This window comes from Salvia hispanica, chromosome 2 (genome assembly GCF_029641045.1).
Source record: "Salvia hispanica isolate PSC_SH4W2 chromosome 2, Shi_PSC_v1, whole genome shotgun sequence".
NCBI classification, from domain to species: domain Eukaryota; kingdom Viridiplantae; phylum Streptophyta; class Magnoliopsida; order Lamiales; family Lamiaceae; genus Salvia; species Salvia hispanica.
The window spans coordinates 60094157-60232799 of record NC_142693.1 but is presented as its reverse complement, the minus strand read 5'-3'; the positions used below and the strand labels follow the sequence as shown (position 1 = coordinate 60232799).

The window sequence follows — 138643 nt, the reverse complement described above, 5'->3', positions numbered from 1 at the left end:
GTTCTGTATCCTGACCAGCACATTTTCTAACACACCCTCAGGATTGATACATGACCTATCAGCCAATTGGATTAACACCCTAGTATTCGACAATTTTACCCCCTTTAACCGATTATAAATGGATAATGGCATAACATTGATAGATGCTCCTAAATCACACATTGCATGCTCGATTTTCACATCTCCAATCGTTATGGGCAGGGTAAACATACCTGGGTCGGCTCTCTTGGGTGGTAGCTTCTCCTGTACAATGGCCGATGCTATTCCCTCCACCATGATCTTTCCATCTTCCTGGGCCTTCCCGGCTATGAACTCCTTTATAAACTTCCCCAGAGGGGGCAGTCTCACGGCTTGGAGGAATGGTATAGTGACATCCAGCTTCTCAAAGATCGACATGAAATCCACCGGGTTTTCTTTCTTCCTCTTTGTCACAAACCGATATGGGAACGGTTTTTCTCCCTTAGCCTCTCCAGTCAGTCCTTGTGGAATTCCCTTTGACTCCTCCTGGGCTTGAGGTTCCGATGTGGGCATTACTTCTCCCGGTTGCTCATTCCCAGGTTGTGTTTCTTCCTCCTTTCGTTCCACGGTAGGCTTCTCGCTTAGAAAAAACGGATCCTCCATCTGAGGCAGAGGCCTCTTGAGCTCTTCCGCTGGAATGACGTCGCTCAGCACCCTTTCTCCATTAGACTCCCCAACAGGATTCTTGAGCTGAGGTCCATTATAGGCTGTCCCGGACCGCAGTGTAATCTTGCTCACATTTGCCTTCTCAGGTACATGGACTGTAGATGAGAGTTTCCCTGAGTTCCCCTTCATTTCGCCCACTGAGTTAGCGAGCTGGGCCAACTGCCTGTTCATCATATCCATATTTGCCCTATGCTCCTTCTGGGCACTTTGCATTCCTTGCATTGTTTCATTACTGGACTGCAAGTCATTTTTAATGCTTTGCTGCGAGGCAAGCATTTCTCCCATCATGTCCTCCACGGACCTCCTCGACCTGTTTGGGTGATGGAATTGGCTCGAGCTCTGATGCTGGTTATACTGAGGTGGTGGGTTTGACTGGTAGCCTGAGAAATTTTGTTGGTTTTGGTTCGGTGGGTACTGGTTATACTGGGCAGGAGGGTTATATTGATCGTGGTTGTGCTGGTATTGACTTTGGTTTTGGTGGTGGGTGTTATGTTGAGGCCCTGGGTTAAATTGGTGCTGGTTCTGGTTTTGATTGTGGTTTTGGTTTTGGTAGTTTCGCTGATGGGGTGGCACATAGGTAGGGTTCGGGTTCTGGTTTTGAGAGTTTTGGTTCTGAGGATGCTGGTTTCTTCCTACCCAGTTAGACTGGTAGTCAGGGTTTGTTGGTCCGCGGTTGGGATATTGGTTCGGCTGGGGGTTGGGTTGATTTGGAGCCTGATTTTGATTTTGATTCTGATTCCCATCTCCCCATCGGAAATTTTGGTGGTCCCTCCACGGTGCATCTCTTTGTTTCCCCGGAATCCAATTGCCGTTGGAATTGTAGTAACCTGCGGCATTCGCTTGCTCCACATCCGGCGAGTTGTCCGGCTGATCATACGGTAGTGCTGGGGCTTCTTGGCCTCCAGTTGGAGAAGGTGGTGAAGTGTTCTTCTTGATTGCAGTCAGCAGTTCCTTCTTCAATTCCTCCATCTTCAAGTCCATTCGTTCCTCCTGGTCAGTAGCCGAAGCACTCGCTACCCTTTCTCTGCTGTACCCATCTCTCGCGTTGTCGTACGTCTTCTTCGCATTCAACAGCTTGCGTAGCACCTTTTTGGCTTCACTCACTCTCAACTGGGTGAAATCACCTCCAGACGATGAATTTGCCAGATCTTTGGTTTCTTTGTTCATCCCCTCATAGAAGGTGTGGTGCACCTCTATCTCCTTCATGCGATGGTTGGGGCATGACTCCAGAAGGCTCATGTACTTTTCCCAGTACTCGCTCAGGGTTTCATCATATTCTTGCCTTATGCACGATATTTTCCTCTTCAATGCACTTGTCTTCGAAGATGGGAAAAATTCTGCTAGGAATGCTGACTTGAAGTCGGCCCATGTATTGATGGAGTCGGCTGGCAAGCGCATGAACCAAGTGTTGGCCTCTCCTTTTAGGACAAAAGGCAGGGCCTTCAGTCTATAATCGTCCTCGCTCGCTCCTGCTGGCCGCCTCTGTGCCTTACAGATTTTGCAGAACTCATTTAAGAATTCGTAGGGTCCTTCATAACTCTTCCAACAGTAAGTCGGTAGGATTGCAATCACGTGGGGTTTCACATCACAGGCGGTCTGGCCTGGGGTGACCACTATGGCTTGTGGGGGATCTCCGTCGGCATGTGCGGTAAGTGTCGCGAGCTCGGGATCGTCCTCACCATGGTCAGCCATCCTCACTAGTGTCGTTACTGGTTGGGGTGGAAGCTCCGGGAGCTGGTACTCTAGCTCCTCTTTTACTTCGTCGCTACTCGTGCCTAGGTCGGACAGTGCTGTCGACAGGCCAGAACGAGTGGTAACGAGTATTGTTCCTCTGGGAAGTATCCTTGGTCTCCACTGGCCAGGAGCCGAGCCACTTCTCATAAACTGAAAACGAAAAGAAAAGAAAAATTATAAACAGTATGTACACCAAAAAGATCACACACAATAACAGGTATGAACGCCATCCATCCCCAGCAACGGCGCCATTTTTGATGTGGTTCGGTCTGGGTCTTATGTCCTCGATGGTTTCACACGTGGAATTGGAGTGTATCCAACTGATCAGGAAGAGATTCCCGACCCAGCTGAGTCGTTGATACGACGACCGAGACCGGACTTCATACAAATTTCCTCAACCCACTTCTACTGATTAGTATAGCGGAGGTAAGGGTCGAATCCCACGAGGATGGACACGTTTAGATAACTGTGGTGACTTTCCTGGGTGTTTGGTTAGCTACCACGCTTGGGTTGAGATTTACCTAGACAGGAAATAAGGTAGTACTCTACTGACTAGTAGGCGGGAAAATAACAGACATGTGGGAGTGTTCGTGAAAGTAGGGGACAAGGTGTATCAGAGACATGTGGAAAGCAGACAGTTACTAAAAGAGGAAAGTTAGAGAACAAAGTGTATCTGATGGCTGGGGGCTTTCTGACAAGTCTGGATAGTACCTCTGAAAAGTAGGGAACAAAAGTAAAAAGTAACTTAAAAGCAAAAGTAGACCAAATAAAGTTGATTTTGACGTTTTCTTCCTCACCAAGTATTGACGAAAATCATATGAACACAGACACCATAACTAAACTGCAGATTCATGCATTCAAACTCAAGATCCATCGATTAAAATGCTTAAACTTAAATTAAACGGTAACTGCAACTTTACTTCTACTGGCTGACATGCAAGGTGATAATCACGGCGCAGAAAAGAAACTCATGCACGAAAATTTGACTAACTTAGCTACAACTTCAAATCAACAACTCCCGAATAGAAAACATTTAGAAATTGAAAGCAATAACTAAATCTAACTTCCCTAGGCAGAATGAAGCAAACTCAAACCAAAGTGACATGCGAAATAGAAACTTCATAGCGTAAATGTTGGAAAATAACAAAGTACTTCCAAAGAGCAACAACGATGAGTGTTTGCAGAATAAATAGTTGATGAAAACAAGTAAACTTTAACTAAGAAAGGGATTAAGATTGTTTGTGCCACTCCGGGCGATGATACTACTACACTGCTATGATAACTGGCTGGAACGACGGACTGATGACTTCTTCGGCAAACTCTGGACGTCAAGTGACCATGGCTGTGGCGAGGAACGAGAGGTAAGATAATGCTGAAGGATGGATCTTCTAGAGAGAATTCTACTAAGTGTGATTGTCAAACTCCGAACCGAACTGCTTCTCTCTCTCCAAAATGGCTTCTTTTATAGGGAGGCTTGCCCTTGCTTTTAGGGTAGACTTCTCCCGCATTTTGACCTTTTTGCCCTTGTAAAATAATCATCCCAGCTATCCCCCTTCTCCATCTCGAGTCTTTTCTCTGGCATGCATTCTGGTCAGTATCGCACCCTTCTAGTGCCCTTTTCACTTTCGTCACACGAATCGTCACCTACTGACTTGGATCCTTCAATCCTGCACACTTAAGCAACTGTTTTGCAGATAATACATGTATTTCACGACATACTGACCAGTAACCAAGGCTTAGAATACGACTTATCAGAATGACACCTCCCCTAGCACCCCCGTCTTGATCAACAACCCACAATCACGAAGAATCAAGTTCCCAGCAATCGCATCAAGATCACTCTGCATCCGAAGCTTCCCCTCGTATTTCTCCCTCACACACAAATTTTTCAATTGAATCACGTCTTTCACATGGACTGCAGTCTGCAGCTGCTCCTTGCACAAAGCTGCTCCTCGTATTTCTCCCTAAACTCTCCTTGCACAGGGCAATCCTCGAAAAGCAAAGATGGCTGGATAGATCAGAAAGTCGTGACCACACTTGCTCCAGTTTCGAAACGATCACCTTCAACCTCCCCCCCTTCACTTCCCTCTGTTCGGCAATGCCCTCGGGACGAGTTCTTGAGCGCACGGGGGCCATTCTTCAGTCGACAAAGAGTTCTCTTCACTACCATCAACCATGATTGCTAGTCAAGCTATCACCAAGCACTGAAACACAGTAAAGAGACAAGAAAACATAAATATCTGAAGAATCACAGATTTTTTTAGTGCAAATTGTTAACTAGATCTTTGTAGGTAGCTTCTCAAATGAGCAAAAAATGTTTAAAAAATGAGAGATGTGGAAAAGTTGCAATCATATAAAGTTATATTTTACATCAATCATTAATAAAGAACCTATCAATAAATTCATGGGAAGAAGTGAGTCTAAATTATGGGCTACAAGAATCTTGCATGATCACAAAATCCCCATTTTTACTGAAAGAGAGAGAGCTGAGTGAAAGCAATGCACAAAATTAAGCCAAGAATGAGCATTGATCTCATAGTTCATTCAGAATCATTAAAGAAAAACTATAAATTCCTTTTCTTGAAAAATTTCATTAGAAAATTCAATCGATAGCAGTCTCTTAATTCAGCTTGAATCAATAACGAAGAGATCCTCACAACTACCTGGAACCACAACATCAAAACACACAAGCATAAAAGAAAACAAGAATCTGAGAAAGTTTCTACCTTTGTTCTTTGCACAAAACATTAGTGTGTAATTTCAATCGACATCTAAATCGCGACGGGAAGTAGAAGATTAATTTTTCAACCAAAGTCGGACCTCAATTAACGATTGCATATATCAAATTGGAGTGCAGAGGGACGACTAATTGAAGCAAATTACAGTAATTACAAGAAAAACAAGTCACACGAAGACTAAATCAAGTAGAGATGAACAGAAGTACATGCGATTCCGATGAAGTAGAATATGAGGGAAACGAATCGATACATCAATTTCCATATAACTGCACGACGCCATCGGCGAGGGGCTAACAGAATTTCACCATACAAATTTCCCAAAATCGTTGATTAGCTACATCTAGTAAACCATGAATATGAGTAAAACAAGCTTACCTAAATCGACAACAATTGAATTGGGTAGGGCTGACAATTTTTGGCACGACACGATAACACGACACGAACCCGCATGAAATTAAGAGGGTTGTCTTTGGAGAATTAATAAGGTACTCCCTCCGTCCCAAGGAAGATGACCCATTTCTTGGGCGGCACGGGATTTTATGCAAATTTATTTTGTGTGTTGAGAGGAGAGAGTAAAGTAAGAGAGAGGGAATAAAGTAGAGATAAATGTGTTTCCATTTTAAGGAATGGGTCATCTTACTTGGGACAAACTAAAAAGGAAAGTGAGTCATCTTTAATGGGACGGAGGGGGTATTATTTCTGCTCTGTAGAAAAGCATGTTTTAGGTTTCAATATACTTAAAGCATGATTAATTCAAGTTATGAGCATGATTTACGCGAATAGATTTTGTCTAAATAATCTGCTAAATAGATTTAATTATTATGTGATTTATTTGTTCGATTAATTATTAAATTATGAAATTCTAAAACCCCGCACGCTTCCGCTGCCAGTTCCTTCAGCATGGACATGATAATTAATTAGGTTAAAACGAAAATCTATTTTAGAATAAATAATAGTACTAGCTAGTATCAATCATGTGTCGTTTATTTTGAATATGATTAATGGTGCAATCATTATTTTGAATGTATATATCTGTATAAAAATTTGTGGTCGTGGATATTTTCATATCATAAGCAGCAAAAACCAATTTATGAAGTCATACTTTTTCACAGTTACAACATACAATCCTACTCTAACGTGCAATATAGGGCGTACACATATATATAAGGACAAAGATACAGAACTTGTCGGGTGCAATACAACCCAAAATAAAGGGAAAATAATCGAAGAAGAATTACACAGAAATAATTGAAATAGAACATGCTCTAGCGAACTGGATATAGGCAAGAGCAGAACTTTGACAGAAGATTATGCAGAGAGGCAGAGAGCTTCCAAGTCCAAGGCACAAGGCATGCAGACGTGGCGTGTCGGGGCGGTGACGGCACATGTGGACTCTACCGCCCATCTTGGTTCACTTAATGATTATGTGTAATAATTTGTCTTATTAAATACTATTCTCATTAGTCTCTGAAAAGTATGAACATTTGGTTTAACACGTATTTTAATGTATAATTGGTAAAGTAATAAATAGATAAAAAGTAATTAATGTGAGTAGTGTTAGTGGAGAGTGGACTCCACATCAATAATAGTGTAGTATAATGATATAAGTTGAAAATAAAATGATGCATAAGGGTAATGTGTTGTTTAATTATTCCAAAATTAAAAAGTTCATACTTTTTAGTGGTGAAGGGAGTATATGTTTAATAAGGTTCTCTCAACCAATAGTTAATAGTATAATCCCTAAGTTTTTATCATAGCTTGCAATTGTGACCAACTTTAACCCACATTATTCACTCATCGTGATTAATCCGTTTAGAAAAAATGAATATACCACGACCATCTACTATGAACGTCGATCGACGCTATATCATTTAATTTCACAAAAATTAAATGTTTCTCGACACATTCAAACTTGGTTAAATGATTCCAGCTAAACTTCAAGAAACGTCACATTCCTAGAGATTATCACCTTGTGATCTCCAGGGTAGTAGAATTCATATCCTCTAGTTTGTTTAGGATATCCCACAAAGTAACACTTCTCACTTTTAGATTCCAACTTATCAGTCATTTGTTTCTTAACAAAAGCTGGACAACCCCAGGTCCGCATATAGTTAAGACAAGGCTTTTTGCCATACCATAACTCATATGGTGTTTTCTCAACTGATTTAGATGGAACTCTATTCAGAATGTAAATAGCAGTCAATAAAGCATGACCCCAGAGAAATAAAGGGAGACTAGCTAAACTCATCATGGATCGAACCATATCTAATAATGTTCGATTTCTCCTTTCAGATACTCCATTCATTTGTGGTGTACCAGGAGGTGTCCAGTCTGACTGAATTCCATGTGATTTCAAGTAATCAAGAAATTCTCGGCTCAAGTATTCCCCTCCTCGATCTGATCGAAGAATTTTGATACTTTTCCCAAGTTGTTTCTCAACTTCACACTTAAACTCTTTAAATTTCTCAAAGGCCTCAGATTTGTGTTTCATAAGATACACATATCCATACCTTGTCAAATCATCAGTGAAAGTAATGAAGTACGAATAACCACCTTTTGCTTGAGTTGGAAACGGTCCGCACACATCTGTGTGGATCAACTCTAGCACATCATTAGCATGCACCCCTTTCCCAGAAAGTGGTTTATTAGTCATCTTTCCTTTGAGACAGAATTCACAAGCACCATATGATTCAAAATCAAATGAATGTAGATAGTCTAACTTTCTCAATCTCGCTATCCTTTTCTCATTGATATGACCAAGTCTACAATGCCAAAGATAAGTAGCATTATCCGTATTACATAGCTTAAGTCTTTTATTTTGCACATTGAGAATATTCCGTTTGCATTCAAGCATATATAATCCATTCTCTAAAGAGGTATTTCCATAAAACAATCTATTATTAGAAAACGAGCATCTGCTATTTGCAAAATGGAAGGAAAAACCTTCGATGTCCAACATCGGAATGGAAATAATATTCTTTGAAATAACTGGAACAAAATAACAATTATGTAAATCTAGTCTATGTCCTAAGGGAAGATCTAATATATAAGTTCCCACGCGTTCGGCAGCAACTCTTGCTCCATTTCCAACACGGTCTACTTCCCCAGGCCTCACTTTCCTGTTGTCTATTAGACCTTCCACATTATTACAAATATGTGAACCACAAGCGGTATCCAATACCCAGGATTGTGAGTTATTCATAGACATATTTATCTCAATGACAAACATAGCTGAGCTCCCACCCATTGCACCTTGTGCCTTGAGTTTTGGGCAGTCTCTCTGCCACTCCGTGAAATTTGACCTAGTCAATTTGTTTGTTTCCATCATACACTCATAAGATAAGTTTGACATTATCTGAACAGAAAATAAAATGAAAAGCAAATTAGAAAAGCATACAAAGATCACATTCGCATCACTAATCAAACAAGAGTTTATTGTATTGATTAGCTCCCACTAATTTTAACATATATTATGCCCCCAAACATAAAATACGAATTTATATCAAATATAAATTTTAGTGGTCCAAGATCCAAGTCAATATAGTTGTAGCCTCTGCGAGGGCTGATGACTACAATAATATCACTAGGTAGGCCTCCAAGCCAATTGTAACAACAATTTTACAATTCTTGGTATATTAATCTAATTAATATACGTCCATAAATTATTTTGGTTGCGAGGGCTACACAAAATAATTTAAGCAAGTCAACCCCATCACACGATGCCAACCATGCATCTATGAATGAGCCTAAACCTTGTGGACTTAGAGTAAACGCGAGGGCATAAAACTCGTGGTCGAAAAGGCTAGGAACATCAGACAATTATGATGGACGATGCGTTTGTTTCAAAACAAGACTTATATTTTATGGGGAAAAAGTGTGATACTAGTTATGTAAATATAATATCCAATATTAAATATCAAACAATTACTGGGCGCCGCCTACCCAGACATAGTATAACACGGACTACAAATATTGGGCGCCGCCTACCCAGACATAGTATAACACGGACTGCACATACTAGGCACCGCCTACCCAGACAATAAAACGGTCTCTAACTACTATAGTTCAATAAATAAGCATAAAAAATCAAATAGCATGCTTATCACATAGGATATCAAATAATGCTCAACAAATAAAATCAAATTTTATTTTCTAATTAAATGTGGACTTAACAATTATATCAATTCCGAATCAATATAATTGTAAATTTAATATTAATTCCAAATTTATATTTTATGGAGTATATATTATCATTTCCAAAATGATAACGATATCGCACTTTGTTAATCCAATTAACGAAATTAATCCAACCTATATTAATTCTAAATTAATAAATTTGTAAATCGAGTAATAACTCCAAATTATCATCAAGCACATATATTATTTATTATTCCAAAAAATAATAATATTAACAAATTCTAGCTCACTAATCCAATTAATAAATTTATCATCCAGTCTGCATCAATTCCAAATTAATATTAACAGATATTTAATATTAATTCTAAAATAATATTAAAAACACATTTACTACTATTATTCAAAATAATGATAGTAAATAATTTATTTGCTTGATTAATATTATTAATTCTAAATTAATAATGTACTTTACAGTGACCAAAACCACCTCAATTTTTAGACAACGGTAGCCTAGCTACTTTGGCCCATTGTGGTTACATTTTTACTTGAATTGAAGCCTAAAACGTGGCACCCCATTCAAATTGCAGCCCAACTGCCGTAACCCAAAACCACGATCGGATCCGACCCGGATCTTCAAGGCCCGCTAGGGTTCCGGGAAAAGAACAGTCGCCCCTTCCATGGTGCTGCCTTGCTGCCTTCACGCCGCCGCCACAGCTTTTACCCCCCCATACCGACCTGCCGCCGGTCGACAACTTCCAGCAGATACACGCGGCGGATAGCATGAGAGGGAGAAGGCCGCCGTGAGCGTCGCTCTTCTTCCGTTTTTCTTTGCTTTCGTTGAATGTCTGTTCATTAATTTGTCCATGTTCGCCTCGATGTTGTATATACAATTGAAATCAAATTTCAATTGATTGAATTTCAAATCCAAGTTTTGTTGTGTCGTGGCTATGGTCAGTTTTGGTTTCCAAAACCACTCTAAAATGACTGAATTGAAATTCAATTTCAATTTCCCGTCGTTTCGTTAATTTTGGGTTCCAAAACCATTTTTACTCTCAACTTTAATTTCAAAAATTGAACAATTTTTCAATTCTCAAAGTTTGCTTGGAATCCAATTCCAGTTTCAAAGATACGAAACATGTCGAAAGAAGTTTGAAAACTTTGTTTCTAATAAAATAGTTTTCAATGAAAAATAAAACTCAGTTCTCCTTTAACATAAAATTGTGGAAATGTTTTCAAACAATTTTCAAAAAGTTGAAGCTTGAAATCTAATTTCTTATTTTGAAATCCAATTTCAGTTTTGTCGAAAAATTATTAAACCAAGTTAAAGAGTTTGATTTCTGAAATCGTCCACATATAATCAAATCACAAAACAATTATGAATCAAGCCCCGGGCTCTGATATCACTGTAAGGAATTCTTGTATTCAGCTAATGAGCGCAGCGGAAATTGCATACAAGAATACAGATCTAGATTCATAATCATATTGCAAGTTGAGCATGTAAAATACAACGAAACTAAATCTTACTTGTTGTGTTGTTTTCTTCTGCGATTGAATCCTGCAAGTTGAATCCACTACTATCGAGGTCCACGTGCAATCCAATCCGATGCAGGAACTATCCCGGTACAATTGCTCCGTAGAAGAATGCTAGGAATTCTCTCTACAAAGCTTTACGTATTTTCTCTCTAATGTTACACTATTTCTCATGTCCCACAATGGAGAATAAATAACCATTATATAGATGAAGAGTCACTAGGGTTTCATGATTGTTGGGCTTATGGACTATTATAATTATAGCCCAACTATAATTACTTTATCCATATTAATCTAATTCTAGCCCATTTCCTTTCAGATGCTGCTGCTCGTAAATCGGAATTCAGGGAGCATGTTAATGCCATCACGAGGTACATAGGCGTTCCGAATGTCGCCGATTTCTTCCCCATCTTTGCTCCTTTGGATCCGCAACGATTGAGGCGAAAGCTCACTTATCACCTCGGGAGTCTGCTCGAGTTGGTGCAGGGCCTCATCGATGAGCGGTTGCAAGCAAGAACGACGTCGTCTTACCAGAAGAAGACCGATTTCCTCGAAACCCTACTTGATATCTCTCAAGGAAATGAATATGATTTAAGTGTTCGAGAGATTAAGCATTTGTTGGTGGTAAGTAACTTACTATACTTTTAAATTTGTTTTATTATCGGGAAATTGTTCAGAAATTCTGGTATGTCCTGCAAATTTGAAAATCGGCAAGAAAAACCGAAAAGTTTGAATTAGTTCGCAGTTAATAAGAAAAATTTTGTTATTATATCTGCCAAAAAATGGATGTCACCACGGGTGAATTAAATAAAATGTAAAGAAAAGAGTTTCGTTTAGTTTGAAAAAATCAACAATAAGTTACAAGTAAGCGATCAAATTTTTTCGCGTGATGATAATTGCGAATAAGATTGATTTTTCCAACTTATTTTCAAATGTGTGGGACTAGCTAGGATTTGACAAAACTTCAAGATTCGCCCTTCAGTTTGACCTTTGATTTTTTAATGTTTACTAATGAATTAGTTCTAACCAATATTATATACACATCAGGATCTAATTATTGCTGGGTCAGACACAAGTACAGCCACATCGGAATGGGCAATGGTGGAATTACTACTCCACCAAGACAAAATGACAAAGCTGAAAGCAGAACTCAAGAGTGTTCTTGGAGGGAAGAAAATAGTGGAAGAAACCGACATCTCAGGACTTCCATACTTGCAAGCCACCATCAAAGAATTGCTCCGATATCATCCTGTTGCGCCACTATTATCTCCACATGTCGCGGAACGGGAAACGGAAGTGAGTGGATATACAATCCCTAAAGACACTAAGGTATTTGTCAACTTTTGGGCGATTTCTAGAGATCCAAACATATGGAAGAATCCAGATAGTTTTGAGCCTGAGCGGTTTTTGGATAGTGAAATAGATTTTCGAGGGCAACATTATGAGTTGATCCCCTTCAGTTCGGGGCGGAGAAATTGCCCTGACATGCCGCTAGCTAGCCGCATGCTGCCATGCATGATCGCAACAATGTGTCATAACTTCAACTGAAAACTTGAAAAAGGGGCCGAATCGAAACAACTCCAAATAGAAGATATGTTTGGGCTAGCTCTACAAAAGAAAATCCCTCTAAGAGCTATTCCCATCAAGGTTTAATGCCAATTAATATCTGTGTAATTAATGTGAAATAAATTGGCTTAATACGTTATTCTTGCTTTAGAAATAATACTAAGAAAGAGATATCTCCCTTTCGGTGGTGTCTATACTTTCAATTGTTTTTAATTAATGCTTTTATTTTTCTTGAACGAATTTTTTTTATGTTTTAAAATTGAAGAATACTAGTACTTTCTTAGCTACGCAGTATATCAAATTAACCTTTTAAATCGATTTTCAGTTATAAAATATTAGTTACAATTCATGACGGTGAAATCGAGTTGAACTTCAGAAATTTTGTGCCCATGTGGATAAGATTTACTTTAGTAATTAGTTTATATTTTATTTATTTATTTTTATTTGAAATTAATACTGTACTATTTATTATCAAAAGTTTATTGAATAATATTATTGAGTGAAAGAAGACTCTTTTCTATCTTATTCTTCTTTTTATTTTACTATTTTTGGCTTTAACTATTTATTATTATTTTTATAAAAAAATTGCAGAAAAGTAAAATGAAACTATTATATAAAAAAATTGTTAAAAAGTAAAATGAGACTATTAATGTGAGACGGAGGTAATAGTATTAAATGTGAAAGAAAAATTGGAACTGCTGGATGTAAAATAATGCACAGTCCTTTCCAAAATGAGCAGTTTTGGATCACCTGCACTTCTTACTCATTTTTACAATGTGTTGACATTGTATCGAGGGGTTTGAAGTTTGTATAACATATAGAATTTGTATTTTATCACTGCCGGAGAATGTATTATATATATACATACACCGACACAGTGGCTGATCAGGGAGGGGGCGACCGCCCATCCCTGGCGATCTGCTACCATGGATCCGGACGTGATTTTTCCATTGTCGCCTCCTCCGATAGCTTCCAACGTTGCCCCTCCCCCCTCAGTTAGCTTCCGATAAATTTTATTTCGCTCCTTGTGTTTTAGGATCTTGGATCCGCCACTGCACCAGATATACATGTTGTTGGATATTTATTGATTTAATAAATAAGAGTATATTTATAACTGAATCCTAAAAAATTGATTTGCATCTTTTGAGTCTCCAACGTGGAAAAATCTATGTTACACAGATCTGATAAGGAAAATTAATGTTTAAAGTATTTCGATTAAACTATTTTTCCTATAAAATTATGAACGCTGTATAAGTCATTTTATTCATAAAATTATTAATTTTCTACAAGGCCATAATTTAATAAAATTAATAAATGTCATTTTTTTCATCATTACTTTGCTTAAAGAATGATTAACTATAGTAGAAATAAATTACCAAATAAAAAAAAAATAACCAGTTAAATTAGTTCGTAGATCCTTTATTTATAATCAATTAATTTACCATGAAAAACAAAATAAAAATCATAATGATCTGCCCCCTTTCTAGATTCAAGCATAGGATTCGAAACCAATTTAATTTCTGGTCTATGTCACATGTTAATGGGCCAATTTAATAATATTTTATATACATAGATGTATATAAAATATTATTATAATAAGTATATTTTGTATATAAGCTTTCCCCCCTAGTATTTCAATAGAACCAAAAATCATTGAGTGTTCAATGACCCAAATGTAAGTCTCTGCTTGAAACTAGACAAAAAAGAGAAGTAAAGTTACGCAAAAGAAAAATCAAACATGTGGAAACTTTCAAGATGGAATTTGGGAGAAAATATTCAAAGTTTTCTGGCCCCTCTTGTACTGCGTGGGAGACTCCATCGTTTTATTCATAAATTAATGCGTCTCCCACCGTTTTATTCATAAATGTTACACCTTATAAGAATAACCAAAGTCATTATTTCAATACTTTTAAATGCTCGTCATATTTTCTACTTTAATCAATGATCTACAACACATCAAATTATACGGCAATAGGAAGACATAAAAGGATAAATTTTTTGCTTGGTAAAAATGAACATTTTTAATTTGTCCTCAACTTTCCAAATACTATGAATTTGCCCCAAATCTTAAACACTCTGATAGTTTATAGTCCATGAATTACTTCTAATAACCAATTTATGGTAAATCTTTTGGCCAGGTCGTCTATTCTAAAATGTGTGTTTTTATCACATGGAACTTCATCTACTACGCATTTGGGGCATAACACTTGAAACGAGAGAGAAACAAAAAAATATGCACTACAAGATTAAAATATATATATGTATATACTAAACATAAATCTACAAAACTACGGGATAAGGGAGCATTAGGATGTCAACGACCACTTATCTCATTCATTAGATTTAGATTTAGATGTTTAAGATCTCTTCTTGCTTGTGTTTTCGATGTACATTAAATGGCAGATTAGTCATTTTAGATTAATCTTTTGCACGATTTGAGGATGGAAAAATTAACGAATACATAACACACTATTAATTTTAACTTTCCATTTCCCCTCCTTCTCGGCGTCTGCGTAAACCAAAGAACAAAACCCTACCTCCTTTGTAGTCGGTCTTTTCGGGCGAAGTCGACACTGGGTCTTCTTCTCTGGTATTTTTGTTTTAATTTTAGAGGTAGCAAAATCGGACCACATCAAGACCAACTGAACAGAAAAAAAAAATGAACGCACTTGCAAAAAAGGGTGCAAACAATTATGTCTTAAAGGAACAAGGTCACAACATTGTAGATCTTGAAGAAATTCAAGAACCACAAGATAACATTGAGGATGAGGTATTGTCAAATGGTTTGAACAATAACTCAGTAGGAGTTTTGATGATCTATTGGGAGGGGAAATTACTATTAGAGGAGACCTTAGAGGGACTCTCGAAGAACCTCATCAAGACAATGAGATGCATCAAAGACAAGATGATGCAATAGTCGCATCACCTCCTCAAGAAGATCATGGGGATATTCCTGAATCTTCTCACATACAGAATGAACAGCCTGAACCAGAGCAAAACCAACTCAATAGGCCTAAAAGGACTCGTCGTCCACCTGAGAGACTGAATCTAATGGTTGAGAACCAAGATGATGAAGTTGATTTAGATGACGATGAGCCTAAAACCTATACCGAGGCGATGTCAGACACTGATCGAGAGAAGTGGCTTGAAGCCTTGATATCTGAAATGGACTCGATGTACTTCAACTTAGTTTGGGAACTAGTTGACTTGCCAGATGGGGTTTACCCTATAGGCTGCAAATGGATCTTCAAAAAGAAGAGAGATGCAGATGGCAAAGTACAAACCTATAAGGCTAGGTTAGTGGCAAAGGGTTATAGTCAGCGCGAAGGCATTGACTATGATGAAACCTTTTCACCAGTTGCTAAGAGCAAGTCCATTAGGATATTACTTGCAATTGCTGCATACTACAATTTTGATATTTGGCAAATGGATGTCAAAACCGCATTTCTCAATGGAGAATTAGAAGGCGATGTCTATATGACACAACCTGATGGCTTTGTATCAAAAGAAAGGCCGAATGCAGTGTGCAAGCTAAAGAAGTCCATTTATGGACTTAAGCAAGCTTCGAGGAGTTGGAATATTTGTTTTGACAGAACAATCAAATCGTTTGGTTTTGTCAGAAGCAAAGAGGATCCATGTGTTTATAGTAAACGCGAAAATGGAAATGTCGTATACCTTATCATATATGTTGATGACATCTTGATTATGGGAAGCGATCGTTCCATGATGCAATCCGTGAAAGAGTGGTTGTCTAGATCCTTTATGATGAAGGATCTGGGTGATGCTTCCTATATCCTTGGAATTAAGATCTATCGAGATAGACCAAATAGGATGTTGGGATTATCACAATCCACTTACATAGACAAGTTGTTAAGGCGCTTCTCAATGGAGAATTCTAAGAAAGGTTTTCTTCCTATGGGACATAGCATTGTATTGTCAAAGAAAGATTGTCCTTCAAATGACAAAGAAAGAGACAACATGAAGAGGATCCCATATGCTTCGGCTATAGGATCTATTATGTATGCCATGATATCTACTAGGCCAGATGTGGCCTATGCGCTTAGCATGACAGGCAGATTTCAGCAAAATCCCGGTGAGGAACATTGGAAAACTGTTAAGACTATTCTTAAGTACCTTAGAAGGATTAAAGAATATTTCTTAGTCTATGGTGGACAACCAGAGTTATCAGTTACTGGGTATACTGATGCTAGTTTCCAAACAGACCATGACGACTATAAGTCTCAGTCTGGGTATGTTTTTATCCTCAATGGTGGAGCAGTGAGTTGGAATAGTTCCAAACAAGGTACAACTGCCGATTCCACACCGAAGCCGAGTATATTGCTGCATCTGAAGCTGCCAAAGAAACTGTTGCTTTGTTAGAGTTCGTTAAGGAACTGGGTGTCGTTCCGAGTGCCAGTATTGCAATACCTTTGTATTGTGACAACACTGGTGCTGTTGCGCAAGCAAAAGAACCCAGAGCTACGAACAGGAACAAGCATGTTCCTAGAAGATATCATCTGATCAGAGAAATAATTGAAAGAGGCGACATAAAATTAGAAAGAGTACCCACTGATGATAATTTAGTTGATCTTTTCACTAAACCGTTATGTATAGCAAAACACAACAAGCACTTTGAGAGCTTAGGTGTTAAGCATGTTGGTAGATGGCTTTGAATCAGTGGGAGTTAAAGTTGTATATGTCTTAGAAACATTTTGTGTTGAGACAATATTACTTGATCATATTCTATGAAAATTTAATTTTCTATGGGTTTTGTGCACTTATTGGAATAATTGTTTTAAATGTTTGTCTTTATTCTAAATATTTGTTCCCTTGAATTACGACTGTCGTTAATGGAGTGAGATATTAATGATGTAGTATAATTCTAAAATAGCCCTAACTAATGATCATCAAGAATGAGATATTGATGATATGTTACAGGTTAGCATGAGGTTTGCATCACATTCTTCGAGAATGTAGTAGTTCTCACAACTATGAGATATTAGATACTCGTGATGGACACATGGTATACTTTGGAGAGTATTGGTATACCTTATTATTAAACTGTTTTGTTAAGTGTCTACAGTTTATTAGTGCATGAAGTATGTAATAGTCCTTGGATCTGAGGTCATTACACATTTTTTTTGTTGAGTGGTGTGCTTTGATCTTGTCCAACGCTTTGCCTCCCAAAGGAGGATTGAGACACGGACCCGTGTTGGGTATATCATAAGATAAATGAAAATGGTAGTTGAGCCAAGAATGAGATTCATTCCTCGATTAGAATTTCAAGAGAACACTCAAATTCTCTATATTACTTGACCATCAAGTCATTGGCCAATGCAAAGATATATTCGATTAAAGTAGTTGAATATGATCGAATGAGTCATTTAATAAAGGTAAGATAAAGTGATTGAACTATTTCGATGACACATAGCAAATCTTAGGCTCAATCGGGTGGTTCATGAATGAAAGGATATTACTATAAACTTTATGTAAAGGCTTGTTTACCAAATTCACATAAACGTCCTTCATATATCGAGCTACGCTGCCAATGCAGTCTAGGAGTTTTGTGCAGACTTCGATTAGATCGTCGTCGATAATGAGGGCCTAAAGGGTCACACTATAAGTGTATTTTGATCCGCTCAAGGGTACAAAGTTGGAACTGCGTATTATATCTAATGCTAGTCCAAGTGGGAGATTGAAAGGAAATGAGCTAGAATAAGATTAATATGGATTAAGTAATTATAGTTTGGCTATAATTATAATAGTCCATAAGCCCAACAATCATGAAACCCTAGTGACTCTTCATCTATATAATGGTTATTTATTCTCCATTGTGGGACATGAGAAATAGCGTAACATTAGAGAGAAAATACGTAAAGCTTTGTAGAGAGAATTCCTAGCATTCTTCTACGGAGCAATTGTACCGGGATAGTTCCTGCATCTGATTGGATTGCACGTGGACCTCGACAGTAGTGGATTCAACTTGCAGGATTCAATCGCAGAAGAAAACAACACAACAAGTAAGATTTAGTTTCGTTGTGTTTTACATGCTCAACTTGCAATATGATTATTAATCTAGATCTGTATTCTTGTATGCAATTTCCGCTGCGCTCATTAGATGAATACAAGAATTCCTTACAGCATCGGTGGAGGCGTACTCGACAAGTTCGATGGAGAAAAGGGTAGCAAACATGAGATTTGTCATGGTGGTGAAGGTGGCTTCTCCGACGTTTATTGCTCGGCCCTCTCCGCTGCATTTACTGATGTATTCGACGAGCTTTCGCAGCCTCTCCAGCCTGATTTCTTGGCTGGCTTGGAGAGCTGGATTGGAGAAGAGCTTCTCTCTTGCTATTCTTCGCAGTTTCTTCCATTGATCGGAGCTGGCGGGGATCATGGGCATCGAGACCTCGTCGTGGCCGAGCACGCACACCGCGACCGGTGTGAACGCCTTGGCGAACACGAGGCCTTGTTTGTGGAGCACTTCTTTTGCTAGCTCGGGCGAGGAGACGACCACGGCGAGTTGGTTGCCGAGCTTGAGGGACATCAAGGGGCCGTAGGTTTTGGAGAGGCGGGCGAGGGACTTGTGGGGGTTTCGGCCAAGTTGGAGCATGTTTCCGAGTATCGGAAGACAAGGCGACCCCGGAGGGGACTTGCTATTGCTACGTGGTTTCCACCTTGAGTAGACGAGGCATGCTGCTAGGAAGGCAAGGGATAGAACAATCAAGAGTTGCATTTTTGGTTTGTTTGTTTTCTGTTTGCATGCCTCTTGTTTATTTATATATAGAAAGTCATGCATGAGTTAATTGATTTTGTTGACTGAGCACAGTTTAAATTTATTTTTCTTAGAATTCAATTGAATTGACTCAGGGTGCTGACAAAATATATATAGTTATAATATTATATACTGGAACTAAGAAGATGTATAACACAGACAAGTGTTCAATTTAGTAACTAGGCCACGCATTTAATTTTGATGACTAATCTTCTTTTTGAATTCTTTTATTTTAGAACTAATTAGGCCACGTATTTAATTTTGATGACTAACCTTCGTCTTGAATTCGTTTATTTTATTATATCTTTAGTAATTAGGAGGTGTACTAAACATATATATATATATATATAATCAGGGGTGTGTTATATTGCTAGCTCATCCCTAAATTGCTAACTACAACTAAATAATAGGTATTAGATTTTTAAATTAAAGGTGAAGATCATTCAACCCTTGAGTATTAATATCATGCACAAAAAATATCAATAAGGGTATTAATGACAATTAACTACAAAATTAGTTATAACTAACTTTTAAAAGAAATTCCAAAACTTTAAATTCATATAACATATATCAAATTAAAGATAATTTTATAAGGATTCCAACTATATCCTACATGCATATGTTTCGACGTCAAAATTTGAAAAAAAATTTGAATTTTTTAAATTTTTTCCATACAGCAGATATGTCAACATACTCCCTCCATCCGCCATTAGGAGTCCCTCACTTTTGCGCTATCGTTTTATAAAAATGATAAAAAATAGTTAAAGTGGAGACATAGTAAATTAAGAGAGAGAATAATTTTGAGAAGAGTCTTAATTACATTATTCTCTCTTTCACTTTACAATTTCTCCACTTTAATTATTTATTATCATTTTTACAAAACAAGTGTAAACCGAGACTCCTAATGGCAGACAGAGGGAGTACTATATAAAATATGTCAATATAATAATATCAATATAAGCAATGGGTTAACATTCTTAAAGCATTGTGTTGACATTCTCAAAGCATTGTGTTGATATTTTCGAAACGCTATATTGACATTTTCATCCAAAACCCTAATTTAGAATTTTTTTTTATCTTTTTCAATTTAATTAATAAAAATAAAAATTACACGTGGCAATTGTAGACCACATGTTTTCTAAAATCCTATCACCTTAAATTAGTTGTAATTAACAATTAAATAATGAATTAACAATTGATCACTCCTTAAGCATATATAATAAAATCCCATTTAAAATATATAGGAATTAAACTTGTACGTACATATATATAGTTTTCCATACACACACACTAGATTCATAACAATACACTTTCATGCGCACACACACACATTTAATATTAATATTTAACATTTGTGATCACATATTTTACACGTGATACATATATTTATATCTATTACTAAAAAATTCAAACTAAATATTTGAAAGGCACGATTTAATAAATAATATTACTATTTACAATATTTCACTAAATATATTTATTACTTAAACTGAAAATATACAAAAATATTAAATACTACTTATTTGGATCATGGATGTTACAATTCTTCATCTCTTTAAGAATTTTGTCCAAAAATTCACTATTTATTTGAACTTATAAAGCATTCACTAAAATCATTGACAAATAAACAAATTATCAAAATAGATTTAAGCTTCGATTCATAATAACATCAATCATTTTCTATTTAGAAACTATCAAAATTCTGCTCAATAATTTTACAAAATATTTGATTACTAGTATTCAGAGTATATCATAAACTTTACTCTCAACTTATACTATCATTTATCAATAATTACTTACCCGTTAGATAAACACTAGTAACACACAAAAATTACACATTACTGTCCTAACTTTCCCATCTTCTTGTTTCACCAAACAACATATTCACTAATTTTTTTCACGTGATACCACTAGAGGTCACCGAATCGAACCGGCCCAGCTGAACCGGCCCATAACCATCATCGGCGGTTCGGAACCGTGAACCGGAACCGCGGTGACGGTTCAGAATCGGGAAAGGTTCGGCGGTTCCAACGGGGCGGTTCAGGTTCGCAAAAAATGAAGAACGGTAACCGGCGGTTTGCCGGTTCCGGCAGGCTTTTTCAGGCGGCAGGCGGTGGCAGGCGTAGGGTGCAGAAACCGGCGTTTTCAATCAGAAATCGGCGACCAAACCAGGTTTGGTCGGAAACCGGCCAGAAACCGGCGGTTTGGTCAAAAATCGGCCAGAAACCGCCGGTTCCGGTAGCTATTTCAGGCGTAGGGGTGCAGCTTTTCAGACGCAACGGGCAGAAAACCGGCGGTTTACCGCTGGAACCGCCGGTTCTCGGCGGAAAACCGGCGATAAACCGGCCGATTTCAAAATTTTGAAATTCAATTTTTTTTTAAATTATTAAATCTGATTTTTTCTCCTACAAATACCCCCTCTCCCCTTCATTTCTACTCACCCTATTCTTGTGGTAACAAGGATTTCTCTTCTCAATATCACAATTTCTCCCATCTCTATCTCCATTCTCTCTAATTTGCTCAAGTTGTTTACTATAATATTTGTGCAAATTGTTCTTATAATTTACTTCAATTGTCTATCATAATATCTGTAACGACCCGCCCTCCTAGGGTATAATAAATTCGGCGGTCGTTACCTAGACAACATAAATGCAACGAGAGCAAGGCTAGGGTTTCATTTAACGAGATTTGACCTAGGCATTTAACGAGCTATTGAAGCAATAAGACAAAAGTTTAATCAAGAAAATCAATGAAGAGTGGATAACATAAATGACGATCAAAGTCAAGGGTTTAACGAGAAAAGTCAAAGGAGGAAATAAGTTCAAAATGACTAAGTGATAAAAATGAGTTTGCAAAATTTAGCGGAAGCATCCAAGAGAAAGTGGAGCCATGTATGGAGACACGAATACACTCGAAGTTCCAAATATCCATCTTATTAATTAAGTTTGCTCAACACCCGCCAACGCTCGTCCCCATTCAACCTGCACATAAGGAAAACACATGCAGGGCTGAGTATTTTGAAATACCCAGTGAACTCGTTGCCAAAACATTTTATTTAATAAGTTATGCCACCATTACCATAGTGAACTCGAGTTTTAAGCAGTCATAAAAGAATATCACGAGTATCACAAAAATAATTTCTTAGACTGGCCAGTCAACCAAACTCCCCCACTTTTCTCATCAATTATCACAATCACAATCACAATCACAATCTTTCCATGGTGCGACGAAAGTGTGGCCACACTTTTCGCTCACGAGACCGGCCGACTAGCAAGGACGGCTCCCGATCCCACCGTGTACACAGCCTGGTAGGGTTTGGGGCCTGTACTCAGACCCGAATTCGTTTATACATATCCATAGCCACTGTAGCCTAATGGAGCGTACTCGCAAACTAGGCATCAGACACACAATATCATCAAAACAATCACAAGCATGGCTTAACGTTTCAAACCACCCTTATAACACTAATCAATGTTTTTGCAAGAAATAAGAGAGTTTAAGAATAAAGCCCACCTCGACTGCTTAGATTTCAAGTATGTTCTTTCCCTTTGTTATCCTGCTTCGCAACCGAGGTTTCACCTTTTTACCACACATGTACATACCATGTATTAGTCCTAACATAAATTCCTAAATCATGCATGCCTCACGTTTCCCTTTTCCCATTGATTTATCTTAATATCACCAATCAAAATCAAGCCATACTCATCACATAATTTCATTCGCATCTTAACTCTAGATCTATCATCAACATATGTCACACAAGAGTATTTTGCCAACATACACACACAACACACACACACACGCAACACGCACACACACATGCAAACATATATTCCATATCCCCTTTATTCTCTCGATCAAGATGCATGAAGGTTAAAGAATACTGATTAATCAGTTAGATGAAGAAGAATTAATATAAGAATACCTTTTTGGAGAAAAACGAACGGTAGAAACAAAGTAGAGACTTGGTTCTTCAAAAATCTTGAGGCTCAAACTCTAATTCTTCTCAAAGGATGAAGGATTATTGAAGAAAAGTAGAAGAAAATTGAGAGAGTGAGAAGAGAGGGAGAAACCGTGGGTTATGGGGTAGGGGGCGAAAATTTTGTGATGGCTAGGGTTAGGTTTTTGGCTTCTTATTTATAGAGTTCAATAAGATCTTTAGGTAAGTAGATAGAATATTTGGAAAGATTTTATTCTCCACAATTAAACAAAATAAATATTGTGGAGTAGGGAAGAAGAAATAACAAAAATAAACTCTAGCGCTCAAGCATGAAATTTTCGAAAATGGTGGCTTTTAATTAGTCAAGATTTTGTTTTGTATATTTTACGGAGTAGAATAAAATATCACGGAGAAAAATAAAAATAAAATTTCTCCCCATTGGTATAGAAATAGGTGTGTAGTATAGGGTTAAAATAAGGAATGGATTTTGAATATTAACTAAAATAAGATATGGCAAGATCTTCTTGAGGCATGGTAAGATTTGATAGAATATTTGATTTGAGGTATGGAAGGAAATCAATAAGGGATCAATTCAAAATAAAATAAATTCTTTCCTTCCCAAATATAGGTGATTTTCGAAAATCACCTAGAACAAGTGGGGGCCGATTTTTCTCATTAAAAATAGGGAATAATTGGGTTTTGGATTTAATTTGGATAAATATCCCAAGAATTAAATTAAATTCGGAAAAATAGGATTTTCTCCAATAAAATGAGGGGTTTTCGAAAATTCAAGAGAATAAGGTTATGGAAAAAAAATATCCTAATAATCTCACTCACCCACAAACACATAATTCATCACATAATTCCTTAAATTCAAATACTCGCATGCCACGTCATATAATCAACAAGTTTGACTTTTCAAACTTCCAACGCAACCCTAAACTCGACTCGGTCAAAATTTCGTTCCTCAATTAATTCTCGTCTCCTAAGTCATAAATTAGGGAATTAAATTTTGGGCTCTAAAATTAGGGTTCGAAAAAGTGGGGTGTTGCAATATCATCCCTCACTACTCTAGTTATACTCTCTCTTTTATTTTCAATTTGCAAAATATCTTCATCTCGTCGTGGTGGTGATCGGGGCAAGGGAATTGCCCAAGACCAAGATCAAAGTGGTTGTCGGAAAGCAAAACGCCCTAGTCGTCGTGAGGTTATGGATGAGGTTTCCCGACAAACCGCTATGCGTTTGCAAGTAAGTTGTTCGAATATTAATTTTACAAATTCTTTTTAAATTCACAAGTCACAACTATATATAATATATAAATATATTCTTTTTTTTGGTACTATACATTATTTATACCGTTTGTATATAATATTTGTAGGCCGAAGAAGATCATAAGGCTGCCATGATACTTAGCCATATGAGTGGCGGTGAAGGTTACGAGTCTTATCGCTCTTATGGCGACGTGAATTTATCATCCGACGACGACGATGGTAATGGTGGAACTGGAGGTGGAGGATCGGAACAATATCCTCCGACGAGCGCCGGACAAGTTGGTGAAAATGATGAAGCGGTTCCTCCTCCTGAAACTCAAATCGGGCGGGGTAAGACTAAGAAGGCGTTGAAATCGGATATTTTTGTTAAACATTATAAAAAAGTCCCGGTACCAGATCAACCACTCAAGAAGAGACCAATGAATTTGTCGCATATTATAACTATTGCGACAAATTCTACCCCTGATTTGCCGGTGGGGCTATGGTACTCTCCATCGTCATTTAAAGGTAAAGCATCCGATCGAATATGGGACCGCCAAATCCCAAACCCAACTCAACTTCCCGTTCGGTGCGTCTGAAACAACAGGTACGCCTTATGACATCCCTAACCCAAAACATGCATCATTTTGCATACATAAATATTTTTTTTATTTATCATTGCATATTTATATTATTAGTTGTATAATAAATATTATATATGTGATATTTATACATTAATATATGTGATATATGTAGTTGAGCTTTAAGAAAAATAAAATATAGTATGATAATATGTTAAATTGTACGTATGGAATAAGAATATAAATATTGTTCCTATTATTAATTACTACACCACTACAGTGATTATGTGAATATATATGCATACATTAAAAGAAAATAAAATGAGAGGAAAGGTGTCAACTATATAGGCTTCTTTTAAATAAAAGGAAAGGTGTCAAATATATAGACATATAACGGGTAACTTTTAGATAAAAGAAATGACAAGTGTTCTTAATATCATTTTGGAAGCCACATTATATTAATTGGCTGACCGACTATAAAAAGAGGGAAAAGAAAACAGAGTTTTCGATATTAATTAGAATGTTCACCGAGAGCATGTAGGTTGAAAAGAGCAAAGATCGAGAGTTATAGAGAAAGGAGAAATAATTAAGAGCATGATTAAATAATAGCATGTCGTAATCAGGTGTGTATAAATCACACTTTTAATTTTACATGTTTTATATGCTTCTTTGCTAGGTGTTAAATAAAATGAATAATTTGATTATACGATGTGACTCTGATATAATTGTGTGTTATTTGATATAGATGGTGGAATATAGTATGGATATGTGATTGGTGTAATGAATATATTTTATATATTATAAATGAATTATATGATAGAAATATGTAATTGGTGAAATTGATGTATTTACACATGATTTTGGAATTATTTGTGACTCATATGATTAAAGAGGATATGTGACGGTCTTGCCCTGGATCTGAAAAAAAATATAGAGGGATGAGTCCAATTACAGAGGGACCTTCGGGTCAAATACAGAGGGACCTACGAGTCCAATTACAGAGGGACCTTCGGATCATAGAGTAATCCCGGGCAGATACCAGGCTTGATTTGTCACAGAATAATAAACTGAACAGAGTGGCATAAGCATACCTGTATGAAATTATTTTTTATAATTGTTGATTATTGTTATAAATAGTGGTTAAAGAAAATGTTTGATTTTTGGGATGTGGAATTAAAGGTAAGGTTTATATACACTGAGTTGTGGCTCATATAAACCACTATTATTTTTCAGGAATAAGATATAAGTAAAGCTTTTGGTTGACGTGGATCGTAAGAACTGCACGTATCATCAGGTTCGGCGGCTGACGATTTTTGGAAATCTTCTCCTCATCATTTTTGCATGTAGATAAATATATAGTATATAGAGTGGTGAGAGGGTCCCACTACAGCTCAGAATGTTTGAAATATGTACTTGATAAAGAGTGGTTTTTGAAATTATATAATATGTGCGCTTTATGTACTCGAAATGTGGTTATTTGTTTTAAATATTTGAATTTATTTATAGTAAGTGCACACGTCATAAGGGTCGAGGTATGACACGCCTCTTTTTAAATATGATCATAAAGTCGCTCAAGATGCTTGGTTAGATGGGCTGCAATGAAGCATTTGCCTTTCAATTTTTTTGATGACAAAAAATATTAAGTCACTATGCAAACCGCTTTTAACGTCGCTGCTAAAAGAATACCCGCAACTTCACATCAAAGATCTAACAACAAACAATTTTTTGAGAAGCAAAGAGAAGTAACACGTTTTTTGTCCACCTTGGGTCACAAAGTAAACATTTGCTCTGATGTGTGAACTGATGCTTTTCAAAGAAATTCTTATATGGGAATTACATGTCATTTTTGGGACAATAGTTGGACGTTGCACAAGCATTTGATTGGTTTTAGACAATTTCCTACGCCACACACCGCACCCGCAATTGCTGCTTTAATTATTCAAGTTTTGAATGAATATAGATTGTGCAATAAGGTTTTTTCTGTTGGTTATGATAATGCAACCGCTAACACTGCAAGTATTGCCAACTTAATTGCGGTTTGTGCAAGTATTTCCATCAAAGATGCATTTGTCATATTTTAAATTTATGTGTACAAGATGCTCTTTCTTTGTGCCAAAAGCATGTTGATCCTATTAGAACTGTCGTAAATTTGATCCATTGGAAGCCTCACATTGGTAAGGCTTGGAAGAAATATTGTCATCAAAAGAAAATCAGGTACACAAATTTTACAATTGATGTGTCTACTAGATGGAACTCCACATATGATTGTTTGAACTCTACTTTGGAGCATATAGATTATTTGATTGATTTTTTTAGGACTTATCCCGTTGCTGATTTATATCTATTGCATGCATGTTGGGAGCAGAGCATGAGTTTGTTTAAATTGTTCAAAGGTTTCAAAAATGCGACTGTTGAGTTATCGGGTGTTTATTATTTCACATCTGTTCGTGTTTTAGAGCATTGTATGTATATATCACTTGGTTTTAAGACGGCTATGAAAAATTCCGTCTCAAACCCTGAGTTGATGTGTGTTTTATATTATATGATTGACAAAGGGCTTAAGTATTTCAGTGAGATTCCAACGGTGTTTTTGATTGCAAAGGTTTTGGATCCGAAATGGAAATTAGTCGGTACCTTGAAGATTTTAGAATTTTATTACAACAATTTGAGTTCTATTGATCTTCAACCACTTCGGTCTTTGCAATCGGACACAAATGACAATGAGGACAACAATATACGTTTGTCCGCAATATTCCAAATAAACATCCCCAATCTCTCCGTCGTCAAACATGCATTTGAGTTTGAGTTGCGAACTCTCTTTGCCGAATACGAAGCCAAGTACAACAGTACCCACCAAGTGAGACAACGGACCACCCCTCAACAACAACACAGTTTTGGGTTCTTTCAAGTTGATGACCGACGCACAATCCCAATTGGCCGACCTATACGGTTACACCACCAGCGGCAGTTCGTCGGCAAGGACGGTAAGTGAGTTAGATTTATATTTTGACTCATGCTTTTCTTTGAATGAATATGAAGGTCCCGTTCCCAACCAAATCGACGTCCACGATTGGTGGGGAACACATGAGAAAGATTTTCCCATACTTGCATCAATGGCCAAGGAGATTTTTTCAATTCCGGCTTTCACTGTTGTCGTCGAGTCCGCTTTTAGTGTTGGAGGCAACGTTTTGGACGATAGAAGAAGTAGACTATCCGGCCAAAATATGGAAGCCACCATGTTATTTGACGATTGGTGTTCGGCTGACATTAGAGACCAAGAGCTAGATTGGAACACGACCCAAGTACAAAACGACCAAGACTACTACCCCGACGAAGAAGAACAACAACAAGAATGAGGTGGAGTGGGAGGTCTACCGCCGATTGCCGAATAGGTAAGTAGGGTAAGAGAACTACGTGAACTTTGATTCCTTAATGTAATTGAGCATTAAGGATACGTAGGCAACCCAAATTAAATTTTAAATTTAAGTTGGGCTCAAGTCCTTTTTTTTTCAATTGTTTCAACTTTAAAATATACAAATATAATTGTATTTGTATGTACTCTAATCGGTGAAGAAGACTTCTCTATAAGACTAACTTTTGACAATTCTACCATGATTGTTGATGGTTAAATTAAACTCAACAATTAAGGTTGAATTGCTAAAGGTATCCTCAATTTAGTTATCTAGAAATATCTCCTTCGCCGACTAAGAGTATATATATGTATTATTTATTTACATTTATAATTTATTATTTTTTACTTCAAGTTTTTTTATTTAAATTGTTATACAAGCTAACAAGCATGTATTATGTTACTCCCTTCGTCCCACGTTACTTGAGTCACTTCTTTTTCGCACTCGTTTTGAAAAAATAATACTAAATAGTTCAAGTGGAGAAAAAATAAAGTAAAAAAGAGAATATTATAGTTAAGACTCTTCTCTACATTATTCTCTCTCTTACTTTTCTTTCTCTCTACTTTAACTATTTATTATTATTTTTTCAAAACTAGTGCAAAAAAGAAATGACTCAAGTAACGCGGGACAGAGGGAGTATGTATATAATATATTTACAAATTACATTCATAATTCATTTATTAATTATTATTGTTTAAGTCTTTTTGACTCTTTTGTAATTTCAATTTTCAACATTTGTATTTGTAATATCGACATATCGTTCAAATTTGTATAATTGTATCAATAAAATTCCAATTGTCCAACTCCAATGTCGATTTCTAGTCTACTCCATTTGTCAATTGTCATTCTCGTTTTATTTATTTATTCGATAGTACAAGACTACAACTACAAGGTGTAATTTGTAATTAGTACTATAAATGAATAATTTTTTTTTAAAAAAAAATGAACTTGAACCGGCGGTTTAAACCGAAACCGGCCCGAAACCGTCTGGAAACCGCCGATCTTGAACCGGCGTTGAACCGCGGCTGAACCGGTTCATGAACCGGAACCTAGGCGGGCCGGTTCAGGTTCAGAATTTTTTCGAACCTGAACCGGCGGTTTCGAACCGGGAACCGGCGGTTCATGAACCGTGGTGACCTCTAGATACCACATATAAAAAAATACCCCGTATAATTAAACTATACATTGATGCGGGGCAACAACCCTTCTCCCCTCGATAACACATGTTCAAGAATGTCTATATTCCTTATATGTGAAATGCAACTGCAACTTATGACCAACATGTTTCACATGATATGTAAATGCATACTATCTCCAAGAAATCATATTCCCACTCTGATACCACTTAAATTGTCACATCCAATCCCTCTGACGTATACATTGTGACAACCAAATATAACTTAAATTAAAGTAGTCACATAAAAAAAAATAAGACTACCCAAATACTGTGATTAAAAAACCCAACAATTATTAGAAATAATTACATATATTTAAAACCCAACAATTATTAGAAATAATTACATATATTTAAATGTCACAACCAACCCATCTTACGTCAACATCTTACCCAACCCATCTTACACCCAACCCTCAACATTTGTAATAAACAAACTTTAAATAAAATTTCAAAAGCTAACATTTATTTGATACGTATTTTAAAATAATTTTGGACTATAGTGGTACGCTCTCCATCACTCTATATGTTATATATTTATCTACATGTAATGAAATGCGTCAGCTGCCGATCCTGATTATACGCACGTAAACTAAAACATCATTCATATCTTACTCCTTAAAAATAATAGTAGTTGTTTACATGAGTCACAACTCAGTGAAAATAAACCATGCATTTAATTTCATATCACAATTATCAACCATATTCTTTAATCAATACACATACAATAGACAACAACTATTAGAAATAGTTTTGTATAAATATGCATACGCCACTTTGTTCAGTTTATTATTCTGTGGCAAATCAAGTCTGATATTTGTCCGAGATTCAATTGTATATGACCAGAAGGTCTCATTGCCTTTGTACATATATCTATATATATATGACCCAGAGGCGGACCCCTACTAAGGGGTTTTGGGGTCGCATACTCCCATGGAACCCCCAACAATTTCACTATTTATACTACACAGTCATACTTCACTAAATTTGCTCACTAGCTCAAGTGGCAAATCACCAGCCTTAGCAGTTTCCTCGCTTGAGTTCGATTCCCTTTAAGCCCTGTTTGGAATTTTATATTTATATTTTTCTTTTTGCTATTTTTTGTATTGCTTTTTATTTTTCTTATAGATATTGTGATTAACTTATCTGAAAAATTATTCATAATTAATAATAATAATAATAATAATAATAATAATAATAATAATAATAATAATAATAATAATAAGAATAATAATAATAATAGCATAAATTTCTCTAGTTTTCATATCATTTAATTATTTTTATCTCATTATTCACCTCCTTTGCATCTTTATAATGTCGAAAATTTTGGTGGCAACACCAACATTTAAAAAATATCTTAGAGTTGGACCCCCCAACGTCAAAATCCTGCGTCCGTCACTGATATGACCTGAAGGTCCATTGTCATTGTACATATGATCTGTAGGTCCATTGCCATTATATATGACCCGTTGTCATTGTATATATGACTCGTAGGTCCATTGCCATTGTATATGACCCGTAGGTCCATTGTTTTTGTATATGTGACCCGTAGGTGTAACATCCGAAAAATAGGCTTAGAAGTAATGTATTATTACGTTCAGGAAATCTTTGAATTTGAGCTAATCTCAAAATAATTTTAAAAATAGAGAAGGGTATTAATTAAAGAGAATATAACTAGTAAATTACTTATTGTAATCAATCGTTTTTTAAGTAATCTATGTATGAAGAAAGATGTTATAAGTATTTATAAAATTATGTCCAACAAAAGGAATATGCATAAATTAAATCAATTATTTCCATCAATCACTGAGTGACGGAAATTTAGACATGGAGATATTTTTATCTCCAATATTTTCTTGGATTTGGAAGAATTATCTAGAAGGAATGATATAGCATGTGTATCATGCCATGTTGCCTAATTCAAATCCATGTATTAAAATAATAATACGGGGGGAGATGAAGATCGAAAATGATCACCTAATTCTTTTTTTAATACATTTCCTAATTTATCCCTCACAAACATGTTAATAGATCTCCCCCAAGTATTCACAACACACTTTGACAGCACCATTATATTAATTGGCATTAAACTATGATGGGAATAGCTCTTAGGGGGATTTTCTTTTGTAGAGCTAACCCAAACACATCTTCTCTTTGGAGTTGTTTCGATTCAGCCCCCTTTTCAAATTTCCAGTCGAAGTTCTGACACATTGTTGCGATCATGCATGGCAGCATGCGACTAGCTAGCGGCATGCCAGGGCAATTTCTCCTCCCCGAACTGAAGGGGATCAACTCATAATGTTGCCCTCGAAAATCTATTTCACTATCCAAAAATCGCTCAGGCTCAAAACTATCTGGATTCTTCCATATGTTTGGATCTCTAGAAATCGCCCAACAGTTGACAAATATTTTAGTGTCTTTAGGGATTATATATCCACTCACTTCCGTTTCCCGTTCCGCGACATGTGGAGATAACAGTGGCGCGACAGGATGATATCGGAGCAATTCTTTGATGGTGCCTTGCAAGTATGGAAGTCGCGAGATGTCGGATTCTTCCACTATTTTCATCCCTCCAATAACACTCTTGAGTTCTGCTTTCAGCTTCGCCATTTTTTCTGGATGGAGTAGTAATTCCACCATTGCCCATTCTGATGTGGCTGCACTTGTGTCTGATCCAGCAATAATTAAATCCTGATGCATATAGAAAACGAGTGAGAACCAATTCATCACTAAACATTAAAAAATGAAAGGCCACACATATGGACCAATCTTGAAGCTTTGTCAAATCATAGCTCGTCCCACACATTTAAAAAATGTTGGAAAAATCAATCTTGTTCGCAATTATCATCAGGCGAAAAAATCCGATTGACTACGTGTAACTTATTGTTGATTTTTTCAAACCAAACAAAACTCTTTTCATTACATTTTATTTAATTCACCCACGGTGACATCCATTTTTTGGCAGATATAATAACAAATTTTTTCTTATGGTAGGATATTAACTGCGGTCTGCGAACTAATTCAAACTTTACGGTTTTTCAGGCCGATTTTTAAAGTTGCAGGACATATAAGAATTTCTCAACAATTTCCCAAAAATAAAAAAAAAATTAAAGAGTTGTAAGTCACATACCACCAACAGATGCTTAATCTCTCTAACACTTAAATCATACTCATTTCCTTGAGAGATGTCAAGTAAGGTTTCGAGGAAATCCGTCTTCTTCCGATAAGACGACGTCGTTCTCGCTTGCAACCGCTTATCGATGAGCCCCTGCACTAACTCGAGCAGACTCCCAAGGTGATAAGTGAGCTTTCGCCTCAATCCTTGCGGATCCAAAGGAGCAAAGATGGGGAAGAAATCGGCGACATTCGGAACGCCTATGTACCTCGTGATAGCGTTAACATGCTCCCTGAATTCCGATTTAGGAGCAGCAGCATCGGTGGAGGCGTACTCGACGAGTTCGATGGAGAAAAGGGTAGAAAACATGAGATTTGTCATGGTGGTGAAGGTGGCTTCTCCGACGTTCATTGCTCGGCCCTCTCCGCTGCACTTAGTGATGTATTCGACGAGCTTTCGCAGCCTCTCCTGCCGGATTTCTTGGCTGGCTTGGAGAGCTGGATTGGAGAAGAGCTTCTCTCTTGCTATTCTTCGCAGTTTCTTCCATTGATCGGAGCTGGCGGGGATCATGGGCATCGAGACCTCGTCGTGGCCGAGCACGCACACTGCGAGCGGTGTGAACGCCTTGGCGAACACGAGTCCTTGTTTGTGGAGCACTTCTTTTGCTAGCTCGGGCGAGGAGACGACGGCAGCGAGCTGGTTGCCAAGCTTGAGGGACATCAAGGGGCCGTAGGTTTTGGAGAGGCGGGCGAGGGACTTGTGGGGGTTTCGGCCGAGTTGGAGCATGTTTCCGATTATCGGAAGACGAGGTGGCCCCGGTGGGGACTTGCCGTTGCTACATGGTTTCCACCTTGCGTAGACGAGGCATGCTACTAGGAAGGCAATGGATAGAACAATGAAGAGTTGCATTTTTGGTTTGTATAGTTTCTTCTTGTATGTCTCATGTTTATTTATAGATATAGAAAGTCATGAGTTAATTGACTTGGTTGACTGAGCACAGTTTAAATATATTTTTCTTAGATGATTTCAGTCATATTTTTATTTGAATTGACTTAGGGAATTGAATTGACTTAGGGAATTGAATTGTTCTAATTAAAAGAGTATTTTTTGTGTTCCTAACCTTGAAACATAAATTTATTAGCAGTTTGAAGGTGTCAATGAATTAGAAAAACCCCTTAATTATGCTACTACCATTTCTGCATAGACTAACATAGTTTGACTAGCATCTTAAATTGTTTTATTACTACACAGTTTTGAGGTAGTGAGATGCAAATGATAGATTATTATAACCCGCAGAACATAATTGAATATTTTACTAAACAAGTTGTATCTAATCAGACTTGGCTTTTCTATTCTCAGGAATTAACTATACTTTGCTTGATTTGATTTTTAACTAAAAATGACATATTGCACTTTTTTAGCAATTGTTGACTAAGTATTCATGAGTGCTTCGATTACAAAGTGATAGATAACCGTGTACTAAACAATGTTGTTTTTAATTCGTGAAATTTAAAAATAAATAAAAAGAATCTCTCAACTCTATGTAGCTATTTTCTCTGTCTCCCTAGCCATTCAGATCATATACGGAGTAGGTGATAAAAGATTGATATATAAAGTTATATTAATATTAGTAGAATTGATAGATAATTTGACTAATACTCCCCCTTACGTGAAAAAATTGTCTCCTTTTATACTTTTGGGATGTTCGCAGTTTAAAATTTCATTTGCTTTTTTTCTATTTTAGATAAGAGGACTCACCATCACACGACTCGTTATATTCATAATCTATTATAAAAATATATAAAATTGTGATTCACTTTTCACTAATTTATTTTTTTATTTATTTTTTATAAATCAAACGATTTCTTAAACTTAGTACTCCCTCCGTCCCATTAAATATGCAACATTTGCTTTTCGGCACGAGATTTTATGTAGTGTTGTTTTGTGAGTTAATAAAGAGAGAATAAAGTAAGAGAAAAGAAAAAGTAGAGAGAGTATTGTTTCCATTTTGGAAACGTTTCATTTTTAATGCGATAGACCAAAAGGAAAAACGTTTCATTAGAAAAATGTTTCATTTCTAATGAGAAATTTCTAATGAGACAGAAAGAAAATTAAGTAAAATATGACTATAAATGCTGCGGAAGGAGTACCAATCTCCAATGTGAATATTTATATACTTTTAATTAGTCGACCAAATTTCACGTTCCTTTGCAAATTTTCTAATTTTCCCAGATAACGAGTATTATTATATTTTTGGACTACCAAAGCCATTATATATTCATTATCTAATTAGTCTACATGACTACATGACTACTATACTATACTTAATCTTATCTCAGTATTTTAATTGAATAAACAACCAAATCAAGATAAAATTAGCCTCTGTTTTATCATAAAATTACCATGTTGTGGACAAATTAAAATTGCATATCATAATATAAACCATTAGGACATGGAAAATGTGATAAAAGTAGTGGTAGTATATTATGAGATTCAAATTATTAGTAATATTGGTTGTTTAAAACTTTTCACTTGTCTAATTTTGGTGGACGGTCCAATATAATAAACCCAATCTATTTTTTATGGATGGAAATAGTTTAGTTCATCTAGAAATAATATGTTCATTTAAGAATGAACCTAAACTTATAAGTCCCAGAATAAAATCACAAAAAAGATTTGTATCATGAATGCTCTAATGGCGTTGTTGTATGTGGTGATTTGTTAGCCATAAGTGGAATAATGACGGACAAACTGATAGGAATTAATATGAGATTAGTTTTTATAGGAGAAATTAATACTCTCTCTGTCTCAGTTTAGGAGTGCAATTTAGTTAGAGCACGAGTTTTAAAAAATTGTTAGTGTGTAATAATTGAAGTGAGGTAGTGGTTGTTGGAGTGTGTAATAATTGAAGTGAGTGAAAAGTTGGACTCTTTTGATTTTTTGTATGTTTAAGATTTTGTTTTGTTTTATTTTTATGAAAGTAATGGCATTTGAGTGTAAATTTCATTAACAATAAGGTTAAATTTTATATCCAAATATGGTAAATTCTAAATGAGACTCTTAAACTGGGACGGACGGAAATTTTGGAGAGGCGGGCGAGGGACTTGTGGGGGTTTCGGCCGAGTTGTAGCATGTTTCCGATTATCGGAAGACGAGGGGGGGCCGGAGGGGACTTGTCGTTGCTACGGCCTTGCCGCATTGAGTAGACGAGGCATGCTGCTAGGAAGGCAATGGATAGAACCAATGGCGGAACCAGAAAATCAAATAAGCTGGTGCTAAAAATAAAATAAAATAAAATATTAAAAATTATAATAATCATCATTATTATTATTATTATTATTTATTTTCAAATAAATAATACTCCTTCCGCCTGCCATTAACTGTCCTGTTTACTATTTTAGTCTGTCGATCATCAGGAGTTCTGGTTCACTTTTACTATAAATGGAAGGTACACTTTATTTTCCACCAATTCATTCTACTCATATTATAAAACTAATATATAAAAATAATTTCTCACATTCCACTATCTTTTCTCAATCACTTTATTTTATAATATTTTTTAAAACTCATGTCAAACTTTAATAATGATGGATAAGGGAGTATTGTTTTAAGATTACGAGGATAGTTAGATTTGAAAAAAGAGATGATTATGTGTTGAGCAACTAAGCAATTAATTGTACTTCCATTTCTATTATTTTACAATCAACTAAATAATTAATCGTCCAAATTCAACAATTGGGCAAAAGTCATGCGCAATGTATAATTCAATACTAAGATGAGTAAAATATACAGAGTATAATTATTTATTTATAATATTTGATAATACCTTCCTCATCATTCTTTCAAAAAAATTCTATGTTGCAATATGCTTTTTTATTATTAATACGATATTAGTATATTTTGATTTCAGGTATATTCTGATTTCATAACTTATTAAATCTAAAATAGTGGTAAACTATTAAACAATTGGGCAAAAGTCATGGGCAATGTAAAATTCAACAAGTGGAGTACTAATTAATTTAATATTATTGCTCGGTGAAAAGTTAAAATAGGATAGCTTACGGTGAGTCAGATATCATTTCCAAAGTTCATTATTCTTTCTCTTTCCTGGTCGCTATACGACTATATCTATTCTATATTTCTATGTCTACGACTCTCCATTTCTTCTCCCCAATCTCTCTAAAAACAAGAATTGGGAATGGATCCCCTGTTGTGCTCCCACCACAGCAGGGTGTGCTGTGCACTCACAGCATAATATTAAATTGAAGTTTACTTAATATTTTAATATTGAGTGCACAGCACACCCTGCTGTGGTAGGAGCACAGCAGGGGATCCATTCCCAACAAGAATACCCTCTCTTCAATTTCTGCCCCAAGCAGGAATAATTATACAGTGTCCGTCGCCGGCAAGCCCCCGCTGGAGGGGCTTGTCCCTTACTAGTTCCGCTTACAAACAAGAGTTGCATTTTTGGTTTGTTTGTTTTCATTTTGCATGCCTCTTTGTTTATTTATATATAGAACGTCATGAGTTAATTGATTTGGTTCATGATTTCAGTCATATTTTATTTGAATAGACTTAGGGAATTGAATTGTTCTAATTAAAAGAGTATTTATTGTGTTCGTAACCTTGAAACATAAATTATTAGCAGTTTGAAGGTGTCAATAAATTAGAAAAATACCATAATATAATTATGCTACTAGCATTTCTGCAGGTATGGGGTTAGGCTTGAGAAATTTAATTTTTGAATGAATCGTATAATGTGCATTAGATTAATGAGTATATAATTAACTAAGTGAAGGACACGGCATAAAGATTCTTCTTACTTAGAAATACATTACATCAAATTGTCGCCAATTTTGTTACCGTCTAAATGTATCACAAAATTTGATGGATATACATGTCTGTACGTAGCTAAATTTTACTATGACACATCTCACGGTATCATTAAAATTGTTTTATAACTACACATTTTTGATGTAGTGAAATGCAAATTTACGAATAAAATATAAAAATCTCACAGCTCTCATTCTATAAACTCATTTTCTCCATCTCCCTAGTGTTAAGAAAAGGGAAGATTCATCACAATGAAATCTCCACAAATTGGGAGCCAATCACCCAAATCAATCACCGTGTGAATATTTTATTCACTTACCATGTATATTGTATTCCTACACCCTGTTTAAAGGGAACATTACACAGTAAATAAATCATCCTATTCATTACAATACATTGCTTTCTATTGCTTTCTCTCCCAAAATGTTGTCTCTCCGTTCAACATGGCATCAGAGCGGGTTTGGACTCAGAAACGGTATCATCATCGTCCTTGATACCTTTCTCGACCCTTTCCGTATTTTACCTTTTTTGTTCTTATCTTTTGTACCTGTACCAATAAACCAACCATGTCAGACACCGACAATAAAATCGTTGTCCCATCCCAGTCGGATGAGATTGCCCGGCAATTGCCGAAATCATGAGCAAAAGTTTTGCCATGATGAAACCACCATCCCAATCAGAAAATAACCCACCAGAAATACCAGTATCATACAAGATCGATACTCAGAGTGTCCACTATACAAGAGCCGCGGCCGGGCCACGGGAGAGCCGCGAGCCGCGGCTCCCTATAGTGCGAGGGGTGGGCAGCTCCCCCCTTTTTCAGAATTTTTTTTTTTTAAATTTCGAAATTTTTTCTATTTATACCTAAAATTCATATCTTATTTTTACTCTACTCTCACACACAATTTACCCTATTCCCTTCAATTTGAATTTTTGTGAAATGCAAGGCGGAGACGATCCCGGTTATGGAGATTCGGGATAGGGGGGCTTTCCACCCCACCAACGCTGGGGATCGAGTCCCACCCCTCCTCCATCCCAGATGTGGAGTCCGCCATCGCCGGCGCCGTGGCTACAAACACCCCAAAACCGGGGGCAGTCCTCGGCCTATCAGCAGAGATATGCGGGTCGTACCCAACCAGGGACGGGCGACTATCGACCCAACATGGACGCAATTAACTTCCCGTCCCAATTTCAAGCCTCCCCATTTCAGAGCAGTCATTCTCCGCTTGATGAATCTGATAGATTTACATGGGAACAATTGATGGGGTCGCCTGATACCCCGACGCCGATGCCCGGTCGTGTAGAGACGGGGAGAGGAGGCGGTGGAAGAAGCGGCGGTGGCGGCGGCGGGAATGGCGGGCGAAGGGGCGGCGGCGGCGGCGGGCGTGGCGGAGGATCCACGCGAGGTGGCGGCGGCCGCGGCGATGGCGGCGGGCAGGAAGGCGGCGGCGGCGGCGGTGGTCGACGAGGGTTTTTGTACACAGACGCCGAGTCCGTTGCTATTGCTAGGGCATGGGACACGGTGACGACAGATTCCATAGTTGGCACGGATCAGACCGACTTATGCTTCTGGCGGAAAGTCTTGGTGGTGTACAATGAATTCAACCGCCGGGGAGCGTCGACCGTACACACGATCAGATTTGGAAGAAGTTCGGCAGGATCACTACAACTCTTCGGAAGTTCATTGGTATATACGAGAACCAACTGCGCACTGCTGAGAGAGGCCGCAGCGAAGCCGACGTAAAATCCCTGTCGATGCAGCTGTTCAATGTGCAAGTAGGCAAGAAGTTTACCTACTGGGCAGAATTCCTCGTTCTGCGGGACTCCCCAAAATTCCGAGCCATCTGCGTGAACGCGTCTGATTCCGGGCCAAGCCGTACAAGACGGGGCAGGGGCGGCAACTACAACAGTAGTAGCGGCGGTTCAAGGACCTTCGACCTCAACGACGAGGTCATGGAGGAGCCCCCCCGTCACTATCCCGGCGTCCACGGCCCCTGGGTCAACAGTCCGCCATCCGAGCCGCTAGATCGGCCTCCGCCGCTGCCTCCCAACACTCTGCTGCGGGCCCGTCTGCACCCCCTCCCGGATCGGCCCGAGCGGCGTTGCAAAACACCCTAGCCGTGCAGATGATAAAGGAACTCAAGGACACTCTGTACTTGTTTGAGAAGTCGACCAACCCGACTACCAAGATGTTGTACTACGACCTCATAGTGAGGCTGAGGTCGTTGTTGGGGTGGGAGGACATGGCGGCGGCGGCGGCGGGACCTCAGAGCGGTGGCAGTGGTGGTGACGATGATGACGTTGGCGGTGACGATGCAACGGGTGAAGATGAAGTGGCGGATTCTGATGATGAGACCGAGTAGTCGGCGATGGCGGTGTTTTTTTATGTTTTTGTTTGCGTGTTCCTAAACAATTTTCGTTGTATAATTTTACCCCGTTCTATAATACAACGAAGATTTGGTTTTCGATTTAGTTTTCATTAAATTATGCGTTTTATTTAATTATTGTAGTCTAACAATTTTAATTGTAGTAGAATTAAAATATAGACAAAATGGAAAAAATAAAATTTTTGGTGGCTTGGCCATGTCCACTATAGTGGGAAACATGGGCATTGGTGGCCCGACCACGATTTTGTGGCCTGGCCACACTTTGTGGCTTGGCCCGGCCATGTATAGTGGACACCCTCAACCTCTCCACATTGGAGGAGACAAACTGAATGGTAACAATTACTCCATCTGGTCCGTGCTTATGAAGACGGCGATAAGCGGTCGGGGAATGGTCTCTCACGTGACCGGAGTGCCTCCTCCCCCACCGCGAACCGATCCAGCCTTCACGCAGTGGCAACAGGTTGATCACTGCGTGTTTACATGGTTGACTCAGAACATCGAATCTCGGCTAGTCAGCCGAGTTTCACAGCATCCGACAGCCAAGCATATCTGGGATGCGTTGGCTGTCACGTATGGTAGCGGAGGAGATAAAATCCAGGTCTACGACCTTAACTTCAAAGAAAGCACCGTGAGACAGGGGAGCAGTTCATTAGAAGAAACTTGGAGTATCCTGCAAGAAATATGGATCTCAATTGATCAGAAACAGAAAAATCCAATGATATATCCTGAAGATATTGAAATCCATGACAAATTCATACAAGATCAGAGAGTATGTTAATTCCTATATGCAATTGATAATAAGTATGAATCAATCAAGAAGGAGATCCTGAAGATGGAACCACTTCCCTCGGCTGACTGTGCTTACAACATGGTTATGCGAGAGGAGACAAGGAGTCAAGTACTACAACCCGGAAACAACACCAGCGGCGCGTCCTAGGAGGGAATCGGAGCAGGGCTTGTAGTCCGCGGGCAGCAGGGTTTCTCCAGCAGCTCTCGGGGCAGTAACCGTGGCGGCGGGAGTTGGAATCGGCGAAATAACAGCCACCGCAACGACGATGATAGATCAAAGCTTGTGTGTTCCTATTGCAAACGAAAGAAACATAGAAAGGAGTCATGCTTCGAGCTCATAGGTTACCCCGACTGGTGGGAAGAGAAACATGGGAAGCCACCACCGCCTCGGACTCCGTTGAACCGTGGAGGACATGCCGCCGCGGTGGTCGGAGACGATTCCAACCGAGGAGACCTCCAAGAATCTGGTCCAGCCCGGGGCAGCGACAAGGATTCAGTGGCTGGAGCTGTTCCGCCAGTCAACAAATCGGGGTCGGCGAATTTCGTCGCCGGCAGGAGTGGGAGCGTAATCGCCGACTGGAGTGAGGAACTAATGGTGGAAGAGGCGCCGCCGGATGCTAGGGTTCCAGGTAAAATGAGTTTTGGGGGTTCTTTTATTAGAGGCCCCCATAACTCTCGGCATTCAGAAAAAACACCCCATAGGAATATCCCTTTCCAAAATATACCCCACCAGATTGATAAGTCTCAATTAGCCCCAAACTTTTTAGCTAATTCCGTAAATTCCCAGATTTTTTGTAAAAATCAGTTTCAGCCTCTCAAAAATTTTGGGGTTGAATGTACGGTGTCTAGTGCTCTTGAAAAAAATGATAAGTGGATATTTGACTGTGAGGCAACTGATACAATTACATATGACGCCTCAGACCTCATCGAACTTCAAAAACCTCAAAAATCTCATATTCAGACTGCCAATGGGGAATTTACAATGGTTGAGGGGGCTAGGACTGTTAACATATCACCTACCCTGCAATTATCAAACTGTCTCTATATTCCTTCGATGTCTCATAAATTATTGTCCATTAGTCATGTCACCAAGGAGTTAAATTGTACGTTACTAATGCAGCCACAATTTTGTCTGTTGCAGGATATCCGAACCGGGGAGATAATTGGACGTGGCACTGAACGCGATGGGCTTTACTACGTGGATGAGATAGCTCAAAAAGGGACTGCCATGCTAACTCACGGGTCAGCTGACCAGAAAGCTTGGCTTTGGCATCGGCGCTTGGGTCATCCCTCTATCGGTTACGTAAAATTATTATTTCCTAGTATTATTCCTAAGCATGATATGTACTGCGAGACTTGTTTTTTATCCAAAAATCATCGAAACACTTATCCTTTGAATAATACTCGTGTTGAATCCTTGTTTGCTTTGGTACACTCTGATGTTTGGGGGCCCGCACCAGTTATTGGGGGGCAGGATCTTCGATATTACTTAGTTTTTGTAGATGACTGCACTCGTATGACTTGGGTTTATTTCATGAAACATAAATCTGAAGTTTTTCCACATTTTACCCATTTTTATAACCTTATCCAAACTCAGTTTCACAAAACAATTCAAGTTCTTCGGTCAGACCATGGGGGGGGGGGGGGGGGGAATTCGTTAATTCCAGTATGAAACAATTCTTCCAAGATAAAGGCCTTATACACCAAACCACATGTGCTAATACCCCTGAACAAAACGGTGTGGCCGAAAGGAAAAACCGATCTCTCCTCCAAATGACTCGTTCTATGCTCATAGAGTCAAAAGCCCCAAAACACTTCTGGCCCGAAGCCATTGCCACCTCAGCCTACCTCTTAAACCGATTGCCCACAAGTATTCTTAAACACAAAACTCCCTTACAAGTCCTGTCCACCCTCACAAAAATCCCTCCGCCCTTGACCCTCGAACCTCGCGTCTTCGGATGTTCCGTCTTTGTCCATATTCCGAAACATGAAAGAACTAAATTGTCTCCATGTATTATTAAATGTGTATTTGTAGGATATGGGGTTAATCAAAAGGGGTATAGGTGTTTTAATCCAAAGTCAAACCGCATGTTCGTTACAATGAACTGCAACTTTCTTGAAACTGAGTATTTCTTTACCCACCTTAGCGGTCAGGGAGAGAGTAATATTCGGAATAATAATGATATGGACCCGCTAAGTTGGATCTCAATGTCAATGCCAACGCCAAGCAATCCTAAGGCAGACCTAACAGAGAAAGCAGTAAGCAATTCCGCTGAGCAAGTTTCTGATGTGGTAGAGTCCGCTGTGGAAAGTGACATCGCTTCAACTATTTCTCCATTAGGATTATCCAATGTAAGTACTCTTGTGGATACAGTTAATTGTTTGGCTAACATTGTGAGTACAGAGGAAATAGAAAATCCAACTGAGACCGCAGAGAGGGATATTGAGGAGATCGAGGTAGAAGGAGTTGACCCTGGCACTGGGAGATACATACTTCCACCAAGGCCAAACAGAGGAGTTCCACCAAAGAGGTACACACCAGAAAAGATTGGCAGGAAAACGCGCTACTCTATTGTGAACCTGGCAAAAGGCCATTTATCAGAAATGGCTCAGGCTTTCGAGAATGCACTGTACGATGAAGAAGAAATCCCACAGACATGGGAGGAAGCTATGAAACACAAACATTGGAGGGAAGCAATGAAGAAGGAGATAGATGCGTTGATCCGAAATCATACATGGGATAAGTGCACTCTGCCAGGGGGAAAGCGACCGGTAGGTTGTCGGTGGATCTTCACCATCAAAAGAAGACCTGATGGCTCGATAGAAAGATACAAGGCACGGCTTGTCGCGAAAGGCTACACTCAAACATATGGAGTGGACTATTCGGAGACCTTCTCTCCAGTAGCCAAGATGAACACTGTTCGAGTATTGCTATCTGTTGCTGCTAATAGGGATTGGCTATTGCACCAGTTCGATGTGACGAATGCCTTCCTTCATGGTGAGTTGAAGAAGGAAGAGGAAGTTTATATGGAGGCACCCCCAGGTTTTGCAGCAGATTTCGAGGCAGGCGAAGGATGTCGACTGAGGAAGACCTTATACGGATTGAAACAATCCCCAAGAGTGTGGTTTGGGAAGTTTGCCGGGGCAATGATTAGCTATGGATATACGCAGAGCAATTCAGACCATACTCTATTTTTTAAGAAGCGAGGGGATAAGATCACATGCCTAATCATATACGTCGATGATATGATTATTACAGGTGACGACCTAGAAGAGATTGAGGACTTAGGAAGAATCTATTTAAGGAATTTGAGATAAGAACTTGGGTGATCTAAAGTATTTTCTCGAGATTGAGGTGCTAAGATCAGCAAAAGGAATTTTTCTGCGACAAAGGAAGTATATCTTGGACATTCTAGCAGAAACTGGTCTACTGGAGTGTAAACCAGCAGACACTCCTATGGTAGTTAATCATGGGCTGCAAATTAGAGAAGAAGCTGAGTTAACTGATCGTAGTCGATATCAGCGACTAGTCGGAAAACTCATATATCTTTCTCATACTAGGCCTGATATTGCCTATGCAGTGGGGGTCGTGAGTCAGTTCATGCATAAGCCGCAGACGGATCACATGGAGGCAGCACTTAGAATCTGTCGATATTTGAAAGGAACTTCTGGTCATGGAGTGTTGTTTTCCAAGAATGGACACCTTGAGATTCATGGATATACAGATGCTGATTGGGCAGAAAACCCGAATGATAGAAAATCCACAGCAGGCTACTTCACCTTTGTTGGAGGTAACTTAGTAACGTGGAGGAGCAAGAAGCTGAAGGTGGTGGCTCTCTCAAGTGCTGAAGCAGAATTTCGTGGGATCAAAAGTGGATTGACCGAGATATTGTGGCTAAGGAGGTTGATGAAGGAGATTAATTTCTCTCCTAGCAAGTGCCAGTTGTATTGTGATAACAAGGCTGCTATAAGCATCTCACAAAACCTAGTCCAACATGATCGAACTAAGCATGTGGAGGTAGACAGACACTTCATCAAAAAAAACATTGAGCAAGGTATTGTTGAACTACCTTTTGTTCGCTCAGAAGATCAGCTTACCGATATCCTGACTAAGGCAGTCAACTCAAGAAGTTTTGAAGATGTGCTTTCCAAATTGAGTATAGGAGACCCCATCACTCAATTTGAGGGAGAGTGTTAAGAAAAGGGAAGATTCATCACAATGAAATCTCCACAAATTGGGAGCCAATCACCCAAATCAATCACCGTGTGAATATTTCTTCTAGAATAGGATTATTGACTTACCATGTAAATTGTATTCCTACGCCCTATTTAAAGGGAACATTACACAGTAAATAAATCATCCTATTCATTACAATACATTGCTTTCTATTGCTTTCTCTCCCAAAATGTTGTCTGCTCCGGTCAACACCTAGCCCCTCGGATCATATATGGATGAGGTTATAAAAGGTGGATATAGAATAATATTAGTAGAAGATAGTAGAAAGATATTGTTGACTAATACCAATCTCAAGTGCGAATATTTCTAATTTTTCATAATATTATAGTATGTTCTAAGTCGACCAAATTTCACACTCCTTTGCATAATATCTATTTTTCTAGAATATTACATTTTTGGCCTACCGAAGTCATTATTCATCTACTAGTCTACATGACTCATGACTACACGTCTACTATACTATAACTACTATTATCTCGGCATTTTAATTGAATAAACAACCAAATCAAAGATTAAATTAGCCTCTATTTCTTCATATTTTTTCTTGGGTATATACATGTACTAGACAAAATTAAAAGTGCATAACATAATATAAACAATTCGGGCATATCCTATATAGGGAAAGAGAGAACAAGTTATAGGAACTCATTATGGTACCACGTATCCACACATATTTTAAGAAAATAATTAGTAGACGATGTTACTGGATGTGTTTAGCGGATAAGAGGTATTATCATTAATTTAACTATATAGAAAAAGTGTTTTCTTTAGTAAAAAGTTAGATGTATTTGTAAGGTCGTGTATATAAAGTGTCTAAGGACTGAGATCATATAATAAAAAGTCATCAAAAAGAAAAGTAGTGTAGTAAGACTATATTTTTGTAGACTCATATTGAGTATCAAGTAATTGCATGTGCAAGTAAATAAATCCAAAGCTAAGAGCATCCCATTAATATACGGAGTATATTATAGAGTTACAATTGTATAGTAAAATGTAGAGTTAGGCATAAACCTTTGCTGTTTTGAGTTTTCCCTTAAATTATGGCATTATGCAAAATAATTTCACTGTTTTGCACAATTTTTAAATTTCATTTGTAATTTTAAAATAAATATAATATATCTAGGAATATTAAGTTCATTTGAGATGAACCAAAACTAATAAGCCCCACAATTTCATTTAAGTTGTACTGGATTGAAGATGGATAAAGACCGATTCGAAGAACAACTCCGATGCAAGAAAATTGTGTAAGGTGTTCTTCAAGAAAAACTCTCTAATAAATTGTTGTCTAACAAATTAGGAAAGAAAACTAAGTCTCTAATTGTAATATCCTTGATCAAAATAGGTATCATTTTATATTTTATGTAGATTATTTTGTAAATAATACTATGGATATGATATTTATAAGCAATGGCATTATATTAAAATTATATAGTTCAGTATAATTAAACTAAGTATGTGTATTATAAATGTATATACCAATTTATATGTTTAACTAATGAAAGTAGCAAAACTATATATATACGTGCATCTGTTTGTATAAGAAATGTTGTCCAATATTTTAAAGAATATTTTAAAGTATTTATATATATGTATCTTGATTTCTTTGATAAAATATAGTATATGATTACCCATAGAGACAAGTGTAAGAAAAGAAAGAGGAAGAGGTGGCCTTAACATCTCATGCATTTGACGTGTGTAGTAAGGTGAAGATGAATCTTTTTATATGGAGAGGTAGAATAATAAAAAGGAGGACAAGAACATTAGACAGAAAAAAATAGAAAAAAAAATATCGAGAGTTAGGAGGGAGAAGAAAATAAGAAAAAAAAATGGTGATCTTTTGGCTCATGATGTTCGAGACCTGTAAATCAAGATTTAGAATATTTGGTATTATGTGTTTATATATTGTATTGGATTTATTTGATAGTATATAATATGGATATGCAGTTGATAGAATTGATATGTTTTGTATATGTTATTGAAAGTACATGAATCATGTGATTAAAGTGGATCTGATTAAAATGGATCTGTGACGATCTTGTTTTGAATTTGAAAATATAGAGAGACTTATGAGTCCAATACCCTCTTCGGGTCAATTACAGAGGGACCTATGTGACACTAATGGTATTGCAGTGTGTGGTGATTTTCTTAGGCATAAGTGGAATAACAGACAAATAGTATCAAAATGACAGGAAGAAGTGAGAAATAAAATCACTTTATTTAACACAATTTAAACAAGTCAAATATGACACAATCATCATTCAAATTTGATAGGAATAGCTCTTAGGGGGATTTTCTTTTCTAGAGCTAGTCCAAACACATCTTCTCTTTGAAGTTGTTTGGATTTAGCGTGTAACGACCGCCCTTCAAGGGTATCATAAATGCGGCGATCGCGATCTAAAAGGGCTTAAATGCAACAAATAACATAGGCTAGGGTTTCATAAAAAGAGGGTTTGACCAAAGTATTTAATGAACAATTAAGTAAGAGAAGAATAATGCCTTAGCAATGAAATTCAACGATAAAAGCACTATCACAATTAATATTCAAAACGACAAGGTTTTAAGATAATCCAAACCGTAACATGTCTCAAAGTTCTAAACAAAGGTCAAATAGTTTCAAACCCAATCAAATGAAGAAAGGTTCATATTTCAGCGAAAGCATCCAAGAGAAGAGTGAAGCTATGTAAGAAGACACAACTGCACTCGGGATTTCAAATGACCACATTATTCAATTAATTTGCTCAACACCGCCAACCGCTCGTCGCCGATCAACCTGAACATAGGGAAAACACATGCAGGGCTGAGTTGTAACATCCCGGATTTTCGAACCCTAATTTTTGAGCCCTAGAATTTTATTCATAACGTGGGAGACGAGAATTAATTGATGGATGAATTTATTGCATGAGTTTCTTTGACCGAGTCGAGTCTAGGGTTTGCGTTGGAAGTTTGAAAAGTCAAACTTGTTGATTATATGATGTGGCATGTGATTAAATAAATTATGAGGTAAATTATTTGTTTAAGGGTGAGTGAGAATATTAGGGAAATTTTCCATAAATACTAGCCACCTAATTCTTGAGATTGTCGAACCCCTTCACTTTTGGAGAAGAAATTCTATTTTTCCGGATTTAATTTAATTCTTGGGGTATTTATCCAAATTAAATCCAAAACCCAATTATTCCTTATTCCTCAATGAGAAAAATCGACACCCCCTTTATTCTTGGTGATTTTCTAAAACCACCTATTCTTGGGAAGGAAGAATTTATTTTATTTTAATTGATCCCTTGGTTGGTTTCCTTCCATACCTAGAATTTAAATATTCTACCAAATCTTTCCATTCCTCAAGAGATCTTGCCATATCTTATTTTAGTTAATACTAAAAATCCATGCCTTATTTAAAAGGCATAGAACACGCCTATTTCCAATCCCTAGTTGGGAGAATTCTTATTTTTATTTTGCTCCGTGATATTTTATTCTACTCCGTAAAAGATACCAAACGAAATCTTGGCTAATTAAAAGCTACAATTTTCAAAACCTACATGCTTGAAACCCTAGATCTTTTTATTTCTTCTTCCCTACTCCACAAGATTTTATTTAATTGTGTAGAATCAAATCTTACCAAATATTCTATATTATTTACCTAAAGATCTTATTGAGCGCTATAAATAAGAGAAACCCCTAAACCCTAGCCCCAAAGAAATCGCCCCCCCCCCCCCACTCCATATCACACGCCTCTCCCTCACTTCTCACTCTCTCAATTTTCTTCTACTTTTCTCCAATAATCCTCCATCATTTGAGAAGAAATAGAGTTTGAGCCTCAAGATTTTTGAAGAACCAAGTCTTTACTTCGTTTCTACCGTTCGTTTTTCTCAAAAAGGTATTCTCATATTAATCTTCTTCTTTCTACTTGATTCCTCTTCTTTCTAACCAATTCATCGGTATTCTTGAACCCTCATGCAGTTCGTTTTTCTCAAGAAGGTATTCTCATATTAATCTTCTTCTTTCTACTCGATTCCTCTTCTTTCTAACCAATTAATCGGTATTCTTGAACCCTCATGCATCTTGTTTGAGTAAAAGTGGGATAAAGGGGATATGGAAATATGTATGCATGTGTGTGGCGTGTGTGTGTGTATGGCGTGTGTGTGTGCGTGTTGTGTGTATGTTGGCAAAATACCCTTGTGTGACATATATTGATGTTAGATCTAGAGTTGAGATGCGAATGGAACTTATGTGATGAACATGGCCTTGATTCCTGATGTTAAGATAAATCGATGGGAAAAGGGAAAGCGTTGAGACATGCATGAGTTAGGAGTTTGTGTTGAATCTGATTTGTGATATACGCCTATGTGCTTAAAAGGTGAAACCTCGGTTGCGAAGTGAGTTAACAAAGGAAAGAACATACTTGAAATCTAAGCAGTCGAGGTGGGCTTTATTCTTAAACTCTCTCTTATGTTGCAAATTTATGAATGTGGAGAAATAAGGGTGGTTTAACTGTTATGTCATCCCTATGTCTGTTTTGTTGTGATATTGTGCGCCTGATGCCCAGTTTGAGAGTTCGCTCCATTGGGCTATAAGGCTATGGATATGTATAAACGAATTCGGGTCTGGTACGGGCCGCAAACCCTACCATGCTGTGTACACGATGGGATCGGGAGCCGTCCTTGCTAGTCGGCCGGTCTCGTGGGCGAAAAGTGTGGCCACACTTTCGTCGCACCATGGAAAGATTGCGATTGTGATTGTGGAATTTGATGAGAAAAGTGGGGAGTTGTTTGACTGGCCAGTCTATGGAAATATTGATTTTGTGATACTCGTGATATTTTCTTAACTGCTTAAAACTCGAGTTCACCATGGTAAGGGTGGCATAACTTATAAAATGTTTTGGCAACAAGCTCACTGAGTATTTCAAAATACTCAGCCCTGCATGTGTTTTCCTTATGTGCAGGTTGAATGGTGACGAGCGGTGGCGGGTGTTGAGCATATTAATTAATTAAGACGGATGTTTTGAACTTCGAGTGTAGTCGTGTCCTCATACATGGCTTCAGTTTCTCTTGGTCGTTTCCGCTGAATTTTTGATACACTTTAGTATTGTTTTGGATACTTTGCACTTATTCCCTTCGGTTTGGAAGCTTTAGACTTCTTGTGGCTTTCTTGGAAATTATGTTAAAAACTCTAGAGATTTTTGGTCGTAATTTATTGTACCTTTCTTTTACTTATTAAAGCTTCTAGGTTAAACCGTTGACTTGTTGCTCTGATAGTTCCTTTAAATACTTTGTTCAAAACTCTTTAAATGAAACCCTAGCCTATGTTAAATTCTTTCAAGTCCGTTTTGGTAGCAGTCGCCGCATTTATTGTACCCTAGAAAGGCGGGCTGTTACAGTTGGTATCAGAGCCAGGTTCTTTTCGCTCTGGACGCAAGAGTCTTTTCAAAATTTAAGTTATCCTTGTAACGACTTTCTAACGTACTAAATATGGAAGGCTCAACACCGCAACTCGTCCCGTTCAACCGCGAAGAAAGAGGTACAAAATATTGCTATGACTTATGATTGAAATATATTGCTCTTGAAAATTTCGGTGGGAAATGTTATTTCGTGAAAATAGAAAGCATGCCATAAGTGTTGGAAATATTGTGAATGTGAAGCGATGCTTCCCAAATGGTGATCCGTTGAATGTGGTATGAGAACTTGTGAAAATTGTGAAATGCGAATGTGATTACGTGAGATTATGTTGCAATGTTTGCGATGCTTAGACCTGGACTTCTTGTTACCCAGCATGACTTAGCTATACGATCACAGCGCTTATATCAACAGTAGAAACGCGGAATGACTAGTATGAGACTTCAAGCTATGCTTGAAACTATAGTGTGCCTAAGAAGTAGGTCAGAAAGAACGTGCTAGAACTTAGTTGTAAGTTGACAACTGCAATATCACTTTCCTGAGTGATAGAACAACGAAAATAAATTTTGAACTTTGGTGTATCCTTACAATGGTGAGATCATACCTAAGACCTAATAAAACTATGCAGTCTTGCATACCATGCCAAAGTGGCGACGCGACACAAGTACGACGACGTGTATGATACCTTAAGACCACGTGTATGATGGCAATCGAAAATGACTATGTGACATGGCAAGAAGAAGACTTTGGAAAAGCGATCATCAAAAATAGTTATCAATTTCGACGATACGATGAATCTCAACTTGGAATCCACGGTTTCATAGAATGACGTTGCCATGTTCAGGCTCGGAAAAATGTGCGAGGAAGTGCGACCTTCGTAGCTAGAATGAACAATTCTTTTAGTCAACAGTACTTACTTGGATCCTATTTTTTTTTTTCGGAACCTCTCGATCAACAGTGAGCCCTTGTTTATCTATGACCTTGTTGGACTCGCAATTTGCAAGTAATACCCCTTATTTCTTTTCCAATATCGAGTCATGACTCACTTGGCTTGAAATTTCTGTTTGCCCTTGTAACTTTGGACCTCTTGCTTGAGTAGTATTCTTTGATTCGTCATTCATAAGAACGATATTTGATTTTATGAGTTCTGTCATTGAACTTCATTCCTAAAGTTGTTTGCAATCATGACCTTCAGTATGATCACATCTCCAGACCTGTTTTCTTCAAAAGATGGAATATTCTTTTTGGAATTTTCGTTCATCTCTTCATTTCTCTAGTTCTTTCTTGCAGAAGTGAAATTCTTTTTAGCTCAGTGATTTTTCTTTCTGCAATACCAAGTTAAGGCTATGATGTTCTCTTCTTCGTTAACGGGTTTGATCGTGTTAATTTTCTGAAAAGTTCCAATCACTTTGAGTTGCCCTCAACAAACCCGTTGAACCATTATTAGTGCTACTTCATGACATTTGCCTATGTTTCTAAACTCTGCCACGACTGATTGTTTTAGTCCTTGACATGTTTGAACGATATCATTCATTGCTGTGCGGAATTTTTGCAAATTTTGATCAGGCAGTCTACTGTGGAATTTGAGATTTATTGCAGTTTCATCCTGTTTTCATGACCTACCTTATGTTCTTTCGAGCTCTCGTCAGAAGTAAATTCTCAAGCTCTATGGGTTTTACTCGATACCTCTAAACCATTTAATTCTCAGAATGGACGAGTTAAGTTCAATGGAACTTAATCCTTGCTTAGTTTCAAACCAATTGTCAATGATGAGATTTGAAAGTGTCGAGCTAGAAATGTTATTCTTGTTTCCTTGATTAAGTTTGGAGCCTTTCCGATGAAAGACATTTTGTGGTGCTTCTTCGAATTGAAATCGGTCCATATCCAAGTTAAGACTGTTTGATTAAATTTTGAGTTCTTAATACATATTCTGAGTTCTTGATGCGACACGGCAAGGGAAGGCGAAAGCTTAAATCTTTTAAGATACATGTGGGAAATAAGTTTTACAGACAGACACGCGTTGAAATGATACTCCAACAAGAGGTGTAGACATGACCAATAGAACAAGACGAGAAATATTTCGCATTTACGAACTGCTTATAACGAGCTGCTAAGAAATTGAATGTCGTGTTATGTACATAGATAATAGAAATTTCTCGAACTTGCTCGAACGTAGAAATTGTACTAGGAGAACTTAAGTTAGTTGCTCACGATCTGCGAGTTATGGCGATGGGAGATATCGACGTAACCTTAGCAATGGACTGGTTAACCGCGAACTTTGCGACGACTCGCTGTAAGGAGAGGCAGATAACCCTACAAGCTACGGGTATGAAACCCATCGTGCACCACAGAATCTCGATGAACCGGCGAACCGCCATAATCTCCGCGTTACAAGCCACCGCGATGATGAAGAAAGGACGCCCTGCCTATCTTGTCTATTTCCACGAAGAAGAGAAGGAGGAAAGGAGGCTCGAAGACGTCGCTGTCGTACGAGATTTTCCAGACGTTTTTCCCGAGGTGCTACCTGGACCGCCGCCGGATAGGCAGTTAGAATTTACGATCGACCCTGAACCTGGAGCCGCACCTATATCCAAGGCACCGTACCGAATGGCGCATAAGGAATTGGAAGAACTCAAGATACAATTGCAAGAGCTCATGGATTTAGGTTTCGTTAGGCCTAGTGTTTCGCCATGGGGCGCACCGGTGCTCTTCGTCAAGAAGAAAGACGGGTCAATGAGAATGTGTATCGACTATAGAGAGTTGAACAAATTGACCCTCAAAAACAAGTACCCCCTACTAAGGATAGACGACTTGTTCGATCAACTCCGAGGAGCCGGCGTGTTTTCTAAGACCGCATTCCGAACCAGATATGGTCACTATGAGTTCGTCGTGATGCCGTTCAGTTTAACGAATGCCCCAGCGGTATTTATGGACTTGATGAACTGGGTATTTCACCCATACTTGGATAAGTTCGTCCTAGTGTTCATAGATGACATTCTAGTCTACTCAAAGGACGGGAAGGAGCACGCAGAGCATCTACAAATCGCGTTGGAGACGTTGAGGACCGAGAAGTTGTACACCAAATTCAGCAAGTGTGAATTCTGGCTGAAGGAAGTGAACTTTCTAGGAAACATTGTGTCGGCAGAAGGAATCCGAGTGGACCCCGCCAAGGTTGAAGCGGTACAACAATGGAAGTCGCCATCAACACCTAACGAAATTCGGAGTTTCCTGGGCTTGGCAGGATACTACCAAAGGTTCATAGAAGGGTTCTCCAAGATAGCGAGACCGATGACCCAGCAGCTCAAGAAAGGGATCAAGGTGAACTGGACGCCGGAGTGTGAACCGAGCTTTCAACTCTTGAAGGAGAAATTGACCACCGCACCAGTGTTAGCTGTGCCAGAGCTTGGAGTAAACTACGTAGTCTACACCGACGCTTCGAAGGTCGGATTAGGATGCGTGTTGATGCAGAACAACAAGGTGATCGCCTACGCGTCACGACAACTGAAACCCCACGAGTTGAACTACCCCACCCACGATTTAGAGTTAGCAGCGGTAGTACATGCCCTAAAGATTTGGAGGCATAATCTCTACGGAGTTAAGTGCGAAATCTTTACGGATCATAAGAGTTTGAAGTACTTTTTCGAGCAGAAGGACCTGAACATGCGACAACGAAGGTGGCTCGAGCTGGTGAAGGACTACGATTGTGGCATCAACTACCACCCTGGCAAGGCAAATGTAGTGGCAGATGCCTTGAGCCGTAGAGACCATTCGCAACTCGCTACCTTTCTGACAGAAGAGGAAAGTTTGGTATGGGAGTTGAGTAAGTTGCGAATAGAAGTAGTAAGAGCACCCGAAACCGTAAAGAGTCGAATCGCCGCTTTTGTAGTAAAGCCTAATCTAAGGACGAGGATCGTTGCAGCACAACGGATGGATGCGAAGTTGGAGGAGATTCGAGTCGTAGTAAGGACCGGAGAATCCGGAAGTTTTAGCGAAGCTTCCGACAACGCTCTCACCTTTGAAGGGAGATTGTGCGTGCCGAACGACAAAGGACTCAAGAACGAGATCATGAGTGAAGCTCACGAAACCCCATACACTGCTCACCACGGGAGCACAAAGATGTACCAGGACCTGAAGAAGTCCTTTTGGTGGAACGGCATGAAGAGGGATGTCGCAGCATTTGTGGAGCGCTGTTTAGCCTGCCAACAGGTGAAAGCCTTACACCAACGACCGTACAGGAGGTTACAACCGCTAGAGATACCCGAGTGGAAATGGGAGCACATCGCCATGGATTTCGTGACGGCGTTGCCAAGGACCCTGAAGCTACCCTAGTTTCTTGGTTGAGATAGTACAAGTGTGGTGTGTGTGCAGTGTTGCGATGTTCAAATAAGGCAGGTTCCCCAGATCCAGCAAGTCCACTAGATCACTTGGTCTAGGAACTCGCAGGTTGCGTGGAATCCCGGTCGTTGGACACACAAGTACTTCCCCGCTTCAAAAACCCTCAACCACTTTACTAAACCTAGTATAGGGAACTAGGGATCGATCCCACAGAGAAGGATGCGTAAGATTCGTAATCAAGGATTTGGGAGTATTTTTGGTGTTGGCTGCTGCCACGCATTTTCTTGGGTTGAGGAAAAATTAAAATTAACTTGACTTGGGAATATTAGAAAGAAACTTAACCTAACAGCTAGACCTTGGAAATAATTCTACGATGGGACCACCTCTGGGAAAAAGCAGAGTACGACTGGAAAGTGGCAGAATAACTAACTCTAGTACTAACTGACAGTGACATCGTCTTCTACAACCAAATTCGCATAAAACTTCTTGAGAAAAACACATGAGCAAATAAAAAATAGAGCTACTAACTTGGAATCAAATCTATGCATAAATCACGAAGAACTTACAGATCTGCATACCTAGACGAAGGGAAATAGAAAACAAAGGAAATAAACAAGTCTATCCACTACTGTTCTTTCACACGCCAAAACCAACTTTAGACGCTAAATCCACTCCGGATCCAAGCGTCCGACACGGACTCCAAATAGAAGAAATTCTCCATCACGTCAGATTTACAAATTTAAGCTCCGAACACTCAATCAACCACAGATCTGTCACCCAATTCCACATCAAACACCTCAATAACGAAATAAACAGAGATCGACATAGCAATTTAAGAATTACGCTAACAGTAGAGAGATCTAAGCAAAAGTAACTTGAAATTAAAAGTTAAACTCAGATCCATGAGCGATAAACAGTTAAACATAATCAACATCAAAGTCGACTCCCAAAAGTGAAGTTCGACGGTGAAAACTAGCAAAAACAGCTGAAATTAAAACAAATGTATCTTCGCCCTCACTGGGACGGTGTTACCAAACTCGAGATCTCTAGAAAGTGCCCCCCTATTACGATTATCCCCCAGAATGTTTCCCAAGTGTGTGTAAAATGTATGAGCTAAGAAGAGTGAAAAACTATCTCCTTTACGCTGCATGCTCCTCTCTATTTATAGGCGCTTTAGTGGGTCCAGCGAGGTATTGATAATGACTTTGTTTCCCTCAGCTGTAGACTCCCCCGTCACGCCAATTTTCCTTGTAAATCCTGCTCATTTCGTCCTTTTCTTTCGCTAGATCATCTCCTTCCTTGCTTCCTTGATCTAGCGATTTTCTTCACACACCTGGCTTAGGAAACGTGTTAGACCCAGCAATTTATAACATTTTTTTGCACATTACCGATGCATGAAATTAGCCTTATCAAACTGCTCACACTTAAACCATACTTGTCCTCAAGTATAAAGACAAGAAAAGAAAAAGAATAAGGCAAATTTCAAGCGAGGTTATCTCTTGACCGACTCCTAGACCTAGACTCAAGAAAAAAAACTAAGAAATATAAGAAAATCACATAAACACGCAAAACACATATATACATGAGCTAGTTTCAATTTTAGGCATCTGTCCCCACAAGATTAAGGTCATTACAATAGTTTGCACTCCTCCAAATAGGCCCTTTCCCATCCTTTGCCTAGTCAATCTGTCAGTTTGTCAAGATAGCTCTCTACTTACCCAATTGTTAGGTTCACTCGATCACTCATTCCTCACCAGGGATGTTAGGATCGATTCTCCCTTAAGTTAATGTTACACCACTGAAGCGTTGGGTTATGAGAGTTGTCTCCTTTCTGGTGCAGGCTATCATTATTCCTGTTTTAGACCATTCCCCCCTCTGGACTTCGTCCAGCTTATTCCTCCTCCTTTTTTTTCTTTTATTTTCTTCTTTCTCTTTTTTTATCTGGACTTTGTCCAGCTTGTTCCTCCATTTTTCCTCCTGGACTTCGTCCAGCTTATACCGCCTTACCCTGGACTTCGTCCAGCTTATGCCTTCATAACCCAATTCCCCATCTCTCTCTTTTTTTTTTTTTTTTTTTTTTTCTCCTTCATAGCTCTTCTTCCCTAAGCATTCAGTGGTGGCCCTTAAACATTTGTTAGCTCAAAGTTATCTAAGGTTTATAACTCACTATATAGTAGGGCTTCACAACTAAGTAAGTAGAGGCATTCTCCGTCATTCTTGCTTCATTCAAATTAACTAGGCTCATTTAAGGAAAAAGCTTCTAAGTTGAAATGCCTCCTATCTTCAATTACTTTCACTAAGGGAATCATGCCATATTAAATCCACTGGCTCATGTGACAAAACTTAAAACTAACAACTCTTAACATGTAAACGGGTAATGCATTGACTCATCTCCCCCTCCCACTTCACTCAAGCTTGTCCCTAAGCCATCGTCGTGAAGGGGGGAAAAGAGAGATCAATGCAAAACGTAAAATCATAAAACTTCTCACACTTAGACCAAGCAATGGGCTAAGTGGGAGAAAGACACAGAAAAACATAAAAAAAAACAAATAAAACAACAGAAAACACGAACTTCTCACACTTAGACCACGCAGTGGGCTAAGTGGGAGAAGATATAATAAATGTTAAACACATATATAACAGGTGGATAATAAAATAAAAAAGAACGAAAAGAACGAAAAAAAATAAAAGTTACTTGGTCAAAAGATGTTCGATCATTTCTGGGGCTGGCTCCCTCGGGAGCCAGACTGGGGTGGGACTCCGGGGCGGGTCACTTTCACCTTCTTCCTAGCTGGCTGCTCCAGCTCTTCTTCCTTCTGTTCTGGGATTTCCGGTATTGACTTCCTCACGATCAATTTTGATTTTGGTGGGGCTGGAACTTGCACGGTAATGGTCGGGGAGATCATCTGAAGCGACTGTTGTGGTCGCTTGATGGAGGGACTGCTATGGGTGGTCTGCCTGACTTCACTGCTGGACCCAGGAGTTGTCCTCAACTAGGTCAAGGGGAGCGTCTGCTGCATCCACTTCAAAATTTTCATTGAAAGCTCCACCGCTTCCGTCATCCTATCATTCTGTTTGGCACATTTTACTGCCAAATCAGCAATATTGCCCCTCAGGGTCTGCACTGCTTCCCGATTCCCCATCAATTCGTTCCTTATCCCACCGAGTTCCTTCATCATATCCTTCCGCATTATCTGCATCTCCTTTTTCATGTCCTGGACTTCCTTCCGCAGCTCCTCGATCTCTTCACTTGGTATGGCCTCTTCTGCTTCCTCCGGCTCCGCCTTCACCTTGTCTCCTAAAGAATAGATGAGAGTTTTGGTGCCTTGAGTCTGCAGCAACCCCTTGTTGAAGAAATAATCAACACTGGACACCTATGGGGGGTCGCACATGACTACAAGTGGAGCAGCCTTGGCAATTCTCATCTCTATATTCCTCTGGAGGTAAGCGCCGATGAGGTGGCAGGTGTACATATGACGTCCTGGGTTGCTTGTCATCTGATGGCACGCCTGAGCCATCCAATATCCGAGGTGCACCTTAACACCCTCTGCCATGCACCAAGTGAAGTAGAGATCGGTAGTAGTGAGGGCTGAATTCGCACTGCCCATCAAATTGTAACTGATAAATGTTTGAGCAAAACGGAGGATCAGATCTTCGATGTGGGAGGCCTTGGAGTAGCTGGATTTGAACGCCCCTGATTTAGAGTGCGTGACCAGTTCCCATGCTGTCTGGACTTTGAACCCGGGTGTGTTCTTTGGCATCCCCACCATCCTGTCGTTCCAAGCCCCTTCTTCATCTTCTTCCTTAGTGAATAACCCCATCCGTAGGGACCACTCCCTAATGCTCAACTCATGTTCCTGATTGAAGAGTCTGAATGTGATGGAATCCGCATCCAGGTCTGAGGTATTCTTCAAACGAAAAGTGGAGAAAAACTCCCTTACCAGATCCAGTGGTACCCTCTCTTGGCTGTGCTGCAACAGCCACTCAAACCCTATTGCCTGGATATAGGCGCGAAATTCCTTGTCACAAGCAATCATCTTGAGCTCCCTTTTGCTATACTGTTTTCCTGACTTGGCCAATTTCCCTGCGCTGCATCGTTCCTTGTACACTGCGATTCTTTTCTGGTCGTCAAACTGCGTCATTTCCTCCAGCAAGCTCTTGGTCAGCCAAATCACGGGGCGTCCGGGAATTGGCTCCTCCTCAACCTCCTCAGAGTTATAGCTTGGCTCAGGGATGGGCTCCTCGTGCTCATCGACAAGGGTTTCCTCGGTCTCAGGGGAAAGGGTCTCCTCGACCTCCTGGATGGAGGGAGCTTTCCTTGACCGGGTAGATGCAGTCGCCGGCACCTTTCCTTTTCTTGCTCTTTCCTTGGCCAAGCGCGACTCTGTTTCTGTCACCTCAGGTATGAAGTCATCAACTTCGTCAAGGAGGCTTCTCCTGGTGCGCCTCCTTTCGGCCCTTTCATCAATCTTGGGCTCACTTGTTTCCTGTTCATCAACCAGGTCTACGATCAAATTCAGCCCTTCCTCGGGCTCCGGTACCTCCGTCAAATGTAGATCCGACTCCGCCAACAGGTTTTCTGGGGTTTCCCCTTCTCCAATCAACATCGGGGTTGCCCCCTCGATATAGATGGGGTTCTCCCCCCTGACATCTCTTGGAATAGGGGTTTCCCCCTCAGCAATTCTCTCCAAAGTAGGGGTTTCCCCCTCAGTAATTGTTTCAAACATAGGGGTCTCCCCCTCAGCAGCCTTCTCAAACACAGGGGTCTCCCCCTCAGCAATATTAACAGAAACCGGGGTTTCCCCCTCACGAACTTCAGACGCAATAGGGGCTTCCCCCTCATATATTTCCACAGCAATAGGGGTTTCCCCCTCAAGAATTTCATCAGCAATAGGGGTTTCCCCCTCAAATATTTCCCTACCCTCAAAATTAGGGTTCTCCGGTACTTTACCTTTTGTCTCCTCCAAGGTCTCGGCAAGCGTCTGTTCACCGTCCTCCGATTGCCGGTGTAAAGCCTCCTCCCTCTCCGCTACTTGCGAAACGGCCTTTGCATGCGGCGGTTCTGCGACTTGCGATTTTGTTTCAGAGAGACTTGCCGGTGTCGCGGCCGAATCCGCCAGAATTGGCAATGGCGGTACAGTCGGCGCAGACGACATCAGACTGGCGGCGAATAGGGCGTACACCTCCTTCGCTTTCTCTACGCTTCCCACCTTCTATGTCAATTCGGCCAACAAAGTGGGGTCATACTCAGTTCCCTTGGTAGAATCCATCGGTTTAGATCTGAAAAAGAAAACGAAAAAGAAAACGAAAAGAACTGGGCAATTTGTTGTTAGGGTTTCGTCTGTCTGTTAGAGAGAGAAGTGAATGAAGAGAGAAGGAAGAGCAAACTAAAATTGTTTCTAGTGAGGAATGTTGGAGAGAGAAGGACGACGGTTGCCTTTTCTGGTGAAAAGATGGTGTGGTTGTAGGCGTGATGTAAGCAACCGTACATCTCCCATAATTATCGGCCAGAATTTGAAATTCAAAATATCCTTTCCCTCCTTGACTCCTTCCTTCAGGGTCTCTCCTGGCGAATCCCCTCGACCATGCCCTACAAAAATAAAATTTGAAGATTCCAGACCCCTGGGTCTTAGGTTAGGACATACAATACGAGTTCCCCTAGGAGTCTGGTGCTTCGAAATTACATACACATAAATACACACATTTTTTTTTTTTTTAGATAATGTTTAAACTATTTACATGTTGTATTTCCGAGATTCCCTGGGTCAGTTGTGAATTTCCAAAATTATTAACTTACCCCTTGACCCAGGAATATCATCGGAATTTACCCTCGTCCTTGGATATTGCAGTCCGCGAAAATTTACCCTTGAGCAATTTTTATGATTGCCACATGGCAGCTGATTATTCGTCCATGTGTACAAATGATTGGCTAGGATTGGTGGTATGGTGTTACCTTAAGAGGTGTTGTCATTTTAACACAAACCTATATATATATATATATATATATATATATATATATATATGTATATATATATATTTTTTTCTGGACTTCGTCCAGCTTATTCCTCCATTTCTCCTCTCTTCTGGACTTCGTCCAGCTTAAAACGCCTTGCCCTGGACTTCGTCCAGCTTATACCTTCATAACCCAATTTCCATTTTTTTCTCCTTCACAACTCTTCTCCCTAAACATTCAGTGGCGGCCCCTAAGCATGTGTTAGCTCGAAGTTATTTAAGGCTTATAACTCACTATTATAGTAGGGCTTCACAACTAAGTAAGTAGAGGCATCCTCCATCGTTCTCGCTTCACTCAGATTAACTAGGCTTATTACAGGAAAAAGCTTCTAAGTTGGAAAGCCTCCTATCTTCAATTACTTTCACTAAGGGAATCATGCCGTATTATATTCACTGGCTCATGCGACGAAACTTAGACTTACAGACTCTTAACATGCAGACAAAGTAATGCATTGACTCCTCTCCCCCTCCCACTGCACTCAACCTTGTCCCCAAGCCATCGTTGTGAAGGGGGGAAACAGAGAGATCAATGCAAAACAACAAAACAGGTTATATAAAAAAAACAGAAACTTCTCACACTTAGACCAAGCATTGGGCTAAGTGGGAGAAAAACACAATAAAACAGAAAACACAAACTTCTCACACTTAGACCACGCAGTGGGCTAAGTGGGAGAAGACACAAACAATTAAAAAACACACATAGGTAACAGAAAAATAAAAAAAAAAAAAACTAAAAGAATGAAAAATAAAAGTTACTTGGTCAAGGGATGGTGTTTCACTTCTGTGGCTGGCTCCCTCAAGGAGCACTTTCTGTCCCACATGAAGTTCCTTGACCCGAAGGTTTTTATCGTGCCATAATTTCGTTCTTTCAACTCTTGCAATTGCAACTTCCTCTCTTCTTCGCATGCTATCGGCTTCATGTTCATTTCCTTCACTGCCCAGTATGCTCTGTGTTCAATTCCTACAGGCAAGTGACACATTTTGCCAAACACAAGCCTGTAGAGTGACATCCCAATAGGTGTTTTAAAAGCAGTTCTGTAGGCCCACAATGCGTCCCCGAGTCTTTTGCTCCAGTCTTTCCTTGACGGATTAACTGTTTTCTCCAATATCGCCTTGATCTCGCGATTAGAAATCTCTGCCTGGCCATTAGACTGAGGATGGTAAGGAGTTGACACTCGATGGTGTACATCATATTTCTTCATCAAAGCCTCGATTGTGCGATTACAGAAATGTGTTCCTTGGTCTGAGATGATTGCTCTAGGAACCCCGTATCTGTTGAAAATGTTATCCTTGAGAAATTTCGCCACCTCCTTTGATTCGCAAGTTGTGGTGGCCTTGGCTTCTATCCACTTAGATACATAATCCACTGCAACCAATATGTAGGTATTCTCACACGATGACGGAAACAGTCCCATAAAGTCCATTCCCCATACATCAAAAATTTCGCACACGATCACTAGGCTCAGAGGCATCTCATCTCTCCTTGAAATTCCCCCTGTCTGTTGGCATCTCTCACAACACTGGCAGAATTCGAAAGCATCCTTATTCAATGTTGGCCAATAAAATCCGCTGTCTAGAACCTTCCTCGCTGTTTTCCTTGGCCCAAAGTGGCCTCCACATGCTAACGCGTGGCAATGATTTAATACATCCCTTTGTTTCCATTCGGGAATGCAGCGCCTAATCACTTGATCTGAGCACATCTTCCACAGGTAAGGATCATCCCAAAAATAAAATTTGGATTCGCTTCTAATCTTCATCCTCTGGGCCCGGGAAACTTCCTCTGAAACCGGCATTTCTCCTGTTACCAAGTAATTGGCTAGATCAGCAAACCATGGTTCTGCATTCAGCGTGCACTTCCCTTTATCTGATTCCCCTAGACCGGTCAGAGCCAAAACTGCTTCCCAGTTAGGTGGTCTAGGAAATTTCTCCAAAAGGTACAAATGTTCCTCGGGAAAGGCATCGAGTATAGCCTCTTCTGTCTCTCCTTGGAAGATTCTGCTCAAATGATCTGCTACCCTATTCTCCGTTCCTCTTTTATCTCGTACTTCCCAATCGAATTCTTGTAGAAGTAACACCCAACGGATTAACCTTAGCTTCGACTCCTTCTTAGCCAATAAGTATTTTATTGCTGCGTGATCCGTGAAGACTATAACCCTTGACCCAAGAATGTAGGGTCGGAATTTTTCAAAGGCATACACGATGGCTAACATTTCTTTCTCCGTGGTGTCATAATTCTTCTGAGCTTGATTTAGTGTTTTGGAAGCATAGAAGATCACATAGTTTTTTCCATCAATTTTGTGTCCTAAGACAGCTCTCACAGCGAAATCGCTCGCATCACACATTATCTCGAAAGGATGATTCCAGTCTGGTGCCCTGATTATTGGTGCTGATACTAACCTGTCCTTAAGCAGCTGGAATGCCCTCTCACATCCTTCGTCAAAGACGAATTCAACATCATTCTGTAACAACCGAGTGAGTGGTTGTGCGATTTTTGCAAAATCCCTTATGAACCTCCTATAGAACCCTGCATGGCCTAGGAAACCTCTCACCTCCTTTTGATTCGTAGGGTATGGTAATTTTGATATCACATCCACCTTCGCCTTGTCTACCTGGATACCCCTCTCAGAAACCACGTGACCTAGGACAATGCCTTCAGTTACCATGAAGTGGCACTTCTCGAAGTTCAACACTAAATGCTTTTCCTGACATCTCTGCAACACTAGATCTAGGCTGGCTAAACAAGCATCAAATGAGTTCCCATAGACGGTGAAATCGTCCATGAATATCTCAATGCATACTTCCAACAGATCCGAAAAAATGCTCATCATACATCGTTGAAAAGTCCCCGGTGCATTACATAATCCAAACGGCATTCTTCGGTATGCATATGTACCAAAAGGGCACGTAAAAGTGGTCTTCTCTTGATCCTCCGGATTAACGTAGATTTGGAAATATCCGCTGTATCCGTCAAGGAAACAAAAATACTGTTTGCCTGCCAATCTTTCCAGCATCTGATCAATGAAAGGCAAAGGAAAATGATCCTTCTTTGTGGCTTCATTCAACTTCCTGTAGTCGATGCACATCCTCCACCCTGTCACTAATCTGGTGGGTACCAATTCATTCTTCTCATTTTTGATGACTTGTATCCCAGACTTCTTTGGCACCATATGGACAGGACTGACCCACTCACTGTCAGGAATGGAATAAATGATTCCTAGAGCAAGCAACTTCAATACCTCCTTCAAGACTTCCTCTCGCATGTTTGGGTTCAGTTTCCGTTGTGCGTCTCGATGAGCCTTTGCACTTTCTTCCAAACGGATGTGGTGCATGCAAAGATCTGGACTTATTCCCACCAAATCTGAGAGAGTCCATCCCATTGCCTTCTTGTTCCTTTTAATGACCTCTAGCAACTCCTTCTCCTGTTCCTTGGTCAAGTTGCTGTTGACTATTACTGGAAATGTCTCGTCCTTCTCCAAGTAAGCGTACTTAAGGCCTGGTGGAAGTGTTTTCAGCTCTTTTTTCGTCCCATTTGTCTCCTGGGGCAAGGGATTTTTTTCTGAATTTTCCGTTGAAGTCTCTTTCCCTAACCCAGGGGATTTTTCCAAACTGGCCACATAAGCCGATCCCTTGGACCTAGCTGATTCCGGGTTCCTGCAGAATTCCATTATGGCCTCCATGAGCTCTTCATCTGGTAATTCCTCTGTGTTCACTGCTGCACACCATCCCACAACTTCTTTGTCAATCGAATGGCTCAACTCCGAATCATCAATCTGTTCCTGTATCAATTCTGTCTCAAGATATTCTTGGACTAAAGTGTTAATAACATCAATAGCATAGATATTCTCAACATCCAAAGGTCTTTTCATCCCCTCATCTATGCTAAAGGTGTATTTTTCTCCATTATAGTCCAAGTAAATTGTTCCATCAAACACATCGATAATGGTCTTAGCCGTACGCAAAAATGGCCTCCCCAAAAGTACCCCACTGGACTCAGCAGACTCATTATCATTCATCTTAATCACGTAAAAATCAGCCGGATATAGAAACTCATGCACCCTGACTATAATATTTTCCAACACTCCTTCAGGGCAAATGCAAGTTCTATCTGCTAGCTGGATTACTACTTTGGTATCAACCATTCTTACCCCAGTTAACCTTTTATAAATTGAAAGAGGCAAAACATTTATTGACGCCCCTAGATCACACATGGCATGCTCAACCTTGATATCCCCTAAAGAAATGGGTAATGTAAACATACCTGGGTCCGTGCATTTTGAGGGCATCCTTCTTTTTTGTATCACAGCAGACACAGTTTCTCCAATCACAATCTTCCCATCTAGTTTGGTTTTCCCTGCAATAAATTCCTTGATGAACTTACTGAAGGTGGGCATTTTCAAGGCTTGCAAGAATGGCAAGTTGATTTCCAACTTGCTGAAAATCTCCATGAGATCCTCTGTATCATCCTTTTTCTTCTTCGCCTCCCCACGATATGGAAATGGTTTTGCTCGCTTTACTGCATTTGTGGATGTCCCAGCCTGGGTTTCATCAACTCCCTTGTTTCCTTCCTTACTTACTTCCTCAGGTTCGAGGTCTAGGAAGAATGGGTCCCTTGGTCGAGGTAGAGATCCCCCTAAATCTTCCTTCTGGGGGTCTCTCTGAACAATGATCTCCCTTGGTTCAGCGTCTCCTTCATGCTGTTTCTGACTTTGTTTCCCTTCTTTTGCTTGCATAGGTGCTTCCTCATCGGCTTCCAACGTTGGCCCTTCATAACCTCGCCCAGATCTCAAAGTAATTTGACTAATGTTTGCCCGATCTGGCGGTTTGACGGTAGCAGGAAGTTTACTTTCATTCCTTCGCATCTCGTTCAAAGATACTGCGATCTGGGAAAGTTGTTTTGCCATCATGTCCATGGCGGCTTTTTGCTCTGACTGAGCATCTTGTAACTTGTGCACCATGTCATTGTTGGAATGTAGGTTACCTTGCATGAACTGCTGTGAATTTACCAAATCATGGACCAGGTCATCCAAACTCCGTTGTGGTCTGAAGTTGGGTTGACCAAAATTTTGTCCTTGACCTTGGTTCTGTCGAAAATTTCCTTGATGATTGTTGTATTGGTTACTCGACCCTTGATTCCCTTGATGGTTCTGTTGGGAATTCTGAAAATTGCCTTGGTTATTCCTTTGGTGGGGTGGCACATAGGAGTTTCCTGGGTTGTTTTGATTTTTTTTTCCCCAATTAGCTTGATCCTGATTCCTGTATCCTAGCCGCAATTGTCCTTCTTGTCCCTTCCCTGGCCAATTGGACTGCCTCTCCGGAGGGTGTGCAAAATTCGTGAGCTGCAAAGGAGGTGGCTGGCTTTGATCATGGTCAGTCCATCTGAAGTTTGGGTGAGTCCTCCATGGAGCGTCCCTCTGTCTCCCTTGATTCCAACTTCCATCGGGATTCCAACTTCCCATCGAACTTGCTTGAGCATGGCATTCTCCTTCGTAGGGTTGGCTGTAGTATTGTTGCAATTGCCTTTCCTCTTGACCAAGGGATTTCTCATTTTCCACTGGGGCATGCGGATTGCATTTCTCGATCGCACTTAGCAAGGCCTTTTCCAATTTATCGATCCTATCTTCCACCTTCTTGTCTTCTTGATCCATCACTGCATTAGCTGATCCTCTCCTCAATATGCTTCGCGGGTTATCATAGGCCTTCTTTGCCTCAATCAATCTCCCCAGCGTTTCCCTGGCTTCACTTGCTTTGTTCTTAGTAAAATTTCCCCCGCTCGAGGATTTCATCAAGTCCTTTGATTCAGGGTTTGCACCTTCATAGAACAAATAGTAAGTCTCCGCTTCTATCATCCTGTGGTTTGGACAAGCATCCAGCAGCCCCTTGAAGCGGGACCAATAGGAACTTAGGGACTCATCGTATTCCTGTTTGCACTCCTGAATCTCCTTCTTCAAGGCATTCGTCTTGTTAGATGGAAAAAAGTAATCCAAAAATTTCAGTTTAAAATCCTTCCACGTGTTGATCGAATCCGGTGGAAGCCTCAGCAGCCAAGTGTTCGCCTCCCCTTTGAGAGCAAAAGGAATTGCTCGAAGACGGTAGTCCTCCTCTGTTGCCTCGTTGGGTCGCTTCTGAATGCTGCATAGTTTACTGAACTCGTTCAGAAATTCATAAGGGCATTCATTCCTACGCCCAGAGAAAGTAGGTAGAACTCCAAGCACATTTGTTTTGATGTCGATCGACCTCCGTCGTGGATTCGAAACTATAGCATGAGCGGGTTCACCGTCAAGATGTGCGGTGAGCGACCCTATTTCCGGATCGGGGTCTAGTAGATGAGCCATATGTGGGTCCTTCTACTCCTCGGTCTCGGATTGCTCTGGTTCTGTTGATGTTCCTGGATTTTCCTCTGTCGATGAATTCCACTCCTTTTCACTTTCTGACTCGAACGGGAATGGATCTTTCGTTCTCAATCCTGATCTAGTAGTGATGGTAAATGTAGATTGCTTGATTCGCCACTCGTACTGGCCACTCCCTGCTCCAGATGAACTTGCCCAACTTCCAGATTGGAAGCCTGCTTTCATAAACTGTCAGGGAGAAAGAAAATAACAAAATTAGAATATTTACAACAAATCCTTAATAACAGCAAACGCCATCCATCCCCGGCAACGGCGCCATTTGAAGCTACCCTAGTTTCTTGGTTGAGACAGTACAAGTGTGGTGTGTGTGCAGTGTTGCGATGTTCAAATAAGGCAGGTTCCCCAGATCCAGCAAGTCCACCAGATCACTTGGTCTAGGAACTCGCAGGTTGCGTGGAATCCCGGTCGTCGGACACACAAGTACTTCCCCGCTTCAAAAACCCTCAACCACTTTACTAAACCTAGTATAGGGAAGTAGGGATCGATCCCACAGAGAAGGATGCGTAAGATTCGTAATCAAGGATTTGGGAGTATTTTTGGTGTTGGCTGCTGCCACGCATTTTCTTGGGTTGAGGAAAAATTAAAATTAACTTGACTTGGGAATATTAGAAAGAAACTTAACCTAACAGCTAGACCTAGGAAATAATTCTACGATGGGACCACCTCTGGGAAAAAGGTGAGTACGACTGGAAAGTGGCAGAATAACTAACTCTAGTACTAACTGACAGTGACATCGTCTTCTACAACCAAATTCGCATAAAACTTCTTGAGAAAAACACATGAGCAAATAAAAAACAGAGCTACTAACTTGGAATCAAATCTATGCATAAATCACGAAGAACTTACAGATCTGCATACCTAGACGAAGGGAAATAGAAAACAAAGGAAATAAACAAGTCTATCCACTACTGTTCTTTCACACGCCAAAACCAACTTTAGACGCTAAATCCACTCCGGATCCAAGCGTCCGACACGGACTCCAAACAGAAGAAATTCTCCATCACGTCAGATTTATAAATTTAAGCTCCGAACACTCAATCAACCACAGATCTATCACCCAATTCCACATCAAACACCTCAATAACGAAATAAACAGAGATCGACATAGCAATTTAAGAATTACGCTAACAGTAGAGAGATCTAAGCAAAAGTAACTTGAAATTAAAAGCTAAACTCAGATCCATGAGCGATAAACAGTTAAACATAATCAACATCAAAGTCGACTCCCAAAAGTGAAGTTCGACGGTGAAAACTAGCAAAAACAACTGAAATTAAAACAAATGTATCTTCGCCCTCACTGGGACGGTGTTACCAAACTCGAGATCTCTAGAAAGTTCCCCCCTATTACGATTATCCCCCAGAATGTTTCCCAAGTGTGTTTAAAATGTATGAGCTAAGAAGAGTGAAAAACTATCTCCATTACGCTGCATGCTCCTCTCTATTTATAGGCGCTTTAGTGGGTCCAGCGAGGTATTGATAATGACTTTGTTGCCCTCAGCTGTAGACTCCCCCGTCACGCCAATTTTCCTTGTAAATCCTGCTCATTTCGTCCTTTTCTTTCGCTAGACCATCTCCTTCCTTGCTTCCTTGATCTAGCGATTTTCTTCACACACCTGGCTTAGGAAACGTGTTAGACCCAGCAATTTATAACATTTTTTTGCACATTACCGATGCATGAAATTATCCTTATCAGACCCTAAAAGGGAACTCCGCGATCTGGGTGATCATAGATCGACTTACCAAGAGTGCGCACTTCATACCGATTCCCGTGACCCATGGATCGTATAGGCTATCTCGGATCTACGTTCAAGAGATCGTGCGATTACATGGAGTCCCGGTGACGATTACGTCCAATCGTGACCCGAAGTTCACCTCGAAGTTTTGGATTAGTCTACAGCGCGAGCTTGGAACCCGACTAAACTTTAGCACGGCTTTTCACCCACAGTCCGATGAACAATCCGAAAGAACGATACAAACTCTCGAGGATATGCTAAGAGCCGTGGTGCTCGACCGAGGCGGAAGTTGGGAGACCGCACTGTTGGAACTGGCAGCGGAAGCGGGCGCGTAAATAACAATCACATAATAATCAGATCTATTTAGCAGATTATTTAGACAAAACCTATTCGCGTAATTATCACATGTATCATGCTCATAACTTGAATTAATCATGCTTTAAGAATATTGAAACCTAAAAGCATGCTTTTCTACGGAGCAGAAAAATACCTAATTAATTCTCCAAAGAATTGAAGATGGCTAGCTTCTTCTCCACGTGATGCTTTGAGTACTAGACCACAAATCTTCTCTCTGGTTCCCGAACTGTATCCCAATATCAGTGTGGGCTGATCTTACTAGAATACTAGGACTTAAATAAAGAAGACAGAAGAAATCCTTTTTGGAATAGGAGAGGAATTCGAAAATCTCCTCAGCTGGGGAGGGGAATTTTCGAAAATTACAATAATAAAAATTGTGTGTTTCTGTCTCTTTTATTCTCCTATTTATATTAAGTTCCTTTTAGGCCCAGACAGGGATCTATGGAAGGTTTTGGATATGGGCTCATCCAATTTACTTTTTACTAATTAAATTGAACCCACAATTTAATATAAGTTATAATTGGAATATTACGAGCAGCCACTACAAAAGTAATATTGAACTCTCCCCATCCAAATCCGAAATTACAAGTAATCCGGGTTTCCGTTTAACTTTCATTTCCCGTGCTTAAGATTAAAATGTCCATTAATTAATTAATGTCTGCTATTGACTTAATTAATTAACTTCTTATTAATTCCAAGAGTGGACTTAGCATGAAACGCTTATTTATTATTCATAGAGTAATCACACTCCAACTAGCTAGGTTCCGAATAATAAAACCTTGTTTCGCGCTCCTCTTGAGGACATTATCAAACCAGACTCAGCTCGCGCACGATTCAATATAATAGCAATCCTAGCATCGCTAGATATTGATCACCACTACCCAATATATCAGGATAATTGGGTTACGTAAAACCCGCACCATTTGATAAGTCAAAGCAGTGCATAATCAATAACGTATGCTCAATGCTAACCTACATTGATTAAGAAATAAATATTTATCAAGGCCCTCGCCTTTCAGTAGATAGCCTAAGGCAAGTCTTGCTGTTAGATCCGTTCAGTGCTATACCACACCAATGTCATCTTATTTCAGTAAGGCTTAGAAATATGCGGACTGACATTGCAACCTTTCTCGTTGGATAGTCAAATTCCAACTAGGTTGTGAAATTCATCTTTTTCTTTGTTTAGAACTGACCGTATTACCTTAAAGTGGACGACGCCCACAACCGGTCTACTAAAACAAAGACTTAGACTTTGTTAAGTTAACTTATACATTTAAACATGTATTAGCATCCATTAAATGTAAAACATAACAACATTATGACAAAAATAATCTGTTTTATTTATTGGAAAATAAAATAAGAGTTTTACAGTATTCAATCACTCGAAACGTGATTTCTAGTATACAAACTCTAACAATCTCCCACTTATACTCAAAACACTTTCGAGTATACAAAAATGTGCTAACGTCTAATATTCTCCCACTTATACTGAAAGCGGATTGAGGTCTTGAATTAGTCGAACTCCCATTCCTTCAACATGGCTTTCATACGGCTTTACGGCTAATGCTTTCGTGAAAGGATCTGCCAGGTTGTTCTCTGACTCAATCTTGACCACTTGTATGTCTCCTCTCTGCACTATATCTCGAATGATATGATACTTCCTCTCTATGTGCTTGCTCGCCTTATGAGCCCGTGGTTCTATCGAATTTGCCACAGCACCAGAATTATCGTAATAAATGGTGATGCTCTTGGGCATATTCGCAACCACACCTAAGTCCAGAAGGAAGTTCTTAAGCCATACAGCCTCTTTTGCAGCCTCCGAAGCGGCCACATATTCGGCTTCCATGGTAGAGTCTGCAATGCATTTCTACTTTACACTTTTCCAAATTACGGCTCCACCTCCTAAGGTAAACACATATCCGGAAGTTGATTTTCTCGAATCTACATCAGCTTGAAAATCTGAATCTGTATATCCTAAAGGACAGAGCTCGGCTGCATTGTAAACTAGAACATAGTCCTTAGTCCGATTTAGGTACTTGAGTATGTTCTTTACGGCAGTCCAATGTCCTTGGCCGGGATTGGATTGATATCTTGCTACCATGCCAACAACAAAGCAGATATCGGGTCTAGTACAAAGCATAGCATACATGAGACTACCAATTGCCGAGGCATATGGTATTCTTCTCATCTCTGCTATCTCAGATGCTGTCTTAGGACACATCTCTTGAGATAAATGGATGCCATGTCTAAAAGGTAGAAAACCTTTCTTGGCATCTTGCATGCTAAAGCGTCTAAGTACTGTATCGATGTAAGATTCTTGGGATAAGCACAACATTCTCTTAACTCGGTTCCTTAGAACCTTGATACCAAGAATGTGTCCCGCATCACCCATATCTTTCATCTCGAACTGGCTGGACAACCAAGTTCGCACTGATGACAACATCTTTTTATTGTTTCCAATTAGAAGAATGTCATCTACATATAAAACTAAGAACACAACATTTCCTTTTTCAACCTTCTTATACACACAGCTTTCATTAGGGCACTTTTCAAATCCAAACTTTTGAACTGTTTGATCGAAACACTGGTTCCATGATCTAGATGCTTGCTTGAGGCCATAAATGGCCTTCTTAAGCTTCCAAACCATGTGTTCCTTGCCCTTTACCACATAGCCTTCGGGTTGTTCCATGTAGATGGTCTCCTCAAGACTCCCGTTCAAAAACGCGGTCTTAACGTCCATCTACCATACTTCCCAATCCATGTAAGCTGCTATAGACAAAAGTATACGGATCGATTTGAGCATGGCTGAAAGTAGGTATGTTCCTTAGTGCGTACAGAAGGAAATAACAGGTTCCCTAGGTCCAGCAAATCCACTAGATCACGCGGCCTAGGAACTCGTTGGTCGCAGGAAATCCTGGTCGTCGGACACACAGAGCACTTCTTTCAGAAACCCTCAACCACTTTACTAAACCTAGTATAGGGAAGTAGGGATCGATCCCACAGAGAACGATGCGTAATACTCATGTTCAAGGATTTGGATTTGTTTTTGGTGTTGGCTGCTGCCACGCATTTTTTCTTGGGTTGAGGAAAACAAATTAAACTTGACTTGAGAATCTTAAAACTCCTAAACTAATAGCTAGACCTAGGCAAAATAATAAGAGAACGTTGCGAGAAAATTAACTGCTCGATCACCAGATCTAAGAAAACTACTCCAATTACCTAGACCTTGGAAATAAACTGACTGTGGGGACCATGACTGAAAAAGCAGAGTACGTACGAAAAGCTGGCAGAATAACTACCTCTAGTACTCAACAACAGCAACATCATCTTCTACTACCAAATTGTGTAAAAACTCATAAGAAAATCAACATGAACGAAATCAAAGTAGAGCAAACTAAATCTAAGTCAAATTTATGCATAATCAACGAAGAACTAAACAGATCTGCAGACGCTAGACGAAGTAAAATAGAAAACAAGAAGAAAACTCAAATCCATCTAACAACTTCCTTTTCTCACTTCGGATCCAACCTCAGACGCTAAATCCACTCCGGATCCAAGCGTCCAACACAAACTCCAACCAACAGAAACACTTCATCACTTCAGATTCGAACAACAACCTCCAATCAGTCAATAAACCACAGATCTATCACCGAATTCCCATATCAAACACCACAACATCAAAATAAAATGGAGATCGACATAATACTTGTTAAAATAAACTTCCAGCAGCAAGATCTACGTAAATCAACTCAAAATATCACAACTAAACACAAATCAACAAAGCGACAAGATAACGAGTATCATCAACAGCCAAGTCGACTCCCAAAAGTGAAGTTCGACCGCAAAAGTGCAGAACAAACGGAATTAAAAGAGATTGTATCTTTGTCCACACGCGGACGGTGTTGCAACTGCGAAACTTCTAAAGAAAATAACCCTTCGTAACCCGACTACCCCAGATCTTCCATTCCCAAGTGTGTGTTATGTGTGTGAGCTAAAAGAGAGTGAAAAAGTGATATGATGTGCGTTGCATGCTCTTCTATGTATAGGCGTTGGAGTGGGGCCCAGCGAGGTATAGATAGACTTTGTTGCCCTCAGCTACTGACTCCCTCCGTCACGCCTTCTTTTCTTTTAAATTCTGCTCACTTCACTTCATTCCTTCATTTCCTCGATCTAGCGATTTTTCTCACACACCTGGCTTAGGAAACGTGTTAGACCCAGCAAATTATAACGCTTTTCACCATATAACCGATGCATGAAATTAGCCTTATCAAACTGCTCACACTTAAACCATACTTGTCCTCAAGTATAAAGACAAGAAAAGAAAAAGAATAAGGCGAATTTCAAGCAAGGTTATTCTCTTGACCGACTCCTTGACCTAGACACAAAGAAAAACTAAAAAAAAATTTAAGAAAAAAACATACAGACACATAAACACATAGGTTGCACTCCTCCAAATAGACCCTTTCCCTTCCTTTACCTAGCCAATCTGTCAGCTTGTCAAGATAGCCTTTTACTTACCCGATTGTTGGATTCACTCGATCACTCAATCCTCACCAGGGATGTTAGGATCGATTCTCTCTTAAGTTAATGCTACACCACTGAAGCGTTGGGTTATGAGAGTTCCTCCTTTCCTGGGTCAGGCTATTATCTTTCCTACCTTCTAGACAACTTCCCTCTGGACTTCGTCCAGCTTATTCCTTCTTTTTAATATTTTTTCCCCCTTTTTTATATATATATATATAGGGGTGCGTTAAAATGACAACACTCTTAAAATGACACTGTGACACCACGCTAGACTGCAATATTATAAACGCTAGACTGCAATATCCAATACACTAGACTGCAATCTATAGATTGCAGTCCAGCGTATTGGATATTGCAGGCGGGAAAAATTGCAGTCTAGCGTATTGGATATTGCAGTCCGCGAAAATTTACCCTTGAGCAATTTTTATGATTGCCACATGGCAGCTGATTATTCGTCCATGTGTACAAATGATTGGCTAGGATTGGTGGTATGGTGTTACCTTAAGAGGTGTTGTCATTTTAACACAAACCTATATATATATATATATATATATATATATATATATATGTATATATATATATTTTTTTCTGGACTTCGTCCAGCTTATTCCTCCATTTCTCCTCTCTTCTGGACTTCGTCCAGCTTAAAACGCCTTGCCCTGGACTTCGTCCAGCTTATACCTTCATAACCCAATTTCCATTTTTTTCTCCTTCACAACTCTTCTCCCTAAACATTCAGTGGCGGCCCCTAAGCATGTGTTAGCTCGAAGTTATTTAAGGCTTATAACTCACTATTATAGTAGGGCTTCACAACTAAGTAAGTAGAGGCATCCTCCATCGTTCTCGCTTCACTCAGATTAACTAGGCTTATTACAGGAAAAAGCTTCTAAGTTGGAAAGCCTCCTATCTTCAATTACTTTCACTAAGGGAATCATGCCGTATTATATTCACTGGCTCATGCGACGAAACTTAGACTTACAGACTCTTAACATGCAGACAAAGTAATGCATTGACTCCTCTCCCCCTCCCACTGCACTCAACCTTGTCCCCAAGCCATCGTTGTGAAGGGGGGAAACAGAGAGATCAATGCAAAACAACAAAACAGGTTATATAAAAAAAACAGAAACTTCTCACACTTAGACCAAGCATTGGGCTAAGTGGGAGAAAAACACAATAAAACAGAAAACACAAACTTCTCACACTTAGACCACGCAGTGGGCTAAGTGGGAGAAGACACAAACAATTAAAAAACACACATAGGTAACAGAAAAATAAAAAAAAAAAAAACTAAAAGAATGAAAAATAAAAGTTACTTGGTCAAGGGATGGTGTTTCACTTCTGTGGCTGGCTCCCTCAAGGAGCACTTTCTGTCCCACATGAAGTTCCTTGACCCGAAGGTTTTTATCGTGCCATAATTTCGTTCTTTCAACTCTTGCAATTGCAACTTCCTCTCTTCTTCGCATGCTATCGGCTTCATGTTCATTTCCTTCACTGCCCAGTATGCTCTGTGTTCAATTCCTACAGGCAAGTGACACATTTTGCCAAACACAAGCCTGTAGAGTGACATCCCAATAGGTGTTTTAAAAGCAGTTCTGTAGGCCCACAATGCGTCCCCGAGTCTTTTGCTCCAGTCTTTCCTTGACGGATTAACTGTTTTCTCCAATATCGCCTTGATCTCGCGATTAGAAATCTCTGCCTGGCCATTAGACTGAGGATGGTAAGGAGTTGACACTCGATGGTGTACATCATATTTCTTCATCAAAGCCTCGATTGTGCGATTACAGAAATGTGTTCCTTGGTCTGAGATGATTGCTCTAGGAACCCCGTATCTGTTGAAAATGTTATCCTTGAGAAATTTCGCCACCTCCTTTGATTCGCAAGTTGTGGTGGCCTTGGCTTCTATCCACTTAGATACATAATCCACTGCAACCAATATGTAGGTATTCTCACACGATGACGGAAACAGTCCCATAAAGTCCATTCCCCATACATCAAAAATTTCGCACACGATCACTAGGCTCAGAGGCATCTCATCTCTCCTTGAAATTCCCCCTGTCTGTTGGCATCTCTCACAACACTGGCAGAATTCGAAAGCATCCTTATTCAATGTTGGCCAATAAAATCCGCTGTCTAGAACCTTCCTCGCTGTTTTCCTTGGCCCAAAGTGGCCTCCACATGCTAACGCGTGGCAATGATTTAATACATCCCTTTGTTTCCATTCGGGAATGCAGCGCCTAATCACTTGATCTGAGCACATCTTCCACAGGTAAGGATCATCCCAAAAATAAAATTTGGATTCGCTTCTAATCTTCATCCTCTGGGCCCGGGAAACTTCCTCTGAAACCGGCATTTCTCCTGTTACCAAGTAATTGGCTAGATCAGCAAACCATGGTTCTGCATTCAGCGTGCACTTCCCTTTATCTGATTCCCCTAGACCGGTCAGAGCCAAAACTGCTTCCCAGTTAGGTGGTCTAGGAAATTTCTCCAAAAGGTACAAATGTTCCTCGGGAAAGGCATCGAGTATAGCCTCTTCTGTCTCTCCTTGGAAGATTCTGCTCAAATGATCTGCTACCCTATTCTCCGTTCCTCTTTTATCTCGTACTTCCCAATCGAATTCTTGTAGAAGTAACACCCAACGGATTAACCTTAGCTTCGACTCCTTCTTAGCCAATAAGTATTTTATTGCTGCGTGATCCGTGAAGACTATAACCCTTGACCCAAGAATGTAGGGTCGGAATTTTTCAAAGGCATACACGATGGCTAACATTTCTTTCTCCGTGGTGTCATAATTCTTCTGAGCTTGATTTAGTGTTTTGGAAGCATAGAAGATCACATAGTTTTTTCCATCAATTTTGTGTCCTAAGACAGCTCTCACAGCGAAATCGCTCGCATCACACATTATCTCGAAAGGATGATTCCAGTCTGGTGCCCTGATTATTGGTGCTGATACTAACCTGTCCTTAAGCAGCTGGAATGCCCTCTCACATCCTTCGTCAAAGACGAATTCAACATCATTCTGTAACAACCGAGTGAGTGGTTGTGCGATTTTTGCAAAATCCCTTATGAACCTCCTATAGAACCCTGCATGGCCTAGGAAACCTCTCACCTCCTTTTGATTCGTAGGGTATGGTAATTTTGATATCACATCCACCTTCGCCTTGTCTACCTGGATACCCCTCTCAGAAACCACGTGACCTAGGACAATGCCTTCAGTTACCATGAAGTGGCACTTCTCGAAGTTCAACACTAAATGCTTTTCCTGACATCTCTGCAACACTAGATCTAGGCTGGCTAAACAAGCATCAAATGAGTTCCCATAGACGGTGAAATCGTCCATGAATATCTCAATGCATACTTCCAACAGATCCGAAAAAATGCTCATCATACATCGTTGAAAAGTCCCCGGTGCATTACATAATCCAAACGGCATTCTTCGGTATGCATATGTACCAAAAGGGCACGTAAAAGTGGTCTTCTCTTGATCCTCCGGATTAACGTAGATTTGGAAATATCCGCTGTATCCGTCAAGGAAACAAAAATACTGTTTGCCTGCCAATCTTTCCAGCATCTGATCAATGAAAGGCAAAGGAAAATGATCCTTCTTTGTGGCTTCATTCAACTTCCTGTAGTCGATGCACATCCTCCACCCTGTCACTAATCTGGTGGGTACCAATTCATTCTTCTCATTTTTGATGACTTGTATCCCAGACTTCTTTGGCACCATATGGACAGGACTGACCCACTCACTGTCAGGAATGGAATAAATGATTCCTAGAGCAAGCAACTTCAATACCTCCTTCAAGACTTCCTCTCGCATGTTTGGGTTCAGTTTCCGTTGTGCGTCTCGATGAGCCTTTGCACTTTCTTCCAAACGGATGTGGTGCATGCAAAGATCTGGACTTATTCCCACCAAATCTGAGAGAGTCCATCCCATTGCCTTCTTGTTCCTTTTAATGACCTCTAGCAACTCCTTCTCCTGTTCCTTGGTCAAGTTGCTGTTGACTATTACTGGAAATGTCTCGTCCTTCTCCAAGTAAGCGTACTTAAGGCCTGGTGGAAGTGTTTTCAGCTCTTTTTTCGTCCCATTTGTCTCCTGGGGCAAGGGATTTTTTTCTGAATTTTCCGTTGAAGTCTCTTTCCCTAACCCAGGGGATTTTTCCAAACTGGCCACATAAGCCGATCCCTTGGACCTAGCTGATTCCGGGTTCCTGCAGAATTCCATTATGGCCTCCATGAGCTCTTCATCTGGTAATTCCTCTGTGTTCACTGCTGCACACCATCCCACAACTTCTTTGTCAATCGAATGGCTCAACTCCGAATCATCAATCTGTTCCTGTATCAATTCTGTCTCAAGATATTCTTGGACTAAAGTGTTAATAACATCAATAGCATAGATATTCTCAACATCCAAAGGTCTTTTCATCCCCTCATCTATGCTAAAGGTGTATTTTTCTCCATTATAGTCCAAGTAAATTGTTCCATCAAACACATCGATAATGGTCTTAGCCGTACGCAAAAATGGCCTCCCCAAAAGTACCCCACTGGACTCAGCAGACTCATTATCATTCATCTTAATCACGTAAAAATCAGCCGGATATAGAAACTCATGCACCCTGACTATAATATTTTCCAACACTCCTTCAGGGCAAATGCAAGTTCTATCTGCTAGCTGGATTACTACTTTGGTATCAACCATTCTTACCCCAGTTAACCTTTTATAAATTGAAAGAGGCAAAACATTTATTGACGCCCCTAGATCACACATGGCATGCTCAACCTTGATATCCCCTAAAGAAATGGGTAATGTAAACATACCTGGGTCCGTGCATTTTGAGGGCATCCTTCTTTTTTGTATCACAGCAGACACAGTTTCTCCAATCACAATCTTCCCATCTAGTTTGGTTTTCCCTGCAATAAATTCCTTGATGAACTTACTGAAGGTGGGCATTTTCAAGGCTTGCAAGAATGGCAAGTTGATTTCCAACTTGCTGAAAATCTCCATGAGATCCTCTGTATCATCCTTTTTCTTCTTCGCCTCCCCACGATATGGAAATGGTTTTGCTCGCTTTACTGCATTTGTGGATGTCCCAGCCTGGGTTTCATCAACTCCCTTGTTTCCTTCCTTACTTACTTCCTCAGGTTCGAGGTCTAGGAAGAATGGGTCCCTTGGTCGAGGTAGAGATCCCCCTAAATCTTCCTTCTGGGGGTCTCTCTGAACAATGATCTCCCTTGGTTCAGCGTCTCCTTCATGCTGTTTCTGACTTTGTTTCCCTTCTTTTGCTTGCATAGGTGCTTCCTCATCGGCTTCCAACGTTGGCCCTTCATAACCTCGCCCAGATCTCAAAGTAATTTGACTAATGTTTGCCCGATCTGGCGGTTTGACGGTAGCAGGAAGTTTACTTTCATTCCTTCGCATCTCGTTCAAAGATACTGCGATCTGGGAAAGTTGTTTTGCCATCATGTCCATGGCGGCTTTTTGCTCTGACTGAGCATCTTGTAACTTGTGCACCATGTCATTGTTGGAATGTAGGTTACCTTGCATGAACTGCTGTGAATTTACCAAATCATGGACCAGGTCATCCAAACTCCGTTGTGGTCTGAAGTTGGGTTGACCAAAATTTTGTCCTTGACCTTGGTTCTGTCGAAAATTTCCTTGATGATTGTTGTATTGGTTACTCGACCCTTGATTCCCTTGATGGTTCTGTTGGGAATTCTGAAAATTGCCTTGGTTATTCCTTTGGTGGGGTGGCACATAGGAGTTTCCTGGGTTGTTTTGATTTTTTTTTCCCCAATTAGCTTGATCCTGATTCCTGTATCCTAGCCGCAATTGTCCTTCTTGTCCCTTCCCTGGCCAATTGGACTGCCTCTCCGGAGGGTGTGCAAAATTCGTGAGCTGCAAAGGAGGTGGCTGGCTTTGATCATGGTCAGTCCATCTGAAGTTTGGGTGAGTCCTCCATGGAGCGTCCCTCTGTCTCCCTTGATTCCAACTTCCATCGGGATTCCAACTTCCCATCGAACTTGCTTGAGCATGGCATTCTCCTTCGTAGGGTTGGCTGTAGTATTGTTGCAATTGCCTTTCCTCTTGACCAAGGGATTTCTCATTTTCCACTGGGGCATGCGGATTGCATTTCTCGATCGCACTTAGCAAGGCCTTTTCCAATTTATCGATCCTATCTTCCACCTTCTTGTCTTCTTGATCCATCACTGCATTAGCTGATCCTCTCCTCAATATGCTTCGCGGGTTATCATAGGCCTTCTTTGCCTCAATCAATCTCCCCAGCGTTTCCCTGGCTTCACTTGCTTTGTTCTTAGTAAAATTTCCCCCGCTCGAGGATTTCATCAAGTCCTTTGATTCAGGGTTTGCACCTTCATAGAACAAATAGTAAGTCTCCGCTTCTATCATCCTGTGGTTTGGACAAGCATCCAGCAGCCCCTTGAAGCGGGACCAATAGGAACTTAGGGACTCATCGTATTCCTGTTTGCACTCCTGAATCTCCTTCTTCAAGGCATTCGTCTTGTTAGATGGAAAAAAGTAATCCAAAAATTTCAGTTTAAAATCCTTCCACGTGTTGATCGAATCCGGTGGAAGCCTCAGCAGCCAAGTGTTCGCCTCCCCTTTGAGAGCAAAAGGAATTGCTCGAAGACGGTAGTCCTCCTCTGTTGCCTCGTTGGGTCGCTTCTGAATGCTGCATAGTTTACTGAACTCGTTCAGAAATTCATAAGGGCATTCATTCCTACGCCCAGAGAAAGTAGGTAGAACTCCAAGCACATTTGTTTTGATGTCGATCGACCTCCGTCGTGGATTCGAAACTATAGCATGAGCGGGTTCACCGTCAAGATGTGCGGTGAGCGACCCTATTTCCGGATCGGGGTCTAGTAGATGAGCCATATGTGGGTCCTTCTACTCCTCGGTCTCGGATTGCTCTGGTTCTGTTGATGTTCCTGGATTTTCCTCTGTCGATGAATTCCACTCCTTTTCACTTTCTGACTCGAACGGGAATGGATCTTTCGTTCTCAATCCTGATCTAGTAGTGATGGTAAATGTAGATTGCTTGATTCGCCACTCGTACTGGCCACTCCCTGCTCCAGATGAACTTGCCCAACTTCCAGATTGGAAGCCTGCTTTCATAAACTGTCAGGGAGAAAGAAAATAACAAAATTAGAATATTTACAACAAATCCTTAATAACAGCAAACGCCATCCATCCCCGGCAACGGCGCCATTTGAAGCTACCCTAGTTTCTTGGTTGAGACAGTACAAGTGTGGTGTGTGTGCAGTGTTGCGATGTTCAAATAAGGCAGGTTCCCCAGATCCAGCAAGTCCACCAGATCACTTGGTCTAGGAACTCGCAGGTTGCGTGGAATCCCGGTCGTCGGACACACAAGTACTTCCCCGCTTCAAAAACCCTCAACCACTTTACTAAACCTAGTATAGGGAAGTAGGGATCGATCCCACAGAGAAGGATGCGTAAGATTCGTAATCAAGGATTTGGGAGTATTTTTGGTGTTGGCTGCTGCCACGCATTTTCTTGGGTTGAGGAAAAATTAAAATTAACTTGACTTGGGAATATTAGAAAGAAACTTAACCTAACAGCTAGACCTAGGAAATAATTCTACGATGGGACCACCTCTGGGAAAAAGGTGAGTACGACTGGAAAGTGGCAGAATAACTAACTCTAGTACTAACTGACAGTGACATCGTCTTCTACAACCAAATTCGCATAAAACTTCTTGAGAAAAACACATGAGCAAATAAAAAACAGAGCTACTAACTTGGAATCAAATCTATGCATAAATCACGAAGAACTTACAGATCTGCATACCTAGACGAAGGGAAATAGAAAACAAAGGAAATAAACAAGTCTATCCACTACTGTTCTTTCACACGCCAAAACCAACTTTAGACGCTAAATCCACTCCGGATCCAAGCGTCCGACACGGACTCCAAACAGAAGAAATTCTCCATCACGTCAGATTTATAAATTTAAGCTCCGAACACTCAATCAACCACAGATCTATCACCCAATTCCACATCAAACACCTCAATAACGAAATAAACAGAGATCGACATAGCAATTTAAGAATTACGCTAACAGTAGAGAGATCTAAGCAAAAGTAACTTGAAATTAAAAGCTAAACTCAGATCCATGAGCGATAAACAGTTAAACATAATCAACATCAAAGTCGACTCCCAAAAGTGAAGTTCGACGGTGAAAACTAGCAAAAACAACTGAAATTAAAACAAATGTATCTTCGCCCTCACTGGGACGGTGTTACCAAACTCGAGATCTCTAGAAAGTTCCCCCCTATTACGATTATCCCCCAGAATGTTTCCCAAGTGTGTTTAAAATGTATGAGCTAAGAAGAGTGAAAAACTATCTCCATTACGCTGCATGCTCCTCTCTATTTATAGGCGCTTTAGTGGGTCCAGCGAGGTATTGATAATGACTTTGTTGCCCTCAGCTGTAGACTCCCCCGTCACGCCAATTTTCCTTGTAAATCCTGCTCATTTCGTCCTTTTCTTTCGCTAGACCATCTCCTTCCTTGCTTCCTTGATCTAGCGATTTTCTTCACACACCTGGCTTAGGAAACGTGTTAGACCCAGCAATTTATAACATTTTTTTGCACATTACCGATGCATGAAATTATCCTTATCAGACCCTAAAAGGGAACTCCGCGATCTGGGTGATCATAGATCGACTTACCAAGAGTGCGCACTTCATACCGATTCCCGTGACCCATGGATCGTATAGGCTATCTCGGATCTACGTTCAAGAGATCGTGCGATTACATGGAGTCCCGGTGACGATTACGTCCAATCGTGACCCGAAGTTCACCTCGAAGTTTTGGATTAGTCTACAGCGCGAGCTTGGAACCCGACTAAACTTTAGCACGGCTTTTCACCCACAGTCCGATGAACAATCCGAAAGAACGATACAAACTCTCGAGGATATGCTAAGAGCCGTGGTGCTCGACCGAGGCGGAAGTTGGGAGACCGCACTGTTGGAACTGGCAGCGGAAGCGGGCGCGTAAATAACAATCACATAATAATCAGATCTATTTAGCAGATTATTTAGACAAAACCTATTCGCGTAATTATCACATGTATCATGCTCATAACTTGAATTAATCATGCTTTAAGAATATTGAAACCTAAAAGCATGCTTTTCTACGGAGCAGAAAAATACCTAATTAATTCTCCAAAGAATTGAAGATGGCTAGCTTCTTCTCCACGTGATGCTTTGAGTACTAGACCACAAATCTTCTCTCTGGTTCCCGAACTGTATCCCAATATCAGTGTGGGCTGATCTTACTAGAATACTAGGACTTAAATAAAGAAGACAGAAGAAATCCTTTTTGGAATAGGAGAGGAATTCGAAAATCTCCTCAGCTGGGGAGGGGAATTTTCGAAAATTACAATAATAAAAATTGTGTGTTTCTGTCTCTTTTATTCTCCTATTTATATTAAGTTCCTTTTAGGCCCAGACAGGGATCTATGGAAGGTTTTGGATATGGGCTCATCCAATTTACTTTTTACTAATTAAATTGAACCCACAATTTAATATAAGTTATAATTGGAATATTACGAGCAGCCACTACAAAAGTAATATTGAACTCTCCCCATCCAAATCCGAAATTACAAGTAATCCGGGTTTCCGTTTAACTTTCATTTCCCGTGCTTAAGATTAAAATGTCCATTAATTAATTAATGTCTGCTATTGACTTAATTAATTAACTTCTTATTAATTCCAAGAGTGGACTTAGCATGAAACGCTTATTTATTATTCATAGAGTAATCACACTCCAACTAGCTAGGTTCCGAATAATAAAACCTTGTTTCGCGCTCCTCTTGAGGACATTATCAAACCAGACTTAGCTCGCGCACGATTCAATATAATAGCAATCCTAGCATCGCTAGATATTGATCACCACTACCCAATATATCAGGATAATTGGGTTACGTAAAACCCGCACCATTTGATAAGTCAAAGCAGTGCATAATCAATAACGTATGCTCAATGCTAACCTACATTGATTAAGAAATAAATATTTATCAAGGCCCTCGCCTTTCAGTAGATAGCCTAAGGCAAGTCTTGCTGTTAGATCCGTTCAGTGCTATACCACACCAATGTCATCTTATTTCAGTAAGGCTTAGAAATATGCGGACTGACATTGCAACCTTTCTCGTTGGATAGTCAAATTCCAACTAGGTTGTGAAATTCATCTTTTTCTTTGTTTAGAACTGACCGTATTACCTTAAAGTGGACGACGCCCACAACCGGTCTACTAAAACAAAGACTTAGACTTTGTTAAGTTAACTTATACATTTAAACATGTATTAGCATCCATTAAATGTAAAACATAACAACATTATGACAAAAATAATCTGTTTTATTTATTGGAAAATAAAATAAGAGTTTTACAGTATTCAATCACTCGAAACGTGATTTCTAGTATACAAACTCTAACAATCTCCCACTTATACTCAAAACACTTTCGAGTATACAAAAATGTGCTAACGTCTAATATTCTCCCACTTATACTGAAAGCGGATTGAGGTCTTGAATTAGTCGAACTCCCATTCCTTCAACATGGCTTTCATACGGCTTTACGGCTAATGCTTTCGTGAAAGGATCTGCCAGGTTGTTCTCTGACTCAATCTTGACCACTTGTATGTCTCCTCTCTGCACTATATCTCGAATGATATGATACTTCCTCTCTATGTGCTTGCTCGCCTTATGAGCCCGTGGTTCTATCGAATTTGCCACAGCACCAGAATTATCGTAATAAATGGTGATGCTCTTGGGCATATTCGCAACCACACCTAAGTCCAGAAGGAAGTTCTTAAGCCATACAGCCTCTTTTGCAGCCTCCGAAGCGGCCACATATTCGGCTTCCATGGTAGAGTCTGCAATGCATTTCTACTTTACACTTTTCCAAATTACGGCTCCACCTCCTAAGGTAAACACATATCCGGAAGTTGATTTTCTCGAATCTACATCAGCTTGAAAATCTGAATCTGTATATCCTAAAGGACAGAGCTCGGCTGCATTGTAAACTAGAACATAGTCCTTAGTCCGATTTAGGTACTTGAGTATGTTCTTTACGGCAGTCCAATGTCCTTGGCCGGGATTGGATTGATATCTTGCTACCATGCCAACAACAAAGCAGATATCGGGTCTAGTACAAAGCATAGCATACATGAGACTACCAATTGCCGAGGCATATGGTATTCTTCTCATCTCTGCTATCTCAGATGCTGTCTTAGGACACATCTCTTGAGATAAATGGATGCCATGTCTAAAAGGTAGAAAACCTTTCTTGGCATCTTGCATGCTAAAGCGTCTAAGTACTGTATCGATGTAAGATTCTTGGGATAAGCACAACATTCTCTTAACTCGGTTCCTTAGAACCTTGATACCAAGAATGTGTCCCGCATCACCCATATCTTTCATCTCGAACTGGCTGGACAACCAAGTTCGCACTGATGACAACATCTTTTTATTGTTTCCAATTAGAAGAATGTCATCTACATATAAAACTAAGAACACAACATTTCCTTTTTCAACCTTCTTATACACACAGCTTTCATTAGGGCACTTTTCAAATCCAAACTTTTGAACTGTTTGATCGAAACACTGGTTCCATGATCTAGATGCTTGCTTGAGGCCATAAATGGCCTTCTTAAGCTTCCAAACCATGTGTTCCTTGCCCTTTACCACATAGCCTTCGGGTTGTTCCATGTAGATGGTCTCCTCAAGACTCCCGTTCAAAAACGCGGTCTTAACGTCCATCTACCATACTTCCCAATCCATGTAAGCTGCTATAGACAAAAGTATACGGATCGATTTGAGCATGGCTGAAAGTAGGTATGTTCCTTAGTGCGTACAGAAGGAAATAACAGGTTCCCTAGGTCCAGCAAATCCACTAGATCACGCGGCCTAGGAACTCGTTGGTCGCAGGAAATCCTGGTCGTCGGACACACAGAGCACTTCTTTCAGAAACCCTCAACCACTTTACTAAACCTAGTATAGGGAAGTAGGGATCGATCCCACAGAGAACGATGCGTAATACTCATGTTCAAGGATTTGGATTTGTTTTTGGTGTTGGCTGCTGCCACGCATTTTTTCTTGGGTTGAGGAAAACAAATTAAACTTGACTTGAGAATCTTAAAACTCCTAAACTAATAGCTAGACCTAGGCAAAATAATAAGAGAACGTTGCGAGAAAATTAACTGCTCGATCACCAGATCTAAGAAAACTACTCCAATTACCTAGACTTTGGAAATAAACTGACTGTGGGGACCATGACTGAAAAAGCAGAGTACGTACGAAAAGCTGGCAGAATAACTACCTCTAGTACTCAACAACAGCAACATCATCTTCTACTACCAAATTGTGTAAAAACTCATAAGAAAATCAACATGAACGAAATCAAAGTAGAGCAAACTAAATCTAAGTCAAATTTATGCATAATCAACGAAGAACTAAACAGATCTGCAGACGCTAGACGAAGTAAAATAGAAAACAAGAAGAAAACTCAAATCCATCTAACAACTTCCTTTTCTCACTTCGGATCCAACCTCAGACGCTAAATCCACTCCGGATCCAAGCGTCCAACACAAACTCCAACCAACAGAAACACTTCATCACTTCAGATTCGAACAACAACCTCCAATCAGTCAATAAACCACAGATCTATCACCGAATTCCCATATCAAACACCACAACATCAAAATAAAATGGAGATCGACATAATACTTGTTAAAATAAACTTCCAGCAGCAAGATCTACGTAAATCAACTCAAAATATCACAACTAAACACAAATCAACAAAGCGACAAGATAACGAGTATCATCAACAGCCAAGTCGACTCCCAAAAGTGAAGTTCGACCGCAAAAGTGCAGAACAAACGGAATTAAAAGAGATTGTATCTTTGTCCACACGCGGACGGTGTTGCAACTGCGAAACTTCTAAAGAAAATAACCCTTCGTAACCCGACTACCCCAGATCTTCCATTCCCAAGTGTGTGTTATGTGTGTGAGCTAAAAGAGAGTGAAAAAGTGATATGATGTGCGTTGCATGCTCTTCTATGTATAGGCGTTGGAGTGGGGCCCAGCGAGGTATAGATAGACTTTGTTGCCCTCAGCTACTGACTCCCTCCGTCACGCCTTCTTTTCTTTTAAATTCTGCTCACTTCACTTCATTCCTTCGCTAGACCATCTCCTTCAACATTTCCTCGATCTAGCGATTTTTCTCACACACCTGGCTTAGGAAACGTGTTAGACCCAGCAAATTATAACGCTTTTCACCATATAACCGATGTATGAAATTAGCCTTATCAATGGCCACTGGGGAGAAGGTCTCATCATAATCGATGCCTTCCTTTTGGGTATACCCCTTAGCCACTAGTCTTGCCTTAAAGACTTTAACTCGTCCATCAGGTCCACGTTTACGTTTGTATATCCACTTGCTCCCAATGGAAGTACAGCCTTCGGCTAGGACAAACAAATCGTAGATGTCTTTGTCTACCATTGATTGTAGTTCCGAATCCATTGCTTTCAACCATTCGCAATGATCGACATCCGCCTGCGCCTCTGCAAAAATTCCAGGGATCAAGTACTGAAGAGTTGATTTTCTTGCTTGCTGTATCCTATCAATTTCTAATTACACACTTCCTAGATCCAGTAAATCAACTAGATCACAAGGTCTAGAGACTCACAAGACTGGAAGTCTGGTCGTTGGTACGCAAGCAAACCTTCAAAACCCTCAACCACAGATACTAAACTAGCACAGGGAAGTAGGGATCGATCCCACAGAGATGGACTCGTAAAATACATGCGTAGAGAATTGGAAACTATTTTTGGGTTGGCTGCTGCCACGCATATTTTGGGTTGAGGAATTTAACTAAGTGAATTTGGAAATAAAGTATGCTATGCTAACTGCTAGATCTAGGCAAAAAATGAATTATGTATAAGAACTAAATCAAATCAACTACTAGATCTGGGACTTCTACGAACATCTCTAGACCAAGGAGATTAAAACAAGTGGGGACCAAACTCTGAAAAAGGTAAGTACGGACAGAATCGAATCTGCAGCCTAACTAACTAAAGCATCAACTGAAAATGACTTCATCTTCTTCAACGAACATAAATAAATGCAGAGATCGAGAAAAACAAACTCAGATGTAGATTGGAAACATAATTTTAACGGTAAACGAAACAACGACGGAAATCACACTACTAGACGAAGCAAACCAAGCAGAACAAAATCCCCATAATCTCATGCACAAATTTCACCTCCCCTGTTCAGATCCACACTTCGGATGCTAAATCCACTCCGGATCCAAGCATCCGAACAAAAATCCAACCGAACACAACTTCAATACCACGATTCTCGAATCTCCTAAAATATTCAGCAACAAATTCAAGAGAACATCTCAAATAAACAAACCAAAATAGCAAGCGTCATAATAATCAACACGAAATCCAACTTCATCAAGGCAAATCAAACGTAAACAGAACGGATAAACTGATTCAGCAACAAAACAACAAGCTCGACTTCCAAACGTGAAGTTCGAGACGGAACAGAGTAGTAAACAGAAATTAAGAGAACAATTGTTTCTTCGCCCTCAAGGGACGGTGGTGCACTGATACGTAATTCACGAAAACGAAAACCACCCCAAATTTCCCATATCCCTAGTGTGTGTGCTAAGAGCGTGACTGTGTGTGGAGTGTAACCGATCTGCCATTCTTGTTGCGCACTCCTTTATTTATAAGCTTCGAGGTGGGGCCCAGCGAGGTATTGATTGACTTGATTGCCCTCAGCTTTTGGCTTCCTTCCTCTAGCTTTTCCTCGTGATTCCGTTCCTGCTCCTCGCTAGATATCCTCCTCCAGCATCTCCTGGATCTAGCGCTACACACACACCTGGCTTAACAAAACTTGTTAGATCCAGCAGAAATGTGATGTTTTTCACTACATAACCAATGCATGAAATTAGCCTTATCAAACTGCTCACACTTAAACCATACTTGTCCTCAAGTATAAAGACAAGAAGAAAAGAAGAATAAGGCGAATTTCAAGCATGGTTATCCCCTTGACCGACTCTACAGACTCTAGACAAAACTCCTACACCTAGACACAACTGAGGCAAAGCTAGACACTAAAACAAAGAGTACATAATCACATAGGATGAAAACATATAAACACATATGCATGAACTGGTTTCAACTTTTAGGCAACCGTCCCCACAAGATTAAGATCAATCCAACAGGCTGCACTCCTCCAAATAGGCCCTTTTCTCCCCTCTACCTAGCCAACCTGTCAGCTCGTCAAGATAGCCTGTTACTTCCCCAATTGTTAGATTCACTCGATCGCTCATTCCTTACCAGGGATGTTAGGACCGATTCTCTCTTAAGTTATTGCCAAACCACTGAAACCTCGGGTTATGAGAATTCCTCCTTCTATCCTCCGTCACTATCCCCCTTTTTTTTTTTTTTTTTTTTTCTTTCTTTCTGGACTTCGTCCAGCTTATACCTCCTTGATTTCCTGGACTTCGTCCAGCTTATACCTCCTTGATTTCCTGGACTTCGTCCAGCTTATACCTCCTTGATTTTTTTCTCTCTTTTTATTTCCTCCTCTGGACTTCGTCCAGCTTATACCTCCAGATTTTATGATTATATATTTTCTCCTTTCCCCCTTTTTTATTTATATTTTTTTTTTTTCCTTCTCTTTTCCTTCAGCATTCAGTGGCAGACTTTTGACATATGTTAGCTCTAAGTGTTATCACAGGCTTATAACTCACCTCTAGAGTAGGGCTTCACAACTGAGCAAGTAAAGGCATTTACTATCGTTCTCGCTTCATTCAGATTGGTTCGGCTTACTAAAGAATCAGGCTTCTAAGTTGGAATACCTCCTATTTTCAATTGCTCTCCCTAAGGGAATCTGCCGTATTATATCCACTAGTTCATGCGACACACCCCTAGACCTACAACTCCTCAAAGCATAATAACACTGCATTGATTCCTCTCCCCCTCCCACTTCACTCAAGCTTGTCCTCAAGCCATCGTCGTGAAGGGGGGAAAACAGAGAATTCAATGCAGAATTAAACAACAATTTCACTTCTCACACTTAGACCGAGCAACGGGCTAAGTGGGAGAAGAATAAACCAACAGAAAACATAGAACTTCTCACACTTAGACCAAGCATTGGGCTAAGTGGGAGAAGATAGCATAAAACACAGCAACGCATGGAAATAAAACACAGAAAAAGAAACACAAAAACTAAAATTTACTTGGTCTGGGGAAATTGCTCATTTCTGGGGCTGGCTCCCGCGAGAGCCAGACGGTGGTGGAACACTGGGGCGGTTTGTTTTCACTTTCTTCTTCGCTGGTTGCTCCAGCTCTTCCTTTCCTTCTGCAGCTTGATCGAGTCCTGGTTTCCTCATTAGCATTTTCGTCCTCGGTGGATTTGGAACTTTCTCGGGAATAGTCGGGGTGGTCAACTGCTGGAATGGCTTGATCGAGGGACTGCTGTGGATGATCTTCTGTGCCTCGCCACTTGACCCAGGAGTCGACTTCGACTGGGTCAAGGGAAGCGTCTGATGCAGCCATTTCAACATCCGCGTAGATATCTCCACAGCTTCCGCCACTCTTTCACTTTGTTTGGCACATTTCGTGGCCAAATCTGCTACGTTGCTGCTCAGAACTTTTACTTCTTCCCGACTCCCATTGAGTTCCTTCCGTATTCCCCCGAGTTCCTTCATCATCTCCTTTTTCATCAGTTGCATTTCCTTTTTCATGTCCTGCACCTCCTTCCTAAGCTCTTCCACCTCTTCACTTGGCATGGCCTCCTCAGCTTCCTCCGGCTCCGCCTTCGCTTTATCTCCCAGCGAATAGAAGTAAGTCTTGTTGCCTTGAGTTTGCAACAAGCCCTTGTTGAAGAAGTAGTCTACGCTGAAAACCTCTGGGCGGTCGCACATCACGACCTCGGGAGCAAGCTCGGCGATCTTCACCTCAATGTTTCGTTGCAGGTAGGCGCCGATGAGGTGGCAAGTATACATGTGGCGTGAGGGATTGCTCGTCATCTGGTGACAGGCCTGAGCCAGCCAATATCCCAAATGTACCTTGATGCCATTGGCCATGCACCAAGTGAAATATAGGTCGGTGGTTGTAAGAGCGGCATTTGCTGTCCCCATCAGATTGTAGCTGATAAAAGTTTGGGCGAAACGAAGGATGCGGTCTTGGATATGAGAGGCCTTCGAGTAGCTTGACTTGAATGCACCCGCTTGAGAGTGAGTGAGCGACTCCCATGCTGACTGCACATTGAAACCGGGTGTGTGCTTTGGTAGCCCAATCATCCTCTCGTTCCACTCCCCTTCATCATCCTCCTCTGGAGTGAGCACCCCCATACGGAGTGACCATTCTCTGATGCTAATCTCATGTTCTTCGTTGAACATCCGGAAGGTAATGGAGTCTGCATCCAAGTCAGTAGTGTTTTTAAACCGAAAGGTGGAGAAAAACTCCCTCGCCAGATCCACCGGAACCTTTACTCTGCTATGCTGCAGCAGCCACTCAAAACCAATTGAGGAAATGCAAGCACAGAACTCTTCGTCGCTTGCAATCTTTACTAGTTCCTTCGGCCGATATTGCTTCCCAGACTTCGTCATCTTTCCCGTGCCACACCTTTCCTTGTAAATAGCGGCCCTCTTCGGATCGTCGAACTTCCTCATAGCTTGCAACAATTTTTTCGTTAACAACACCTTCGGGCGTCCAGCGATAGGCTCCTCCTCCACTTCCTCAGAGTCAGACTCCGGCAGGGGAGTCTGTTCGTCTTGATGCTCCGTGGAGGGTTCCTCGACCACTGGGGAAAAAGGTTCCTCGACCTCCTTGACGGAGGTAGCTTTCCTCGATCGGGTAGTTGCATGGCCTTTCCCTTTCTGTTTCTTCTCGTTTTCCAGACGGCTCTCCTCAGCCGTTGAGTCCTCTTGTGCCACTTCGTCAACTTCATCCAGTAAGCTTCTCCTGGTGCGCCTTCGCTCAGCCCTTTCGTCTACAGCGGGCTCATCTTTCTCTTCCGGTTCATCTACCAAATCCACAATTAAATGGAGCCCCTCCACGTCGGGCTCCTGTACATCAGTCTGCTGCATCTCCGCAGCATCCTCAAACTTCTCAGGGGTTGCCCCCTCACCTTCAACCATCGGGGTTGCCCCCTCAATGTAAACGGGGCTTCCCCCCCCAATATCGAGTAGAGTACCCTCCTCGTCGGCAGGGGTACCCCCTTCCTTCCCCTTATCACCCTCAAGATTAGGGTCCTCGAATTTTCCTATCTCTGTCTCGTCACCCTCAAGATTAGGGTTCTCAAAATTACCTGTCTCTGTATCGTCACCGTCCCCGCCTTCCTTTCCGTCCCTTTTTCCGCCGTCCTTTTGCCTACCTCCGACATCATCCGCCTCCTCTGGGACTATTTCTGTGTTTGTCGGTTCAGATCTACACGCTTCCGCCTCTCCTTGCAGCGCTTTCTCATGAGAGACGGAAGGTCGGGCTGACGAATCGTCTGGTACCGACGTCGGCACAGTGATCGCCGCGGATGGCATCATATTGGCAAAGAATAGGGCGTAGACCTCCTTCGCCTTTTCGACGCACCCTACCTTCTGCGTCAGATCGGCCAGCAAGGCCGGGTCGTAGACTATTTGTGGAGAATTTCCGGCGGGATTAGTGGATTCCATTACTCAGATCTGCAATTCAAACAAAAACTCGGCCGATTTGGTTAGGGTTTGTAAGCTTAGAGAGAGAATGACAGTAGAGAGAGGGAGGAGCAAGTTGTGAAATTATTATGTGGAGAGAGAAGGTCGGTTCGCATCTTTTACACAGAAGAGAGAGACGGTTGCAGGCATGACATCAGCGACCGTACTCCTCCATAATTGTCGGCATTTTGAATTTCAAATTATAACTTCCCTCCTCAACTGCTCCTTCATGCACTCTTCCTCTAATTGATTCCCTTGACCGCGACCTAAAAAAAATATGAAGACCCCAGACTCCTGGGTCAAGGTTAAAGTACGAGACATAAATCCCCTTTGAGTTTGGGTCTTCGAAAATATTTTTGGAAATTTTTGAATTTTTATTTTGTTTGGATTTTCTTTGTCTTCTAAAGCAATTAAACTATGTACAATTACCTTTGAATATTCTCGAATCCCCTGGATCAGTGTGTAAAAACATAACATTTCCCTTGACCCAGGAGTTCATCGAGAATATTCCTTTGTCTGGCTACGTGATAACTGAGAGCGCACGTAGTGGTATTTCCTCCACTACGCATAGCTCAGAATTATCCCTATAGACTTTCAATCTATGGCCATTAACAAGAAAAGGGACCGAGTTAGGAGCACTTCCCTGGATTTCCACTGCTCCGTGTGCGCGGAGGCCAACGATGGTATATGGACCTACCCACTTTGACTTCAACTTCCCTGGCATTAGCTTGAGTCTGGACTGAAATAGAAGTACTTTCTGCCCCACCTGAAGTTCCTTGACCCGGAGGTTCTTGTCGTGCCAGAGCTTCGTTCTTTCCTTGTACCACATTGCTGAATCGAATGCCTCTAGCCGTAGTTCCTCCAGCTCCTGTAATTGCAGCTTCCTTTCTTCTTCACATGCCACAGACTTCATATTCATTTCCTTAATGGCCCAGTATGCCTTGTGCTCCACTTCCACGGGTAAGTGACACATTTTCCCAAACACCAACCTATAAGGTGACATCCCGATTGGTGTCTTGTAAGCAGTTCTATACGCCCACAAAGCATCGTCAAGGCGTTTACTCCAATCCTTCCTTGTGGTGTTAACTGATTTTTCCAAAATACTCTTTATCTCCCTATTAGAGACTTCAGCTTGCCCATTCGATTGGGGGTGATATGGTGTAGACAATCTATGATGCACGCCGTATTTCCTCATGAGCGCTTCTATAGTGCGGTTGCAGAAGTGTGTTCCTTGATCTGAGATAATCGCTCTAGGAACTCCATATCTGCTGAAAATGTTTGACTTCAGAAACTTGGCCACCTCTTTAGACTCACAAGTGGGCGTAGCCTTCGCCTCTATCCATTTGGAAACGTAGTCTACAGCGACCAATATGTAAGCATTTCCGTACGACGACGGAAATGGGCCCATAAAATCCATCCCCCAAACATCGAAAATTTCGCAGATCACTATGGGCACTTGGGGCATCTCATCTCGTCTCGAGATTCCCCCTGTCTGTTGACACCTTTCGCAGCATTGACAGTATTCAAAGGCATCCTTGTTCAATGTAGGCCAGTAGAATCCACTGTCTAGAACTTTCCTTGCGGTTCTCCTTGGTCCGAAATGCCCTCCACACGCCAAGGAGTGACAATGATGGAGTACATCTCTTTGTTCCCATTCAGGAATGCAACGTCGAATTATCTGATCTGCACACATCTTCCAAAGATAAGGATCATCCCAGAAGTAATATTTGGCTTCGCTTTTAAGCTTCATCTTCTGGGCCCGGGAGGCTTCCCCTGAACTTGGCACCTCTCCCGTGACCAAGTAATTTGCCAGGTCTGCGTACCATGGTTCTGCGTTACGTACGCGCTTTCCTCGATCAGATTCTCCTGGACCTGTTAAAACTAAGACAGATTCCCAGCTTATCGGTCTAGGTGGTTCGTCCATATAGTACAAATGTTCTTCGGGAAAAACATCGGGAATAGCCTCGTCCGTATCTCCTTGATGAATTCTACTCAAGTGGTCAGCCACTCGATTCTCTGTTCCTCTTTTGTCTCTTACTTCCCAATCAAACTCCTGTAGAAGTAGGACCCATCGAATTAGCCTTGGCTTTGATTCTTTCTTAGCTAGCAAGTACTTTATTGCTGCATGATCAGTGAAAACAATAACCTTTGACCCAAGAAGATAAGGGCGGAATTTTTCGAACGAGTAGACGACAGCCAACATTTCCTTCTCCGTAGTATCGTAATTCTTCTGAGCTTGATTTAGTGTCTTGGACGCATAGAAAATTACGTAGTTTTTCCCATCTATCTTCTGCCCTAGGACGGCTCCCACAGCGAAATCGCTCGCGTCGCACATTATCTCAAAAGGGTGATTCCAGTCCGGTGCCCTGATAATTGGTGCGGACACTAGTCTCTCCTTGAGCAATTGAAATGCCCTCTTGCATCCCTCATCAAACTCGAACTCCACATCGTTGTGCAGCAAATGAGTGAGTGGTTGCGCAATTTTTGCAAAGTCCTTGATAAACCTTCGATAAAACCCTGCGTGACCGAGGAATCCTCTAACTTCCTTTTGATTTGTAGGGTAAGGTAGCTTTGCAATCACTTCCACCTTTGCCTTGTCCACTTGTATTCCTCTTTCAGAGACCACATGACCTAAAACAATCCCCTCAGTTACCATGAAGTGACATTTTTCAAAATTCAGGACTAGATGTTTCTCTTGACATCTTTGCAGCACTAGGTCAAGGCTGGCTAAACAAGTATCAAATGAGCCTCCATATACAGTGAAATCATCCATGAATATCTCGATGCATACCTCTAGTAGATCCGAAAAAATACTCATCATACAACGTTGGAATGTACCTGGTGCATTACATAGACCAAATGGCATCCTTCGGTAGGCATAAGTTCCAAAAGGGCATGTAAATGTGGTCTTTTCCTGGTCCTCTGGGTTCACGAAAATCTGGAAATAACCGCTATATCCGTCGAGGAAACAGAAATACTGTTTGCCAGCCAGCCTCTCTAGCATCTGGTCAATGAATGGTAAAGGAAAATGATCCTTTTTGGTGGCTTCATTTAGTTTCCTATAGTCGATGCACATCCTCCATCCAGTGACCAGTCGAGTAGGCACCAACTCGTTCTTGTCATTCTTCACCACTTGTATTCCAGATTTCTTCGGTACCATGTGAACCGGACTGACCCACTCGCTATCTGGAATAGAGTATATGATTCCAAGGGACAGTAGTTTCAGAACTTCCTTGAGCACTTCCTCCCTCATGTTTGGATTCAGTTTCCTTTGTGGATCACGCCGAGCCTTTGCCCCTTCCTCTAGTCTGATGTGGTGCATGCAAAGATCAGGGCTAATTCCAACTAGGTCAGAAAGTGTCCACCCTATGGCCTTCTTGTTCCTCCTTATTACTTCCAGCAGCGCACTCTCTTGGTCTTCAGTCAAGCGGCTGTTAATTATCACTGGACAAGTTTCTCCTTCCTCCAGGTATGCATACTTTAAATTTTCAGGCAAAGTTTTCAACTCCTTCTTCGGTGTGATGGCTTCCTGAGGTAAAGGGTTCTCCGCCTTACTTCTTGGCGCCATTTCCTCTAGATTCGCTCCCTCGTCTGGGCTCTTCTCCTGAACAGATCTGGCTGATTGGAATGATAGTGGCTGGTGGCAGAATGCCATGATCGCTTCATTGATCTGATCATCTGTCAAGTCCTGTGTGAAAAAAGTTTCACACCATCCTGTCACCTCCTTTTCTACAGTCTGGCTCAGCTCCGAATTGTCAAACTGTTCCTGCATTAGTTCAGTCTCAAGATATTCTTGGACTAGGGGGTTAATTACATCTACAACATGCAAGTTTTCAACATCAAGCGGTTTTTTCATAGCTTCTTCAATGTTGAAGGTGTATTTCTCCCCATGATAGTCCAGGCATATGGTTCCATCAAACACATCAATAACAGTCTTCGCGGTGCGAAGGAAAGGTCTCCCCAGTAACACCCCACTAGACTCAGCAGATTCATTACCCCTCATTTTTATCACATGAAAATCAGCTGGGTATAGGAAATCATGCACTCTGACTATGACATTTTCCAATACTCCCTCAGGCGATATGCATGTTCTATCGGCCAACTGAATCACTACTTTAGTATCGACCAAACTGACTCCCACCAATTTTTTATATATTGACAGCGGTAGGACATTTATCGAAGCACCTAGATCACACATGGCATGCTCAATTTTAATATCACCTATAGAAATAGGAAGAGTGAACATACCTGGATCTGTACACTTTGACGGCATCCTCCTCTTTTGTATCACGGCGGATACATTTTCTCCTATAACAATCTTCCCATCAGGTTTGGTTTTTCCTGCTATGAATTCCTTGATGAACTTGCTGAAGGTGGGTATTTTCAGAGCCTGCAAAAAGGGTAGGTTAATCTCCAGCTTACTAAATATTTCCACAAGGTCCTCAGTATCATCTTTCTTTTTCTTGGCTTCTCCTCGATATGGGAATGGTTTGGGTCGCTTTACTGCATTCGTGGAACTCCCTGCTGGGGCTGCACCTGTCTCCCTGCTTCCCTCTTTAAGTTCCAACTCAGGTTCTGGATCAAGGAAAAATGGGTCACTTAGTCGAGGCATAGATCCCCTTAAATCTCCCTCCTGGAGGTCATCCTGTATAGGAATTTCTCTGAGTCCAGGATCATCTCCTCGAGACTTCTGATTCCCCTTTTCTCCGTTCATCTGTGAGGGTGTCTCCTCGTTTATCACTTGCTTCGGTCCTTCATAGCCTTTCCCCGATCTCAAGGTAATTTGACTAATATTTGCTCGGTCTGGTGGTTTGACAGTGGCAGGCAATTTCCCTTCATTTCCCCGCATTTCGTTCAGCGACGTGGCCAACTGGGACATCTGCTTTGCCAACATGTCCATGGCAGACTTCTGCTCCTGCTGGGCATCTTGAATTTTGTGCACCACGTCATTGTTAGCCTGCATGTTATTCTGCATGTGTTGTTGGAAATTTACCAGGTCATGCACCATGTCATCAAGATTCCGCTGTGGTCGGAAACCTTGAATTGAACTGGGATTAAATCCTTGATTTTGATTGGTTCCAACCACCTGGTTCTGGCGAAAATTTCCCTGACCTCCTTGATTATTGTTGTACTGGGTTGCTGGACCTGGGTGACTCTGTTGGAAATTTTGATTGTTTCCTGAATTGTTCCTCTGATGCGGTGGCACATAAGAATTCCCTTGGTTGCTCTGGTTCCTGTTGTTCCAGTTATGCTGATCCCCTTGGTTACGGAAATTCCAGTTGTTCAACCCCTCTTGCTGCTTCCCTGCCCAGTTAGAATTATGCTGTGGTCCTTCCTGATTCCGACTGGGCCATGTCTGCTGGTTCTCCGCTGGACCTGGGTGTTGTGACTGTGGTTGTTGGTTCCCTTCAGCCCATCTGAAACAAGGATTGTCCCTCCATGGTGCCTCCTTAATCTTCCACTGGTTCCAGTTGGTATTTTGATTACTTTGATTCCAATTCCCCATTGCATTCACTTGAGCTTGGAAATCTCCATCGAGTGAGGGATTATTGTAAAATTGAAGCTGATGTTCCTCTTGACCTGGGTTTTTTTCCTTATCAGTCGACCCAGGGGTATTTTTCTTTTCAATGGCATTTAGCAGTGCCTTCTCCAGTCGATCTATTCTGTCTCTAACCTCTTCTCCTTCTCGTTCCTTAACTGTGTTCGCGGAGCTTCTCCTCATGATAGCACGCGGGCAGTCATACGCCTTCTTCGCGTCGATTAATCTTCCCAGAATCTCGCGTGCCTCGCTTGCCTTATTCTTGGTGAAATTCCCCCCGCTCGAGGAATTCATTAAGTCCTTGGACTCAGGATTTGCCCCTTCGTAGAATAGATAAAATGTTTCAGCCTCCGTCATCCTGTGATTTGGGCAAGCGTCAAGCAGGCCTTTAAACCGAGACCAATATTGGCTTAAAGATTCATCGTAGTCCTGCTTACACTCTTGAATTTCTTTTTTCAAAGCGTTTGTCTTATTGGACGGAAAGAAATAGTCCAGGAACTCCAATTTGAAATCCCTCCATGTGGTGATCGAGTCAGGTGGAAGCCTCAGCAACCAAGTGTTTGCCTCTCCTTTCAATGCAAATGGAATCGCTCGCAGGCGATAGTCCTCCTCGGTAGTTTCGTTAGGCCTTTTCTGGATGCTACATAGCTTACTAAACTCGTTCAAAAACTCATAAGGACACTCATTCCTCCGTCCAGAGAATGTAGGTAAAACGCCCAGCACATTCGTCTTGATCTCAATAGACCGCTGACGTTGATTTGACACTATGGCATGAGCTGGCTCTCCGTCGAGATGTGCAGTTAGCGAACCAATCTCTGGGTCTAGGTCCACTAAGTTTGCCATTACAGACTCCTCTTCCTCCCTTTCCGAATGCTCAGTTTCTGACGACGACCGTGAATCCTCTTTCCCCGATGAATTCCACTCTTCTTCACTCCCTGATTCAAACGGAAATGGATCTACAGTTGACAACCCCGATCTGGTAGTTATGGCGGATGTTGATTCCTTAACTTGCCACTTCAACTGCACGTTCCTTGACCAAGATGGGTTGCTCCAGATTCCTGACCTTGAGCCCTTGCTCATAAACTGCCAAAAGCGAAATTCAAAAGATTAAAACTATTTACACCAAATCTCTAAACACATAAACAAACTACGCCATCCATCCCCGGCAACGGCGCCATTTGAAGAGTTGATTTTCTTGCTTGCTGTATCCTATCAATTTCTAATTACACACTTCCTAGATCCAGTAAATCAACTAGATCACAAGGTCTAGAGACTCACAAGACTGGAAGTCTGGTCGTTGGTACGCAAGCAAACCTTCAAAACCCTCAACCACAGATACTAAACTAGCACAGGGAAGTAGGGATCGATCCCACAGAGATGGACTCGTAAAATACATGCGTAGAGAATTGGAAACTATTTTTGGGTTGGCTGCTGCCACGCATATTTTGGGTTGAGGAATTTAACTAAGTGAATTTGGAAATAAAGTATGCTATGCTAACTGCTAGATCTAGGCAAAAAATGAATTATGTATAAGAACTAAATCAAATCAACTACTAGATCTGGGACTTCTACGAACATCTCTAGACCAAGGAGATTAAAACAAGTGGGGACCAAACTCTGAAAAAGGTAAGTACGGACAGAATCGAATCTGCAGCCTAACTAACTAAAGCATCAACTGAAAATGACTTCATCTTCTTCAACGAACATAAATAAATGCAGAGATCGAGAAAAACAAACTCAGATGTAGATTGGAAACATAATTTTAACGGTAAACGAAACAACGACGGAAATCACACTACTAGACGAAGCAAACCAAGCAGAACAAAATCCCCATAATCTCATGCACAAATTTCACCTCCCCTGTTCAGATCCACACTTCGGATGCTAAATCCACTCCGGATCCAAGCATCCGAACAAAAATCCAACCGAACACAACTTCAATACCACGATTCTCGAATCTCCTAAAATATTCAGCAACAAATTCAAGAGAACATCTCAAATAAACAAACCAAAATAGCAAGCGTCATAATAATCAACACGAAATCCAACTTCATCAAGGCAAATCAAACGTAAACAGAACGGATAAACTGATTCAGCAACAAAACAACAAGCTCGACTTCCAAACGTGAAGTTCGAGACGGAACAGAGTAGTAAACAGAAATTAAGAGAACAATTGTTTCTTCGCCCTCAAGGGACGGTGGTGCACTGATACGTAATTCACGAAAACGAAAACCACCCCAAATTTCCCATATCCCTAGTGTGTGTGCTAAGAGCGTGACTGTGTGTGGAGTGTAACCGATCTGCCATTCTTGTTGCGCACTCCTTTATTTATAAGCTTCGAGGTGGGGCCCAGCGAGGTATTGATTGACTTGATTGCCCTCAGCTTTTGGCTTCCTTCCTCTAGCTTTTCCTCGTGATTCCGTTCCTGCTCCTCGCTAGATATCCTCCTCCAGCATCTCCTGGATCTAGCGCTACACACACACCTGGCTTAACAAAACTTGTTAGATCCAGCAGAAATGTGATGTTTTTCACTACATAACCAATGCATGAAATTAGCCTTATCAAGTACATTGTTGTCCGAGGAGTGATCCATGCACTCACCCAAACCAATGTATCTATCGGGCTCATGAGAGACCCTCCCACTGCGGCGCGGCACTACAATATCTGGTGTATTAGTTGAAATTTCTGGAATTGTTGTTACGCTAGGTAATTGTTCTTGGTTAATGGAAGTTGTGACTTGAGTGAGCTCTTCAAGAGCTATCTCACTGCTGGGCTTATGATTCATTACATAGTCTTCCTCTAAGAATGTGGCATGAGTGCTCACAATCACTTTCTGATCTCTGAGACTATAGAATTCATAAGCTTTCGTTCCTCTAGGGTATCCTATAAACACACAAACCTTTGTCCTAGATTCCAGCTTAGTTGGATCCTTTTCCAATACATGAGCCGGACACCCCCATACTCTGAGATGTTCCAGATTGGGCTTTCGCCCATTCCACAACTCATATGGGGTAGTAGGAACAGATTTAGAAGGTAAGTTGTCTAATAGATAGTTTGCTGAAAGCAAAGCATGACCCCAAAACGAGACAGGTAACCGTGCATAACTCATCATCGACCGGACCATATTCAATAAGGTCCTATTCCTTCTTTCAGCCACGCCATTCTGCTGGGGTGTGCCCGGCACAGTCGTTTGGGATTCTATTCCCGCCACTGATAAATAGTCCAAAAACTCGGCACTTAGGTATTCGCCTCCGCGATCAGATCGCAGGCATTTGATACTCTTACCATGATGCGTCTCTACTTTAGACTTAAACTCCTTGAACTTATCAAAAGTTTCAGACTCGTAGCGCATCAAATAGATGTATCCGATTTTCGAGTAGTCATCTGTAAAGGTGACGAAATATCGAAAACCGCCCATTGCCTCGGTTGACATTGGTCCACACACATCAGTATGAATGAGCTCAAGTACTTTCTTGGCCCTATTCCCCTTTGACCTAAAAGGTCTCTTAGTCATCTTGCCTTCGAGACAGGACTCATACTTCGAAAATGGTTCCTTCTCAAGACCTTTAATAACATCTTGATCAACCATCGCATGAATCCTTCTTTTGTTGGCATGACCAAGTCTAAGGTGCCATAAGTACGTTTCATTCATTGAAGTTGAAGGTTCTTTTCTTTTCTTAGAAATTTTCGATGTAGCATTGAGTTCTGATTTACGTTGATTAAATTGTGTAGAAGTGATTGTGTACAGATTGTTTTCCATGATACCACGATAGATATAAGAACCATCTTTCTTAATAACGCAATTGTCATTAAAAGAAATCAAATATCCATCAAAAGACAATTTAGAAACTGAAATTAAATTTCTTCTAAAAGAAGGTATCAACAAAACATTCTTCAAAATAAAAAATCTATCACTAGAAAAACGTAAATAAACGTCTCTCACTGCAACGGCCGCCACTTTCGTAGCGTCGCCCAGCTGGATCAAAACAAATATGATCAGTTGCTCCAGTATCAATAACCCAAGTATGAGTAGATGTCGAAGCCAAACATGACTCGACTACTAGAGCATGGTGCATACTTGTAGCCTTGCCCTTCTTAGGACGATCTGGCTTCCAATGACCCTTCTCTCCACATTTGAAGCACTTTCTAGTAGGCTTCTTGTCACCCCGCTATTTCTTCTTTCCCTTAGCATTCTTAGCTGCCACTGGGTTCGGTGCCTTTTTCTTTCCTTTTCTAGGCTTAGAGCCAGAGGAATTAGGCGTCAAACTTAGCATAACTACCTTAGCTTGAACCATGAGGTCCTCCGCCGACTGAAGTTCAGTCAGCAGCTCTGCCAAAGTGTAATTCCGCTTGTTCATCTCAAAATTGAGCTTGAACTGTTGGAAGCTAGGGGGAAGACTTTGAAGGATTATAGTAACCTGGGACTCGGGATCGATCGTCCCTCCCAAAACCTCAATCTGGTTGAGGTGGCTCATCATCTCGAGGACGTGTTGCCTCACAGACGAGCCTTCCTTCATAGACTTCGTCATGATACTCCGAAAGGCTTGAGACTTAGCCGTTCGATTCTGAGTACCAAAAAGATTTGCGAGATTCGTCATGATCTCGGCGGCAGTTTCCATGGCAGAATGCTGATGCTTGAGTACTAATGACATAAAAGCCAACATATAGCACTTAGCCATCTCATTCGCCTTATGCCACCGTCTATGCGCATCTCGCAGTGCTTGCGCGGCATTAGCTGCCGGCACAGCTGGGCGTGGAGTAGTGAGCACAAACTTGTACTCTTCGGCTGTGAGAACGATATTCAAGTTTTGTTTCCATTCTATGTAATTTTGGCCCTCGAGTTTGTTTTCTTTGAGAATGGCAGAAAGAGGATTAAAAGACATCTTGACGGATTTTATTTCACTGCAAACAAAAGATTTTACTATTTGTCATAAACTTTGTAAAGAAATTGAGTAGATTAACCATAAAACTTTTCAAAATCTTACAACAGCAAAATTAATAAATTGTATCCTCCTCTGGAGGTTAATACGCATTAAAATTTTGACAATTTACTGGTCACAACACCGACATATCAATAGCTTCCTCCTCTGGAGGTCGACACATCTAATGCTGCCTAAGCACGACCATCAGGTTTAGCATTACAGAATTTTATTTCTACAACACCAAGTTATCTCATAAATTCTGATTGAACACTGAAACTCGTAGTTCCTTAGGATTATTGTCCCTACTCTGTAGGTGGCGATAATATTAGGAACCACTTTCTAGTTCATTCTATTTATTATTTGAGAAGTCCGCCCTTATGAACTTACTGTTTTCGTAGGATTATTGTCCCTACTCTGTAGGTGGCGATAATATTAGAAAATCAGCTTCACAAAATTTTGGCAGTCCAACCAATGGAGACCATATATAAACATTTAGTTCATAATTATCGCTTAGATATTTGAGTTATGGTTTTTCATTAATTATTCTTTAGCCTTAAGGCAGATTAAGACTAATTAAATTCTGTTGGTATTTAATTGACTGGATAATTAAATCTTTCATTATCTTTAATATCTTAGTTTAGGAATTATTAATCTAGAATTTAATTCTTATTCATGTAATACTATAAGATATATCTAAAATAAAGTACATTATTTATAATCTTAATTAGACATGAAAAATTAAATTCATATAATGTCCAAGTTCAAGATTAGGAAGAGAATTAAATTATACTCCCTCTGTCCCATAAAAGTTGAGTCGTATTCCTTTTTAGTCCGTCCCAACAAAGTTGAGTCATTTCCTTTGTTAACAAAAGACAAAACATCTAATCACTCTTACTTTATTCCATCATTTACTTTACTCTCTCTTATCTTTCCTACTTTTTTCATCTCTCCTATTTATTTAATATAAATTCTTAATCTCCGTGCCCAAAAGTTTTATCTCAACTTTTATGGGACGGAGGGAGTATTATTTAATGTAATCTTATATATATCTATCTTATTATAGATTCTAGATATACTATATTTAGGAAACTATTAAATTATTCTTATCTAGATCATCTAGGATATAAAATATCCATAGATATAGAAAATAATCCAAATATTCCTAAAATCTAGGGAAATCTTCCTAAAATATTTTATTTCATTAAATAATATTATATTAATGATTTCTATTAATTAATCAATTAAATAATCATCAAAATAATCTTTCGTCAATATCTCGCGATTCGAGGTTGGCACGAATCTACACGACGAAGATTTGAAGATATCCTTCGGAGACGCTCGCCGGGGCGGCGAATTCGCCGCCCGACCGCCGCCGTAAGGCCGCGCCCGAAGGAGCGATGCTTCCTCATCCCTTCTTCTTCCCGGCGTATAACCGCCGCGATCTCCCTCCGTCGTACGTCAACCAGCCGCGCAGCCAAGGCTGCCCAACTCCGTCGAGCTCCCACTGCTCCGGCGATCCTCGCGAGAACCAGCAGCTGCCTCGGGAGGCATGGCTGCTCTTGGTCCGGCGACGTCAGGGCTAGGCGACTAGGGTTCTAGGGTTAGGGTTAGGGTTTCCGGCGAAGAAGGCCAGCGCTACTCTCGGACGAGCAGCGCGTTCCGCCTCCCTCCACCGCCGATGCAGCAGGCTCCGGCTAGGGTGTGTGGTCTCGATCGGCGGCGCGCACGAGCCCATGCTCGTCAGCGCGTCGCCACGTGATCACTTCCCTCGGCTCCCATTCGACGTCGGTCATCGTCGAAATTGATCGGGGCCGTCTAGGGTTTCGATGGATTTTGGCCGGCGGCACGCGCGAGCCCTTGCTCACCGGCACGTCGCCCCATAGTCGTCGACCCTCGGCTCCCACTCTATCGACTACGCTACTCCGATCGCACGTAGTGCGATTCGTCTCGGCACAAGCGTCGACGAATCGCACATCTCGCCCGTTCGAATAATTCAAGTTCTATGATTCGAATGTTCTTGAGTTCAACATGCATAAACAAAAATACTCAAAAACACAAGAACATGCTTCCAAATCAAATAAGACATGCATACATGAATTTCGCGAAATTTAAATCCAAGTAATCAGAGCCAAAGACTGGCTCTGATACCAATTGTTGGAACTGGCAGCGGAAGCGGGCGCGTAAATAACAATCACATAATAATCAGATCTATTTAGCAGATTATTTAGACAAAACCTATTCGCGTAATTATCACATGTATCATGCTCATAACTTGAATTAATCATGCTTTAAGAATATTGAAACCTAAAAGCATGTTTTTCTACGGAGCAGAAAAATACCTAATTAATTCTCCAAAGAATTGAAGATGGCTAGCTTCTTCTCCACGTGATTCTTTGAGTACTAGACCACAAATCTTCTCTCTGGTTCCCGAACTGTATCCCAATATCAGTGTGATCTAATCTTACTAGAATACTAGGACTTAAATAAAGAAGACAGAAGAAATCCTTTTTGGAATAGGAGAGGAATTCGAAAATCTACTCAGCTGGGGAGGGGAATTTTCGAAAATTACAATAATAAAAATTGTGTGTTTCCGTCTCCTTTATTCTCCTATTTATATTAAGTTCCTTTTGGGCACAGACAGGGATCTATGGAAGGTTTTGGATATGGGCTCATCCAATTTACTTTTTACTAATTAAATTGAACCCACAATTTAATATAAGTTATAATTGGAATATTACGAGCAGCCACTACAGAAGTAATATTGAACTCTCCCCATCCAAATCCGAAATTACAAGTAATCCGGGTTTCCGTTTAACTTTCATTTCCCGTGCTTAAGATTAAAATGTCCATTAATTAATTAATGTCTGCTATTGACTTAATTAATTAACTTCTTATTAATTCCAAGAGTGGACTTAGCATGAAACGCTTATTTATTATTCATAGAGTAATCACACTCCAACTAGCTAGGTTCCGAATAATAAAACCTTGTTTCGCGCTCCTCTTGAGGACATTATCAAACCAGACTCAGCTCGCGCACGATTCAATATAATAGCAATCCTAGCACCGCTAGATATTGATCACCACTACCCAATATATCAGGATAATTGGGTTACGAAAAACCCGCACCATTTGATAAGTCAAAGCAGTGCATAATCAATACCGTATGCTCAATGCTAACCTACATTGATTAAGAAATAAATATTTATCAAGACCTCGCCTTTCAGTAGATAGCCTAAGGCAAGTCTTGCTGTTAGATCCGTTCAGTGCTATACCGCACCAATGTCATCTTATTTCAGTAAGGCTTAGAAATATGCGGACTGACATTGCAACCTTTCTCGTTGGATAGTCAAATTCCAACTAGGTTGTGAAATTCATCTTTTTCTTTTTTTAGAACTGACCGTATTACCATAAAGTGGACGACGCCCACAACCGGTCTACTAAAACAAAGACTTAGACTTTGTTAAGTTAACTTATACATTTAAACATGTATTAACATCCATTAAATGTAAAACATAACAACATTATGACAAAAATAATCTGTTTTATTTATTGGAAAATAAAATAAGAGTTTTACAGTATTCAATCACTCGAAACGTGATTTCTAGTATACAAACTCTAACACGCACTCCCTATGATCGAATTCGCTTACAACAACAGCTTCCAAGCAACGTATGAAGCACTGTATGGAAGAAAGTGTAGATCTCCGCTTTACTGGGATGAAGTTGGCGAACGAAGGGCATTTGGACTCGATGCAGTCGAAGAGATGGTCGAAGTCGTTTGACAAATCCGCGCGCGAATGAAGGAAGCCCAGGATAGACAAAAGTCATACGCCGACGTCCGACGGACGGACTTACAGTTCCACACTGGCGATAAAGTTTTTCTCAAGGTATCCCCGTCAAAAGGGATAACGCGTTTTGGGGTTAAAGGGAAACTGAAACCGCGTTTTATCGGACCGTATGAAATTGATGAAGGAGTAGGACCCGTAGCTTATCGTTTAGCGCTACCGCCCAGCCTTGGGAACGTGCACAACGTCTTTCATGTGTCGCAGTTGCGGAAATACGTGTTCGATCCGAAGCATGTGATTCGCTACGAGGAAGATGTCGTAAACCCGGATCTGAGCTACGAGGAGCAACCCCAGATGATCTTGGATCGAAAGGTCCAAACCTCGAGAAATAAATCTACTGCCTTCGTGAAAATTCAATGGAGAAACCACAGGCCCGAAGAAGCCACGTGGGAGCTTGAGGATAAGATGATGGAACTATACCCGGAACTCTTCCCATGAAGGTACCAAATTTCGGGACGAAATTTCTTTTAAGACTGGTAGGATGTAACATCCCGGATTTTCGAACCCTAATTTTAGAGCCCTAGAATTTTATTGATGACGTGGGAGACGAGAATTAATTGATGGATGAATTTATTGCATGAGTTTCTTTGACCGAGTCGAGTCTAGGGTTTGTGTTAGAAGTTTGAAAAGTCAAACTTGTTGATTATATGATGTGGCATGTGATTAAATAAATTATGAGGTGAATTATTTGTTTAAGGGTGAGTGAGAATATTAGGGAAAATTTCCATAAATACTAGCCACCTAATTCTTGAGATTTTCGAACCCCTTCACTTTTGGAGAAGAAATTCTATTTTTCCGGATTTAATTTAATTCTTGGGGTATTTATCCAAATTAAATCCAAAACCCAATTATTCCTTATTCCTCAATGAGAAAAATCGACACACCCTTTATTCTTGGTGATTTTCGAAAATCACGTATTCTTGGGAAGAAAGAATTTATTTTATTTTAATTGAGCCCTTGGTTATTTCCTTCCATACCTAGAATTTAAATATTCTACCAAATCTTTTCATTCCTCAAGAGATCTTGTCATATCTTATTTAAGTTAATACTAAAAATCCATGCCTTATTTAAAAGGCATAGAACACGCCTATTTCCAATCCCTAGTTGGGAGAATTATTATTTTTATTTTGCTCCGTGATATTTTATTCTACTCCGTAAAAGATACCAAACGAAATCTTGGCTAATTAAAAGCCACAATTTTTGAAACCTACGTGCTTGAAACCCTAGATCTTTTTATTTCTTCTTCCCTACTCCACAATATTTTATTTAATTGTGTAGAATCAAATCTTACCAAATATTCTATATTATTTACCTAAAGATCTTATTGAGCACTATAAATAAGTGAAACTCCTAAACCCTAGCCCCAAAGAAATCGCCTCCCCCCCCCACCCCATATCACACGCCTCTCCCTCTCTTCTCACTCTCTCTTAAATTTCTTCTACTTTTCTCCATTAATCCTCCATCCTTTGAGAAGAAATAGAGTTTGAGCCTCGAGATTTTTGAAGAACCAAGTCTTTACTTCGTTTCTACCGTTCGTTTTTCTCAAAAAGGTATTCTCATATTAATCTTCTTCTTTCTACTCGATTCCTCTTCTTTCTAACCAATTAATTGGTATTCTTGAACCCTCATGCATCTTGTTTGAGTAAAAGTGGGATAAAGGGGATATGGAAATATGTATCCATGTGTGTGGCGTGTGTGTGTGTATGGCGTGTGTGTGTGCGTGTTGTGTGTATGTTGGCAAATTACCCTTGTGTGACATATATTGATATTAGATCTAGAGTTGAGATACGAATGGAACTTATGTGATGAACATGGCCTTGATTGATGATAGATAAATCGATGGGAAAAGGGAAAGCGTTGAGACATGCATGAGTTAGGAGTTTGTGTTGAATCTGATTTGTGATATATGCCTATGTGATTAAAAGGTGAAACCTCGGTTGCGAAGCGAGTTAACAAAGGAAATAACATACTTGAAATCTAAGCAGTCGAGGTGGGCTTTATTCTTAAACTCTCTCTTATGTTGCAAATTTATGAATGTAGAGAAATAAGGGTGGTTTAACTGTTATGTCATACCTATGTCTGTTTTGTTGTGACATTGTGCGCCTGATGCCCAGTTTGAGAGTTCGCTCCATTGGGCTATAGGGCTATGGATATTTATAAACGAATTCGGGTCTGAGTACGGGCCACAAACCCTACCAGGCTGTGTACACGGTGGGATCGGGAGCCGTCCTTGCTAGTCGGCTGGTCTCGTGGGCGAAAAGTGTGGCCACACTTTCGTCGCATGACTCAACTTATTTTTAACACAAGTATACCTGCAAGTGTACGGGGCTAATGTAGCAAATAGTAAGCAAAGAGTATCGTATCCACAGAGACAATCAGTCTCAACCTAATTACCACGAACCAACATCAACTACTATCTAGATGAATCAGAATTTTGGTTTTTCTAAATCTATTTAAAAGCAAATAAGAAAACAGATGTAGATCATAGATGAGAAGGGTAGAATCCTACGGGATCGATAATGTAACATCTCGGAATTTAGAACCCTAATTTTAGAGCCCTAGAATTAATTGTTGATGACGTGGAATCGAGAATGCATTTATTTCATGAGATGATATGGTCAAAATCGGATCTAGGGTTGTGTTGAAAGTTTGAAAAGTCAAACTTATTGATTTAATGATGTGGCATGTGCTTTATTAATCTGTGAGATTATGTGGTAAATTAATTATCTAAGGGTGAGTGAGAATATTAGAGAAAATTTCCATAAATACTTGTCACCCAATTCTTGAAATTTTCGAACCCTAGCCCCCTTTGAAGGAAAATTCTATTTCTTCCGGAATTGATTTAATCCTTGGGATATTTATCCAAATTAAAATCCAAGAGCCAATTATTTCCTTATTTCAAAAGAGGAAAATCAAGCCCCTTATTTTCCTAGGTGATTTTCGAAAATCACCCATGTGGGAAGGAAATATTATTTTGCTTATTTAATTGATCCCTTATTTGATTTCCTTCCGTACCTAGAATCTAATTATTCTAGTCAATAATTAAAAAATCCATGTCTTATTTAAAAGGCATAGAGGCGCCACTTTTGACTCCAAGAATGGGAGGATTCTTATTTTATTTTGCTCCGTGATATTTTATTCTACTCCGTAAAATATACCAAAAACAAAATCTTGGCTATTTAAAAGCCATAATTTTCGAAACCTATGGGATTTGCCCTAGGATTTATTTTTGTTAATTCTTCTTCCCTACTTCACAATATTTATTTATTTAATTGTGGAGAATGAGATCTTACCAAATATTCTATTCTAATTACCTAAAGATCTTGTTGAGCTCTATAAATAAGAACCAAAACCCCTAACCCTAGCCCCATATTTTCGGCCCCCACCCTCCCATACACTCTCTCAAATTTTCTTCTTCTACTCTCCAATATTTTGCTATCTTCTGGAGAAGCATTGAAGTTTAATCCAAGGACTTTGAAGGATCAAGGCTAATACTTGTTTTCTACCGATCGTTTTTCTCAAAAAGGTATTTTTGTTTAAGAGTTATGCTTGTTCTTCTTCTACTTCTTCTTTTTCTTCTTCTAACCGATTAATCGGTCTTCTTGAACCCTCATGCATCTTGGTTAAGTGAAAGAGGGATAAAAAGGGATGTGGGAACATGTATATGTGTGTGTGCCGTGTGTGTGTGTGTGGCGTGTGTATGTTTGTGCCGCGTGTGTGTGTTGTTGTTGTGTTGTGTAGTGTGTGTTTGATGGCTAAATAATCTTGTGTGATAAACATGATCTTGATTAATTAGTGATGATAAGATAAATCGTTGGGAGGAGGGAAAAGTAATGAAACATGCATGAGTAAGAGTAGTATTGAACCTAATTTGTGATATGTGCCTATGTGATTAAAAGGTGAAACTTTGGTTGCGAAGCCGGATAACGGAAAAACGAAACTACTTGAAAACTAAGCAGTCGAGTATCGTATCCACAGAGACAATCAGTGTCAACCTAATTACCACGAACCAACCTCAACTACTATCTAGATTAATCAGAATTTTGGTTTTTCTAAATCTATTTAAAAGCAAGGTAAAAACAATTAAAAACAAATAGAGAACTAAAAGCAAATAAGAACACAGATGTAGATCAAGGATGAGAAGGGTAGAATCCTACGGGATCGATAACAATTATCCTATGCTCAACTAACTTCCTAACTATGCCAACAAAGGGTCTCAAGGGTTATTAAGCTATCACTAAGGTAAAACTATATCTTTTCTCAAAGCATATAATTTGTAGATTGCTGCCTAGAACCGAAGTCTCCTTCCTAGAACTAAGGCAACAACTCCTAATAGCTCCTAAGATACTTAGCTTCATTCAAAGGCTCAAATCTCTTGATTATATTGGCAAAGACGTCAATTTCTTCTCTTTCAAATTAAACTACTCACTTCTCAGTTCTTGTAGTAAAATCCACATGTATTTATAAGGTGATCAGTCAAATAAATGTATAAGCACAGAAGAAAACGAAGAGAATGGTATGCATTACATACGAATCGGACTTCAAAATCTCCACATAAGCTGTCTCGAACATTGAGCAGCTGCACATCCATATATTTTGTACATTTTTCTACACATTCTTCACAAAATGGTCAAAATACCAACATAATAGAGAAGTAGCTATAACCATATCTCAAAGTACACAATATATGATCAAAGTCCTCGAGCAATGAAGAAAAAGAACTAGAAGAAACTTGGATTCAAAAGAGTTTTAGACATCATCATCGTCTCAAATAATACGGAATAAAGGAGCATATCAGAATACAAATTCCATCAAGTTAAGCCGTCGAATGCACTTTTACTACTAACTCATATATCACCTTGAATTCATGCTTCACTCGGGATATATATATGTGTGTATATTCACCTCACTCAAAAGTGTATAGGATATCAAGTAACATTCAAATCAATCAAAAATGCATGGTTTACCATACGCTTGCTCAATATCTAACCTCTCATCTACTTCGTGTGACAATAAATCTAGAGTCCGAAAGGTCTTTTGTTTAGGTTATAATGTAGGTCTTTGGTAAGGTAGGGTAATATTTGGCTAAAGTGACTAAATTCACAATAAGATGTGAAATTCTAAGATATTACACAATCCACTTTCAACTTCAACCATTCACCAAAACGCTTCTCAACAATAACTAGATTTTGTCTAATTTCTTCCCAACTTCCAAAGACCTCAAATTATTCTCTATACACTATATTTTTCTTTCTTTTTTTTATTTCTTCCTTTCTTTCTTTCGTTCTTTATTTCTTTCTCTCTTTCTTTTTTTTTCTTTATAAGTACAACCAATTTCCAACTTGATAAGCTAAACACGACCAATTTCTTTCAACAACTAAACTCTCCAAATTCTTCTTTTCATAACTCAACAATTCTAGAGTCTAGGATTCCCAACCCCTTTGATTAGCTTGACAAAGAAAAGGCAATATAGGCTCAAACTTGGCTATTAAGGGTATTATTATATAATAAGGTTAGTGTTTAGGTAAAAATGAGGCTAACAACAATGGCCTAACATCTTCCCCTATCTTTAAGGTCACTATGTAAACTCAAGAAGACAAGGAGCAAGTTCTAGAAACACATACACAATTGATGATAAATCACACATGAAAGAATTAAAAGCTCAAGTCTCACTGGGCAAATAGCATGAATCAAGGCAAACAAGCAATTCGTTACTTATGCATCCTATTACTCAAACTCTCAAGTCAATGGTCAAGTGATAGCTCAAAGTGGAAGGTTCTTTTATCATAGACGACTAGTCTTCACCCAAATTACTATCAAATTTTTCAATTCAATTTCAAAACCCAACTAATCAAAGTAAGCATTCAAAGAGTTCTAACAAAATAATTCTATCCTAAAACAAAATAAAGCAACAAAAGCAATAAGATACGTACCTCGTTAGTGTCCCTATCCACCATATCATCCCCCCAAACTTATTCAAAGCTAAGCAAAGAATAAGTTTGAAAAGTTGGTAGAGAAGGGAGACAGTAAGCAAGAAACAAAAAAAAACACCAAAAACAAAATGAAACGATAAAATTAAAAGTTACCTACTAGGGGTTACCTCCCCTACAGTGCCTTTGGTTATCGTCGTTGGCTCGACGTCCTCCATGAGCTGCATCATGTCACGCCATAAATGGTGGTGTTGGATTTTCTATCAATCTTGGAAGCATATGATCTAGCCAATCTCTTCTTCCACCAAGTAGTTTTCAAAGCTTCATCACAAATTTTGGTTTCCACTTTGGGTGAATTTGCAACTTTTGTTTTCTTCTCCTTCACTTAAGAATTTGGTGCAGTCTCTTGTTTAGAAAGTGATCCACCACATGAACCAAACATCCACTGTGGCAATGAAAAATCCCCCAATGCGGACTCAATTGCTTGTGTCTTTTGGACCTTCACAACATGCACAGCTTTGCACTCCATCTTCATAACAAGTTCCCCATCTTCACGACTCTTCATAGCATTATAGATAGACAAAATGTGTCGTTTGTTTCCCATACGGAGAGTGAGCTCTCCCTTTGCTATATCTATCAATGCTTTTCCCGTTGCTAGGAATGGGCGCCCTAGGATAAGCGGCACATTCATGTCTTCCTCCATATCCAACACTACAAAATCGACGGGAAATATGAAGTCGTGTACCTTCACCAGAACATCCTCAACAATTCCTTTAGGATAGGTGACTGATCTATCTGCCATCTGCAGTGTGATTGTAGTCGGCTTGAGAGTGTCGATCTTCATCTTTCTGAAAAATGATAATGGCATCAAATTTATGCTCGCTCCCAGATCATACAGTGCCTTTGTCTGTCTGTCATTTCCAATGACGCATGAGATATTGAAACTCCCAGGATCTTTAAGCTTGGCAGGTAGCTTCTTTTGAATTATCGCACTACAGTTTTCAGATATGTTCACCGTCTCATAATCAATCCACTTCTTCTTCTTGGAGAGCACATCTTTTAGGAATTTTGCATACGTAGGCATCTCTTGCAGAGCTTCCACCAATGGTATATTAATGTGCACCTTCCTAAAAATATCGAGAAATTTGGAGAATTGTTCATCCAACTTCTTCTTCTTCACCGCAAATGGGAAGGGCACTCTAACTGTCGTAGGAATGGAGGGAGGGGGCAGCTTTTCTGGCATTGCGTCTTTCTTGGTCTGAATGTCCACCTTATTCTTTTCCTTGGAATTCTCTTCTGCTCTGACATCTTCCTCTGGAGTACTCTTCTTTTCCTCTACAGGCATGGAAGGTCCTTCAGAGCTGTTACCACCTCTCAAGTGTATGGCCTTGCAGTCTTTGGGATTGTTTATGGTCTGTGCTGGAAATTTCCCTGTCTGATGTTGGACACCTACAGCTTGAGAAATTTGACTAATCTGAGTATCAATGCTCTTCATATGCACATTCAAGCTTTGCACGTCGTTTTCAACCTTCCCCAACCTTTGACTGGTGCTCTCCATGTACTTGTCAGTTTTCTCCATGTACTTGGTAGTCTGATTCATGAATGCTGCCAAGATATCTTTAGTAGTAGGCTTTTTCTGCTGTTCTACCAACCCATTAGACACTGTGAATCCTGGCGGTGGTTGTAGGGCATTGTTTGGATTCCCATATGAGAGATTGGGATGCACTTTGTTACCATAGTTGTTATAGTTACCACCACCTTGGTTGAGGCGATAGTTGTTGAAGTTCATGTTGTTCCCTCCTTGGTGCACATAGTTCACATCTTCAACTCTTCCTTGCAGTTCTGGTACAGGTTGTCTCATCTCCATGATCCCCAGTTGAGTGGTTAAAAGATCTAGTTGCTGAGACAGCTTGTCTATTCTATCATCTTCTACAACAGAGGCCACCCTGTATGACTTGTTTCTTTCATTATTCCATCCTTCATCAGTGGAAGCTACTCTCTCAATCACTTGCATGGCATCATTCTCTCCTAATTGAAGGAGTGCTCCTCCTGCGCTCCAATTCAGTTCACGCATTGCGTCTGGAGTACACCCCCTATAAAAAGTTATGACTTGGTGTCCCGGACTTAGACCATGTTTGGGGCATCTTTTCAGCAGTGTCTTGAGTCTAGTCCATGCTTCTCGGATTGTCTCATGAGGCTTCATCTGAAACTGAATTATCTCTGCTTGCCTCTTTAGAACTTCACTGGGTGGGAAATACTTCTCCAAAAATAAGTCTACCATGGCATCCCACGTTTTAACAGATCCTGACCCCATGCTGTCGTACCAGTCTCTAGCATCATCTCTCAAGGGAAATGGAAATAGCCTTAGTCTGATTTGTTCATCTCTCACCCCATTAAGCTTCACCGTGTTACAGATCTGAATAAACTTAGTAAGATGCTTGTTGGGATCTTCATTGGCCTTCCCCGCGAAAGCATTAGCCTCAGCCATATTTAGCAATCCTGGCTTGAGCTCAAAATGATTGGCATCGATCCCGTCGTTGCCAATTGGTGGGTCATCTACCCCTCTGTAAGCGTACATGTTTTGCACTGGCACCATGGCTTGTTGTTCATTTTTTTCTTTAACTTGTTTCACCAAATCTGCAAGTTGTAGTTGGAGCTGTTGGACTACCGGATCTGGATGTGGTGCATTGTTCTCTACGTTGTCCGCCATTGTTATTGCAACAGGAATAGGCGGTTCTCTCTTATGAGGCGAAAGTGATCGCCTTTGGTTGAGCCTTCTCTGAGCGTTTCTCCTTCGATTGGATGCTTCGATCTCAGGATCGAATAACTCTAATGGTTGCCCCTTAGAGCGAGTGAGCATACAACCTGAAAAGAAAAACACAAAAGTGAGAATAACTCAAAAAGAAAAGAAAAATAAAGCAAGTAAAATCTAGATTAGTAATCTTAATTTTTATCACGATATTAGGCTATAGTAACACAAAATTGTCCTCGGCAACGGCGCCAAAAACTTGACTCAACTTATTTTTAACACAAGTATACCTGCAAGTGTACGGGGCTAATGTAGCAAATAGTAAGCAAAGAGTATCGTATCCACAGAGACAATCAGTGTCAACCTAATTACCACGAACCAACCTCAACTACTATCTAGATGAATCAGAATTTTTGTTTTTCTAAATCTATTTAAAAGCAAGGTAAAAACAATTAAAAACAAATAGAGAACTAAAAGCAAATAAGAAAACAGATGTAGATCAAGGATGAGAAGGGTAGAATCCTACTGGATCGATAACAATTATCCTATGCTCAACTAACTTCCTAACTATGCCAACAAAGGGTCTCAAGGGTTATTAAGCTATCACTAAGGTAAAACTATATCTTTTCTCAAAGCATATAATTTGTAGATTGCTGCCTAGAACCGAAGTCTCCTTCCTAGAACTAAGGCAACAACTCCTAATAGCTCCTAAGATACTTAGCTTCATTCAAAGGCTCAAATCTCTCGATTATATTGGCAAAGACGTCAAGTTCTTCTCTTTCAAATTAAACTACTCACTTCTCAGTTCTTGTAGTAAAATCCACATGTATTTATAAGGTGATCAGTCAAATAAATGTATAAGCACAGAAGAAATCCAAACAACCACATGAGCCAAGGCATAGAAAAAGGAAATCAATTAAACATAAGAATCATTGTATCTCCACCGTAGAACTCTACGAAGGATTTAGCTACTCATATTCAACACAAAAGTCAAAGAAATATTCAAAGAAATATTCAAAAACATTATTTGAACAAGAATAAAACTAAAAGTAGAAACTCCTAGAATTGGATTGGGCGGATTGGAGGTCTCGTCTTCAATCTTGCGATGAATACTCGTCCTCTGCTCGTTCTTCTCTTCTTCCTAGGTGAAAAAGTGGTATATTTGGGGTAGGAGACGTGTAAGTTGTTTTTGGAGGCGTTTCCTAGGCATATATATACCTAGGGTGGACTTTGGGCCCAAAATAAGCTGTCCGACGAAGCTGGCGGGTCGCCAGGTTGGGTGTGCGTCGAAGCTGGCGAGTCGCCAGCTGCTTACGGCGTTTTTTTCGTGTTTTGCTGGCGGGTCGCCAGCTATGTCACTGCTCTGCGCAGTCTTGGTAAAACGGCCATAACTTCTTCTACCGAACTCCGATTGAGACGTTTAAGATATCCACGTGAAGCTCTTTCGAAGACAAAGAGAATGGTATTCATTACATGCGAATCAGACTTCAAAATCTCCAGATAAGCTGTCTCGAACATTGAGCAGCTGCACATCCACATATTTTGTACATTTTTCTACACATTCTTCACAAAATGGTCAAAATACCAACATAATAGAGAAGTAGTTATAACCATATCTCTAAGTACACAATATATGATCAAAACCAAGTAAAACTATCCTCTAAAATCATGTAAAATCCAAGTGAATCATCGCACCATGGAAAGATTGCGATTGTGATTGTGGAATTTGATGAGAAAAGTGGGGAGTTGTTTGACTGGTCAGTCTATGGAAATATTGATATTGTGATACTCGTGATATTCTCTTAACTACTTAAAACTTGAGTTCACCATGGTAAGGGTGGCATAACTTATAAAATGTTTTGGCAACGAGCTCACTGAGTATTTCAAAATACTCAGCCCTGCATGTGTTTTCCTTATGTTCAGGTTGAATGGTGACGAGCGGTGGCGGGTGTTGAGCATATTAATTAATTAAGATGGATGTTTTGAACTTCGAGTGTAGTCGTGTCCTCATATATGGCTTCACTTTCTCTTGGTCGTTTCCGCTGAATTTTTGATACACTTTAGTATTGTTTTGGATACTTTGCACTTATTCCCTTCGGTTTGGAAGCTTTAGACTTCTTGTGGCTTTCTTGGAAATTATGTTAAACTCTAGAGATTTTTGGTCGTAATTTATGGTACCTTTCTTTTACTTATTAAAGCTTCTAGGTTAAACCGTTGACTTATTGCTCTGATAGTTCCTTTAAATACTTTGGTCAAAACTCTTTAAATGAAACCCTAGCCTATGTTAAATTCTTTCAAGTCCGTTTTGATAGCAGTCGCCGCATTTATTGTACCCTAGAAAGGCGGGCTGTTACATGAGTACTATAAACATACTCAGTGCACTCGTGCCGAAAACAGTTTTATCAAAATATTAATTATCATGTCATTTCCAAGTGTCCATCGGGGTTTTATCTTTAGAAATGCCCGAGGCATCAAAATATTCCTTTTATCCAAAATCACGGTCGCGCAACCATTTTTCTCATCGACGTTTACCATATCCTCATTCTACATGACAAGGAATGCGGCTGCATTCCAGGTCACTAGACCGGCCAACCCGTACGCCAGCACACGGTCTAACATTGGTGTACACTAACCCAAGTAGAGTTTGCGGCTCTACAAGGATCCGAATTCGATTAAATCAATAGTGGCATAGCCACAAGGGATAGGCACGACAAAACAAATCACGGCATGATAACACATATTTCATTCTCATCAATAAAGATTTAGAACGATGTCCTTATTTTAAAAGAAAAGCCCACCTCGACGGCTTAGATCGAAAGTATTCTCTTCCCTTTGCTATCACGCTGTGAGCGCGAGTTATCACCTTTAAATTATGTGTATTACAAATCAGTTTCAATCATTGATTCAAAAATCATGCATGTCCCCAACGTTTCCCTTTTCCCATCAATTCGTTTTAATATCACCATTCAAAATCAAGACATGATTATCATATCACTTTTTATTCGCATTACAACTCCAGATCTACCGTCGAAACATGTCAAGCATGAGTGTTTCACATCACACATCACACGCATAAACACAAACACACACGCACACACACCGAGGCACGCACACACACACGCACGATCCTCACACACACACATGCATCCCATTCATCAATTGGTTTCCCCTTTTCACTCGATCTATATGCATGAGGGTTCAAGAACACCGATTAATCGGTTAGATGAGAAAAGATAAATCAAAATACTTCTTCTTGATAAAAACGATCGGTAGAAACAAAGTAGAATCTTGATTCTTCAATAATTCTTGAGGCTTCAACTTGGATTCTTCTCAAAAGATGAAGAACTCTTGGAGAAAAATAGAAGAAAAATTGAGAGAGAGTGGGAGAGTGGGAGGCGTGAATTTGAGAGAGAGAGGGGGCGATTTTTTTTTTATTTAGGTTTAGGGTTTCACTCTTATTTATAGAGTGCAAGATATAATATCTTTAATTAAATAAATTAAAGATTTGAGAAGATTTGGTGGAGTAGTTGGCGTTAATTTTTGGAGAAATAAGGGGAGTATTCGAAATTTAGGCTATTTAATTAGCCTATGATTTTATTTGGGTATTTTACGGAGTAGAATAAAATATCACGGAGCAGAATAAAAATAATAAATCCTCCCAAATACATGGGGGATAGGTAATTTTTAGCTCCTTCCACAAGGAATTTAATTAAATTCCTAATTTAAATAGGATATGACAAGATCTCCTTAGATACGGTAAGATATACTAGAATATTTATATTTATTCATGGAAGAGAATAAATAAGGGATCAAATAATATAATAAAATAATTCATTATCTCATAAATAGGAGATTTTCGAAATCTCCATGTGTAAGCATAGGGGTCGAAAAATCCATGGAGGAATTAGAGAATATTTGGACGTTGGATTTAATTTGGATAAATATCCCAAGCAATTAATTAAATCCAAGAAAAATAGTATTTCTTCTTCAATAATACTAGGGGTCGAAAATTCCAATAATATGTGTAGGATATTTATGAAAATCCTATTTAGTCTCACTCATCCCTTGGGAAAATAATTCGCCACAATATATTTCACCCCGCATCAAAATATTCACACAATCACGTCACAAAGTCCACCATTTTTAATTTCACCTCATATTCTCAACACATTCACCTTTCAACGGTCATGTCATATATTCCACATCTTTGACTATTCAACAGCCACGTCATATACTCAACATATTTGATTATTCAATTCAATCTCAACTCCAAATCGCAATTAGGTCACAAGGAAAATCATGCAATTAATCCACTCATCAATTAATCCACATACTTCATAGCATTAAAAGCATTTAATGCCAAAAATTTTATGACTCAAAAATTAGGGTTCGAAAAAGTGGGGCGTTACACAACCCCTTTTTCAAGCTCCCAATCGTAGTTATGACACATTGTTCCAACCATACATTGCAGCATGCGAGCAGCTAGTGGCATTCCGGGGCAAATTCTCCGTCCTGAACCAAAGGGGATCAACTCATAATGTTGGCCCTCAAAATCTATTTCACTATCCAAAAACCGTTCAGGCTCAAAACTCTCTGGATTCTTCCATATGCTCGGATCTCTTGCAATCTCCCAAAAGTTGACTAATATTTTAGTGTCTTTGGGGATTATATATCCACTCACTTCTGTTTCCTCTTCCGTTGCACGAGGAGCTAACATAGGCGCGGACGGGTGATAATGGAACACTTCTTTGATGGTGGCTTGCAAGTATGGGAGTCGCGAGATGTCGGCTTCCTCCACCATTTTCTTCCCTCCAAGAACATTCTTGAGCTTCGCTTTCAGCTTTGCCATTTTGTCCGGGTGGAGTAGTAATTCCACCATTGCCCACTCCGATGTGGCTGCACTTGTATCTGATCCTACAATAATTATGTCCTAACATGTATAGAATACAAGTTAAAAATAATTTATCACAATTACATAGATAAATTAAATCGTAAATTGTCCGAAAAGTCATAACGTTTAATCAAAATTACCACAAACATATGCTTGATTTCTTTAATGCTTAACTTATACTCAGATCGTTCGGAGAGGTCTAGCAGGGTTGCGAGGAAATTGGTCTTCATCTGGTAAGACGACGTCGTTCTTGCTTGCAACCGCTCATCGATGAGGCCCTGCACCAACTCGAGCAGACTCCCGAGGTGATAAGTGAGCTTTCGCCTCATCCCTTGCGGATCCAATGGAGCAAAGATGGGGAAGAAATCGGCGACATTCGGAACGCCTATGTACCTCGTGATGGCGTTAACATGATCCCTGAATTTCGATTTAGGAGTTGCAGCATCGTGGAGGCGAACTCGATGAGTTCGATGGAGAAAATGGTAGCAAACATGAGATTTGTCATGGTGGTGAAGGTGGCTTCTCCGACGTTCATTGCTCGGCCCTCTCCGCTGCACTTAGTGATGTATTCGACGAGCTTTCGCAGCCTCTCCTGCCGGATTTCTTGGTTGGCTTGGAGAGCTGGGTTGGAGAAGAGCTTCTCTCTCGCTACTCGCCTCAGTTTCTTCCATTGTTCGGAGCTAGAGGGGAGCATGTTCATCGAGATTTCATCGTGGCCGAGTATGCAGACCGCGTGCGGAGTGAAGGGCTTCGAGAAAACACGGCCTTGTTTGTGGAGCACTTCTTTGGCTAGCTCGGGCGAAGAGACTACCGCGGCGAGCTGGTTGCCGAGCTTGAGGGACATCAAGGGGCCGTAGGTTTTGGAGAGGCGGGCAAGGGACTTGTGGAGGTTTCGGCCGAGTTGGAGCATGTTTCCGATTATCGGAAGACGAGGGGGGGCCCGGAGGGGACTTGCCGTTGCTACGGCCTTGCCGCATTGAGTAGACGAGGCATGCTGCTAGGAAGGCAAGGGATAGAACAATCAAGAGTTGCATTTTTTTTGTTTTCTTTTTTGCATGCCTCTTGTTTATCTTTATATAGAAAGCCAATAACCTAATGTGGCTGACTCATCACATTTTATACTCCCTCCGTCCCATAAAAGATGTCACACTTTTCTTTTTAGTTTATCCCACAAAAGATGTCACATTTCCATTTTTGAAAAAAGTTCTCTCTCACATGAATATAAAAATAATATTTTCTCTCTTCATTAAACATATAAAATAAAACCTCCTAAAATCTCGTATCGTCCCACAAGTGTGACATCTTTTGTGAGACGGAGGGAGTAGTATTTACTCCATATTTCTTTATTTGGATGCAAGGTTCACATACCAGAATTGGAAAAGAATAAATAAATATTTATATTGGGGATATTTCAAATCTATACTACTTCCTCCGTTCCACAAAAGATGTCAAACTTGTGGGACGACACGTGATTTTAGAAGGTTTTGTTTTGTGTGTTAGGTGGAAAGAGAAAATATAATATCTATATTATTATAGGAGAGAATTTTTTCTAAAAATAGTAATATGACATCTTTAATGGGTTATACTAAAAAGTAGGGGTGGCAAATCGTGCGTGTCGGGTCGTTAACGGATAACACGAACCCGACACGAACACGACACGAATTTTTCGTGTCCTTAATGGGTCGACCCGATAAGGACACGAACACGATAAGCTCTGACTCAAACCCATTAATTTCGTGCCGGTTCGTGTCGTGTTATCGTGTCGTGTCAAAAATTGACAGCCCTACTAAAAAGGAAAGTGAAACATCTTTTATGGGACGGAGAGAGTACTTAAAAGTAGCAGTTGGGATAAAATTACTTTAACATCCTTTTGGGCGGGAAAATGAGTAATGAGTGTGTAATTAATTTTTTTTGTCTTTTACAAATGTTAGAAAATCCTGCATTACTATTATTGTAAATTCCAGTTTGTCCAAAGTAAAAATGTTTATGGCCTAATTTGTTTGTTGCGTATCCAGATTATTAGAAGGCTGCAAGCCTATTAATTGAGTTAGAGATGTAGAGTGCCTATTAATTGAGTTAGAGATGTAGAGTGGGGATGAATCAAACCAATCATTTTACAAATGAAAAAAAAAAAAATAATGCTCCCTCTATTCCACAAAGATAATCCCACTTTAACCTTGCACGGATTTGAAGAAATGTAATGAAAAGTGAGTTAAAAAAGTTGGTGGAATGTGAGTCCTACTTTTAAACTATTAGTTTTATAATAAAATATGAGTAGGAATGAGTTAGTGGAATATAAGGTCCACTACCAAAAATAGTAAAAGTGAAATGGGATAAATTTTGTGGGATGAACCGAAATAGAAAAATGGAACAATCTTTGCGGAACGGAGGGAGTATAAATATATGAAATTAATTTATGGTGTGGATGCATGTATCCTTTGTTGTGGCATTTTATACAGGTAGGGGATCCCTACCCTATAGAGTCAAGAGTGTATGCATGAAGCACTATTCTATTACAAATTTCATCCTGTGAGTATAAATATATGAAATTAATTTATGGTGTGGATGCATGTATCCTTTGTTGTGGCATTTTATACAGGTAGGGGATCCCTACCCTATAGAGTCAAGAGTGTATGCATGAAGCACTATTCTATTACAAATTTCATCCTGTGACAGCTCGCTTTATGTTTCCAATGCACTTTGTCCTAGAAAAAATATTTAATACTCCCTCCGTCCCACATTTGTAATAACATTTAGTTATGGCATGGGTTTTAAGGAATTGGTGGAGTGTGTAATTAATGAAGTGAGAGATGGAGTGTATAATAAGTGAAGTGAGTTGGTGGAGTGAGATGATGGAGTGTGTAATAAATGAAGTGAGATGATGGAGTGGGTAATAAATTAAGTGAGTTGGTGGGTCCCTTTTTGACTTTTTGGTTTGTTATTTTTGTTTTGATTTATTTTAATGTAGATAATGGCATTTGGGTGTAATTTTAGTGAATAATGGGGTAAAATTTTATGTGCAAATATGGTAAATTCTAAATGTTACTCCAAATGTGGGACGGACTTTTATGACAAAATGTCACTACAAATCTGGGACGGAGGGAGTATGTTAGTAATATTCATATTTTAAACATTTCCTATATATAAATCCGAAAATTATTTATGAAAGAGAGGGAAAACTGTCAAAGATCCATTTGTCTGTTTCCAATGAGATACTGTAATAAATTAATCAGCATACTAGGAGTCATATATATAAAAATTTGGAATATGTAATCTTGAAATAATGAGAGATTAATTTCTATATGCAAATAGTGAGAGAGCTTATTAAATATACTAATATTTCCTGAAATGTTTTTTCTATAAACAAAAAGAGACACTATTAAATATTGTAATATTCCCCACAAAGAATGGAGTTATTAGTATATCACAGTTTAAATACAATCGAAAGATTATCTGTTAAATCCTATCAATATTTTACACACTATTTTTAAAGACCATTCAATGAAGATTATTAACTGATATTCCTTCCGTCCCAGATAATTTGACACGGTCCATCCCAAATAATTTGATTCATTTCACTTTTACTATTTTTGGTAGTGGACTTCATATTCCACTAACTCATTCCTACTCACATTTTATTATAAAACTAATACTTTAAAAGTATGACTCACATCCCACCAACTTTTTCAACTCACTTTCCATTACATTTCTTAAAATCTATGCCCTGTTAAATTGTCCTAAATTATCTGCGACAGAGGGAGTATGATATTTTGATTTATTATATGAAATGTCTTTCTCATGATTGTGATTTTTTGGGAACTTGCACTTTTTTTTTAACCAGCTTGCACTCTTTGTGTCCTATGAATACCCTGCCCTAACCCTTCATAATCACTAAACAAGCTCTTTGCAACAGAAATCACTTAAACATTATAAGCAACAAAGATCTACTTCAGTTTCTTCATACATTCTCACTCCATTCTTCTTCACTCACTGTTCTTCCGACTTTCACTATTTGCAAATGTTATATAAACTCATTTACTTCCTGGAAATATCCGATGTTCCTATTTCTGTATTAGTTTTATGTTATCTGTGTTAGCTCCTATATAATGAATGCAATTTTCATACCTTTATATGTGATTGCTTCTATTGCTATCTCATTTTTGTTCCTAACGTGGCTCCTTCATGATTTCTATTCTTTTAGATCATCTCCTCCAAATAGAATGTAAATTAGATTTTTTTTTTGTTTCTTTAATTTTGCTTTTAATAAAAAAAATTTAAATAGCTGATTTGGGTTCTATAAATACACATTTACCTTTGCTATGCTATCTTGGTTCTTTCTCTTCAAATTTTGACTTGCCATACGTGTAGATCATATGCTGCAATACTTTTTGTACATTGATATCATTCCCTGCACACAGAAGATAATTCCATTATCAACTGCATTTTGTTTAAATTAATGACACATTGTATAGTGTTTTATTCTGATTTTTTTTAAATGAGCAGGCTTATTACTTGGTCCGTTATTAAAGATGAAAAGGTTGAAGAAAAATGCAATATTAAACAGTTGTTCATCTAAATTATCTAGAACTTTATTTTATTGTCAGTAATATACCTTTTTAATTTTTTTGGAAGCTTTGTTCATCTCTTTCACAATTTCTAAGCTGTGTAACAAAGGATTACAACAATTGATAGTTAAATTCTCGCAAATATGTTAGGGTAAACACTAATTTGGTCGCATGTTTTTATTAGTCGCTATTTTCCCCAATTTTTTTTAGTTTTGTTCCATAATTAAATTTTTTAAGCTAATCATTTGAAATCTAAACATGCAATTTTGAAAACAAAAAATAGGGTTTAATTTTGTAGCTTTACCTTTATCTGGTGATGGAAGAAATGTCGTCCGGTGTAGATGGTGGTTTTTTCTCCGTTTTACTCGGTGGAGATGTCGAGATGGAAACAATTTCATTCCTAGATGAGTTATCAACTCTACAAAACATGGCCTAAATCTAAATAAATCTAATGAATGAGATTAATGTTGTACAAAAAGGACGTTGATCTAATGCTCTCCTATCTTGTAGTTTATGTACACTAGTATCACACCTGTGCGATGCACAGATTAAATATTTTAAAATAATAATTTTAAATTATAGGTTATTTAAAAAAAATTTAAAACATTATAAAAAATGTATATAATAACTATGAATTATACGGCTAAAACATATATATTAAACATGAAATAATTAAGAATGAATCATAAAAATTTGGAAAGCTTTGATTCATAATACATGAATGGAAATTATTTGAAATAACATCATTTCATTAAGTTCTTCGAAGAAAAAAAAATAATCCATGTATCATGGAGTACTAAATAAAAATACTATTCCTATATTAGAATTAATTGAAATTATAACATCTCACGAACTACTTTCCATACAAAAATTTCATAATTGTGAATAAATAAATTATAAATCAACTTATTACTATTTTGTTATTAATTGACCCATTTAATAACAACAAATTTTAAAAATTGACATGGAATAAATATAAAACAATAGCTAAATGATTCAGGCAATATTAAAGTAAAACTTAAAAATGAATTAAAAAAGAATTAAGTTATAATATACTATTTAATTTATAAGAGCATTAATACTTCCATAACTCAACTTATATAGATATGTTGAAAAAATACTGATATGTAGTATAGCATAATTTTCTACCATGGGACAGAGGATATAGTAATAACGTCTTATATAAGTGATCCAAAAAGATGGTAATATATATTAGTGAAGGCTATCGCTTAGCCAAATATATAACGGACCAATAATATAGGCAAGCTTAAACTTAATAGCCTAATAGCTCATCTTTATAACAAAAGGAATAAAGTACAGTTCATCAGACTAATATAATTATTGAAGAAGATTAAACCAAAAATATAAAGACCAATAATATGGGGAAGTCTAAACTTGATGAATAGCCTAATATCCAATCCACAATTAGTAAGACTATTAATAATATTATTATTGAAAAAGACTAAATATGAATATGCAAATTGGACAAGAATATGCCAGCTGTGATGCTACACCGAAATTTCACCATATCGGCCTTCGTCCACGCTGTGCCCCTCTACCTCATTCTCTCATACAATTTGCCGTCGTGAAGAGTAAAAAAAAAACAAATAAACAAAACAAAACACACAACCACAATGAAAATACAACAAATGATAAACATGAAATTGTACGAAAAAACGTCACTTCCTTAAGTATTGCACCAAACCTTTCGTGTAAACTTCACAGAAAAGTTGCTTGAATAATAACGCCCTAAGCAAAAAAAATATAATTAATGATTTTATATAATTTGCATACAAACATAAAATAGCGCATAAACAACATACCGCACGGTAATGAAAACACACTATAACCCGATGTGAAGAATGATTCCATGATGTCGACCTTTCTTCATAAGATATGAACAAAATATCAAACTTAAGTGTGAGGTAAGTAGGAATGTGTAGATAGTAAGTCTTCAAACGTCATATTTATAGATAAAAAATTAACCATGAGATGATTTATAACTTCTCCAAATTAAAGTCATAAATTTGCACCTTTAAATGTGAATAATAAGTATCAAAAACTGGATAATTAATTAAAAAATTGATTGATGGATGGAAACTATATACGGACACACATTAATTTTATAAGAGAATTTAATATTTTGACTTTTTATTCTATTCTCATAGAGAATTCATGATAGCAAATATGTAACGGTAAAATAATGATGAGCATTAATTTTTGGATATTAAATTGAGTGTTACAAAGAAATGAAATGACATTTAATTAAAATAATTTTATATTACTCGATACTTATTAAATTAAAAGAGACTAAATCTTTTAATCTAAAATGGCAGATAGATGAGTTTTTGATTAAAATTTTTAACCTATGTAATACGCATATATACTTGTTTGGTTCTTAAATGAGAGTTAGTGATTTCCTATGTGCATAAAAATAATTTTGTACGTACATAAATTCTTTAATATATTGAAATAAATTAAGATACACACGCTGTGTGAAAATTATGTTAATTCATCAATATATACATGGTGGATTTCTATTTATTACTAACGCTTAACCCAACAAAAATTATTTCCCCACACAACAATGTGATTAGATTGTAACTGCCATTTTAAATTATCATAATTATTACTAATACAATTCTTAATTTTGAAAGAAGTTACAAATCCTATAATTATTATTAATACACTATATTGTTTAATACAAATATATTTTAAAATATTCTAAATTAGTACTCAAAACACAACTTTTATATGATGAAGATGTATAGATAGATTTTCATTTGTAATACCCAAAATGATATATGGTCAAATAAGATGTTATGATTCCCACCTTTATCTGTTATTAAATAATTAATACTTGAATTATAAATGCTATATGTATTGATTATCATGCCCAATTATCAAATATTCAAATTAGTCCATAACTTATAAGTATTTCAGAATGAGGACAAAACTTATAAATATTTCAAAAGAAGGCCAAAACTCGCCTTTTATATATGTATAGATTTATGTTTTTGAAATCAAACCAAAAACTCAATTAGTCTTGATGTACTATCATAGCAAATTTTAATTTATTGCATGTTTGTGACGCCCCGAATTTTTCGTGCGCTTATCTTGGATAGGAAAACTCAAGTTTAAGTGCTAATGTTATATAAGTGAAACAATATATGGAATTTACGTACATATAAATGTGTATTTGGGAATACACGCCTATGTGGTACATATCAAGACTTTTTACATCACATTGCAGAAAGAAAATGCTACAGTTAATACTATTTTAAGGAGCTCAAGTATCAAGGATTTGCTAGCAACAAATAAATGGAAATGAGGATTTAATGGGAATAAGTACAACTTCTTTACAAAGGTCACTCTACATCATCAAACCAAAATTAGCAAAGAGATAACTACAAATCTTCATTGAGGATCCTCTCTACACACATCTCGATTCTTGATCCCCACTCCATGCCAAGGAGTTAATTAGTAGTCTCCTAGAGATAGCATGAGTTGTCTCTTAACCTGCCAAGGAAATTCCCAAAATAGTTAGATTCCTTCTTCAACAAGAACCAAGGGATATATGTTATTCAAGAAAATGGTAAGGAGCCAATTAAAGATCTTGCAAGAGTGTTTGCAAGGAGACAAGGTTTAAGATATCTCAAATCTTCCCAAAGTGGATATAATGACAATTGGATAAAGAATGGTGAGTCATCCCCTTGATCTAAATAGTGAAAAGTCCTTTTCCACCACATGATCAATTAAGAAACTTGATCACCAAGCATAACACCTTCCAAGACTTTCACCAAGAAGGCAAGGAAGCCTTTATCAAGATTCAAAAAGAGAGATGAACAATTAGCTCAAAAGGGAATTTGGTATCTTCCCCAACAAGCCAAAAGAGTTGGCTATATAAAGAGCCATACCACACCTCTTGCTTCACCTTTTTACCACTTAGAAGCTTCTCGGCAAAGAGTAGCAAGGAATGAGAGGAGAGGGAGGAAGCTCTTGAGCTGCCCAACAATTAAGGAATCACCAAAGCAAGGTAATTCTCCCCAACATCCTTTACGTAAATAGCCTTCATATAGATTTCAACATAGCAAGCTCTAGATGAGAACTTAGAACCATAGATGCTCAAAATTTGGAAAGATCAGTAGCAAGGATTTAGAGCAACAAACATAGTTAGCCTCAATTACTTAAGCAAATGACAAATGCTTTGAAGATGATAATTCCAGTGAACTCTCAAGAATTTAGAAAAACTAGTAGAAGGCTTCCTTTAGCAATCACCTAGCATCAAGTAATAAACTTTCAAGAACTAGTATAAGCTAAGTAGGAAGACTTAGCTTAGTGCTAGAAGCTGTTCGGCGAGAGGCTCGACGGAGGAGGCGAGCGACAGGGAGCAGTGACAGCGGCAAGGACAGCCGCTGGACGCCAGCTCGACGGAGGCAGTAATGTCGCCGGAGGTATCTCTGCTGTCACGAGAAAGAGGCAGCTGAGGCGGCGCTGGATTCGATCGCCTCTGATCCGATGGAGAGATCGGAGGATGGTTACGGAGTCGCCGAGGAAGAGAGGAAACTCAGCGGAGAATGAGAAACGGAGAGAGAGGACCGATGGGAATCACCGGCGATAGGGAGCGTCGACGATTCGATCGGTGATGGACAGCCAACGGTGGTGGAGCTGGACGGCGAGAGTGAGCTCGACGGGAGCCGGAGATGGTGTGAATCGCCGGTGAGAGGCGTTGCTGGAGCAGCAGCGCACCGGCGACGCGAGGGCAACGGCGATTTCGCCGGTGAGAATGGGAAAGTGCCGCTGCTGTATTCTTCGATTAGGGATTTCAGTTTGAGAAGTAAATGATTTTGGGGAAGAAGAGAAATCGATGGGTTGAGTTGAGGAGTATAGGCTTATTGCCTTCCTAATTAATTTAGTTGGATCACTAGATTAATTAAAGGTTGGGCCAATGGAATTATTTTAGTTGTTGGGCCTTAGTAAATTAAATGGAATGGGCTATGGAGTTGAATGAATAGTTGTAGGCCTCATGATTTAATTGTGAAGTAATTGGGCCTAGAGGTGAATTAAAGGAATAAATGGCTGCTTCATTTATTTGTGGAATTGGAATCAAGGGAATTTAATTAGTAGTGGGCCGATTTCTTTTAGTAAGTAAATGATGTTTGATTTTGGGCCAAGGCAAAAAATAATTGTTGGACATGAGAATCAATTAAGTTGGATGAGAATAAATTAGCATGACGGATGGACTTGTTTAATTGTGGAAATGGACTCAAGGGAATTTAAGTAATAATGGGCCAAGAGTTTTGCAACTAATTGGAAGTGGGCCGAGATGTTTTAAAGGAGAATGGAGCATGAACCAAGATTAAATAATTGGGCCAAGAATTTCTTAGAATGGATTGGAATTAATTTAAGGATTGAGTTGGAGCTCAAATGATTAATTCCCGAATAATTTACTAAGTTTCCGAAGATGGAAACTATTGAAGTTGGAGGAGCGAATGGGCAGCCTTAAGAAAATTCAAAGAAAGGATTTAGAGAGGGATTTTCCATGAATCCATACTTTAATAAATAAATACCCAAGTGATTATCTTCGAGAAAATAGAGATTTCCCCGAAATTAGTGAAGTGAATAATCAAACCTTATGAAGTAGTGAAGCCCGAGGTAGGATTAAGAAAATCCTATAAGCCGAGACTAAGATATAGGTGTTATCCAATAGGATGCATGCATTGTTTTCTCATGAGAAATATTTCAAGTACTAATTAGTGTGCTACGCTATTTATTTTCAAAGGATATTTTGCTCGAGGGCAAAGTGAGGCCAACACGAGAGTTCTTATTTGGAGATAAGCGTATCAGGTGGGCTTTCTTTTAATATCCAGCAGTATAGTGTGGATATAAAGCAAATATTTGTGAAATTATGAAAAATCATCTTTTCTCAAAATGGAGCAGTGATTCTTTTAAAGTGTTGTCATGCCATAAATTGTTTGTTTTGAGGCCTATCTGTTGGGGTTGTAGGCCGCGGGTTTTGGCGATGCCAGCCCGAGTCTAACGAATTCGGTTCCCAATAGGACCGCAAATCCTGTTCGGAATAATGTGCACGAGAGTCGTGAGCCATCAGCTGTTGGCCGGCGATGTGTCCGCTGAAGGTGGCCACCTTCACGGTACACGATTCTCAGATTTGGCGAGTGATTTGGAGAACTTAGATTGATCAATCGAACTTTTAGCTCACAAAAGAATTTAGTATGCTCGGGCCTTTTAAGAAAAACCCCCGTGTGATACTGTGGATGGATGACAACTATATATATTGTACGTTTGTTTTCGGCATGTGTCCACTGAGTACTCCTGTACTCAGCCCTGCATGTATTTATAAACGTGCAGATTTAAGCAAAAGGGCGGGAGCGTGCTGATCAGAGTCGATGCTACTTAAGAAAATAAGTGTGGATCTCTCGACGCTTCGTGTCTTCATACGCGAAGTCGTTCTCTGGACTTTTTCCGCTGCAGTTTGTTAAGAGAGAATAGTAAACTCTCAACATCGTAACTCTGATTCATTTTGATGAAATGCTATTGTCATTTAAATCCTTGTATTTGAATACTTGGATCCTATCTTATGATATTGTTTGACTTTTCAATGTGCAAGTTCCATTTCCATTTCTTCCTAATTCCTTTAAATCCTTTTATTAGTCGCGATTTACCCGCTTTCGCTATCCTTAGCAAAAATGCGGTCGTGACAGAGTGGTATCAGAGCCTCAGTTCTTTTCTGCTCTGAGATCCAAATAATCCTTTCAGTCATGGTCTAGACTTGTTCGCTAGACCAAATCATGTAGCCGACGAGATTAGCACTCCAGCCCGACGTAATCAACAAAAGTTGTGAAAAACAAAGTTTCTTGGGGTGTCTTGAGGACCAAGTGAAATCTTTTGAGAAAAGTTTCAATGACGAGTAATGCTTTTTGTGAAATCATTTCATAACTCGAACCATAGGATTCAAACGAATTTTACTACCGCTTCCCTGATCGATGATTATAAGCAATACTAGATGAGTTAGTAAGGAAGGACGAGATGTGCGGTGACACGGCATAACACCTAAGAAGGACCAACGCCCGATGCAGAGAGCATGAGAAGGGCAGAGGTCGAGGAAGAGAGAATGAGGAACAGTGCTATAAGGGAATAGCACAAGGTAGATCCTCGCCCAACCGAACTGCATTGCCATGCTTAGGAGATCGTTGATCCTACCGCGAGACACGAATCTTGTAAAACGATGGTTTAAGAAAATGACTCAGCTTGCGATGACTTTTAGATCATTTCTTGTAGTGGATCTAGTAGACGATATTCCATACTTAGACGTTCGCGCCTCGATCCTTAAGCTTTAGAAAACTACTTCGACTGACGCCAAATATACCCGTCTCGGATGATTTGATGGACTTCCACTGCACGCCAGCAGGCCACTACTCAGGCATTGGCAGAGGGCGATATCCTCGCATACCAGTCCCATCAAACCAGTGCGGAGGATAGCGTGGTGCAGATTTTGTGCAAGTTTTACAGGCTGTAGGAAACAGCCAGTAAGCACGACCGCGAGGGGAGATGAAGGGCTCCCATAATCGTCACTCTAGACGACAATGAGGATTTGATAGAGGATGGTGTGGGTGAGTAGGTAGCTCCCTAAGGGAAGAGCCCCGTGGAGCACGAACAGTCCCAGAGGTGCGACACCCACTGCACACCCATTCACTTGACATGGACTTTATGCTAAAACGTGTCAGAGGTCAGTAGAGATAGGCTCGTCGCAAAGCCATAATGGAGGAGATGGAATTTAAAAATCCTATGTTCCCTATCGGTGAGGTACCCTGCTTGCCTCGAAGTACTGCAAGGAGCAGTCAAGGATGACCCACTCACAAGTTGACAACAACTCGAACTACGATGATAGTTTTGATGGAAGCTCTGGGTTAAGTTCCCTAGACTCTGGTGGTAATTTAAGGAAAAGTGAAATTTATACCATGAGAAGTGCATTGGAATACGAATTTGTTTGGATTAGTCGTTATTCTTCTTAGTAGATCGTGCCTTGGATAGCACGTAAGAACCGAACCATGATGTGGAAAACAACTAAGTACTTTTGGTGATGTTTTGTATTATGGAACCTTTATGACACGTACATGGGAATACGATGTGGTAAATTCTTGTAAGAGTCCTTCCGAAGTAAATTCCCTTGATATAATGAGATATATTAACCTTCACTAGCTATGGAAATCGTTTGCCTAGACAGAGTTGTGTTCTTACCTTGATCAGTTTTCTTTTTTTCCGCACCTCATAGTACTTAATGGTAAAGGCGTGCTTAATGTATTAGAATGCTATCCGGAAGAATTGCAAGACCCGTAGGCCGAGACCAGGAAATGATACTAGCGTTTGAGAGAGGAAGCCCGGAATGGTGGCGCGATGTGACACCACCGCCACCGCCCCAACCACAAGATCGTCGGATCGAGGAACTTTTCCTAAGGCAGGATCCGTCGGTATTCAATGGTTTGGGAGACCCGAAGGAAGCTGAGACCTGGGTCAAGGCACTAGAACGCCTATTTGACTTCCTACGTTACTCGGACAAAGACCGACTGACATGTGCGGCATTCCAGCTGAATGGATCTGCAGATTTGTGGTGGGAAACGAGAAAGAAAACAATGACTCGAGAACAATTGGACGAGACTACTTGGGAGCAATTCAAGAATGAGTTTTATAATAAGTATGTTCCCCTGGACTACCGAAAGGAAAAGGAAGTGAAATTCTGTAACTTGAGACGGGGACCGATGTCCGTGACAGACTACGATCGGATGCTCTGCGATAAGTCAAGGTATGCACCGGAGCAGGTGGATACTGATGAGAAGAGGGCTACGAAATTTCGTGCCGGTCTGAGGCACGAAATTCGAATGGCATTGGTTAGCCACGGGAGGTTGACATACCCTGAATCTCTAAGAGAAGCACTATATGTTGAGTCAACTTTAGCAAAGGAGGAACCCGCACCGGTCATCACTACCGCATTCCACCAAGTCCAGGCTCAAGTGCCTAGGAACAAGAAACAATTGAAGGAACAACTGACTCAACTCGGGCCCAAGAGAGCGCGGCTAGAACAGAATAAGCCACGAGGGTTTGGGAAGCAAATGACCCCCGAAACAGTCAGGAAATATCAACAAAAACACCCCGTTTGCCCAAAGTGCAAAAGAACGCACTATGAGATATGTAAGGCAAGAACAGGAGCTTGCTTTGCTTGTGGAAAGAGCGGACATTTTAAGAAGTATTGCCCAACAAAACCCCTGAAAACCGAGACAAGGTCTCACCTGACAACTCAGCATTCAGAACTGCGGGCACTGCACACACAAACTAGAGCAAATCCACAGGTGCCACCACCAAATTACCAGCAGCCGCAAGGTCTCCTGTCACAGGCTCGAGAGTATGTCCTAGCACAGGAGCGGCTAGAGGGGAACCAAGGAAACCTGGCAGGTAAGGACATTTCCCCGACTTACCTATTATCATACTATTGGATACGAGTATGTTACATCCATCTCATAACAGCATTTTGAGTAGACGATTTAGAAATCCACGGATCAAGCTAAACATAGGATAAGGGTGTCCTCACCATAGTAGACCTTATAAATAGTACGCAAACTTGCTTAAACATAGAATTCACCGAGAAAGACTCTAAGTTAAAGATTGGCAACTTTGGAACATTGTCATAATACTAGAAATGGACTGGCTGGCGGAAGACCACGCCACGATCCCACACATGGACGAAATTCTATAATAATCGATGTTTTAAGCCGTTAAATGATTAGAGAAAGACAAAGGAGAAGTTGGAAATGGTAAGACGTCGCCGTAAATTCCAGATATGTTTTCAATAGATTACCGAAAATACTATTATACAGACAAGTGGAATCTACCCTAGACCTAGAATCTGGATCCGCCTCGATAACAAGAGCACCCTACCAATTACCAGTTACGTTTAAAGATCTAATGAATCGTGTGTTTAACCGACGATTGGAAAAGAAATGATTCAAGCTTTGTGCGACGGATTCGCCTATTGAAGGACGTGAGGAAACACTAAGGACAATAGAGGACCACGCTAGAGACGTTAAGAGCCGAGTAGCTCTATGCTAGGGTTAGCAATCTTGAGTTCAGGCTTAACGGAGCAAATTTCCTCGAACACGTGGTAGCAACGGAAAAGAGTTCGAGTAACGCCACAGTAACAGACTACTGCGGGAGGTTACTAAAGGATCCTCTGAGATCGCGATGATAAGGACTCAATAGCTCGAGAAAAGGGTCGAGATTCCACGATCGTCAGAGTAAAATGAGCTCTCAACTGCTAGAAGAGAAGTTAATTGTTATGCTAGCACTAGTAGCCGCAAAACTCAGAACTAGCTACATCTTCTGCATCGACACACTAAAGGAGTTGACTTGGCCATGGCTAGACGCGAAAGGGTAGAGAGATCAATTATGCATCATGGCAGTTCAGGCCGCATAAGCTGAACTACCCCAACGCATGATCTAGAATGGGCTGACATAATCTACGCACCGGAAATTTGAGGCACCACCCTACGAAATTTGGTGAATTTTTTTTTCTAACCACGAGAACCTCGTGCACTATCAAACGGAAGGAGTTAGGCATACGATAGATTGAATGCCTAAAGTTAGTAAAAGACTGCGACTGCAGCATAAAGTAATACCTGAACAAGGCTAACAAAGTAGCCGATACGCTGAACCACAAAACTCAAACATGGTTAAAAGGAAGAGGAATACTGCAAGGACTCGATAGATTGAGCCTGGAGGTAGAGAGAATGCCCAAGACGGTGGGAGAAAGAATTTCCACTTGGGTAGAAGTGTCAACCTCATGATCAATATCGTAAATGTACGAAAACCGAATATGGCAATAGAAGGTTACACCCGGAAGTAAAAACGAGTGAATGAAGAAGTTACCATAAGGAACTGTGGGAAGGTCTCACATTCGAAAGAAGAACGTGTGTGGCAGAATAGTGAGATGTCAAGGATAAGATAACAGGGAAAGCCACAACGCCCAATCATCAAGGAAATACCAAGATATGTTGAGAGAGGGAGAAGGAATCCCGGGGGCGAAGGACTAAGTAAGATATATCGATGGTTGTACAAGGATGATACAACCTGGGTAACAGTCGATCGTCTCGCTATACATACCACTTTGTGACAATCAGACAAGTTAGTTGAGTTGTACGCATCTTTGTAAGATACCAATAATTTTCACATTTGACCAAAACGACAGAATTACGAATAGATTTTGGAAAAATCTACATGATTGGTTTCAGAATTGATTTCCACCGATGAGGTGATGAAATATCAAAGCGGGTATAGGGAACGCCCGAAGACACGATCAATGAGCTAAGGTGCTTGGTAAAGAGAAAAAAAAAATTTGAAAGTAAGGTTTGGTAATGATAGAGTTTGTTTTTCATAGATGCTGTTAGGCAATTAGTAAAGTGGTATCGTACGAAGCTTCATATTGAGAGAAACGCATATCACCCTCTATGGAACGAGGTTTCTAAGAGAAAAATTTTCGGACCCATATTTCTATTTTAGAGATGATAGAAAATTTTCAGGAAATCCTAGACGAGAGAAAGGGGCCAGGACGAATGGAAGTCCTGTATGGATGTCAGACTCATAGTTTAACGAGGGAAGCAAGGTCAATCAAAGAGTATTCCCTCAAAGAGATGATTGGATTTGAAGTCAAGGGAAACTTCAATCGCAATATTTTGAGTCTAGTGAAATGCTCGAGAGAGTAGGTACAGTTAGTTATCGAATGAGATTACCGCCGAACTTGGAAATTTTTGCGATATGCCTTTGCTCAGAGAGTACGAGTTTAATCCAATGTGTACTCATCGAGAAGAGTTGGATATATATATGGACTACAAATTTTAAAGAGAAGCTGAAAGTAATTTCGGACCAAAGAAGTACAATAATGGAAAAGTAAATTAACTTGATGAAGGTGTTAAGGAAGCATCATGGATGAAATAAGAGACAAACTGAGAGAGTAATATTTTCGAGCCATGCAAGTAGAGCCGTGTAAATTTCGGGACGAAATTTCTTTTAAGGAGGGTAGAATGTGACGCCCCGAATTTTTTGTGCGCTTATCTTGGATAGGAAAACTCAAGTTTAAGTGCTAATGTTATATAAGTGAAACAATATATGGAATTTACGTACATATAAATGTGTATTTGGGAATACACGCCTATGTGGTACATATCAAGACTTTTTACATCACATTGCAGAAAGAAAATGCTACAGTTAATACTATTTTAAGGAGCTCAAGTATCAAGGATTTGCTAGCAACAAATAAATGGAAATGAGGATTTAATGGGAATAAGTACAACTTCTTTACAAAGGTCACTCTACATCATCAAACCAAAATTAGCAAAGAGATAACTACAAATCTTCATTGAGGATCCTCTCTACACACATCTCGATTCTTGATCCCCACTCCATGCCAAGGAGTTAATTAGTAGTCTCCTAGAGATAGCATGAGTTGTCTCTTAACCTGCCAAGGAAATTCCCAAAATAGTTAGATTCCTTCTTCAACAAGAACCAAGGGATATATGTTATTCAAGAAAATGGTAAGGAGCCAATTAAAGATCTTGCAAGAGTGTTTGCAAGGAGACAAGGTTTAAGATATCTCAAATCTTCCCAAAGTGGATATAATGACAATTGGATAAAGAATGGTGAGTCATCCCCTTGATCTAAATAGTGAAAAGTCCTTTTCCACCACATGATCAATTAAGAAACTTGATCACCAAGCATAACACCTTCCAAGACTTTCACCAAGAAGGCAAGGAAGCCTTTATCAAGATTCAAAAAGAGAGATGAACAATTAGCTCAAAAGGGAATTTGGTATCTTCCCCAACAAGCCAAAAGAGTTGGCTATATAAAGAGCCATACCACACCTCTTGCTTCACCTTTTTACCACTTAGAAGCTTCTCGGCAAAGAGTAGCAAGGAATGAGAGGAGAGGGAGGAAGCTCTTGAGCTGCCCAACAATTAAGGAATCACCAAAGCAAGGTAATTCTCCCCAACATCCTTTACGTAAATAGCCTTCATATAGATTTCAACATAGCAAGCTCTAGATGAGAACTTAGAACCATAGATGCTCAAAATTTGGAAAGATCAGTAGCAAGGATTTAGAGCAACAAACATAGTTAGCCTCAATTACTTAAGCAAATGACAAATGCTTTGAAGATGATAATTCCAGTGAACTCTCAAGAATTTAGAAAAACTAGTAGAAGGCTTCCTTTAGCAATCACCTAGCATCAAGTAATAAACTTTCAAGAACTAGTATAAGCTAAGTAGGAAGACTTAGCTTAGTGCTAGAAGCTGTTCGGCGAGAGGCTCGACGGAGGAGGCGAGCGACAGGGAGCAGTGACAGCGGCAAGGACAGCCGCTGGACGCCAGCTCGACGGAGGCAGTAATGTCGCCGGAGGTATCTCTGCTGTCACGAGAAAGAGGCAGCTGAGGCGGCGCTGGATTCGATCGCCTCTGATCCGATGGAGAGATCGGAGGATGGTTACGGAGTCGCCGAGGAAGAGAGGAAACTCAGCGGAGAATGAGAAACGGAGAGAGAGGACCGATGGGAATCACCGGCGATAGGGAGCGTCGACGATTCGATCGGTGATGGACAGCCAACGGTGGTGGAGCTGGACGGCGAGAGTGAGCTCGACGGGAGCCGGAGATGGTGTGAATCGCCGGTGAGAGGCGTTGCTGGAGCAGCAGCGCACCGGCGACGCGAGGGCAACGGCGATTTCGCCGGTGAGAATGGGAAAGTGCCGCTGCTGTATTCTTCGATTAGGGA

General features: G+C 39.9%; 2 protein-coding genes and 3 pseudogenes across 4 annotated transcripts in view; 2 read left to right on the top strand and 3 right to left on the bottom strand.

The window, feature by feature from the left end:
- Positions 1–10668: 10668 nt before the first annotated feature.
- Positions 10669–12602, top strand: LOC125199027 (carnosic acid synthase pseudogene; annotated as a pseudogene).
- A 5857-nt stretch (positions 12603–18459) lies between these two features.
- Positions 18460–19122, bottom strand: LOC125199051 (carnosic acid synthase pseudogene; annotated as a pseudogene).
- Positions 19123–31325: 12203 nt separating this feature from the next.
- Positions 31326–33540, bottom strand: LOC125218657 (carnosic acid synthase-like). Its single transcript, XM_048120377.2, has 2 exons — positions 32647–33540; positions 31326–32207 (listed from the first exon to the last, which is right to left on the bottom strand). Exons 1-2 carry the CDS (start codon positions 33538–33540, stop codon positions 31602–31604), a joined length of 1500 nt encoding a protein of 499 aa, XP_047976334.1. The 3' UTR covers positions 31326–31601.
- Positions 33541–47131: 13591 nt separating this feature from the next.
- On the bottom strand, positions 47132–121285 carry LOC148932819 (carnosic acid synthase-like; annotated as a pseudogene).
- Positions 121286–127966: 6681 nt separating this feature from the next.
- Positions 127967–138643, top strand: part of LOC148932818 (uncharacterized) — a 12474-nt gene continuing 1797 nt past the window's right edge. For 2 of the 3 annotated variants that reach the window (XR_016135188.1, XR_016135187.1), the window contains exon 1: positions 127967–138643. This exon is cut by the window's right edge and continues 1024 nt beyond it. Coding sequence is in view for 1 of the 3 variants with exons in the window: in XM_089064052.1 (XP_088920178.1) it covers positions 133144–134364 (1221 nt within the window). In the remaining 2 variants the exon portion in view is untranslated. The other variant, XM_089064052.1, reaches the window with a different exon arrangement.

What these genes read in the sequence shown, in the direction of transcription:
- LOC125218657 (XM_048120377.2), bottom strand. Translation starts at nt 33,540, where the DNA reads ATGCAACTCTTCATTGTTCTATCCATTGCCTTCCTAGTAGCATGCCTC. An exon ending in AGATTAAGCATCTGTTGGTG is followed by an intron (nt 32,208 to 32,646) that starts GTATGTGACTTA and finishes TATATGCATCAG; the next exon opens with GATTTAATTATTGCTGGATC.